This window comes from Myotis daubentonii, chromosome 5, assembly GCF_963259705.1.
Source record: "Myotis daubentonii chromosome 5, mMyoDau2.1, whole genome shotgun sequence".
Lineage (NCBI taxonomy): Eukaryota > Metazoa > Chordata > Mammalia > Chiroptera > Vespertilionidae > Myotis > Myotis daubentonii.
In genome coordinates, this window is record NC_081844.1 from 575,211 (window position 1) to 685,826 (window position 110,616).

Consider the following 110,616-nt stretch of genomic DNA (forward strand, 5'->3'; position numbering starts at 1 on the left):
CTGTTCCCGGGAGACTCGAGTGACACTGGACAAGGGCTGCAGCGACTTCGCCCTCTGTTCCCCTCACCCGAGGCTACGCTATAGGCCCCTCTCACCGACACCAGGGAGGGGTTCCCGGACAGCGGGAGAGGCTGTCCCCAACCTCGATCCTTGTCTTCTCATGTGAATGAATTTATATGAGAGACCTTGGCTGCAGTGTGAAAGCCAATCATCAAAGCAATTAGAGCTGCACCTTAATTGAGAAAAAGCAAAAGAGAAGCCAGCAGACCTTCGCATCTGGCTCAGGCGTGCAGACGGCTCCCGGCTCATCCCAAGAGCAGGTGGGGGGGGGGGGGGGGTGCGTTATGCACCCTCCTGTCTAGAGGCTTCAAAGTTCCCTGCTGGCTGTCTTGGTGCAGATTAATCCCCAAGGCCCCTGTTTACCCAGAATTCCTGAGAAGCACCTGCCACTCTGCCCTGCCAAGCCCAAGCCCAGGCTGCCCGCTCCTCTGCTGCGGGAGTGAAACGGCCCTTTTCCCTCCCCTCCCCTCCCCCTCTGCAGTCTCTCCTCGGGCGGTTTTAACCATTTGCTCTCCCTGCCTTGGCTGGGAAGATAGTGGCTCATTAGTTACAAGCTGGCTGCAACCTGCCTTTTTTTAACTTTCCTGCCTCAGTTTCCCTATTCCTCCTGCCCTGGAATCCTCTAACACAGCGGTTCTCAACCTGTGGGTCGCCAACCTGTGGGTCGTGACCCCTTTGGGGGTCGAACGACCCTTTCACAGGGGTCGCCTAAGACCATCGGAAAACACATATATAATTACATATTGTTTTGTGATTAATCACGATGCTTTAATTATGTTTGATTTGTAACAATGAAAATACATCCTGCATATCAGATATTCACATGACGATTCATAACAGTAGCAACATGACAGTTATGAAGTTGCAACGAAGATAATTTTATGGTTGGGGGTCAGCACAGCATGAGGAACTGTATTAGAGGGTCGCGGCATCAGGAAGGTTGAGAACCACTGCTCTAACAGATGTATTTTATTCATTTTAGAGAGAGAAAAAGAGAGAGAGAGAAACATCCACTGGGGCTGCCTCCCACATGCACCCCCATCAGGGACCGGGGACCGAGCCCACAGCCCAGGTGTGTGGCCTGGCAGGAAGCCGGTCGCAGGATGATGCTCCAACCGGCTGAGCCACCGGCCAGGGCCTTGTTCGCCCCTTTGAAAACCGAGGCACAGACATTTTCGGCCTTGGCTTCCCCAACTTCCTGAAACGTGACCGAAGGCCCGGAAACGTCTAACAGCTTGGAAGAGCCAGAGCCAGAGAGAACTGCGCCCGTTTCTTTCTGGCAACTTCCCTTTGCTGAGTTTTCCGAAGATACTCAGGAGATATTCTTAAAAGACGTGATTTTTAAACCTCTAATATCGAAATCAGGCAAAGTGATGTGTAACATGTGCTTCACTTTATTACTGTTTCGTTTTGTGTGAAACCACTAAAAGGACGGTAGCCCGGCCGGCGTGGCTCAGTGCTTGAGCATCGACCCAGGAACCAAGAGGTTGCCAGTTCAATTCCCGGTCAGGGCACAGGCCCGGGTTGTGGCTCCATCCCCCGTGGGGGCCGTGCAGGGGGCAGCTGATCCATGATTCTCTCTCATCACTGATGTTTCTCTCTCTCTCCCTCTGCCTTCCTCTCTCTAAAAATCAATAAAAATATATTTAAACAAATTTTAAAAAATTTAAAAATAAGATTATTTTGCAGTTTACTGCAGATTTTTACTTGCTTTATTCAAGGTCAACGTTTAAACATCTAGAGTGATGGTAGCACCTACAGGAGAACGTGAACAGCAGCCGTAGACAACGTGAATGCTGGCTGGTCGGACTTGGTTAGCAGGGAAGTCACGGGCGGGGCAGCCTTCCAGATCCGTGCTACTCTCCTAGATCTGCTGAGGCCAGCAGACTGCAGACACCGTTTTGAAGCCCTATTTGCAAGTTTCCTTTTTAAAAAGGAACAAAACAAAACAACAAACCGCCCCCGCCCTCCGCTCCCATGTGGTTGTATCATTTGACAAACCCATCCTTTGACCCTGAAGTGGCAAAAACTTTTGCACTCAGCAGATGGGCCACCAGCATCTTAATCAGAGAGAGCGTGGCCAGCACTTTCCTGAGACTTTAACCAAGGCTCTGGGTGCTTTTAAACTCAGTTGCCTTCCTGTGAGACAGCCAGAAGCTGTGAGGGTTGCTGGGAGTACGCGAAATTAGCTACATGCTTTCTCGGCGGTTTACGCATTCCTGGGCCGCCAATTCAGGAACCCTCAGAGACATGCACCCCAAAAGTTGGGCGAGACAGTTATCAAAGCGAAACAGAAGGAAACAACAGGCATGTATGTTGTCGATACAAAAAAAGAGGGATTAACTGTTTGAATGATCACTGATGAATCATTTAATTTGAAATTAACAAAATGCCCACCTGCTGCATCACACCCACCACCTACAGGGCTTTTAGGAAGACAGGCTTCCCAGGGTGCGGCCTGCGGAGTCCCACAGGGCCCCGTGCGCGGCTCTGCTGCTGCTGTCTTGAAATTCTGAATGATTTTTGGACAAGAGACCCCACAAATCATGTAGCTGGTCCTGTTTTTGTTTTTCTTTTTAATATATTTGTATTGATTTCAGAGCGGAAGGGAGAGGGAGAGGGAGAGAGATAGAAACATCAGTGATGAGAGAGAATCATGGATCGGCTTTCTGCCTGCCCCCTACTGGGGATTGAACCTGCAACCCCGGCCTGTGCCCTGACCAGGAATCAAACCATAACCTCCTGGTTCAGAGGTCAAGGCTCCACCCCTGAGCCTCGCCAGCCGGGCCGTCCCGTCTTTAAAGCATTGCTTTCTCTTGGTTTCTCTGCTCCTGTCCTGGGCGTTGTTTCCGCATCTCCTCCGTGGGCCCCCCTTTTCCAGCTGAACCCTGGAATCCCCATGCTTGCTCCTTGTGGCCTGCCTTTCACACTCTGCCTTGGGCGTCTCTACCACAGTATCGTTGTGTTACGGCCTCTCTGTCTCCCACCAGACACAGATGGGAGGTGTGCCTCCGTCTCCTACGTGGCTCTCCCCTTCCCTTTATTTCTGATGTTTCTCACACTAATTAAGCCTGGTCATTACCTCCGTCTAGAGACGATCACAGTGTTTTCCTAATTCCCTTCTCTTCTTCTAATCCAGGGGTTCTCAACCTTCTGGCCCTTTAAATACAGTTCCTCATGTTGTGACCCAACCATAAAATTATTGTCGTTGCTACTTCATAACTGTCATGCTGCTGCTGTTATGAATCATCATGTAAATATCTGAGATGCAGGATGGTCTTAGGCGTCCCCTGTGAAAGGGTCATTCGACCGCCAAAGGGGTCGCGACCCACAGGTTAGAACCACTGGTCTAATCCATCCACCACCACAATCTCTCCCAATACAAACCTTGTTCCACAATCCAACCTTCCGACCACAATGATGCTCTTTCTAAAATAGTTCTATGGTTTATTGCCATCATTGGGGTTTGGCGGGTGATGCGGGCTGTGAAAGAAGTCACAACTGAAGGAAGGGATGCAGCGAGGACGTTTATTTACTTTCCAAGAGAGGAAAGGGCCGGCAAGAAAGAGCGACCTGCTCTTTTAAGCCGAGGCTGTGGCTAAGCAACAAGGAAGGGAAGGGAATTCCGTTGCGGTGGAACAGATATCTGGGGCTGCCTTGAAAAGTCACAGTTTGTGTGCTTTCCAGGGGACAGTCTGACAGATGTCCTAAGGACATTTCTTATCAGTATTTTTCCCCAAGCCTGAAAATCATGCTTGAATTTTACAAAGAGCAAAAGTTACTAAGAGTTTGAGGAGGGGGGCGGGGGGTGGGGGGCTTGGGTTTGAAAGGGAGGGGGAAGGGCACTTAATATTATGAGAAAATTCTATGGAGAAAGTGGGATGAAAATAGAAGTTTAAGAAGTTTGCTAACGAGAGACCCCTTGGTGTGAGTTAGCCCTGAGTTGTGAAAACAGCAGGGAGGAGGGGGGTGCAAGAATGCAGCCTCAAGAGTAGCTTACCTGCAGTTCGAGCAGAGGGGCTATTTGAATCAAAGGAGCCAACAGTCTTGGGGTTTAATTACCAGGAGCTTCTCATAAATTGTGGAAGGCCACAGCCAGGAAGAAGAAAGGCCCTTTTCCTGCCCTTGCCACCATATTCCTCAATACGTTCTATTTCCCCAGTGTTATCAAGATAAAAGCCCCAAATCCTAAATCCTTCGAGTGAAACGCAAAGCTCTGATATTATGAGCTCACGCCCATTTTCCAGCTAATTTCTAGCTATGTCTCCACAACCCACCCATCACTGTGGTTGCCTCAAACGTATTGCTTTCATGGTCAGTCTGAATCCGTGTAGCACTTGGCACAAAATAATTGCTCTCGACTGGAATGAATAACATCAGTTTGTTTCAGCAATTTATATTTGAGATGATAAAGCCTAGAAAATAAAAATGAATATGATGATGCAACCATGTTTTATTTTTTATTTAAACATATTTATATTGATTTCTGAAAGAGGAAAGGAGAGGGAGAGAGAGATTAGAAACATCAATGTTGACAGAGAATCATTGATCAGCTGCCTCCTGCACGCCCCCTACTGGGGATCAAACCTGAAACCTGGGCATGTGTCCTGACAGGGAATCGAACCATGATCTCCTGGTTCATAAGTCAATGCTCAACCACTGAGCCACGCCGGTCGGGCCTGCAGCCATGTTTTCTAAGTGGCCACATGTGCTTCTTTTATGCGTGCACATCTCAATGACTTATTCCACCTACAGGCATTTTTGGCTTTGAGATATGTCTGAAGCTCAGCATTGTAATTCGTTCTTTCTTTGGGTTTCCATGCATCTGGGGATCCTGCCAGGCTTCTCTGCCGGAAGAGGCTCGGCCGTTGTCCAGATGGTAAGACAGGTAAGCGTCTCCGTATTGCGCTTCCCAGGAAGGACGATGGCAGGGCCAGCGCTCTCCTCTCTCCCTTCCGGGGATCCTCCGTGAGGCCCTAGAACAGTCAGCCCACTCAAAACCCTGAATGTCCAACATTGTTGCTCACCAAACAGAATTTTACAAAAACAATAACTCTCCCATACATTTTAAAGTTATTACTCACCTTTTATTGTAAATTTAAAGAGTTGAAAGGATCTAATTCAGTAATTACTAAGCAGTAATTTTTAAATGTATCCAAAGGGAGTTATATACGATAGTGATTTGATGCCCAGTCATATAATATATGTACAAATTTTTGCACACATAAAAGTTTAACAATTGAGCCTATTATTTCTTTATCGCCTTAAACTTCTATTTTCATTCCACTTTCTCCATAGAATTTTCTCATAATATTAAGTAGATTAAATGCTTGTAAGGTATTTTTTTTACCATATTTTTTTACATTAAAAACATGTGGACATTGAGATGAAACATTTTTATTTCCTCTAGCCATAGACTCTAAGTATTAAAATTTTAAAAGACTGACTTATACAAGTATTATAAATTCATAATGAAAGACAGAAATAAATTACATGTTTTTATGAATATTAAACTACAATTTTATGGAAAATGCATTTCTTTCTTAACGAGATTTAGGGGGGTTTAAAGAAATTACTTCATGGATGAATGCTACTGGTAGCTAATAAAACAGCATCCCCAGAAACACACACACCGAGCCTTGAGTCGCGCTAGCCTAGTTCACCGTTCAGTTCACATAAATCGACGGAGAGAGAGTTTTGTGGCAGCGATGCCATTGGGTTATTTGAACTTCCAAGGTCATGTATTAAGAATTACAAAGTGCCCGGCCGGTGTGGCTCAGTGGTTGAGCATCAACCTATGAACCAGGAGGTCACAGTTGATTCCCGGTCAGGGCACAGGCCTGCGTTTCAGGCTTGATCGCCAGTGTGGGGTGTGCAGGAGGCAGCCAGTCCATGATTCTCATCATTGATGTTTCTCTCTTCCTCTCTCTCTCTTTCTCTCCCTCCCTCTTCCTTCCTCTCTGAAATCAATAACGATATATATTTTTTGAAGAATTACAAAGTGCACTCTCATAAAAAATGTAAGTGGTGGACTGAGTAGTGTGTGTAGTACTTCCGTGTTATCCAGCCGCTCTCGGATTTCCTTCTTTCTTCTGTTCGGAGGCAGAATTGGAAGCCATCTGAGCTGCCATAGGGTCCGTTCCCGTTATTAGAGTCGTTGGGGGAAATGTACCAGAGAGCTTTCCCGAGACTTACTGTGTCACCACAGTGCAATCCCCCCTCCACCAGAGAGGAGCCCCCTCTAACCAGAGGCTCGGAAAGGACCAGGATAATAAGGCACGTTGACGTCAGTCACGCTTCCCCGATCAAGATCCTTGAGGGGGAAGGTGATGGGCAGGTAGCCAGACTCCACAGAGCGGGACGGGGACCAGGTGCGGCAGCCACTAGGGTGGAGAGCCGGTGCCTAGCAACAGGCAAGACTGGGAAAACAAGGACCTCGCCCCACGGTGACCTTCCCTCCCCTAGCACATCGCTGGCCATGGGGTCCTCCCCTGACCTTTCACATTGCTGGCCATGGGTTAGACCCCTGACCTTTCACATCGCTGGCCATGGGTTAGACCCCTGACCTTTCACATCACTGGCCATGGGGTTAGACCCCTGACCTTTCACATCGCTGGCCATGGGTTAGACCCCTGACCTTTCACATCGCTGGCCATGGGTTAGACCCCTGACCTTTCACATCGCTGGCCATGGGTTAGACCCCTGACCTTTCACATCGCTGGCCATGGGTTAGACCCCTGACCTTTCACATTGCTGGCCATGGGTTAGACCCCTGACCTTTCACATCGCTGGCCATGGGGTTAGACCCCTGACCTTTCACATCTCTGGCCATGGGGTTAGACCCCTGACCTTTCCTCCCGGGCGTGTTGCTAGCCCTGCGGGTGAGACCCCTTAGGGCGGAACAAACAAGGGAGTGGAGAGGAGCCCTTAAGCATCCAGCCCAGGACACGGGTTCTGACCCGCATCCAGTCCCTCTGGGTCCAGCTGTGCCTCAGCTCCAGGCCCCGAAAAGCAGCAAAACCAGACGAGGGACGGCTGACCTCAGGACCAGCTGCCCCGACCGGTGACCTGCCCTGGCGCCGGCCAGTCAGTGGAGGCCCCGCCCTGAAGGCGCCGCTGGACGCTGCTGAATGTCCTACCGGGGCCTCCGGGAGCTGCTCTCCGGATGGGGGCCCCGAGCGGCTCCCTGTGGGGCAGGCCTGCCCCCCAATAACAAACAACTTTCCCAATAAGACATGTTAAACGTATAGAAATATTTCCACGCACGTCTCCTTTTTTTGTCAAAATGTGGCGCTGCAGATCCAGACGGTCCGACTGAGGGACCACGGCCGCCCTGTAACCCAGTCAGCCCTCCCTGTCTAGCCAGTTCGGTGAGATTTTTCATAAGAAAAACCCTAACCTCATCGTTCAGCTCAAACCAACCTGGTCGCTCGTGTGTCCCGTCTGCGGTCTGACTCCATCGCGTTCTGAGGCAGGTGGGCGCCGACGGCGTCTGCGCTGGGTCTGTCTGGTTTGCTTTTTGTTACTCTTCATCCCGGGATACTTTTCACATTGATTTTTAGAGAGAGTGGAAGAGACAGGGAAAGACGGAGAGAAACATCGATGTGAGAGAAACACACCGATGGGTTGCCTCCTGCAGGCGCCCCGACCAGGACCCATGCTGGGCAGCGGCCTGCAACCGAGGGACGTGCCCTTGACCGGAATCGAACCCAGGACCCTTCGGTCCGCTCTATCCACTGAGCAACACTGGCCAGGGCCTCATGGGTCTGTCTTCTTCTTTTTTTTTTTTTTTTTAGATTTTAAAATAGTGTCATAAATTTATTTCCAGATTTCATCTTTAGAGCAAAAAGAAAAAAAAGCACTTATACAGATTTCCATGAGAAAGAAAGAAAAAGAAATGACTAGCTGTTGACTCAACGTCCTTTCCAAGAAACTTGCAGCTTGCATCTTGTTTTGTTTTGTTTTTTTTCAAGTTAAGCAGGTTTCCTTCTTTAGACCTTTTTTTAAAAAATTTATTTTATTGCTTAAAGTATTACAAAGGGTATTACATATGTGTCCTTTTTTTTCCCCCCGCCCTTGACAATCCCCTGGCCTCCCCTACGCCCCAGTGTCTTATGTCCATTGGTTATGCTTATATGCATGCATATAAGTCCTTTAGTTGATCTCTTACCCCCCTCCCGCCTGCCCCCCAACCCTCCCCGGCCTTTCCACTGCAGTTTGACAGTCTGTTTGAGGCAGCCCTGCCTCTGTATCTATTATTGTTCCTAAGTTTATAATGGTCTCTATTATCCATGAGTGAGTGAGATCATGTGGTATTTTTCCTTCAGTGACTGGCTTATTTCACTCAGCATAATGCTCTCCAGTCCGGGTCTGTCTTCTGATGCTACATCAGAACACCGTTCCCCACTGACACTCTCTTTCCTCGGCTCCCGGGGGACGGTTCTCCATTCTAAGTCCAAATAAAGAGTTTTCTTGCACTTTCTTTAAAAGAAGGAATTTTCTGCAGTAATACAACTCCCAGAATACCCTGCACCAAGGGGTGCCTGCAGGGGTGTGTCCAACGGTGCCAAACGGCTGGACGTTGCACAATCCGGAGGCTGCGGCCGGCTTGGCTTTCTTTCAGTTTCCTGCTTCCTGGAACGGAGGCTGCTTCTGAGAAACGGTGTTTCAAGGAGGCCGAGGGGTTCTTTTCCGAGTGTTTTCCGTCTCCTGCGAGAGAAAAGTGAGTACCGGCCTTCACGCGTCAAACAGAGCTGGGTAGATGTGGGTGCAAAAAAAAAGGCCTGGTACACGTGATACACCAACTGCTGATGGTGGGCGGCTCCTTCCAGACTGTGAAACGTTGCTATGTGCTTGGTTTAATGTGAATTACAACTGCTCCCTGGATGTGATTGCCCTGAAAGACGTTGAGCTGGTTTACTGTCCGTGTGGAGGAAGCGATGAAGGAAATGCGGTGACAGGAGATGTGCGACAGGGTGAGGCCGGGAGGCGCCTGGGAAGGGCCGAGGTTGAGGCCACGGGCACTGGTGTGTGTGAGGCGGGCGTCTCTGACCAGGGCAGGTGGGAGTCCTGAGCTCGCCGTCCCTGGGTCACAGAGCTTAACTGGTAACACAGACTGTTGGCTTTCCTGATGATAGACATGGACGTGTCTGATAGATAAGTACGTGTCTGATCAGATCTCACTAGGCTGTGCTGCTCCGTATTTCCTCCGAATTGCCATGAAATGGGAGGTGCAGAGGCCGCCAGCACTTGTGAAATGAGTCATCGAGGAGGCGAGTTGTCCCAGGTAACCCCCAGCTCCTTCTTGCCGGTCAGATGGGTTCTCAGTGTCCCAGTAATCGCTGCAAGTCCCACGGAGAGAAAGCTGCCCTAGGGTTCTGAGCGATGCCACACAGTCCCGCTTCTCCCGTATGAGTCTGGGTCCTTAGAGACTCGCCCGGAACCGGAGCTCAGAGCCTGAGACTCCCTCCCGATTGAAAACGACAACCGCGCCCTCAGCGGCCAGCCCTCTCCGCATGCACCTCCACACCTGAGTATTTGACTTCCGCACTGCGCCTCCTCTGAGTCTCGGTATATTTTTCTCTTTCCTTCTAGTTGTAGAACTTCCACTCAGCCAGCCTTCCTATGGTTCTGGATGATGTCCGTTCCGTCTTTTAGTTGTATTTTTGAAGTGGTTGTTCAAGGCAGCAAACTCCAGTGTTTACCTATGCCGCCATCTTGGTTTCTCTCCTCTCTCTCATTTCTATCTCTTGCTCTCTCACTATCTCCCTCTCTATTTCTCTCTCTATCTCTCTCATCTCTCTCTCTTTCTTTCTCTCTTTCTCATTTCTATCTTTCATTTCTCTCTCTCTCTCTCTCTCTCTCTCTCTCTCTCTCTCTCTCTCTCCTCTATCACCTATGTCTATGTCGGTAGGTTAGAGCACGGGGTGAAGTGCTGACGGGAACCCTTTCTATCGGCTGGATTCTTCCTCTTTTGCTTTGAAGAAAAGAGAAGGTCTGCCCGGTGTGGCTCAGTGGATAGAGCGTCGGCCTGAGGACGGAAGGGCCCAGGTTTGATTCCAGTCAAGGGCACATACCTCGGTTGCAGGCTCCTCCCCGGACTGGGCCGTGGTCGGAGCTTGTGCAGGAGGCAACCAATCAATGTGTCTCTCTCACATCAATGTTTCTCTCTGTGTGTCTCTCCCCCTCCCACCCTCTCTTAAAATCAATGGGAAAATGTCCTAGGGTGGGGATTAAAAAAAAACAAAAATTAAAGAAAAGAGAGAGAGAGAGGTGAAATCTACAAAGCGGCCTTGGGTGAGCTTGTGGCTCAGTTGGTTGGGCATCTTTCCGGGCACCAAAATGTTGCCAGTTCGATTCCTGGTCACAGGCCCAGGTCTCGGGGCCAGTCCCCAGCAGGGGGCGTGCAGGAGGCAGCCGATGGATGTTCCGCTCTCACATCAGTGTTTCTTTCTCTCTCCCTCGCCCTTCCTCTCTCTCTCTCTCAAAAGTAATGGAAAATTTTTAAAGAGAAAAGGGAAGGGGGAAGGGGAACTTTCCCTGATGGTCACACCCTCTTCGTTTCTCATTCTTACTAGTCAGTGTTCCCCTGACCCAGGTTCATGAGCGAGGCCAGCACATGCTGGGCTGATGTTCACGTCCGTGTCTTATAGACACTCCCAGCCCAGGCCCAGGCTTGCGCATGCCCCTGGCTCGGCAGGGGGCACCTCTGGTCTCCGCCCCTCACTCCTCACCCACCGCTGCACAAGCCAGCACCTCTGCAGAACCACCAACGCTGCCTTGGCCGCTCATAACGTCTTTTTTTTTTCTTTTTTTTTTTTTCTAGAAAAGACACATTTAGATGCTCCTCTGATTGGGCTACATCCTCACAATAACTTAACCTCTCATTCAAGGTTGGATGCCTCAGGCCGTGACTTTCCAAGACACCGACATCCATGCCCAGAAATTTGCTTCCCTAAGTCGTGCCCCCAGTGACTCTCCCGAGAGAGTAAGGAGTCAGGTCCGAGCTCACTTCCAGAAGCCGCAGGTGATGGGATATGGAGGAACATTTGAAGCCTCAAGCTCAGACGCGCTGCCCCCCGCAGCCCCTCCCCAGCGGGTGAGAGGCCAGACCCAGGAGCGGGCGAGGCACCCAGGCCGCGGGCCAGGCAGCGAGAAGCCGGCAGAAACCCCTGCCCGCTGCCTGGGCTGTGCAGGCGCCCGCCTCCTGGCCAGATGGGCAGGGCCCCTCACCTTCCTCACTCTCCTTGGGGCACATTCTTCAAATATATTTCCACTCGGAAAAGTGACCTCTGCTCACCTTATCCAAACCCAAAGGCCACTCTGTAGATTTCACCTCTCTCTCTCTCTCTCTCTTTCTCTCTCTCTCTCTCTCTCTCTCTCTCTCTCTCTCTCTCTCTCTTTCTCTCCCTCCAGTTTTCAGGTTGTTGACTGGTCTCTGCCCACCTCACACCCTGACTTTCCTCCTGCGTTTCTGGCTGCCCTCCCTTCAGACCCTCTTCCTGTCTGTTGAACACACCTGTTCCAGGCGCCCTTTATCCCGTGTGTGGGGGCGCCCACGGGGGCTGCTCTGGCTGCCCTGTTAGAACCACCTCTGCTCCTTCGTGTGTGACCCTGACGGGTGCCTGACCCTCTGGGCCCCAGTGCTCTCGCCCCTAGCAGGAGGACAGGAAGGGTAATTATCCGTGCGGTTTTTACAAAAATCAAATGAGCTTTTGCACTGAGGACCTGATACCAGGACTTGGTCAAAACAAACGCTGCTGTTTTTAAGTCCTGCGGCATCTACGCAGATCGCACGAGGCTGACACAGTCCTCGGGGACGTCCGACTGAATTTTGAGAAGGTGGAGACGGCGTCATAGACTCTGTGAGTCAGAAGGGACTTCAGAGACTTTAGCAATACCCTCTAATTTTAAAGAGGAGGGAATGGCCCTGGCCCGTTTGGCTCAATGGATAGACCATTGGCCTGTGGACTGAAGGGTCCCAGGTTTGATTCTGGTCAAGGACACATTCCTGGGTTGCAGGTTCCTCCCTGGCCCGGGCCCAGGTTGGGGTGCATGCAGGAGGCAACCAACCCATGTGTTTCTCTCACATCGATGTTTCTCTCTGTCTTTCCCTCTCCCTTCCACTCTCTCTAACGATGAGTGGGAAAATATCCTCGGGTGAGGATGAACAAAAGTAAATAAATAAAAAGCAAAGAGGAGGAAGTGGCGGTCTGGGAGGGAGAGGGGACGCCCCTAAATTCACGGGACAGTGGGGTTAGCATCGGGAGCCCTCGCCGGCGAGGGGCTGACTATGTGGTTGGGAATGAGTAGGTCGCGGGCAGGAGATTCATGGACGGGCAGGACTTAACGGGTGAATTCGTGGTGGTACTGGTTTGGTTAGCAAACACGCCGTAGATGGCACAAGTGTAATTTTATCATCGTTACACGGAAACATCACCGACTTTGAGATAATAGATTCGCGAATCTTCTTTTTTCTATAGTGAATTCCAAAAAGATGCCTGTATTTTTACTGAAATAGAGTTGAATTTACTGGGCAGGCAAATAACATGCATCACTATTTCAGTGGTTTCTTTGTTTTGTTTTAATCCTCACCAGAGGGTATGTGTTTGTTTGCTTTTATTTATTTATTGTCAATGTCAACGTTTCACAGAAGCTCTACGTTTCCATTGGTCATTACTGAGTCTTGTAATTTCTTTAGATCTTTTTTGTTCTGACAACAAAACACTTGTTTTCCCTAATAAGTGAGCATGTACAAGGGTTTTCTCCTTGGCCTGTGCTGCTATGAGCCGCCAGGAGAGGGCGGCGGAGAGGCGCCGGGAAGGAGAACAGACCACAGGCTCTTGTTGGGGAAAAGCCAGGAAGACCCTGATGTGAGTGACGCAGACATTTGTCGGGGCTGACGTCCTATTAACTCACTTTCTGAGCCGGAGACCGTGGGGTAGACATGGCCACGGTTTTCAGAGGATCCGATGCCGTCCTGGTAACACCATCAGGTCACCGATGTGTGGAAACGTCTGTTAGGACCGACGAGGACTGAAAACTTGACATGAGTTCGAAGGTAAAAGATGAGAGGACTAAATGACCGCTTCGAGGGGTAGGCGGGGAGTTTAATCCTTACAGAGACGATGAAAGCGCCTCCTCTGGGAATAGCAGAGTTATTGCTGGCACAGAAGGAAGTTTTCCAACGTATCAAGTGGACAGTAGGCAACGCGGAGGACGAAGCCAATGAGAGAGGCTGCCCCGGTTCAGCCAGCGTCTCCTTTCGTGAGCGTTGAACAACGACGAATGTTTCTGCACCTCGGCCATGCCAGGAACTATTCCGGATCCGAATACCCCAGGTTTAGGAGGGAGCAAGGCGGACGCAGTCCCTGGCCTGTTGCAGTTTATACGATAGCCCGAGAGACACACATTTGAAAGTCTCACCATTAATCCATTACCTACAGCTGGGGGAAATGGAAATCGCCCCGAATACATCAGTTTGGGTTCAACCCTAAAGTTGGAAATTCAGTGAAATTGAAAATAGGACTCAACTGACAATAAACAAATCACCTCCAAAAAGAACACTTGGTGGACTTCTCTCTCTCTCTCTCTCTCTCTCTCTCTCTCTCTCTCTCTCTCTCTTTAAATCCTCACTCAGGGATATTTCCCCATTGATGTTTAGAGAGAGTGGAAGGGGGGAGGAGGGAGAGAGAAGGAAATCGATGTGAGAGTGACGCACTGGTTGGTTTCTGAGGATCGAGCCTGCAGTGTCCTTGACTGGGAATCAAACCCGTGACCCTTCAGTCCGCGGGCCGACGCTCTAACCACTGAGCACCAGCCAGGGGTTGATAGTAAAACATGACCAGCTCCAACTTGAAGACTTTTTGGGGAGAGGGGCACTGCTGGTGGAGCGTGGCTGCACTTAAAGGCCACGGGAGGGTCAGCTGTGACAGGAGACACCTGCCAAGCTCAGCGCTCGACGAGGAGCCGCCGTCAGCTCCACTGGGCTCTGCGCTCGGCTGACAGGGAGCTGCAGGGGCTCCGGGCTCTGGGACCCCGCGCTGTGTGCGGGGCCTGAGAATAAAAGCCGTTCCTTCCCAAGGCAGCAGGGGGTCGGGTATAAACCTCAAAGGTGGGCGGGCGGGCGGTCAGGGCGAGGCCACAGGCAAGCATCCCAGGTTTGCAAAGTAGGAAACGAAGCACTTGGAGGCAGGGTGGTGGGCTGATCGCGAGCACAGGTCTGAAGGGAGACAGATCTGCAAGCCCCAAGCCCCGACTTACTCCCCGACTCACGTCACTGCAGCCTCCGGTGCCTCGTGTACCACGCGAGGTGACGACCCTGACACCCTGAGGAGCATTCAGTTAGCACCTGGGCCGGTGGCACCAAGCTCCTCTGGACGAGATGAAGATCGCTCGTCCTGCCCTGGCCGGCTGGGCTCAGTGGATAGAGTGTCGGCCTGGGGACTGAAGGGTCCCGGGTTCGATCTGGTTAAGGGCACAGGCCTGGGTCTCGGGCTCGATCCCCAGTGCGGGGTGAGCAGGAGGCAGCTGATCTGTGATTTTCTCTCATCATGGATGTTTCTATCTCTCCCTCCCTCTCCCTTCCTCTCTGAAGTCAATATATATATATATATATACACACACACACACACACACACACACATACACATATATACACACAAAACTCTACATGGCTTTCAGACCTTAAAATTAGTGAAATTAATGTAAGTGCAGACATGAGTTGTCTTGTGACCAGCAGTGACCTTTGGGAATGGAAACACAAGTCATCGTGTGGCCGTCAGCTCCGCCCATGGTAAGCGCCCTACACAGGTGACCAGTTTTATCTTTAACACCATATTTTTTGCTGTACCTTGTCTATGTTTAGATACACAAATACCACTGTGTTATGTTGCCTACCGTGTTCAGTACAGTAACATACTGCACAGGTTTGAGCCCAGAAGCGATAGGCTAAACCGCACAGCCTACATGTGCAGTGGGCTATCCCGTCTGGGTCTGGAGAGTTACACTGCATGATGCTCACAGCGACAAAACCGCCTAATGCCACACAGTCCTCGCAACACATCCCTGCAGTTAAGTGGTGGCCGACTACAGTCCCTCGAGGAGTCCTCTTTCTTCTCTGTAAAATCAAGGAGCTCAACCCTCCCTTCTGGCTATGGGGTTTCTCCCTGCTGATTCTGCTTAACTAATAATAGATCATCACTCAGCTAATTTTTTTAAATTTAAAGCTACATCTCGGAATCCCCCCCAAGTACCTCCACCTTTCAATCTACATAAATAATTACATCCCCAGGCTCACCCAGCGCCACTGTGGCGTTTGCTGTGCGCACCCCAGACACCCTGTGGGGACCAGCTCCCCCCTTTTACCGACAGCGCTTCTCGGGCTGGCGGGTTCTGGGCTCTGCGCGGCCACTCGGGATCCCGGGGATCTCTGTCCTCCTTTGAAAGGCATGTGTTTTTTTCTTCTTAACATGCTGCTTCGGGCAGGAGTTTCACCTCCCAGATCTCAGCCGCATGCAACATGGGGATGTGTGGGGAACAAGGGCGACGTCGCTGGGCTGTGCGTGGTCCCGGGTGGCCTGGGATGTTGCGTGAAGACCAGCGACGCCCCCAGCACAAGGGGCCACGATCCTGCGGACCTGCTCGCGGCTTGTCAAGCAGGTCGCTGCCTCCCGGCCGTGCTCAGGCGAAGGGCGCCTGGGATGCCTGAGGTGCCTCCCTTTCCTCAGGGCGCTGACCACTGTCCGCACAGCGGCCTCTCCAGCCCCGCGCTCTGGACTCCGGGACTCCGCTGTGCGTTTCTGTTCATCCTTAAGCGGATCCTGTCGGCACCTCCTAGAGCAGCGACGGCGAACCTTCTGAGCTCGGCGTGTCCGCATTTTGAAAAACCCCAACTGAACTCTGGCGCCGTGTCACATGTAGACATTTTTTGATCTCGGCAACCATAGTAAAACAAAGACTTATATTTTTGATATTTATTTTATATATTTAAACGCCATTTAACAAAGAAAAATCAACCAAAAAAGTGAGTTCGCGTGTCACCTCCGACACGCGTGTCAGAAGTTCGCCATCGCTGGCCTAGGTGCTCCAGCAACGCCGAGGGAGTGAAAGAATAAACACACGTGCCAGGGAGGAACACGCAGGCAGGAGGGGGAGCCCAGCTGAGGGGAAAGAAGGAGACAAGCCAAGCACGAGTGAGTTCTTCGCCTGATTCACACGGACATCCTCAGAGGAGAGAGGGAAAGGGGCCGAGTGTGGACAGCACGACCGCGTGTGGCTGGTGACCGCCCTCCCGGGGACACGTCTGAAGGGGACCCAGAGCGTGGCACGCTCACTCCCGTCCCAGTCACAGCCCCTCTCGGCTGTGAGGCCGGCCTCGTCGTCACCGTAGCACCACGTCCAGCTCTAGGACCAGGCAGCTCTGGCCTCCAGGGGGCTAGGCCGCCGTTATCCTACGATGAGGTCACTGGAGACGTTATCAAGTGTAAGATTGTAGGATCTGAGCTGGAGTGGATCTAAAGGGACCGCCCGGGAAAGGTGGGCCCGGAGGGCGTGGGGAGGAGGTCCCCGGCCAAAGGGTTGGCAGGGGGTACGGACAGGACATTGCAGGGACGGCCAGGGCAGCGATGGCAGGAGGGCGGGGACCGGCGCTCGGTGAAGCCGGGTGAGTGAGCAGGGCGTGTGGCTGAGCTGCTTGGCGAAAGGCAGGTTTGTTTCATTCACTTACAGGGGAGCCTCCGTGTGTGTGAAAGCGAGTCGAGTGACACGCGTGACGAAAACGAAGGGCAGGGAGGACAAGTTACAGCGAGAAGCACTGATCAGAAACCGGTCAGGAGGCCGTCGAAAGGCAGGGCCCGAGGGGCGGGCTCGCCACACACACAGCACGGAGCTGGTCAGAGCCCTGAGCTTCCTGGCGCCCAGGTTCCCACTGCAGCCAGGGGTCCCAGCCTGGGGGCGCCCCCTGATACTTGCAACTTCATCCTAGAAAGACGCTATTGCTCCGACACTCACATGAGAGAAAGAAGAGGCTCCATGAGTTTTGTGCAAGCTACACACGGGGCGGGCAAAGTAGGTTTACAGTAGTGAGGATGCAACATTGAGTTCGTCCTTTTTTTATGTATTTTTATGGATTTCAGAGAGGAAGGGAGAGGGAGAGAGAGCTGGAAACATCAGTGATGAGACAGAATCACGGATTGGCTGCCTCCTGCACGATCCAGATCCAGGTGCCCTGACCGTGAATCGAACTGTAACCTCCAGTTTCATAGGTCGATGCTCAACCATTGAGCCACGCCAGCTGGGCCAGAGTTTATTCTTGTGTTATTATTTATTAATTAGAGGCCCGGTGCATGAAATTCATGCGGGGGGGGGGGGGGTCCCTCAGCCCAGCCTGCACACTCTCCAATCTGGGACATCCCTCTCACAATCCGAGACCGCTGGCTCCTAACCACTCACCTGCCTGCCTGCCTGATTGCCCCTAACTGCTTCTGCCTGCCAGCCTGGTCGCCCCCAACTGCCCTCCCCTGCAGGCCTGGTTGCCCCCAACTGCCCTCCCCTGCAGGCCTGGTCGCCCCCAACTGCCCTCCCCTGCAGGCCTGGCCGCCCCCAACTGCCTTCCCCTGCAGGCCTGGTCGCCCCCAACTGCCCTCCCCTGCTGGCCTGGTCGCCCCCAACTGCCTTCCCCTGCTGGCCATCTTGTGATGACGTGAGGGCATCGCGCGAGGGCGGGAGGGCCACCTAGGTTTTTATTAGTATAGACTGTTGTGTTCTTTTCCATGGGAACCACTGTAGACCTACTTTGCCCCGTCCTGTGCATGTCACTCATGACTAACTGTAAAGGGCACCACCACCGAACAGCCTAGCGAAGTAGAGGGCGGCAGGGAGTGTGGGGATGGCTGGCTGCGTGTGGGCTGCCGTGTGGGCAGGCGCTCGACGAACCGGTGAGAAGACTGCGGGCTGACAGCCCCCATGGGGACCGGCTGTGAGGCTGTGCTCTCAGTAAGGGGGTGGTGAGGCGGGAGGCCCCCTCCTAGCCCGTCTTTCCTGCACCCCACCATCTGTCCTTGGCGGAAACACCAGGTATTGTTACTGATTTGGGGCAGGTACCTTTTTTCTGGACCAGGGCCCCGCCTCCTCTCACGCCCCTGCCGCCCCGGCCGAGTCCGCCTTGGCGGAGTTCCCTGCTCCGGACGGACGGATGGACGGACGGACAGCCAGCTGCTCTGGGTTGTGGTGCCACCGGTGAGCCCTGGGAGCGGCCCAGCGCATTCTTAGGGCGACGCTATGTGTGTTGCTGGGGGTGAACTTGGCCTTCAGCGAGTCCACAGGAGGAGACCTTGCCAATAAAAGCCTGAAATAGCGACAAGCTCAGAGGGCGGCTCAGGCCTCAGGCTCATGTCATTTCCCCGGAGACACCCGGCCTCTCCCAGGGCCCAACACAAAAAGCAGGGACGTTTCTCAAGGAAAAGAGGTGTTTGTCCCGAGGCCCGGACGGCTTTGTTGGTTCTGGCCGCGCTGGGTCCTCCTCCCCGGAGCTCAGATCTGCGGCCACAGTGCCCACAGGTGTCCTGGTCACGGGATCTCCGTGGCGAGAGTGGCTTGTTCTCTGAACAATTCTGATACACGATTAAAACGGCCGGTGAGGCTCAGTGGTTGAGTGTCGCCCTATGAACCAGGAGGTCACGGTTCCATTCCTGGTCGGGGCACAGGCCCGGGTTGTGGGCTCCATCTCCAGTGTGGGGCATGCAGGAGGAAGCCGATCCATGATTCCCTCTCATCACTGATGTTTCTCTCTCTCTCCCTCTCCTTTCCTCTCTCTGAAGTCAATTAAAATATTTAAAACAAAAAACTGAAGAAAAGCCTAAGACCTAATTAAGACTGAGAGTGTGAAAAGATTGCCTATTATTTGTGAGTTTTGCTCTCCAAAGTCATCGACACCTTTATCAAACAATAAAGATGCCAGCAGGAGAGATTTAGAGCTGGTAAATGTTTAACCTGGCTTTTTTTAGAAGCAGATACGTCAGGTGGGTTTGTTCATAATGGCCTCACCTCCTTCGAAGATCTCACCTGTGATGGTTTTCACCCCACCTTCCACATTCTTCTCTCTCAGGGGCCTTTTCAAATAACCACCATTTTGATGTGTCTACTGTTTTATAAATCACTATTTTTTAAAAATATTTTTTTACTGATTTCAGAGAGGAGGGGAGGAGGAGAGATAGAAACATCAAGGATGAGAAGGAATCATTGATTGGCTGCCTCCTGCACCGGGAATCCAACCATGACCTCCTGGTCCATAGGTCGATGCTCAACCCCCGAGCCAGGCCCGCCGGGCATAAATCACTATTTTTAAACGTGTTACGTTCATTTGCTCCTTCTGCTTCCCCAAGGCTTGGTTTTTGCTGGTTTCTTCTTCTTGGGAGGAAATCGAGGTTCACGCGTCGTTTTTATTGGTCTCGTGCGTGTAGCCGTGGGCTCGGTTTGGGGGTGAAGTGGAAAATGACTTGTGAGCGCCGTGGAAGTTCCAGGTGGGATGGTTATAGATGCCAACGTCTGGCTAACCGTCCAGAGCTTCTTAAATGGATCATGGGCAATTTTTTCCTGCTATGTTATTAATTTTTGTAAATGTTCAGCAGTAACATGCGTTTATTGTTGGGTAAGAGCTGAAGGGCTTGCATTTTTAAATTAATAAGCCATGTTGTGACATTTTTTAATTCTTAAGTATTTTAGTGGTGTGTTGTTGTTTTTTTCAAGGAGGACAGATTTTTAGTACAAGTATCACCCACAATCGTAAATATATCCAACTCTCTATATCGTTTCCTATCTTGTTTACATTAGAAGTGCGGGAAGAAGGTGTCAGAAGGACATTCACACAGAAGCGATGCTCTAATAACTTTGTTGTTGTTGTTAATTCTCACCTGAGGATATCTTCCCATTGATCTTTTGGAGAGAGTGGAAGAGAGAGGGAAAGACGGAGAGAAACATCAGTGTGGGAGAAACATCGATTGGTTGCCTCCTGCACGAGCCCCGACAAGGGTCCCGGCTAGGGAGGAGCCTGCAACTGAGGTCCGTGCCCTTGCCCAGAATCGAACCTGGGACCCTTTGGTCCGCAGGCCGACGCTCTATCCACTGGGCCACACCAGCCAGGGCTCTAATAACTTTTAAAGGATGGGGACTGGGAGAAGCATGCCCCTCGGGACCGGCACTTGCCAACGCCTGGGCGACCACACGTTGGCGCTGCTAGGATGAAAGGCACAGCAGATCTGATTTAGGGCATGAACGTGCCAGAGTGGCTCCCGGCAAGAGAGGTAATTGGTGACCTGCCTCACAGCCTCATCACCTGCCACATGGCAGGTGTGCCACAAAATCACGCCGTGCACCTGAGACCCTGAGTTCTCTCCGTACGCGTGTGAAGAGAGCGGCCCCGTCGAATAGGGAGCACTGTTGTGAAACGTGTTTTAACCTGTGCACGCCCTCAGAAATACCCGAAACATTCTATTTGCGACGCACAGATGTGTCTAGAACTGTCCCTACAGGTGGTCTGTGCGAGGCTGGCGGAGCGAAGGGCACCGTGGAGCCGAGGGCAGCATCCGGTTCCGAGTTCCCTGTGAGCAAAGGCAAAAAGGGGCAACGTGCCGAGGCTGAGATGCTCGTGACCTGATGCCAACAACAGGTCCCAGCAGCATGGGAACCGGCGTCTCCTGCTTTAATCAGGGAGAACCCGCCCCGCGGGCGTCACCTGGCACTGAGCCGTGTGGGGGACACGCTCCCGCAATCTTAGGAAGCAGTTACTTCAAGACGGCACACACGTGAAAGCCGGTTCCTTTTATCACAAAGGAATGATCATAAAATGAGAAAAACAACTAGAATCAGTTGTGCTCTCAGCCTCGCACTTGCGTTTCAGACACAGAATGTAGGCCTCCCTGAGGGAGTGTCTTCAGCAAACTCCTGAGCCTTTGGTTTTAACAACAACAAAAAAAGACAAACGTTTTCCATGCTGCTGTATAATTTTTGGTTTTTGTTTGTTTGTTTTGGTCTTGGGTTTTTTTGCATTTTATTGAAACTGGAGGCTGCTCGTCCACCTGCTGCTTAGCTGAGTATGTCAGCAGGTTCTGTAGGAAATGAGCCGCCAGAATGGCCGGCTCTAAATGGCCCGTTGTCCCGTGAAGATGCGGGTGAAGGAAGAGGCCGGGACCAGCCTCTGTCCCCGAGGAGCGAGGACTCCATGGCCCGGCAGGTGCGTGGCAGCGCCTGACCCTCATCGAAGGAACAAAGGGGCAGGGGTGGTGCTCTCGTCATCTCGGCCGAGAGGAGGGAAGACAGGATGGGCACTGAGGAAGAGGGGGACCAGCCAGCGTCTCCCCTGCACCGCAGCGGCCTCCTGGACACTCGGCCTCCTCGTCCTTCCCCCGATGGCAGCGCGGGTTCCACGCCCAGAGCCTCGGCCAGGAGGCCGGCGCCCAGGAGGCACAAGGGGACTCTGTTCCTCTTCAAAGGGAGCCAGCAGAGCTCTGCGCGGGGATTAGCGGGCGGGCTGGGCTTTGAGCAGGTCCCTCCCGGGAGGAGGGGATGCTAATGAGGCGGGACGTCTGCAGGAACACTGGGAATATCCCCAATCCCCCGTCCGCTTTGTCTCTGCCCCGCGGGATCCGCGCTTTATCATCTCAGGGGGAGAGCAGAAAAGGAACCAGCGAGTACCCAGCCGCCTCACGGATCCGCGTCTGTGAAAAGTTCATTTAAATCTATATTTATATTTCGGCTGCGTTACACTTCAAAGTCGGCAGAAAAACCAAAGCCCAGCCATTAACAAGTATCTGACCAGCCCCCCGCCCAGGGGTCGCTGCGAAATAGCTCGTCTTTGTAGAAAAGAACAGGCACAGAACGGGAACTTCTGAGCACTGTTTCAGGTTACCGCGTGGCTCTCCACCATTTCCCTTTAAAATTGTTTATTTGCGATTTTTACCTTTTTCTGCACAATGTCCTTCTGCTCAATATGGGAAAATCCTGTCTCTTAAAACCTCGTGTGTATTTAGTTCATGGGATGCTATTCTCCCGCACTCAGAACCTCGTCGACACCGGGAAGGTGGGCTCACTGTCTGGTGTGTGATTTGCATGTGGGATTCGTACCCGTGGCTCCGAGAACTGAAATCCCTGTGAGATTTCCCCTCGGTCGCCGGGGAGTGGAAGTCCCGTCACCCACAGCCGGGCTGCACGCGTGTCCAGCGTGACGGCCAGCATGTCACCGTGCTCGCCACGTCGCTCCGGGTCCTGGGGTTTTGCTGGTCGGGGGTGCGTGTCTTCTATGTCGGATCTGAAGGGCCTGTCTCTTCCTGACATGATGCATATTCATGACCGAGTGCCCTGCAGGCCCCGAGCAAGCGGAGTGTGCACAAAGCCGGCCTGCCCTTCGCACAGGCCAGGCGGCTGCGGGGCCAGGGCCCTGCACACAGCAAGCCCCTCGCTCCTCGGGCCTGGCTCCCCACACGTTCCCGGTGTCGCTGCGGCAAGGCTGCCAGGAGGCAGAGGCTCCTTGTGGCCGTTTCCAGATAAAGATAATTTCCTGAATGTGCGTTTATTTGCCGATGGGCTCGCGGGCCGAGGGGAAGTGCCCGGTCGTCGGCGGATTAGGGTTTTGTCACTTCAAAGGCATCTTTGATGTAGAAATATGTGCTGTACCAAATTCATTATGTCTGTCCCTGAAGAGCTCTTAAATTTATGGGTCTTCCCTCAATTACCCCCCTTTCACGTCCACCGACGACCGGGGAGCGGGCGGTGTGGGGAGCCCGGGAGAGCGGGGCGCGCTGCTGCTGCCGCGGTCACTTCTGAGGCCGCAGAGGGAACAACAGGGGCCTTTGTTCCGTGGCGTCTCCTCGGGCCCCGAAGACAAAGGGCCTCTGCCAAGGCCCGACAGGAGGACAGCAACGGGACAGGAGGACAGCAACGGGACAGGAGGACAGCAACGGGACAGGAAGACAGCAATGGGACAGGAGGACAGCAACGGGACAGGAGGACAGCAATAGGACAGGAGGACAGCAACGGGACAGGAGGACAGCAACGGGACAGGAGGACAGCAATGGGACAGGAGGACAGCAACGGGACAGGAGGACAGCAACGGGACAGGAGGACAGCAATGGGACAGGAGGACAGCAACGGGACAGGAGGACAGCAATGGGACAGGAGGACAGCAATGGGACAGGAGGACGGCAACGGGACAGGAGGACAGCAATGGGACAGGAAGACAGCAATGGGACAGGAGGACAGCAATGGGACAGGAGGAAAGCAATGGGACAGGAAGACAGCAACGGGACAGGAGGACAGCAATGGGACAGGAGAACAGCAATGGGACAGGAAGACAGCAATGGGACAGGAGGACAGCAATGGGACAGGAGGACAGCAACGGGACAGGAAGACAGCAACGGGACAGGAGGACAGCAATGGGACAGGAGAACAGCAATGGGACAGGAAGACAGCAATGGGACAGGAGAACAGCAATGGGACAGGAAGACAGCAACGGGACAGGAAGACAGCAACGGGACAGGAGGACAGCAATGGGACAGGAGGACAGCAATGGGACAGGAAGACAGCAACGGGACAGGAGGACAGCAATGGGACAGGAGGACAGCAATGGGACAGGAGGACAGCAATGGGACAGGAAGACAGCAACGGGACAGGAGGACAGCAATGGGACAGGAGGACAGCAATGGGACAGGAAGACAGCAACGGGACAGGAGGACAGCAATGGGACAGGAGGACAGCAATGGGACAGGAGGACAGCAATGGGACAGGAAGACAGCAACGGGACAGGAGGACAGCAATGGGACAGGAGGACAGCAATGGGACAGGAGGACAGCAACGGGACAGGAAGACAGCAACAGGACAGGAGGACAGCAACGGGACAGGAGGACAACAATAGGACAGGAGGACAGCAATGGGACAGGAGGACAGCAACAGGACAGGAAGACAGCAACGGGACAGGAGGACAGCAATGGGACAGGAGGACAGCAACAGGACAGGAGGACAGCAACGGGACAGGAGGACAGCAATAGCACAGGAGGACAGCAATGGGACAGGAGGACAGCAATGGGACAGGAAGACAGCAACGGGACAGGAGGACAGCAATAGGACAGGAGGACAGCAACGGGACAGGAGGACAGCAACGGGACAGGAGGACAGCAATAGGACAGGAGGACAGCAACAGGACAGGAGGACAGCAACGGGACAGGAGGACAGCAACGGGACAGGAGGACAGCAATGGGACAGGAGGACAGCAACGGGACAGGAGGACAGCAATAGGATAGGAGGACAGCAACAGGACAGGAGGACAGCAACGGGACAGGAGGACAGCAACGGGGAGATGAGCTGTGCGTGTGCAGCCTCAGGAAGGGAGGGCTTCCCCGTTGGTGAAAATAAAGTGCTTGCACCTGTTTCATCCCCGTCACGTCCACGGTGACAGGAAGCCATGGCGAGAGGGGGCCTGACTGTGGACCTGCTTCCCGGAGAAGCAGCCTCACAGGGCACCAGGCTCCACCCACTAGCTGAGGCTCACACCTGGGTCCTTTGAAAGTCACAGGGAGCCCGGCCGGCGTGGCTCAGGGGCTGAGCGTCGACCTGCGAACCAGGAGGTCACGGCTCCATTCCCGGTCAGGGCACAGGCCCGGGTTGCAGGCTCGAGGCAGCCAGTCCATGATTCTCTCTCATCGTTGATGTTTCTCTCTCTCTCCCTCTCCCTTTCTCTCTGAAATCAATAAAAATACATATATTTTTATTTTTATTTATTTATTTATTTTTAAATACATATATTTTTAAAAGCCACACAGAGCAGAGGCTGCGGATGTGAGTCCGTGTGGGACGTTTACCTGAACCCCTGCAGCCTGAGCTTTCACAGCAGGAGGGCCTCGGGGTCGAAGGCCGGCGGCCTCTTCCTGCTGCTGCTGTTGTTCGGAACAGTGTGTTGCACGGATTTCGCTGGCATCCAACCACTTTCTTCCGGAACATTCCATGGAGAACCCGGCCTGCTTCCGTTTCTGCACCAGGAAGAGGGGCTAGAAATATGGCTTGACCCTCCCTTTTTCATCTCAGTGTATTATTTTATCAGCCTCCCGGCAGGCTCTACCGTAGCTTGGCGATGCCCGGCTGCTTTGGGTCATGAGCACGTTTGTTACAGCAAATCACAGTTTCATTATAAAAAGAATGTGATTTCTTCTTTCATCGTCACCCAAGGAGTGAGGACGTTTTTTCCCACTGGTTTCTTTAGAGAGAGTGGGCGGGGGAGAAACACCGATCTGAGAGAGACGCTGATTGGCTGCCTCCCGCACGTGCCCCAACAGGCGCGGGAACAAACCCGAAACCCAGGCACGTGCCCTTCACTGGGAATCGAACCCCAGACCCTCCAGTGCCCAGGCCAGTGCTCTAACCACTGAGCAACGCTGCCAGGGCTGAAAAGTATGTGATTTTAAAGTATAACCTTAGTTCCTAGAAGCCAAAGATAAAAGGTTTTTTTTTTTTTTTTTGAAAAGTTCACTTTCTGAATTTCCACACACGCGGAGCACAGTGCTACTCATTTTGAAAGACTCATCGAGAGGCTGGGCTCTGCCCTGGGGCCTCGGAACCCCTCTCCGCACAGTGAGGGTGAGAAGGGCCTCGAAGCCAGGCCAGAAGCACTGCCCCAGGGGACGCGACTCCTGTCTGATTACGAGGTGGACGCTGCTTCCTTCTGCTTCACAGCCCAGGACACAGGCACACGGACGTCGCCCCCGCCTCATACCAGCCGCAGCCCAGCCAGACGTGGGCACTTGGATCCAGAGCCTCTGTTCTCGCTGTGGGGGCTGCAGGCCAGGGAGCCGTCCCTCCTCCCGCTGGGACTGGAGAGCACATCCTGGCCCCCTCGCCTCCCTGCCCAGCCTTCGGCTCCAGGTCCATCCGCCCTGGTCCCTCGCGGAGAGCGGAGAGCATGGGGGAGAGGGGCGTGTGGACGGGATGGGGGGCCTGGCCTGGCCGGCGGGCCAGCCGCTCGCTCTCCTCCTGCCTGCCTCCCTCCATCTCCAGGAGCCTCCCTCACGCCCCTCAAGGTCGCCCTTCAAGGTCACCGATGCAAGGTCTCTTGACTTGGTCTCAAGCAGGAAACGGACTGAGACTTCCTGGTGAAAACAGGACGCCCCTTGGAGGAGGAAAGAGAGAGATTCGGAGGAAGAATGCCCGGGGAAGGGTCTCTGTGTTGTCTTGGCCACGTGTGAACGCACCCCATCAACCGCAGACAGCAGCGCCCTTCGCCCGGGCCCGAAAGTGAGCCCGTCGCCAAGAGGCTGCCCTGAAAGACGTGATCAGCCGCTGGGGCCGAGCCTCCGGTCCACGGAGAGACATCATCTCAGACTCGCCGGGTGCACACAGGCGAGCAGGACACGCTCTCCATCGGATGGTGACAACAGGGGCCAACCCTGTGCCGGCGGCTCCAGCACACACCACACACCACACACCACACACACACACCACACACACCACACACACCACACACATGTGCACACACACACACACGCACGCACACACACGCACACACACACACACGCTCGCCCAGCCCCGCCTGGCGCGGCGGGCTGCGACCACCGGGCTGTGGAGCCACAGATGTCGCCGTGGTTTTCCCGGGGAGCACATTCAGGCCCATCTGTTGCCGCCTCCACGGCTGCTCGTGTGGCCACAAGGCCCTCATTTAATTCTTGTCAGAAAGTAATGTAAATCCCGTTACCTCAGAGGTCGCGGCCGCGCTGTGCCGAGGCCCCCCCGGTTTACACTCCACGCCGCGGGATGAAAAGAGCCCTTTCATGTGGCTGCGCGCACAGAGCCCGCCCTCCTCGGGCGGCTGCCTGCGGCCGGGCTGCCCCTGCTTTGAATGCGGCGACGCCAGTTGGTGCACTCCGCCTCAGAGAAAGAGAGAACCGTAATCTTCCAGCCGAAGTTTCTCCTTTTGCGGGAGGAAAAGGCGAGAGACATCCTGGGCAGGGCATCGCTGAGTTTTTAATTATCTGTAGGAGGCAGACGCCCTCCCCGGAGAGGACAGAGTGGGGGCTTCTGGCCCGAGTTACCGCGTCAGGGCCCTGGAGACCTGGTTGTCAGCAGGCGTCACCCACCCTGAAAACGGTGGTGTGCTGGCGGGAGTAGCTGCCCCATTCAGGCGTCTCCTTCAGGCTGGGTAGAGGAAATCCAAGCATTCGATTAACTTTCTTAGGGGCAGGCTGGGCAGGAGCCGGTTTACTGGTGAAGTGAGGGAGGACGTCAGTCACGGATGTGTGTGTGTGTTCACAGAATTGTTTTGCTGGAAGCTGAGTCCTGGCAGCTCCCATTCAGCCTGTCTGTGTGGGCACATGGGTGTGTTCTGAAATATTCAGGGCTGTGTCGGTAGCTGGAAGGCAAATGGTTTTAGAAGCCCCGTGGGGTGTGACCCGACGCCCTCATCTCTCCACTGGGAAGCCCAGAGCCTGCCTCTCTGAGTGCGTGCGCAGGCTCAAGCCCCCCCAGGTGCTCCCTCGGACAGAGCGCCCCCCCCCACCACACCCGCCTCTGCCTGCCCTGGTGTCTGTGATGATAAACTGGGATTGAAAATGTTACGTAGCCCTGGAGCCCTGGCCGGTTTGGCTCAGTGGATAGAGCGTCTCCTGCGGACCAAAGGGTCCCAGGTTCGATTCCGGTCAAGAGCACGGACCTCAGTTGCAGGCTCCTCCCCGCCCGGGCCCTGGTCGGCACGCATGGAGGAGGCCACCCATCGATGTGTTTCTCTCACATCCTCATTTCTCTCAGTCTTTCCCTCTCCCTCCCGCTCCCTCTAAAATCAATGGTAAAATAGCCTACAAACACAAAACAAAAGTGCAGCCGTTATCATCTCCGTTCTTTAAAACTTGAGACGTGAGCCTATTTCTCTGAGCGACTAGGACGCACGTTTCTCTCACGGAATCAGCAAGCGACCAGAGTCAAGCACCTGCTTTTCAGCGTGGTCGTTCGTTTCTTCTCCAAAAGCCAGGACACCGAGCCGTCTCGAGGGGAAACCCCGTGGGTGGGAGGTCTGGCGCTGCGTCCGACCACCTCCCCCAGACCCCCGGAGCTGCCACAGGAACGTGGACAAATCACCCAACTTCCGACTTTTCAGATCTTCACCGGGGGCCCTATCAGTTGCTACCTGCCTCAGTGTGATCTTGTAAACATAGGATAATCAGTCCAGTTCCTCTGTTGCCTTCGGCCAGGATCCGATACGCCTTTTCTCCCGTTAAGGGGTTGGGGGGATGGGAGGTGGACTGAATTCTCCAGCTGGTGTGGCGAGCCTGACTGCGGGCGGGAGGGGCTGCGCTTCCTCTCGGCTGACCTACCTGCTTGTCTTCCTTCCCAGTGAGGGCGACTTTGAGGAAAGTCCGTTCTGTTCCTCCGTAACCGCAAAGGAGTGGAGCACCGTGTCCACCAGGCACCAGGAAATGCTGACTCCCGTCCAGGAGTTTGCAAATCAGTCCCTAGTGTTTCACATGGTAAGCCAGGTGCTAAGGAAACAGCAGAAAACAATGTTCTTGTCTCCAGTAATCGGGGGTGTTTCACTTGCCTATTTAAATTCACTGTTTTTAAAAAACATTTTCCTGTGTCAGTTCTGTGCGGGTGAAGGTGCCCCCATTCGCTGAAAGCGAGGAGTGGAATTGGCGGCCCGTCTCCGACCCCACCCTCCTCGGTAGAGAAAGGAGATACGAGTCCTCCCGCTCCAGGAGCTCCCGCGCCATGCGTGCCGCGGCCCCAAACCACGGCCACCTGCCCATCAGGCGAGTGACGCTGAGCACATTCCCGCGGCACCTGACTCAGTGACAGAACTCGCAGGAGGTACGGAGTCCTGCACCTCAGCTACTCGCTTCCATGTCAGCCCCGAGAAAGCAGGGCCCGGGCTCTGTGGTCCCAGAGAGCAGGGTGCCTGGGGGTCTGAGGGAGTCTTTCTCACCAAAGGAGCCAGGGAGGAGCAGGCAGGAGGAGGTAGGAACAAGGAGAAGCAGGGAGGAGGAGGGAGGAGCAGGGAGGAACAGGGAGGAGGAGGGAGGAACAGGGAGGAGGAGGGAGGAGGAGGGAGGAACAGGGAGGAGCAGGGAGGAACAGGGAGGAGGAGGGAGGAACAGGGAGGAGGAGGGAGGAACAGGGAGGAGGAGGGAGGAGCAGGCAGAAGGAGGGAGGAGCAGGCAGAAGGAGGGAGGAGGAGGGAGGAGCAGGGAGGAGGAGGGAGGAACAGGGAGGAGGAGGGAGGAGCAGGGAGGAGGAGGGAGGAGCAGGAAGGAGGAGGGAGGAACAGGGAGGAGGAGGGAGGAGCAGGGAGGAGGAGGGAGGAGCAGGAAGGAGGAGGGAGGAACAGGGAGGAGGAGGGAGGAGCAGGGAGGAGGAGGGAGGAGCAGGGAGGAACAGGGAGGAACAGGGAGGAGGAGGGAGGAGGAGAGAGGAGAAGGAAGGAGGAGGGAGGAGCAGGGAGGAGCAGGGAGGAACAGGGAGGAGGAGGGAGGAACAGGGAGGAGGAGGGAGGAACAGGGAGGAGGAGGGAGGAGCAGGGAGGAGCAGGGAGGAACAGGGAGGAGGAGGGAGGAGGAAGGAGGAACAGGGAGGAGCAGGGAGGAACAGGGAGGAGGAGGGAGGAACAGGGAGGAGGAGGGAGGAGGAGGGAGGAACAGGGAGGAGCAGGGAGGAGCAGGGAGGAACAGGGAGGAGGAGGGAGGAGGAGAGAGGAGAAGGAAGGAGGAGGGAGGAGCAGGCAGGAGGAGGGAGGAGCAGGGAGGAACAGGGAGGAGGAGGAGGAGGAGGGAGGAGGAGAGAGGAGAAGGGAGGAGCAGGGAGGAGCAGGCAGGAGGAGGGAGGAGGAGGGAGGAGGAGAGAGGAGGAGGGAGGAGCAGGGAGGAGCAGGCAGGAGGAGGGAGGAGCAGGGAGGAACAGGGAGGAGGAGAGGAACAGGGAGGAGCAGGGAGGAACAGGGAGGAGGAGGGAGGAGGAGGGAGGAGGAGGGAGGAACAGGGAGGAGCAGGGAGGAACAGGGAGGAGGAGGGAGGAGGAGGGAGGAACAGGGAGGAGGAGGGAGGAACAGGGAGGAGCAGGGAGGAGCAGGGAGGAGGAGGGAGGAGCAGGAAGGAGGAGGGAGGAACAGGGAGGAGGAGGGAGGAGCAGGGAGGAGGAGGGAGGAGCAGGAAAGAGGAGGGAGGAACAGGGAGGAGGAGGGAGGAGCAGGGAGGAGGAGGGAGGAGCAGGAAGGAGGAGGGAGGAACAGGGAGGAGGAGGGAGGAGCAGGGAGGAGGAGGGAGAAGGAGGGAGGAACAGGGAGGAGGGAGGAGCAGTCAGGAGGAGGGAGGAGGAGGGAGGAACAGGGAGGAGCAGGGAGGAGAAGGGAGGAGGAGGGAGGAGGAGGTGGAGGAGGGAGAACTCCACATGTGTGTGCACGTGGGCTGCTCTGCAGCCAAGAGGAAGATGAGCAAAACGGTGACCGTGCTGTCTTTTCTTTCCGTCGCTTTCCCCTGAGGTCACACGGGAGAAGGGCAATCCTTGTGGGCAGAGCCTGGCTGCGGGGCTGGGCTTGGGGGTCACAGGCTGAAGCGGTTGGCGTGTGGAGGTTTGGCCCCTAAATGTGTGGGTGCTGCGCGGGCGTCCCTCACAGGGGCTGCCCCTCGAGGAGACACAAGTCCCCCCTGGTTCCCAGGCCCGAGGGAGGCTCCCGCCGAGACCCAGCGGCCCCGGCGACCCACAGGCGCTGAGTGATCGCTGGCCACACGGGGGACGCTATTGTCCGCCCGGAGTGTGGTCTGCGATCCCCAGCCCAGGCCCCCCACCCGGCGCCCCTGACACTTTAAGTATAAAATAAATAACGAGCTTCGTGTGTGTCTGGGAGCAAAGACGCGGATAAGGGCCGTCGTTCCTGTCTGGGCTGTAATCCCGGGAGCTGCCCTGGCCACTGGGGGGTGGGGGCTCCCCACGCCTGTGCGGCGGCCAACAGCTGATTAACCCTCGGAGGCTGGGTCCTCGGGTTTCATTTTCATGCAAATAAAACTCGCATCTTTCTTCCTGAAAATGTCTTGGCCGTCATAATATTTCAGTGTGGGATCGGATTTCTGTTCCTTAATTGCGTGTGGATCTGGAGGTTCCGTTAGGGGGTAATCGCTGTCACGGGGCGATATGCTGGGAAGGGTAGCAAGAGCCTGAAGACTTCGCACAGCCGAGCGGTTTCCTTTCTCAAACCCATAAATGCCAACGAGGCCAGCAAGGCACCGAACCCAAATAGACTAAAGAAAACATTGGACGATCTCTTTAAAAAGGAAATTTCATTTTTAAACAATAATATCTGATCCCTACGAAGCTCTTAGTCCGTGGTAGGCGCCTGCGTTTGCACATGTTAACTCACCTCATAGGACTCTGTGAGCCCTGGCTGTCTGGCTCAGTGGATAGAGCGTCGGCCTGTGGCCGAAGGGTCCAGGGTTCGATTCCGGCCAAGGGCACGTACCTTGGTTACAAGCTCCTCTCTCTCCGTCAGGGCGCGTGCAGGAAGCAACCAGTAGATGTGTTTCTCTCACATCGATGTTTCTCTCTTTTACTCTCTGTAAAAATCAAAGGAAAATTACTCTGAGGTTGGAACCATTCATCTCCCTTTCTCTCCCCCGACGAGGACACCGGGATCTGGCTGGCCCAAGGCCAGCGGGGCACAGAACCCAAATCCCAAATCCCAGCCAGGGAGCCTGAGGGCAGGGGCGTGAGTGAACCTGTCACCTTTGATGACTTTGACGGTGAAACAGCAACTTTCATTTCAAGACCATTTCTCTTCTCCTATGATTTTGGAGCCCCCTCACCCCTCACCCCTTTCTCCAAGACAGGTGGGTCAAAAACCCACACGGCTCTGCAAAATCACTCTCCCGGCCTTGGGAGTATAACTAACACAGATTGGAAAGGGTTTTGTTGAGAAATTAACTTTAATCCCCACATCGCTGGCCTCGTGAGAATCATGTGACGTGTCCCTGCCCTAGCGACTTCCCGCTGCAGGGGCCCCGCACACCTCCACGGGCACCTCCACCCGCACCTGTCACGGTGGGCGGCGGGTCTGCATCGCCACTGGGAACCAGCTTCCCCTTCGTCAGCAGGCAAGGCCTCTCTGTTTCTTTCTTTAAAAAAAAAATACTTTAAAAAATATTTTTATTGATTTCAGAGAGGACGAAAGAGAGAGAGAAACATCAATGATGGGAGAGAATTGGGTCGGCTGCCTCCTGGATGCCCCACACTGGCAATCAAGCCTGCAACCCAGGCACGTGCCCTGATGGGAATCGAACCCGGGACCCTTCCGTCCGCAGGCTGACTCTCTGTTCACTGAGCCACACCAGCCAGGCTGTTCCTTAAGGATGGACAGTTCCTCTTCCAGCAAAGCCCTCCCGCTGTGTCTCCCTCCGGAAGGCAGGCCTCTGTTTAGTAGGAAGCAGAGTGCGGCTGAGGGACCTCAGACCCGGGTTCTCACCCCTCCCGGTCCCGCCTCCCCTCCCCGCCTCCCGGCCCTGCCTCCTGGCTCCCCCTCTCCACCTGGGTTGGGCCGTCTACCTCCAGAGCAGCCTTTCCGATGGGCCTCCCACGTCTGCAAGGCCTGTTCCTGCTCCGGCTGCTCCGTGGCTGAGGACAGCCCTGGACTCAGGGCCACGTGCGGGCAGCTGTCTGAGAGGGAGGCCGCCTTTCCTTTGGGGTCAGAGACACGGAGACCACCTCCCGGAAGAGGCGCCCAGAGCCTCAAGCGGGACCAGATGGCAGGCCCCGGCTCACCTTGACCCCCGGTGTCGCCCTGGGAGCCGGGGCCAGGCTAATGTTCGCAGGTGTCACCGCGCTGATGGAGAGGTAACCGGAGCCGGCGAGAGGCGCCCGCGATGGCGGCCTTTTCTTCTTCCTCCTCCGTCTCCCTGAGGCGGCAGGTGCCCCGCCGTGACCCGGAACCCCCCTGCCTTCCTGCACCCGCAGGTGTGACAAACGGCCACAGGCAGGGCCGGGCGGGGCCTCCGTCCTGAGTTACCCAGCTGTGCGCTCGGGCAAGAACTGCGCGTCCCCTGCAGCCTTTCCCAAAGTCCTGATTAAAAACATCACGCACACGCTCTCCTGTTCTTTGTAAATGGACTGAGAAAGTAAACTGGGTTTCTTGGCAGCCAAGCGATGGTTACACTGATGGCTCCCACGCCGGCCCCCCTCGCTGTTTTGACCACGTGTGCTCATCCCGGGCTCTCAACACAGAGAGGACCTGCTCCCGGAGTCTGTCCCCGCCTGATTTCCCGTCCTTGCGTCTGTCCCCGGCGATTTCCGTCTGACCCGGGAGGCCCCTGCCCGGCCCCTGCCATGGAATCGGGGGCCACAGCCCTGAGGGCAGAGATCCATGTTTATAACTCAGCCACACTCAGAGGCCCAGTTTCCATTTTATTCTTTTTTTTTTTTTAATATATTTTATTGATTTCTTACAGAGAGGAAGGGAGAGAGATAGAGAGTTAGAAACATCGATGAGAGAGAAACATCGATCAGCTGCCTCCTGCACACCCCCTGGGGATGTGCCCGCAACCCAGGTACATGCCCTTGACCGGAATCGAACCTGGGACCTTTCAGTCCACAGGCCGACGCTCTATCCACTGAGACAAACCGGTTTCGGCTCCATTTTATTCTTTTTAATTTTTCATTATAAGTCGAATAGAGCCCGGCCAGCGTGGCTCGGTGGTTGAGCTTCGACCTATGAACCAGGAGGTCACGGTTTGATTCCTGGTCAGGGCAGATGCCGGGGTTGCGGGCTCCATCCCCATTAGGGGATGTGCAGGAGGCAGGGGGTCAGTGATTCTCTCTCTTTGTTGATGTTTCTATCTCTCTTTTCTTCTCTGAAATCAATAAAAATATATTTTAAAAAAATAAAATCTAGCCGAAACCGGTTTGGCTCGGTGGATAGAGCGTCGGCCTGCGGACTGAAAGGTCCCAGGTTCGATTCCGGTCAAGGGCATGTACCTGGGTTGCGGGCACATCCCCAGTGGGAGCTGTGCAGGAGGCAGCTGATCGATGTTTCTAACTCTCTATCTCTCTCCCTTTCTCTCTGTAAAAAATCAATAAAATATATTTTAAAAAAAATAAAGTCTAACGGACATCAAACAAGTATGAAATAGGTGTACTGTGCACAGAACATGATGGATGCCCACAGAGGGAATAACGAACTTAAGGAAAGGTCCGCACACCATCTCCCGTTCCCCTGTGCTCACCCGCGTCCCTCTGTCTCCCTCCGCGATCCGCCACTCGGACTCTTCCTACTTCATGTCTCACTTGACTGAACTCAACGTGTTTTTCTGTTTTCTGTTGCTTTTGGTAATCCTCACCCAAAGATATTCTTCCCATTGATTTTTAGAGCGAGTGGAAGAGAGGGGGAGAGACAGAGAGAGAGAAACACCAATGCGGGAGGGACGCATCGGTCGGTTGCCTCCTGCACATGCCCTGGATGTGGATTGAGCCTGAGACCGAGGTACATGCCCTTGACTGGAATCGAACCTGGGACCCTTCAGTTCACGGGCCTATGCTCTACCCACTGAGCCAAACCGGCCGGGGCTCCACATGTTCCGATACACAGCAGTTACCATTCCATTCGAATAGCTTCTAGTTTCCATGATGATGACTTCTTGGGCCTGCAAGTGACCTAGGAGAGTATTTCTTAATTTTTTTTATCGCCTTCTCTTGAAATTTTCTTCATTTTTTTCCCTTCTACTAGTTTTAACGTTATATGTCTTATTACAATTTTTTAGGGATTAGCTTAACATTTTTGTCACCGTCCAAAGTTAATGTTTCCCCTCCCCCTAACCAACTCAAAGATCTGAGAACACTTTATGCCCGTCTCTCTCCTCCCGACGTGGACTCTGTTGGTGTTTGTGTATATTTTTTCTTTCTTATTTTTCCACAAGGCGGTTGCAGCTTTGTACAGTGCATGCTTAGATTTAGCCAGTGGCATCCTTTTTGTTGCCCCTTGAGTACTGGGCTCTTCGTCTGTGATCGCTTTCCTCTTCTCTAAAGCACTATTTTAGCAATTTGTTTAGAAAGGACCTGTTGAGGCTTATTTTTAAAAATGAGGCCCAGTGCATGAAATTTGTGCACAGGAGGTGGGGTGTCCCTCAGCGCAGCCTGCACCCTCTCCAATCTGGGACCCCTCAGGATCAGGTCGAAACCGGCAGTGGGACATCCCTCTCACAATCCGGGACTGCTGGCTCCCAACTTCTCACCTGCCTGCCTGCCTGATCGCCCCAACCACTGCTGCCTGCCAGCCCGATCACCCCCTCACCTGCTTGATTAGCATCGCTCTATCCATTGAGCGACACCGGCCAGGGCTGTCATTGCCTATCTTACTCCAAATGCCACAAAGGACACACGCGGAGAATCAGCAGTGGGTTCCCGTGGGCTTGTGTCTGAGTAGCAGGCACATCAGCCAGAAGCTTCCTGGGGACTCCGCAGGGGCAGGCGGCGGTGTCGCCGGGACCCAGGGGCGGACCGGAGGGGTTTGGAAGCCATGTCATCAGAGGTGCGTTGCTCTGCCGGCTCCCTGTGGCTCCACCAACATCCCTGGGGGGCGGGGGGGTGGGTGTCTCCGGGACCTGCCCAGAGGGGCTGCCGCCTGGACCGGGCCCTGCAGGGAATTCGCAGAGACCCCATAGAGCCCCCAGGCTGTCTGCACCTTCCTGGTCTCCCCGAGTCTTACAGGTCATGGATGCTCAGCGAATCACCTCGAAGGGCTCATTTACTGAGAAGGGATGTCTTCTCCTAGGTGGCTGAGCCCGTGGACCAGGGACCTGCACCCGCGTGAGGGAGGGGCATGGACAGCCCGGGCGCTGTGGCCGCACACCTGCAGGAGTGCCTGCACCTGCTGCAGCAGCTGGCAGCGGCTCCCGGCGCACCTGGGCGGGAACAGCGTGGGGACGAGGACCCGCCGCACGGAGGTGAGGTCCCCTGGCCCCCGTCTCTCCCCAGGCAGGCAGATGACCCAGGACCGCGGATCTGGGGCAGGAATGGGGGGGCTGCGAGGGCAGGGGGACGGCCACTCTGTCGTCGTGAATCACTGTCAGTTCTCGTTTTCGGCTTCAGTAAACAGGAGGCCTCAAGACACAGTGAGGTTCCAGGGGAACAAAGGCTCCGAGGGGGCTGGTGCCCGCACGTTTCAATTATGAAGAAACGGAGGCCACTTCTCCATGGTGGCACGTACTTTCTCTCACACGGGGCCTTTGTGCCTCACCCGTTTCCATAGACGTCTCTGCTTTCCATAAACGTGTCACCGCATCAGTCCGATCTCTCTTGTCTTGGTCATCAATACATTTCTTTCTGTTTTTGAAAATCCTTATTGTTGAGAGTATTACAGATGCCCCCCATTGTCCCCCAATGCCTCCCTCCCCCCGGTTCATGCCACATCCCAGGTCTTCACCACCCTATTGTCTGTGTCCATAGGTGATGCATATAAGTTCTTTGGTAAATCTCTCCCCGCCACGCCCCCCCCCTTTCCCTCTGAGATTCGTCAGTCTGTTCCATGTTTCCATGCCTCTGGTTCTATTTTATTCCTCCTCCTTTTCTTCCTCAAGAATACCCTTCAACATTTCATGTAATTCTGATTTGGTGGTGATGAACTCCTTTAGCTTTTTCTTTGTTTGTGAAGCTCTTTATCTGACCTTCAATTCTGAATGAGAGCTTTGCTGGGTAGAGTAATCTTGGTTGTAGGTCCTTGCGATTCATCACTTTAAATATTTCTTGCCACTCCCTTCTGGCCTGCATAGTTTCTGTTGAGAAATCAGCTGACAGTCGTATGGGTATTCCCTTGTAGGTAACTGACTGCTTTTCTCTTGCTGCTTTTCAGAGTCTCTCTTCATCTTTAACCTTTGGCATTTTAATTATGATGTGTCTTGGTGTGGTCCTCTTTGGATTCCTTTTGTTTGGGGTTCTCTGCGCTTCCTGGACTTGTACATCTATTTCTTTCACCAGGTGGGGGAAGTTTTCTGTCATTATTTCTTCAAATAGGTTTTCAATATTTTGCTCTATCTTCCCCTTCTGGCACCCCCATGATTCGAATGTTGGTGCGCTTGAAATTGTCCCAGAGGCTCCTTACACTATCTTCATATTTTTGGATTCTTTTTTCTTTTTGCTCTTCTGATTGGATGTTTTTTGCTTCCTCATATTCCAAATTGTTGATTTGATTCTCAGCATCCTCTACTCTACTGTTGATTCCCTGCAAATTATTCTTCATTTCAGTTAGCGTACGCTCAATTTCCGACTGGGGTCCCTTTTCATGTCTTTGATGTTCTCACTAATTTCTGTGGGATGTGTGCTGAGAGGGGCGTGGCCTGGAGATCTGTGGGTGCTCAGGAGGGCACCTCAGGTCACGGGAGGCAGGTGGGCTGACAGGAAGTGACATGTTTGCCTTGAATGCTGTTGGTGGGCTGAGCTTGACCTCAGCGGGGTTCGGAGAGAGCAGGCAAAACAGGGCCAGCAGGTGTGAAAACCATTAAAGAACTCGGTGCAGGCCCATGCCCAGCCACCTGTGCTGCAAAAAACTAGGATCAACAAGGCAGAAGATGGGATGGGTGGGCAAGACTGGGGGCAGTGAATGCGATGGGAATTACTCCTAGTGAAGAGGGACATGGGTTTCAGAATCCACAGGATTTGATACCCATTTAGATTCAGAGAGAAGAGAGAGCATGAAGTCCAGACTGACTCCTGGTGTCCGATCTGGGGACTCGGTGAGTGTGGGAGCAGAGGACAGAAGAGAGACACAGCTGGAGGGAAGGCGACAAGCTCTGTTGGAGGGATGCTGCATCTGCGGTGTCTGCACAGCTCACACCTGGAGAGGCAGAACTGGTGACACATGGGCTCCGGAATCCAGAGGTCCCCAGATGTCTGGGAGGCACTGAATGGCATGTGGCCTCTGGACGCCCACACACCAGCAGGAACTGGGTGGCGACCAGAGTCAAACGGGAACATTTTTGCAGCAAAATTGTTGACTGAGCTCGCTCTGTAGGATAAACACAACTGCAATTAGCGTCTCATCACTTCAAACTGCTTTGGGCATCAAATGTAAGGAAAAACCTTCAAATTTCCAGAGCTTTCTGAGTTCACTGCGCTTGGACAGAAGATGTGGATGGGTGTGCTAGTTAGGTGTGGTGCCCGCAAAGAGATTAACTAGCCCTGGCCAGTTTGGCTCAGTGGATAGAGCGTTGGCCTGCAGACTGAAGGGTCCTGGGTTCTATTCCGGTCAAGGGCACATGCCCCCAAGTTGTGGGCTCAATCCCCAGTGTGGGGTGTGCAAGAGGCTGCCGATCCATGATTCTCTCTCATCATTGGTGTTTCTATCTCTCTCTCCCTCTCCCTTCCTCTCTAAAATCAATAAAAATATATATGTCTTTAAAAAGAGATTAAATAGATCTGCTCCATGAGGCAAGGACATTTCACAGAAGACTGATACCATTTCACACTCCACTTGGGTTTTCCATGTTCTTTTCTGCATTAGAGTCCCATCGCAGTGAAAGTGTGGGTGAGGGAGGGGTGGGAGCAGAGGGGCCCAGGTGGTGTCTGCAGCTGCAGCTGCGGCCCCAGGTGCACCCCGGACAGTCCCTTTCTCACGTTACAGGGAGCCTGTGTCTCCTGCATCCTGTCTGACTTCACGCAGAGCTGCCCGCGGAAGTTCTTCGCGTCCCCCTGAACCTTTCCATGCCCCACTGCCCCGTCTGCCCGGAGGGGCAGGGAGCCCCTCGCTGTTATTCCGGGGGGGCCTGGGGCAGTGTCTCTGCCACTGAGGCACTTCATCACAACCCGGGGGCCCACCGCCTTCCTCTGAGAGCCATTCCCCACCTGAACTCTGACCTTTCCAGCTGCACTCCCTGGCGAGCTGTGGACCCTCCTCCAGGAGGCCAAGAACATGGCGTGGCCCTTCGTGCCCGAGAAGTGGCAGTACAAGCCGGCCGCAGGCCCCGAGGACAAAGCCAACCTGCAGGACCTGGTGGGCGCTGGGCTGCAGCAGCTACTGGTAGGACGCCCCACCTGCTCCCCGACCCGCCAGGCATGTCGCCCTATGCACTGCCATCGATTGAGTTTCTCTCAGGCCTAAGACAGCCTCTCCCCGTGTCCCCCTTAGCCAGCTGACGAATGGGAGGGAACAGCTTTTAGAAAAGCATCTTGAGGCCAGGCACCTACAAACCAGGCCAAGCGAGGGGAGGAGGACGCACAGTGGGGCTATGCAGACACCTGTGTCCTGAAATGCTCACCTGTCTGCCGGCCAGAGCTGCGGTTTTGACTGCACCGTGCCATGTTGCATTCTTGTTTTGAAATGCTACTTACTAAAAGTCAGGGCCCTGAAATGCCCGGCCGGTTTAGCTCAGTGGTTGAGCATCAACCTAGGAACCAGGGGTCACAGTTCAATTCCCGGTCAGGGCACATGCCTGGGTTGTGGGCTCGATCCCCAGTGTGGGGCGTGTAGGAGGCAGCCGATCAATCATCTTCTCTCATCATTTATGTTTCTATCTCTCTCCCCCTTTCCCTTCCTCTCCGAAATCAATAAAAATCCTATCCAATAAAAGAGTAATATGCAAATTAGTTGTCACTCCATCACAGAGATGGCCACACCCATAGCCACAAGATGGCGGCGCCCAGTCCCCTCAGTCCCGCCACTGAAGTGTCCAGGCCTGTTGGCCAGGCAGGTGGCGAGGGAGGAAGGGTGGGCAAGGGTGGAGCAGGTGATTGGAGGGGGCTGGGGGTCCCCTGTTCAGGCCAGAGTCCTCAGCCAGAGGCCTCAGGCCTGGGCAGGGGTGGAGCCAGGATCAGAGGGGCAGGGGCGGAGCCTGCGATTGGAGTGAACTACAGAGGAAACACCTTTTCTGACCTGTTATTGGCTAAGCTCCCTGTATGCCACTGCTAATATTCTTAGTAACTTGGGTAATAAGAATCCAATAAGGTGATCTAGGGTTTTTCACCACACTCCTGGAGAAAAAAACAAAAGTCCGCTGCTGGAGGGCTAAGAAATGTCATATCCTGCCCTAGCTGGTTTGGTTCAGTGGATAATGCCTTGGCCTGCCAATGGCAGGGTCTGGGTTCAATTCTGACCAAGGGCATGTACCTAGGTTGCAGGCTCCTCCCTGGCCGGGGCCCAGGTCAGAGCTCACACAGGAGGCAACCAATCAAAGTGTTCCTCTCACTTTGATGTTTCTCTCTGTCTTTCCCTTTCTCTTCCACATTCTCTAAAAATCAATGGAAACATATCCTCAGGTGAGCATAAAAAAATAAAGAAAGAAAGAAATGTCATCCTATGAAAGACACATCTTGAAAATGCCTAAAGAAAGTTGTCATATTTTCATGGTGAAGGGACTGGAGTCCGTGTTGATGAAAACACCTTGGTGGCTGCAGTGACTGGCAGTGGCTGCAGCAGCGGGGTGATGAGGCTGGTGCCTTCCCCTGATCAGCCCGGTCGCCTCCCACAAAGGCTGTGGCTTAGGTCTGCTCCCCAAGGGGAGCAGGGAGCGGGCCTAAGCCGTCAGTAGGACATCCTCTGAGGGCTTCCAGTATGTGAGGGGGGGCAGGCTGGGCTGAGGGACCCCCCCCCCAGTGCACAAATTTCATGCACCGGGCCCCTAGTACAGTGGTCGGCAAACTGTGGCCCCTTGAGTGTGGCTCTTCCACAAAATACCACGTGCGGGTGCGCACGTACAGTGCGATTGAAACTTCGTGGCCACACTCAAGGGGCCAAAGAGCCGCATGTGGCTTGCAAGCCACAGTTTGCCAACCACTGCCCTAGTATATTATAAATAAATAAATAAAAGTTGGAGAGCTTAAATATGGGGGGGATGGCAAACGTAGGTTTGCAGTTGTTTGTATGGAAAATAATTCTATATAATAAAAGCCTAATATGCAAATTGTCCCTTCGACTGAGAGTTCAACCGAGAGTTGAACCACTAATTATAATGTGTGCTGACCGCTAGGCAGGGGGGCATGGAACATGGCAGGCATCAGGGATGTGGTGCTGGCAGCGGGTGGCAGTGGAGGCACTGCCAGCCCCAATGGGCCCTGACCAGAGCGGGACCGCGGCAGGATGGTGGAGCAGGTGAGCAGGCAGCGCCAGGCCAAGGCGGGTGAGAGTGGGGCCAAATAGCCCCACCGATCGCCCCCCAGATGACCAGCTGTGGTGGCCGAGGACAGGGCCTCTGCTGGCTCCCAGGTGCTAAGGGAGCCTGGCAGGGGCCCAATCACTCAGGCAGAGGGGGGGACACAGGGGCTTGGGGACCCAGGTGCTACCCAGAACCCAGAGGTTAACTGGGACCTGCCCTTCCACACCAGATGCTCACACTACAATTGCTGGCCAGGCATAGGGACTGCACCCATGCATGAATTTCATGCACTGGGCCTCTAGTCCTATATAATAAAGATGTAATATGCAAATTGACAGTCACACCCTCACACAAATGGCTGCCACAAGATGTCTGGCAGGGGAGGGCAGTTGGGGGCAACCAGGCCTGCGGGGGAGGGCAGTTATGGGCGATTAGGCCAGCAGGGGAGGGCAGTTAGGGGCAATTGGGCCAGCAGGGGAGGGCAGTTGGGAGCGATTGGGCCGGCAGGGGAGCAGTTAGGCGTCGATCAAGTTGTCAGGGGAGTGGTTAAGAGGTGATCAGGCTGGCAGGCAGAAGCAGTTAGGGGCAATCAGGTAGGCAGGCAGGTGAGAGGTTGGGAGCCAGCAGTCCCGGATTGTGAGAAGAATGTCCGACTGCCGGTTTAGGCCCTGTGGGATTGGGCCTACCCCACCAGTCGGACATCCCCCGAGGGGTCCCAGATTGGAGAGGGTGCAGGCTGGGCTGAGGGACACCCTCCCTCCCCGCAGTGCATGAATTTCGTGCGCTGGGCCTCTAGTACGTAAATAATAATAATACAAAGTAAACTCTGTGTTTCGTGTATGCACAACTGTGGGCTCACTTCTCCCCCCTGTGAGCACACTCCCCACCTGTCATCAGGGTGATGTGCCGTCTGAGCTACTGACCCTGGCCGGCCCCTCCCAGACCCAGGCCCGTATCCTTGGGATGAGGCCAAGGAGGGAGCATCTCACCAACATCGCTGGCATGCTTAGTCCCGAGCTCACGGACCGACCGGGAGCTGATGGCCCTGCTGCCTCCACCAGGGGATGGTCTGGGGTCGGGATTCAGCTCGGGGTCTAAGGAAGCCCCAGGTCATAGTTTCTCACCCACATTGTCTCGGATGAGTGTCAAGGGAGAGACTGTGTGTGCTTCTATGGATTTGTTTCTCAAATAAAATATGTCTGGAGACCAGGGATTACAAGCAATGACAATACCCTAAACTTTTTATTTCACAGGCAAATAAATGTATAGACATTGTCTTTTTTAAATGTCCTTTTTATTGTTGATAGAATTACAGATGTCTCCCATTTTCCTCCTGTTAACCCCCACCTCCCAGTCCCTACCCCCCCCCCCACCCGCCCCAGGTCTTCCCCACCTTATGGCCCATGTCCATGGGCTGTGCCTGTCCTATATGATAAAAACCTAATATGCAAATTGACCCAACGGTGGAACAACCGGCAGAACCACCGGTCACTATGATGCGCACTGACCACCAGGGGGCAGACGCTCAACACAGGAGCTGCCCCCAGCCTGCAGGCCCCAGGCCAGCCAAAGTGGGTGCCAGTGGGAGCCCCTGATCCCCCCAGGGTTGCCCCACAGATCAGCCCTGATCACCAGCCAGGCCTAGGGACCCCAGCTGTGCACGAATTTCCTGCACCGGGCCTCTAGTAAGTATATAAGTCTTCAGTTTATCTCTTCTCGTCCCCCAATCCCACATGGAGGCATGTCAGTCTGGTCCATGCCTCCCTGCTTCAGGTCTTATTTTGTTGGTCAATTCGTTTTGTTCTTTAGATTCCACATGTGAGTGAGGTCATGTGATACTTGTCTGTCTCTGGCTGGCTTATTTCTCTCAGCATAATGCTCTCCAGGTCTCTCCATGCTGCCCCAAAGGGTAAGCGATCCTTCTTTTTTTATGGCTGCATAGTCGTCCATGGTGTAGCTGTACCACAGCTTCTTTATTCACTCGTCTACTGATGGGCACTTGGGCTGTGTCCAGATCTCAGCTATTGTAAATTGTGCTGCTATGAACACAAGGGTGCATACATTCTTTCTGGTGGGTGTTTTGGGGTTTTTTTTTAGGATATATTCCCAAAACTTACACACTGTCTTTGCCTTCAAAACAAAAACCCAGGAAAGACCCTGAGCTACGTCACAGCCTCTCTGTGAGTAAATCCCCAGAGCAGCAAATCCCCACCGTCCCACCCCCCCCCCCCAAAACCAGACACACAGACCCCTGGGCTAAGCCGACCGGGGGCTGCAGCCAAGGGAGGCAGGTGGCTGGGAGGATGCGGGGAGAGGGTTGAATGCCTTGCCTGCGTCAGTGGCCATGAGGCGTGGGGAGTGACTGTCATTCCTACATCCCTGTGCAGTTTGCAACGTGCACAAGCGTCTCATTTAATCCTCAGAGCAGCCTCCGGTGACCCACCTCCTCCCCCTCTCATCGTAACAAGGAGGACGCTGGGTGCAGGGAGCTGACCCGCCCGGGGTCAGACCACTGAGGGGCGGGACTCGCAGCCCCTCTCCGTCCCCCCCCTCCCCCCGGGTCTCCCTGGGGCCCCAGGAGCTGCTGGAGGCGGCCGGCCTGAAGGAAGCTGGTCTGGCGGGGCCTGGCTGCCCAGGGGTCAGGCCCAGCTCGCGTGGCTCAGACGCCCTTGAGACGTGGCGAGTGGGACTGGAGAGCTGGCACAGCAGGCAGCGCGTGGCTTCGTGAGTGTGGCTGGCACGGCGGGCAGCGCATCTGGAGCTGTGCCCTCTCCCCTGTGGGCGGGACCCTCCCGAGGTGTTGCCACTGCTCGTTGCTAAAACGTCTGTGGACACATCAGCTGCCCGGGGAGGCCAGGCGCTTCCCGGGGCTGCGGGCTGCGGGGACCTCAGTCCTACCTCACGCCAGTGCCCCCCAGCTCGGCCCCCCCTCCCGGTCCCGCCAGGGGGATGGCGGTCCGATCGCCCCGCAGGCTTTGAAGTGCTGTTTCGTCTTCGTGGGTGATGTGTGTCCCAGGCCCTTTGTGCCGGGGGAGGAGGAGGGGCCGCCTTTGTGTTTGCGGTGATTGTCGCCCGCCTGACACGCTGACCCGCGGGATTATCCGCTCTGGTCGGAGAACGGATTTGCTCCCTCTCACAGTGAAGCATGAGATTTCAAGGGAAAGTGAGCCCTCCTTCAGCTCCTTTCACTCGGCACAATGTTTACACTCCGAGGGGAGAGATGAAACGCGGGGCCAGGGTTTCAAGTGCCGGGCAGGGCGCTGGGCGTCTGGGAGAACAGCGAGGCCCGAGAGACAGGGCTGGGCAGGCGCCATGCTGGGTTTCTCTAAAGCACCGACGGCATTTGCTTCTGCGATGGCGGGCACGGCAGCGGGGACACGCCTGGGCGCGAGGATCGGGGACAGGCCGCCTCTGGGCGCCACCTTTGTTTCCAGTAACGTTCACGTTTCTGGAAAGAACCATTTCTGCACAGTGAGACGAGAATATGAAAATAAAGCTTTTCTAAAAATATATTTCTATTGATTTCAGAGGGGAAGGGAGAGGGAGGGAGAAACACCGATGATGAGAGAGTCATGGATCGGCTGCCCCCTGCACGCCCCGCACTGGGGATGGAGACCTCAGCCCGGGCCTGTGCCCTGACTGGGAATCGAACCATGACCTCCTGGCTCATACGTCGACATTCAACCACTGAGCCACGCCGGCCGGGCAGCTTTGGGGTTTGAATCAATCACTTAGGTCTTTTCCGTCAGGAGACAGAAAGCAAAGTGAAGGCAACCGATATGCCTTCCTTCACTCGGCAAAGCTTTACTGTCAGTAAGTGCCAGGCATTTGAGTTCGAGCTCTGACATCAACTCAGAGAACCAGGAGCCCTGCTCACGCCCGGGACCCGCTCCCAGCACGGGGAGACGGGCGCCCTGGCCGAAGGCCTGCTCGCTGGAGGCCGCCCATTGGTCGTCCACTGACCTGTGGCCGGAGCTCCAGCTTCCCTCTGGCCGCCCAGGCGTGGCCGTGTGACCGTCTCAGCTGGTGAAATGGGATCAGCCGTGACAGAGTCCCGTCCCCGCAGCTCGAGGAGCCGTGTGAGTCCGGCCGTCGGACGCTCCCTCCGCCTCGGCCTGGACGAGGGTGAGAGACGCCCGGTCTCGGAGCCGTAGCCGGGCTGCAGATGGACGGGGCGTGGGCGGGCGGTGGGGGGCGGGGGGGGCGGTGTTGGGAAGCGCGTTCTTTAATAACATGGCAGAGAGCCTGGCTGGTGGGTCAGCGTTGGAGTGTCATCCCTACACCAAAACGGTCGCGGGTTTGATTCCCGGTCAGGACACATAGGTTGTGGGTTCAATCCCCGGTCGATGTCTCTCTCTCTCTCTCTCTCTCTCTCTCTCTCTCTCTCTCTCCTCCCTGCTTCCCCTCTCTCTCAAATCAATAAACATATCCTTGGATGAGGAGAAATAAACAAAAAAGGAACATGGCCCTGGCCAGTATGGTTCACTGGATAGCATGTCGGCATGCGGACTAAAGGGTCCCGGGTTCGATTCCGGTCAAGGGCACGTACCTCGGTTGCAGGCTCCTCCCCGGCCTGGGCCCTGGTTGGGGCGGGTGCAGGAGGCAACCAATCGATGTGTTTCTCTCTCTTTCCCTCTCTCTAAAAATCAATGGAAAAATATCCTCGGGTGAGGATTAAACATGACAGCGTTAAAAGGAAGTTGTTTTGAATGGCTGTGCCACGTTTTCAGAATTACCAGGACGGTGGGAAATGCCACAGGGCACGTGATTGGAAAAGGCGGGGTGACTGTCACCCCAGATGCTTTGGGAGATGGTCAGATGAGGGTCAGTAAGTGGCCGCTGGGTGCGCAGTGGGGAGTGGGGATGCGGCAGGGACTTCACCAAGGATGTCGTGAGTCGCGACGGCCTTAGCAACCTCCAGGGCAGAGGAGGGGCCGTGGGCACAGGCCAGGGGAGGGGGTGTCTCTTTTGGGATTGCTTTCTCTTTCCTTAAACAGAGTTGGGAGAGGAAAGGTGAAAGAGCAAGGGTAGATGATTCAAAGTGTTATCTTTATTTTTACATATATGTATACTTATTGATTTCAGAGAGGAAGGGAGAGGGACAGAGAGAGAAACATCAATAATGAGAGAGAATCATGGATCGGCTGCCTCCTGCACGCCCCACACTGGGATGGAGCCCACCACCCAGGCCTGTGCCCCGACCGGGAATCGAACCGTGACCTCCTGGTTCCTAGGCCAACGCTCAACCACTGAGCCACGCCGGCTGGGCTCAAAGTGTCATCTTTAGACCCCGAGACGGAGGAGACGATGACCGTTTTCCGAAGGAGCTGAGTCTGTGCGCGGCGTTGGGGACGGAAGGAGGGACCAGGGAAACGGAACAGGCCCTGGGCCCCACCTGGGACAGTTCCCTGCTCCTCCGCCTCTCCCAGGTCAGCAGGTGCACAGACCAGGAGCCCAGCTGACCCCAGCGGTCACGGTCACGGCTGGTGCATAACAGTGCAGGCGTCAGGCACATCTCACTTGCTTATTCTGCTGATTCCTCACCTCGGGACACACCCCTCCACCCTCACCCCGTCTCCCAGTTTGCTCCCCAGCCAGAGCTTCCCTTTCCTGGGCCCCCTGAACGGCAATGCCAGATGGCTCTGTCCTGGTCCCCCCCGACCCCCACCCCCAGATCAGCGGCCATTGTCACTGGTGTGAGTGCCGCGGGCTCTGAGCCAAGGCTGGGGCGCCCGGGGCTGGCGTCGCGAGGAGGGGCGGGCTAATGCGGGCAGCGGCGAGCGCGGCACACACACTCTTCCTCCCCTGGTCCCGCGGCCGCCAAAGCCCTTCGGAAGGCTCCTTAGCATGTTTCCAATCACTGTGAACAGGAGCCTTATTGTGAAGTTTAATTCCTTCGCTGCCTGACTCAGCCTCCCAGCCCTGGAGCTCGCCTGGGCCTCAAACTCCATTAGACCCCGAATCTCCACCACGGAGGGAGCGGTGCCTGAGTGTGTGCACGTGTGTGTGTATGTATGTGTGCGTGTGCGCGTGCGCATGTGCTTGTGTGCACTTGTGTGTATGTGCGCATGTGTGTGTGCACATGTGTGCACGTGTGTGCATGTGTGAGCGTTTTGTGCCTGTGTGTGCACGTGCGCATGTGCGTGTGTGCACGTGTGTATGCGCGCGCGTGTGTGCGTGCATGTGCACGTGCGTGTGTGCGTGTGTGTGCGCGCATGCGCGTGCGTGCATGTGTGCGTGTTTTGTGCGTGTGTGCACGCGTGCATGCGTGTGCACATGCGTGTGCATGTGTGCGTGCGTGTGTGTGTGTGTGTGTGTGTGTGTGTGTGTGTGTGATGTCTGTGGGCCTGAGCCGCAGGCGCCCAGCGCCCTCACCTCCTGAAGGTGGGTTTAACCCCATGGCTCAGCAGGGACAGGACCGGGACCGGCGGCCAGCAGCCTCCCCTTCGGCTGGAGGAGAGACAGGAGCAGCTTCCGGCCTGTTTTCATCTTGGACACCCGATGCTGGGTCCGCACTTCCTTCTGTTGCTGAGCCACCATCTAAAAGTCACACTTCCTTTTATTTTTTTAATCCTCATCCGAGGATATGTTTTTATTGGAGAGAGAGAGAGAGAGAGAGAGAGAGAGAGAGAGAGAGAGAGAGAGGTCAGTTGCCACCCGTAGGTGCCCCGACGGGGAATCAGCCACATCTAGGTGTGTGCCCGTCCGGGCATCGAACCGGCAGCCCCCGGCTGCCCGTGCTGACGCCCCGCCAGCCCAGCCGCCGTGCTGGGCGAGGCCATATTGTCGCGTTCCCTCGATGGCAGAGCCGCACAGGCAGAGCCGGGCCAGGTCCCGTGCGGGCGGCACGCGTTTCCCAGGCTGCCCTGCGGACGGCGAGCTGGGCTTGTGTTGTTTTCTTCCTCCGCCTTTCGGGGTGCGTCCCTCTTCCTGTTCCTCTGCCTGCGCAGAACCAAGGGGTTCCGTGGGGCCCGCTCCCGGGTCCCCCGCACCCTCGGCCTCTCTCGTTGCTCCGGCTGCAGTCAGAGGGCCCGGCTGCCCGGGGACGGTCCAGGACGCGGCTGGACTCGGCTTTGCCGCTGAAGAATTCACCCCCTGTCCTCGGAGCTTTGGAAGTGGGGCTCATTTCTCAGGGTGCTGCTAGCCCACGGGGATGGACCCCGAATCTGCGTGTCCTGCTCAGAGAGGGAGAGAAGCCAGTGTGGCCGGGCAGGACGGCGCCTGGCGGGCCCCCTGCGGCCTCCTCCTCCTCCTCCTCCTCCTCCTCCTCCTCCTCCTCCTCCTCCTCCTCCTCCTCGCAGGCCAGGCGCCAAGAGGGAGCTGAGTTATGCAGCTGCAGGCCGCCCCGAGGGCTCCCTTCAGTTCCCACAAAGCTATTGAAGTGCTTATTTCCTCCTGAGGAGACACAAACAGATGCAAACTTCTGTAAACACTTTAGAAACGAATCCGGCGGGTTGGCCTCTCAGCGGTGCTCAGTGGCCGACAGAAAAATGTCTAATTAGTGCAAGTGGGAAGAACGGGCCCTGGACCCCGTCCATCGCCCCCACGGCTCCTTTCCAAGCAGCTCAAAGGGCCTTTGTCCGCCGGGTCACCCTCTCTCGGGCTTTTGTGCTCGGATCTGTGGAGAGTGGGGGGCGGGGCAGAGACGCCGCCGTGTTGTCGCCCGGAGCCGGCGTGTCCAGGAGGAACCGTGGAGTCCATGGCCTGGTCCGGGTGTGGCGAGCGGGGTCCACGGGCCAGGCTGCGGCGAAGGGGGCCTCCGCCTTTCTTCTCGGCGTCCAGCGACTCGCTTCTCCGAGGGGGTGGACGGAACGAGGTGTTAAAAACTGCAGGTGCAGACATTTCCTGGGATGAGCCTTCGAGGTGTCGGCTGCGTGACTTTCATTCCCCTTTTACCCCATTGAAACCCCCCCGACACTCACTTAGGGGAGCGTCTCTGCTCGGCGCTGTTTCGTCACGCACGGCAGCGGCAGTGGGAGCGGGTGTTGCCTTTTCCCCCTGTTTTCCTTCGTGCTCCCTGTCATTCGCTCGCCCCGCGAGGAGCCGGGCTCCGGGCCGAGCGTCCCCCGCGTCTCCCTGAGCCTGAAGCAGCCACCCGACGTCAGGAAACCTGGGTTTTCACCCCAAGGAAGGGAAGCAGCGTCTCCAGGAGCTGCCTGCACACCCGTGCGCCTCCTCACAGCAGCCAGGAGTGGGGGCAGCTCCGACGTCACCGCAAGGGAGCGGACACACAGTGTGGTCCACCCACCACGGCACGTTCCCCCATCACAGACGGCAGCAGGCGGGGCCCTGGGGGAATTCGCTCAGTGAAATAGTCCCGACACAACGAAGAGCACCCTGAGATTTCGCTGCTACGAGGCACCTGGGGAAGCCAAACTCATAGAAACGGAAGCAAAATGGTGGTTTCCAGGGGCTGGAGAGAGAGGGACAGGGGAGCCATTAGCGAGTTTAAAGGTTTTTTTGGTTTGTTTGTTTTAAATATATATTTATTGATCTCAGAGAGGAGGGGAGAGGGAGAGAGAGAGAGAAACATCCATGATGAGAGAGACTCACGGATCGGCTGCCTCCTGCACCCCCCACACTGGGGATCGAGCCACAACCCCGGCATGTGCTCTTGACCGGAATCAAACCCGGTGCCCTTCAGTCCACAGGAGGATGCTCTGTCCACTGAGCCACACCGGCTGGGGCCAGTTTTGATTCTATATTTGTGGATGAAAAGTTCTGGTTCAGACCCACAGCCGTGTGACTACACTCAACACCACTGGCCTGGACACTTACAATGGGCAGGAGGGTAAATGCTATGTTTTGACCACAATAATGATGATGATGATAATAATAATAATAATAATAATCAATAATAAATAATCTATAATAATAATAGTGTAATGTGCTAATTAGACCAGACAGCTGAACAACCTTCCAGATGTCATTCTGGATGAAGCTGCAGTGGTGGGGGCCTAGGCTGAGGTGGTTAAGGGCGATCAGGCAGGCAGGTGAGTGGTTAGGGGCAATCAGGCAGGCAGGCAGGTGAGCGGTTGGAAGCCAGCAGTCCTGGATTGTGAGAGGGATGTCTGACTGCCTGTTTAGGTGGGATTGGGCCTAAACGGGCAGTCAGACATCCCTCAAGGGGTCCCAGATTGGAGAGGGCGCAGGCTGGGCTGAGGGACACCCCCCCCCCAGTGCACGAATTTTGTGCACCAGACCTCTAGTTAATAATAACAAAAAGAGGAAAGAGAGACTTGAGCTCCTTCCTGACTCTGACCCTTTTGACTTTGTAACTTGGAAAGTCACGGAACCTCTCAGCCCCAGTTTCCTCATTTCACTTGGACTTTTTAGTGACAATAAAGTGAAATGAGATCACAGTGGTGGGAGCCGGAAGTTCTGCAGAAAGTGGCCGAGGCATCTGTGCGCCCTGAGGAGGAAGTCCCCCCTCCCCCACCCCCGCCCCTGAGACAGCTGGGCAGACACAAAACCGTCATTTCTTCTCCGTCCTTTTAACAAATCCTCACCTTAGGATCTGCTTGTTGATTTAGAGAAGCGGTTCTCAACCTGTGGGTGGCGACCCCTTTAGTGGTTGAACGACCCTTTCACAGGGGTCGCCTAAGACCATCCTGCATATCAGATATTTACATGACGATTCATAACAGTAGCAACATTACAGTTGTGAAGTAGCAACGACAATAATTTTATGGTTGGGTCACAGCAGGAGGAACTGTATTTAAAGGGCCAGAGGTTGAGAACCCCTGATTCAGAGAGAGAGGGAGAGAGAGGGAGAGGGAAAGAGTAACGTGGATGTGAGAGAGAAACATCCACCGCTGCCTCCTGCACGAGCCCAAACCGGGACTGAACCTGCAGCCTAGGCATGTGCCCTGACTGGGAATCGAACCCTCAACCTTGGGCATCTGGGGCCGACGCGCCAACCAACCGAGCCAGGGCTGTTTGCCATCTGTGAGCTGACAGTCTGATGAGCTGTTGACATTTAAACCCTGGTTCTTCGGACGGACGGGTGGCTTGACACGCCCCAGGCTAAGTCTGCCAGCCCCGTGGTCGTCAGGTGGTGTCAGTGGGAGGAACAGAGGCTCAAGCAAACGCAGACTGGGGTGCGTTTTACTATGATGATGCGCACGTAGCTCGAGGGGCCGCGCTGACGAGAAGGCGAGTTTGCGTCCCTGGATCTTCGGTCTGGTGTTGCCCATAAATCTGTTTCAGCTGCACCCTCCTTTCTGCTCCTCTACGTCCTGTCGCTGGCAAATTCTCTCTGTTTCTTCGCTCCAATTAACAGAGTTATTGTTTTCAAGCCAGGCCAGAGAGCCATGGAGCTGGCATCAGGCGGGTCCTTGTAGCGTAGACGTGAGCTGCCTGTGGGGTGGGGAGATGGGGCCAAGGTCAGGGGGGTAGATCAAGGTCAGGAAGGTGGTGTTAAGGTCAGGGAGGTGGGGTCAAGGTCAGGGAGGTGGGTCAAGGTCAGGGAGGAGGTGTTAAGGTCAGGGAGGTGGGGTCAAGGTCAGGGAGATGGGTCAAGGTCAGGGAGGTGGTGTTAAGGTCGGGGAGGTGGGTCAAGGTCAGGGAGGTGGTGTTAAGGTCGGGGAGGTGGGTCAAGGTCAGGGAGGTGGTGTTAAGGTCGGGGAGGTGGGTCAAGGTCAGGGAGGTGGTGTTAAGGTCAGGGAGGTGGGTCAAGGTCAGGGAGGTGGTGTTAAGGTCAGGGAGGTGGGGTCAAGGTCAGGGAGATGGGTCAAGGTCAGGGAGGTGGTGTTAAGGTCGGGGAGGTGGGTCAAGGTCAGGGAGATGGTGTTAAGGTTGGGGAGGTGGGTCAAGGTCGGGGAGGTGGGGATCAAGGTCAAGCAGCGACATCACGGCTGCTTCAAAGGGAGCCACGGTCTCTCGGGCAGTGGGAATGGCGGGGTCCTTGGAGGATCGGACAAGTGACCCCTCCTCCCCCTCCAGGGCCCCGGAGGCGGAAAGAGCTTCCTCAGCAAAAGGCGTGGGCAGACGAGGCCGCGTTTACCTCTAGCTCAGGTCAAGGCCGAGCTGGAAGGGAAAACTTTGTGCGCAGCACAGGGGCCTGCTCCGCGAGCCCCGGGAGTGTGTGGGCTCCCCAACCCGTCACAGGAAGGGCGGGGCCAAGCGAGCACCCCAGAGGGGCGGCTCCCCAGGTGAGACAGGTGTGCACGGGAGTCCCGCTGCCTCGGTCGGCTCCTTCCCGAGAGAGAGGGCCGCCAGGTCCTTCCCCCACGTGCCAGCCGGACGGTCAGCTGCCCCTGGGCCAGGGCCCGGGCAGAAAGGAGTGACATGGCGGAGAGGAGGGGTGGGAAACAGGGTGTGTTCCATGTTCGCCTGTGGTGTGAGGAAACACGCCTTATCACGTGTGTAATTCAGGAATGGCGTGGGGAAAGGGAGGGAAGGAGTGTTGTCATTCCCGCAGCTGGACTGGACTTTGCCTTATGTTTTTTCTTTCGGCTCAGTTGCCTAATACAGTCTCTCTCTCTCTCTCTCTCTCTCTCTCTCTCTCTCTCTCTCTCTCCCTCCCCTCTTTCCTTCCGTCCTTCCTCCCTTCCTTCCTTTTGTTAATCCTCACCCCAAGGATATTTTCCCATTGATTTTTAGAGAAAACGGAAGGGAGGGTGAGAGACAGAGAGAGAAACATGGATGTGAGAGGACACATCTGTTGGTTGCCTCCCGCACACGCCCCGACCACCGGGGTGAGGGATTGAGCCTGCAAACCAGGTACGTGCCCTTGACTGGAATTGAACCCGGGACCCTTCAGTCCCCGGGCCGACGCTCTATCCACTGAGCCACACCAGCCAGGTGCAATGCTCCTGTTTGATAAAAAAACACCCCAAAGACCAGGCTTGTTCCCGGCCGCCTTCTCTGGGGCAGGGCCACGTCTCTCGGGCTCACTGTGTCCCGGCATGACCTCCAGGTGTCCTTGAAGGCCGCCATCCTCGACGGGGACGGTGCCACGGCGGCAGCCGTCCTGTTCCTGAGCGACCGGCTCCTCTACGGGCTCGACGCGTCCCGCCCGCTCCTGCGGGTCGCCAAGGCGCTGCACCGGCGGTGGCCCAGCACGCCCCTGGCCCCGCAGCTGGCCATCCGCCAGGCCCGCGTGGCGCTCAACGCAGGTAGGCGCCCCTGCCCGCCCGTCCTGGCCGACCTGACCCTGAGGATGGGGCCGCCCTGCCGCCCCTCCCGCCTGTCCCCCACTCCTCCCCTCCCACCCCTCCCCCGGCACAAAGACCGGCTTGCAGGGCCAGAGCGCGGAGAAAATCGTGCAAGGGTGGGAAATGCTGGTTGGAGCTTTTGTCTCCTCACAAAGCCGTCCGCTGCTCTCGGACACAGGGCTGCATCGCTGCATTGTGAGAGGAGCCTGTGAGCAGCAGGTTAGAGTTCTTCCTCCCGGGGCCCAGCTCCTCGCTGGAGGGCCCCCGACAAGCACACGGAGTACCCGAGGCTCCCGTCACACACACGGGACATGGGATACGGGACACAGGACATGGGACATGGGACATGGGATACAGGACACGGGACATGGGATACAGGATATGGGGCACGGGACATGGGACACGGGACATGGGACACGGGACATGGGCACTGCCCCCCAGTTTGCTTAAAGCGCCAGTTCCCCTCCTGCCCTTGTGAGTGGAATGGAGAGGGAGGCTCGTCTGTGACTTCGGGGTAACGGAGGGCAGAGCGGAGGGGCCGGCCGGCGTGTCAGTGGGTCCCCTCCACAGGCTCAGTACGTCTTTAATTCCCAACAACATGAGGATTAGAAACATGCGGCTGCTGCTCTCGTGTCCATGAGTGAAAGAATCAAGGACCATGGGAGCTGCCCGCCACCCCCCCCCCGGGCCCCCACAGAGACAAGCCTGGCTGAGGCTGAGGCTGAGGCTGAGGCTGAGGCTGTGGCTGTGGCTGTGGCTGTGGCTGTGGGTGAGGCTGTGGCTGAGACTGTGGGTGAGGCTGTGGCTGTGGCTGTGGCTGTGGCTGAGGCTGTGGCTGTGGCTGTGGCTGAGACTGTGGGTGAGGCTGTGGCTGTGGCTGTGGCTGTGGCTGTGGCTGTGGGTGAGGCTGTGGCTGAGACTGTGGGTGAGGCTGTGGCTGTGGCTGTGGCTGTGGCTGTGGCTGAGGCTGTGGGTGAGGCTGTGGCTGAGACTGTGGGTGAGGCTGTGGGTGAGGCTGTGGGTGAGGCTGTGGCTGTGGCTGAGACTGTGGGTGAGGCTGTGGCTGTGGCTGAGACTGTGGGTGAGGCTGTGGGTGAGGCTGTGGCTGTGGCTGAGACTGTGGGTGAGGCTGTGGCTGTGGCTGAGACTGTGGGTGAGGCTGTGGGTGAGGCTGTGGGTGAGGCTGTGGCTGAGGCTGTGGCTGTGGGTGAGGCTGTGGGTGAGGCTGTGGCTGTGGCTGTGGCTGTGGCTGTGGCTGAGACTGTGGGTGAGACTGTGGGTGAGGCTGTGGGTGAGGCTGTGGCTGAGGCTGTGGCTGAGGCTGTGGGTGAGGCTGTGGGTGAGGCTGTGGCTGAGGCTGTGGCTGAGGCTGTGGGTGAGGCTGTGGCTGAGGCTGAGGCTGAGGCTGTGGCTGTGGCTGTGGCTGTGGCTGAGACTGTGGGTGAGGCTGTGGGTGAGGCTGTGGGTGAGGCTGTGGCTGAGGCTGTGGGTGAGGCTGTGGGTGAGGCTGTGGCTGAGACTGTGGGTGAGGCTGTGGGTGAGGCTGTGGGTGAGGCTGTGGCTGTGGCTGTGGCTGAGGCTGAGGCTGTGGCTGTGGCTGTGGCTGAGGCTGAGGCTGTGGCTGTGGCTGTGGCTGAGGCTGTGGCTGTGGCTGAGGCTGAGGCTGTGGCTGTGGCTGTGGCTGAGGCTGAGGCTGTGGCTGAGGCTGAGGCTGTGGCTGTGGCTGTGGCTCTTGTCTGAATAACCCTGGTCTCTGGGAGGTTGATGCCTGCACCTTGGTGTCTTGAATAAGGAGCTGCACTCACCACAGCCCCGGGACGCTGCTGCAGCGAGGGCCGAGCCTCCGGGACAGGCCGGGCTTTCCATGCTCCGGGCCCTCCGTCCCCGTGCGCAGCTGGCCTCCGTGTGCCCCTGCCCCTTTTTTACTCATGAGAGGGGTTGTGGTACAGCATTGACCTTGGGGAAAGTCCCTTCCTTTCCGTGTCCTGCTCTGGAGCATTTTATAGCCTGTGGGTCTGAGGGACCCCAAGGACCAAGGTCCCTGCGATGGCAGCCGGTGGCCGTGCCACGTGGGGAGAGCCCTGTGGGGACACAGCTGGTGTGGCACCTTTGTGCGGGGTGCATGGCACTGCTGTGGGCGGTGGGGATGGGGGTGGGGATAGGGGTGGGGTTCTGTGGGGGTGAGATCCCTTGGGGTGGGGATGGGGGTGGGGTTCCGTGGGGGTGAGGTCCCGTGGGGTGGGGTTCCGTGGGGTGGGGTCCCGTGGGGTGGGGTCCCGTGGGGTGGGGTTCCATGGGGTGGGGTTCCGTGGGGTTCTGTGGGGTTCTGTGGGATGGGGTCCCGTGGGGTGGGGTCCCGTGGGGTGGGGTTCTGTGGGGTGGTGTTCTGTGGGGTGGGGTTCCATGGGGTGGGGTTCCGTGGGGTTCTGTGGGATGGGGTCCCATGGGGTGGGGTCCCGTGGCGTGGGGTCCCGTGGGGTTGGTTCCATGGGATGGGGTCCCGTGGGGTGGGGTTCCGTGGGGTGGGGTTCCGTGGGGTGGGGTCCCGTGGGGTGGGGTTCCGTGGGATGGGGTTCCGTGGGGGTGAGGTCCCGTGGGGTGAGATCCAGTGGGATGGGGTCCCGTGGGGTGGGGTTCTTTGGGGTGGGGTCCCGTGGGGTGGGGTTCCGTGGGGTGGGGTTCCGTGGGATGGGGTTCTGTGGGGTGGGGTCCCGTGGCGTGGGGTCCCGTGGGATGGGGTTCCGTGGGGGTGAGTTCCAGTGGGGAGTAGATGCGTTGACAGCTTTGCTTTATGCAGCCTAACTTTTTGCCTTTTTTTAAAAAATATATTTTTATTGATTTCAGAGAGGAAGCGAGAGGGAGAGAGAGAGAGAAACACCAATGATGAGAGAGAATCATGGATCAGCTGCCTCCTGCACGCCCCCCACTGGGGATGGAACCCACAACCCAGGCCTGTGTCCTGACCCCCTGACTGGGAGTCGAACCGTGGCCTCCTAGTTCATAGGTCGACACTCACCACTGAGCCACGCCGACCGAGATAACTTTTGCTTTTGTTTGTTGTTTGGTTCTGCTATTGCTGTCCTGTCTCTGAGGAGCTGTGCTCCATGGGGAACTGTCTGGTGACGCCAGCGTGGGGGCCCCAGGAGCAGGGCCCACAGGCCGTGTCCAGGGTGAGAGTCCCATCTTACGCCCCAACAAGTGGGGCTGTTTTGCCTGAAGGACACTCAGGGGGGCCCCGAGAGGCACAGCCAGCGTTTGGTGCTCATGTGCAAACGTCTGCCCGAACGTCTCTGGAGCCGCCACCGGCCTGGGCTGCCTCGTCCTGGAGGGACCGGGAGGCGCTGTCCCGGCTGCAGGCTCCGCCCTCGGCCTCGGACCCGTGCAGAGGGGGAGTCGTGCATTGTCACGGCGACAGGCTCAGTGCGATGAGAGGGACCGCGCGTCCTCCTGTTGTCCCCGGGACCCGCCTTCCTGGCGTCCACCCGAAACACCCCAGAGGCCCAGCGCTCAGTGTGTGGGCGTCGGGCCAGAGGCGCCACCCTGACCCGCCCAGTTCCCGGAAACTCAGAGTCACGCCTCTCCCCCAGTGGAAGCTCCCGCCAGCTCCCTCTGCACGGAAGCTGGCACACATGGACCTTCCCCCGTCACAGATACAGTGACTTAGACGTCCAAGCGCCCGAGACCCGGCAGGTTCCGTCAGAGCAGCAGACGCTGAAACACATGATCCGGTCCCAGGGAGGGCCAGCCCCGCTCTGTGCGGGGCAGAGACAGAGCCGTGGGTGTGAGACACCTGCAGGAGCTGGACCCTCCGAGGTCTGCACAGCCCCCGCCGCCCGCCCTGTGACAGGGAGGCCTGCGGGCTGCCCCCGCCTTGGGTGGGAGCCAAAAAAATCCCCCCAAAGAAGCAAAGCCCGCGTCTGTGCCGAACGTGCGTGGGGAGCCTGAGTGTGCCCGCTCCACGGGAATCCCCACCAAACAGCTCAGGGTGGAGTGTCCAGGGTCGGGCAGGGCGCGTGCAAACCTGGGCTCCAGAGAAGTGCGCACCGGGCCCCGGGGGACCGCCCGCCAGGGCGCCTGAGGTCACAGTCCACAAGCAGCACGGACACAGTCAGGGAACAGGCGCCCCAAACCCGGAAAGGACAGAAATACACCCGAGAAACACGAGGCCTAAAAGTCGTCTGCTCAGCCCGGCCGGCGCTGCTCACTGGCTGAGCGTGGGCCTGTGAACCAGGAGGTCACGGTTCAACGCCCAGTCAGGGCACAGGCCCCGGCTGCGGGCTCGATCCCCAGTGTGGGGCGTGCAGGAGGCAGCCGATCCATGATTCTCTCCTCATTGATGTTTCCTCTCGCTTAGTCTCTGAAATCAATAAAAATATATATTTTTAAATAGTCTGCTTAAAGCACAGGGCAGGGCGGGGAGTGAGCATGAAGGTACTGGTTGGGTCCCAGCAGGTCCCAGGACAGTTTAGCTGGAGGAGGAGGGAAGACACGCGAGGCCCAGCCCGTGGTGAGGGGCTGGCAGGTCCCCCCGCAGAACGGCGTGTGTGTGACCTGCTTCGGGGACAGAGCGCAGCGCCAGGTGGGCACCTTGTGCGGTGGAACCAAGGCCGGGGGGCCTTAGCGACAGTCACATCCGAGCCGGGGCTGAGGAGGGCGGCCGGAGCCTTACAGAGGTTCAGGACAAACAGATTCCAGGCCAGAATGATGCAAACACACAGACTGCAGGGCAGACTGGCCGGGCAGGTTCGAGGGTCCATCAGGAGGCCACGGTGCCCGAGGCAGACGGAGCAAAAGTCACTTCGAGGCGTCCCAGGCGCCGGTCACAGAGGGCGTGGAGGCCCCTGGGAGGGGGGGCAGATGGGACAGTCAGTGATCGTGTTTCCGCTTTCAGAGAAACAGCCGCTGCAGGTGGGGCCCCTCCCATGTGGCAGGAACCGACACGGTGAGAAGTTTAGAAAGAACCTCCCACCCCCTAAGAGCCCTTCCTGGAGCGAGTCCTGCGGCAGCCCTGCTCGCCCGCCAGCTGTCCCGTCCTCACGCGGAGGTCGGATCCGTGCTGTGTCCTCATGAGCGACCCTGACCGCATGTCAGACAGGAGCCGCCCCACCCCCCGACTCCTGAGAACCGGCCGTCCTTCCCCTCTCGCACGCGATGACGGCGTTGGTGTCAGACGTGGACACGGAGCGCTTCCCCGCGGCCGTGGCCCGGCCGTGGCGTGTCAGGGTGGACTGTGCGTAAAGCGTGTGCGCAGAGCTGACCGCGAGGCATCCGTGTGCTTCTTTTCAGGGAAACTGTTAAAAGCCGAGGTCATCCTGAGCAGTTTGATCAGCAACAAGGGAGCAACAGGTGAGGGCGCCCAGCTCCCCGCGCCTCCGGCCTCAGGCCTCCAGGCCCTGGCTGAATGACCCGATATTTTTTCATGTATGCGCTTAATCCTGACCCGAGGATAAGCTTTTTAAACTGATGGTAGGGAGAGAGGAAGGGAGAGGAAAAAAACATCGACGTGAGAGAGAAGCATCGATCAGGTTGCCTCCGGCACGCGCCCAGACTGGGGATCGAACCCACAACCCGGGCATGTCTCCTGACCAGAATCGAACCCACAACCTCTTGGGGGTACGGGATGACACTCCAACCAACGGAGCTCCGGGCCAGGCGGATACTGACCCCACATGAAAGCAAGTGAGTCCCGAGGCTGGGACGCAAGCCGCCGAGCCTCGGGTGCCGGTCTGAACCTGGCCCGCAGGAGCCCGGGAGCCGACGGCAACTCGCAGCAGTTCACGCTCCGTCTGCTCGGCCAGGAGCCCAGAGCCTTCGAACTGGCGGACGTCCCAGCGAGAGGCAGTTTGATGTGCAAATACTGACCCCACACCCCTCAGCGTGGCCACCCTCATCAGCATGCAGCATGCGCGTTTCTCATCTACTCACTGCACGCACAGAGACACGTGTACACACGCACACGGGCCCCCACACACACCTGCACAGACACATGTGTACATGCGTCCGCACAGAGAGACATGTGTGTACATGTGTCCACATAGAGACACATGTGTGCACCTGCATGCATGTCCACACGCATGAACGCATGCCTGCACAGAGACACCCACCTGCACACATGCACATGTGCCCGCACGCATGCCTGCACACATATCCACACGTGCCCGTGTGTGCAGAGATGTGTGTGCACGTGCACATGTGTACACGTGTGTGCATGTGCCCGTGCATACACATATGCCTGTGCACGCAGAGAGACACACGTGTATACATGCACACATACCCCCACTCATGCACACACACATGCACACACAGTCACACATGGGGATTAGAAGCTGGGTGAACACAGAGGTGACATGACAGACTAGTGAGGAGGGTGTCCCAGTGGGTCTGAGCGGGGGGCTTCCACACCTGCCCCCCCCTTCCCCCCACCCGCTTTGCTCATCCGGGACCCTCAGCGTGAGGCCTCTCCCCAGCCTCACCCTCCTCACGGGAGAAACCACCGCCTCTCGCACTGCTCCACTCCAGCCCCGTGGCAGCGTGGCCCTGCCGTGCTCCCAGACAGGCTCACGGGGGAGTCCTGGCCCTTCCCTGCCTCCGGTGCGTGTCTGGGTGGACGGGACCCGCCGCCTCGCTCAGGACACCCCACGGCCAAACTCCCCGCGGCCCTGCAGCAACAGGACTACGCTGAGGCCGGGGAGGGGAAGCAGCCGGTCCCCTCGGAGCCAGGGAAGTGGGTCCCACACAGAACGTGCCCTCTCAGCGGGGACGGAGGCGGAGGTGGCAAGGGAGGAGCCGTTCCTGGGTCTCCCTCCACGTGCAGACGAGGGGCCTCTCCACCTGTGCCCCGAGGGCTCCGGGGCGCCATGGACAGTGGGTTTCACGCGTCCCTGTCCTGATTCGAGGCCTCCTTTACCGCAGGCTCCTGGCTGTACAGACACGAGAGTGACCGGGTCCTGGTGCAGTCCGTCTGCGTGCAGATCCGAGGGCAGATCCTGCAGAAGCTGGGTGCGCCCCCCTCCTCCCCTCTACCCGCCCCACGCCTCACCCCACCCCACCCCACGCCCCATGCCCCACACCCCACCCCATCCCACGCCCCACCCTCCACCCCGCCCCACGCCCCCCCATGCCCCCGCCCCACGCCCCGCCCCACGCCCCGCCCCATGCCCCCGCCTGCACGAGGTACAGGGTCTCCTGTCCACCCGGCCCCTGTCCACCTGACCCCTGTCCACCCCTGTCCACCCCTGTCCACTGAACCCCTGTCCACCCAACCCCTATCCATCTGACTCTTGTCCAGCTGGAGCTGAGGAAGCTCCTTTCTGTCGGTTTCAAGGCGTTTTCTCTGAGGGCACAGACCTAGCCCCTGTCCCTTTTCCAGGGATGTGGTATGAAGCAGCAGAGCTAATCCGGGCCTCGATTGTGGGGTACCTGACGCTTCCTCAGCCGGACAGGAAGGTGGGCCGTGCACGTGTCTCCTGTCCTGTTTGTCCTGCTGGTTCGCTCCTGCGCACGATTCCGTGTGTCGCCTCTCAGGTCACCAGCGCGTGGGCGTCACCCCGCGTGGGCTCAGGGCACCAGCGTGTGGGTGTCACCCTGCCTGGGCTCAGGTCACCAGCGTGTGGGTGTCACCCTGCGTGGGCTCAGGGCACCAGCGTGTGGGTGTCACCCTGCCTGGGCTCAGGTCACCAGCGTGTGGGTGTCACCCTGCGTGGGCTCAGGGCACCAGCGTGTGGGTGTCACCCTGCCTGGGCTCAGGTCACCAGCATGTGGGTGTCACCCTGCCTGGGCTCAGGTCACCAGCGTGTGGGTGTCACCCTGCGTGGGCTCAGGGCACCAGCGTGTGGGTGTCACCCCGCCTGGGCTCAGGTCACCAGGGCAGAGACGGGTCCGCTGTTTCCATGGCGTCGTCACACAGGAAGCGAGAGCAGGGCTGGGTCCCTGCCCTTGGCCCCGTGTGCGTGACTCCGGCTCGTTCCCCTTGGGCTCGTACCCGCAGCCCGCAGCTTCGGCAGGCACGGGCCTTGACCCCGGGCCAGGCCTCAGTACGGACACGCTTGCCGGACACCCAGCCGAGCCCCGCCAGCCAGCCGTGTGCCCCCCTGGGTCCTGTCCTCAGGAGGCCAGGGCTCGGCCGCCAGTCCCTCTGGCATCCAATTCAGAAGCGTTTCTAGGGTCACGACAATGACAGTAACAATAAGCGATGGTTCGTGCCAAGGGCTGGAGGGCCCGGCCGGCCGTGAGCTGCGCTGACGGGATTCTGCTTCCTCCCAGGGCATCTCCACCTCGCTGGGGATACTGGCCGACATCTTCGTGTCCATGAGCGAGCACGACTACGAGAAGTTCAAAAACAACCCCCACGCGGCCTTGGTAACTGTCGCTTGACTCTCACTTGCCAATCCCGGTGCCAAGCGGCCACCCCTGTAGACTCTCTGCCCTGTGCTCCGCCTGGGAACTAGGGGTTGCGGGGGACAGCGCCTCCCCCTGGTGGGACATCGGGCTCCCAGTTCCCCCGCCACCTGGCGCTCTATCGTCCCAGCCCTGGCACGCTGTCTGTACTCGGACAGCGACGGGCGAGGGAACCCGCGACCTCCCCACAGTGATCAACGCTTGGAACCCCGTACGCTCACTTTCAAATTTTCACCAAACCCAGCGTCCACACCTGGGCCGCCTCAAGGGGCAGGAACTTTAAAACTTTCATCATCATTGTCCAAACGTGGAGCCCCTGCCCTCAGCAAGAACGATTCCTAACAGTTACACGCGGTCACAGCTCAGGAAGGCCGTGTCTGCCTGTGACCCCGGGAGATCCTCCGAGCAGAAGGCACCGCCCCCCCCGCCCCCCACCCGCCTTCTCCCCCCCCCACCCCCCCACCCCCCGTTAGAGAGGACCGGCTGAGGCCCAGAGAGGCCGCGAGGCGTGTGCATGGGCCACCGCCAGGAGGCAGAGCCGGGTCTCCGGCTGAGCAGGGTCCCGCGGGGACAGAGACCTGCTCCCTGCCCTGCATGGGAATGCAGATTTTTAAAATATGTTTTTATTGATTTCAGAGAGGAAGGGAGAGAGAGAGAGAGAGAGAGAGAGAGAGAGAGAGAGAGATCAATGATGAGAGAGAGTCATGGATCGGCTGCCTCCTGCACACCCCACACTGGGGATCGAGCCCACAACCCCGGCCTGTGCCCTGACCAGGAATCGAACCCTGACCTGGTTCATAGGTCAACGCTCAGCCACTGAGCCCCACCGGCTGGGCGGAAAGTGAGATTTGTATAGGATCCCCAATGTTGCCAATTCCGTTAAGTCCAGAGTGATGGCAGTCACGGCGCTCAGCGCTATGACGCCTGAGGACACGGCTGTTGGCAGCGACCGGAGTCAGAATCATAGCTGCCGCTCTTGCTGTCAGACAAACAGGGCAGGGCTCCGTCCCTCCTCCAGGGAAGGGGCCTCTGACGTCGTCCCGGACCCCCGGCCCTCGCCACCAGCATCTTACCTGCGCTGGTGTCTGATCCCCTCCCTCAGGCAGCTCCCTGCGCGTCCCTGCGCCTAACACAGAGCCTGATGCACAGAGCGCGCAGCACGTGTTTCTAGAATCAATGGGGAGCCCTGTTGCCACGAGACCGTAAATGAAGGGGCTGAAGATGACTCGGAAGCCAGCCATTAACGTGGCTGCAAAGTGGGCCGAGTCCCTCCAGGGGGCCTGTGGGGAGGAAGCCGCTGGGCACCTGAGCCCTCCCCACACAGCCTGGCTGTTAATTTGAGGGGGAAGCTGAGTGTGGGGGCGGGGCGGCCCCTCTCTGGGCACAGCTCTGAAACAGTTTGCTGGGGGCTGGGGCATCCCGGGAAATCTGGAGGAGAAGTTGGGGGGGGGGGGTGTCACGGTCTGTCTTTGGCTGATGGATGAACAACTGTGGGCACGGCCCGTGGCCGCCACTCTCTCCCAGGGCCTGACGCGGGACTGTGCCCACCGCCTGCTGTCGGCCGCCGAAGCCTGCAAGCTGGCCGCCGCCTTCAGCCCCTACACGCCCCTCTTCGTGCTCACGGCCATGGTGAGGAGGCGGGAGGGGCGGGTCTGGTCGGATAACACGGTCGGACGCTGTGCGGGAGGTTTATGGGGCGGGTGGTGACATCCTGGTGGGGGGTCCCTTAATCCAGCCGGAGGCCCCGACGCCATCGGCTCCGGAGCAGTGTCCCCGGCACCTGGAATGACCCTCACAGCCTGTTGATTGATTGATTGATTGTTAATCCTCACCTGAGGATATTTTTCCCATTGATTTTTAGAGAGTGGAAGGGAGAGAGCGAGGGAAACATCAATGTGAGAGACACATGGATTGGTTGCCTCCTGCATGTGCCCCGATGGGGGCTGGGGATCGAACCTGCAACCCAGTACGTGCCCCCGAGACCCTTCCATGTGCGGGCAGACGCTCTAACCATTGAGCATGCTGGCCGGGCCATAGGAGCCTTTTTAAAACACACCTTCCCGGGCCCCTCTCTCAACCCTGTACAGTGGGGTCTTGACTTACAAGTTTAATTCGTTCCATGACGGAGCTCGTAACTCAAATTACTCGTATGTCAAATCAAAAAGTGAACAAGTGAGACATGTGGTGCCGGGCTGATGTTGTGGTGTTCACTGTGACGTTCGCTGCGCCAACTAGCGGTGGGGTATCTGAAGCTGCTCATAACCCGAATTTTAGCTCACAACTCAAAGCAAAACATCGGCCGAGAGACGGCTCGTATCTCAAAAAACTCGTCAGTCAGGACACTCATAAGTCAAGGCCCCACTGTATGTGCAAGTTGCTGGGATTCCCCGAACCCTGATTCTTGAAATACCCAGGGGGCTGAAGTGCACCGAGGGGTGGGGAAGCCACTCGCCTATCGTGTGGATTATTATTGAAAGAATAATGTTTAAACACAGAAGCCTTATTTGCATAGAGAAACTTTCATGTCCGACGTATGGACTCTTTGCTGAAATTAACAGCAACAACAAATGTAAGTAACACCTTTAATCAAAGAGTCTGAGGCTACGGGAGGCGTGGTTCGTGGGCAGCTCTTAGCGGCCACTCAGACCTCCGGGCTCTCCTCCCCGTCACCAGAAAGGCCTCAGGTTCCTTTTTTATATAAATACTAGAGGCCGGGTGCACGAAATCCACCCCCTCAGGCCAGCCTGCACCCTCTCCAATCTGGGTGCCGACATCCTGCAGTCGGACAGCCCCTGGATCACTGGCTCCTAATCGCTCACCTGCCTGCCTGGTCGCTCCTCACTGCCTCTGCATGCCGGCCTGGTTACCCCTAACTGCCCCCCTCTGCTGACCTGGTCGCTCCAAACTACGCCCCCCTCCCCCCGCCAGCCTAGTCACCCCTCACTGCTCCCCTGCCGGCCTAATCGCCCCCAACTGCCCCCCTCTGCTGGCCTGGTCACCCCTTACTGCCCCCCCCCCCGCTGGCCTGGTCACCCCTCTGCCTCTGCATGCCAGCCTGGTTGCCCCTCACGACCCCCCTGCTGGCCTGGTTGACCCATGCAGCCTGCTGTCAGGTGTTTGGTCGTTCCTCACTAACCCCCCTGCCGGTCTGGTCATAGGCAGCCAGCTTGTGAGGGTGTGAGGTAACTTGCATATCACCTCTTTATTAGATAAGATGTCATGGATGTCAGAGAGGAAGGAGAGAGAGGGAGAGAAACATCAATGATGAGAGAGAATCACTGAGCGGCTGCCTCCTGCACGCCCCCCACTGGAAATGGAGCCTGAAACCCGGGCCTGTGCCCTGACCAGGAATCGAACTCTGACCTCCTGGTTCACAAGTCGACACTCACCACTGAGCCCCGCCGGCCGGACAAGACCTCAGGGTCTTACTTCCACGTTCGATTGTGAATTTCCTGCCGAGTGCCCGTGGCCCACGCGCGGGGCCCTACAGCACAGTGTTTACTTTCCCACAGCACTTCTCACCGCTGTCCTCCGGGAATGAGAGGTTTTCCCGTGTCGCCTCCAGTTTCCAACTCCATGTCGCCCTTTGTGTTTGGTGTTTTCCCAGAACATCCGGGGCACCTGCCTGCTGTCCTACACCAGCGCCAGCGCCTGTCCCCCCGGGATGCGGGCGGCGTATCTGGGCGAAGCCAGAGAGGCCTTTGAAATCGGCCTCCTCACCCGGCACGGGGACGAGCCGGTGCCCGGGAGGCAGGAGCTGCACAGCGTCCTCAGGGCCGCACTCGGCCTCTGCACGGTGCACCGCCGGCTCCACGGGGACACGGGGCCGGGCCGCGCCGCCCGCCGGCTCTGCCGCGAGGCCGTGGGGAGGCTGTACGCCTTCGGCGCGGCGGCCGCAGCCCCGGAACGGGCGGCGCTCTCTGGGGAGATCATGCGTGCGATCGCGCAGGTGAAGGACCTGCTACAGGCTCAGAGCTTCCCGAGTTTGGAAGACGGGGCGTACGTCCCCGCGGGTTTCACGCGCGGGCTGGACAGGCCCCTCCTGCTGGGGCGCGTGGACTTCCAGGCGGTCCTCCAGGCCCACGCCCAGCACCACGCCTCGGTGTGCGGAGTGCTTGAAAGCATCTGTGGAAACAAGAAAAATGAACAGAAGGCTCCAGACACGGGCGTCTGCATCACGGCACTGAGCACGGACACACGGGGCACGGACTCCGTGAGTGCTGAGGGCGGGCCGTGTCTCCAAACAGGCGGGGGGCTGTCTCCCTCCCAGGCGGCTATGAGGAGTCTGGAGGCGCCCCAGCGGGCGGGGAGGAGGGACTGGATCCATTCGGACACGTTCCACGTCTCCCTGGACCCAGACGTGGAGACCAAGGCCGCGTTGCGAGGCCACGGCGGCGGGGACACTGCTCCGAGTGGCAGCGGGAGCTCCAGTCCCTGGAGCAGGCTGTCCGGGCGCAGCTCCTCCTCCAGCTGGGAGGAGGTGGACGCCCACGTGGACAACAGGTCACCCCGCCGAGCGCCCGGCAGGGAACGCCCCGTGGACACTCGGGGGCCCGCTGCTGGGGCGGGAGAGCCGGGCAGCCGTGGGGACAGTGCAGCTGTGCGTGCTCTGTCTTCGGAGCTTCGAGGCCTCTCTTTCCCGACGCCCGAGGATGGCCCTTCCGGGTCCTCTCCCAGTCACACGCCCTCGGCCGCCTGCCCTCCTGGGAGCACCGTAGGCGCTCACGTGGCCCCCGGGGCCGGGCTGGAGGAGGGAGGCCCAGAGGCAAGGCAGGCAGGCAGAGCCACAGGCCCTGGAGGCACCTCTGCCCACCCCAGGCCCTCACTGGGGTCTGCGTCTGGGTCTTCTGGTTCCTGTGGGCCCCAGAGCGCGGCCACACAGCCTTCGTTCCAAGCAGAGGAGACCTTGGAGGTAACGGACGAGTTTCCAGCGGTCGGTGGCGATGCCGCACACAGGTCTGGAGAGGAGCCGGGAGCAGGACGCACACCAGGAGCAGGCCCTGCGTTTAAAGGGAGCCCCTCCAGGGGGGCCCCAGAAGAAGCCGTCGAATCCCACGGAGTCCTGGGCGATTCTCTGGGCGCAAGCCCCGCGATGGCGGGTCACCCTGCCGTGTCGCTGTGGCCCGTTCAATATCCCGAGTCAGGACACAGCGGGGGCCCCGTCCAAGAGGAGGAGGTGGACCCCGATGCCTCCACCGTGGACGAGGGGGGGCAGCTGCTGCACCCCACCGGGCCGCGGGGCTGCCCCAGGCCGTGCGCTCCGAGGCCGCCCCCTGCCTCCGGGAGCCAGGAGGCCTGCACCACCACGGAGGAGGGGAACCAGCCCGTCCAGCTCAGCCTCAGCGGCAGCGGCAGCTCTGGCTCCTCCTGGGGGAGCTGGGGGAGGCTGCCCACTGCGTCCAGAGGGTCCTCCGAGGGGGGCGAGCCCTGGTCCTTCCTGAACTCCAGCGGGAGTTCCTTCGGGTCGTTGGCAGGAGAGACGCGGCAGGAGACGCTCGAGGCTCGCACACTGCAGCCCCATGACCTGGAACAGCTCCTGGCAGGCGTGACGCATGACTGGCTGCTCCAGAGGCTGGAGGGCACAGGGGTGTTCAGGCCCAGCCGCCTGCACCAGGCGTATGGTAAGTACACAGCCTGTGGCAGGTGCAAGGCCTGGGAGGTGGGTGCATGGCCTGGGAGGTGAGTGCATGGCCTGGGAGGTGGGTGCATGGCCTGGGAGGTGGGTGCATGGCCTGGGAGGTAGGTGCATGGCCTGGAAGGTGGGTGCATAGCCCCGGAGGTGGGTGCATGGCCTGGGAGGTGGGTGCATGGCCTGGGAGGTGAGTGCATGGCCTGGGAGGTGGGTACATGGCCTGGGAGGTGGGTGCATAGCCCCGGAGGTGGGTGCATGGCCTGGGAGGTGGGTGCATGGCCTGGGAGGTGAGTGCATGGCCTGGGAGGTGGGTACATGGCCTGGGAGGTGGGTGCATGGCCCCGGAGGTGGGTGCATGGCCTGGGAGGTGAGTGCATGGCCTGGGAGGTGGGTACATGGCCTGGGAGGTGGGTGCATAGCTCCGGAGGTGGGTGCATGGCCTGGGAGGTGGGTGCATGGCCTGGGAGGTGAGTGCATGGCCTGGGAGGTGGGTGCATGGCCTGGGAGGTGGGTGCATGGCCTGGGAGGTGAGTGCATGGCCTGGGAGGTGAGTGCATGGCCAGGGAGGTGGGTGCATGGCCAGGAGGCAGAGGCACCCTTGCAGAGCTGTGACCATACTTGAAGCTCAGGGGACGAGACCCCGCCTGCTCTGTGAGTGTCCTGCGATGTGTCCGGCAGGGCCTCCCTGCCTCGGGCTGCTGGGCTCTAAGGTTCCCAGGATTAGACGCCCCCTCGGGCCACCTCGTACTGGGGACTCGCTGTAGGACACACGGGCCATCGGGAGGCAGGAACCCCAGGGTCCGTGTTCCCCTTTCTTTTTAAAAATGCATTTTTATTGATTTCAGAGAGGAAGGGAAAGAGAGATAGAAACATCAACGATGAGAGCAAATCATTGGCCACCTCCTGCATGCCCCCTACTGGGAGTCAAGCCCACAACCCGGGCCTGTGCCCTTGGCCAGGAATTGAACCAGGGACCCATCAGTCCACAGGCTGACACTATCCACTGAGTCAAACCAACTGGGGCGATAGCCCCTCTCATTCCCATGAGCAGCCAGCTGACTCCTCTCAGCATCTCTCCACTCAGCTCCCAGGGCACAGAATCTGCCAGTTAGACACCACCCTTCCCGGGGCAGTGACTTTGCACCTGCCTCCCCCCCCCCCCCAGGCTCCTGGCCAGATGTGCCCCCTCCCCCCGCAATCAGCAGCCGCTTCCTGCTCAAAGGGCAGCCGGAGGCCACTTTCTGTATCGAGACTGGGAGGGGCGCCCCAGGCCACGCATCCAGGAGGGCTTCTACGCGGTGGCGACACAGGAAGAAACAAAACAAGGTTCTTCTCTCGGCCGGGGACCCGTCATAAAGCCAAGATACTGACCAGCTACTGGAATGAAAAAACCACACAGTCCGGCCGGCGTGGCTCCGTGGCTGAGGGTCATCCTAGGACCCAGGGGGTCACGGTTCGATTCCTGGTCAGGGCACAGGCCCGGGTGGCAGGCCCGATCCCCAGTGTGGGGCGTGCAGGAGGCAGCCGGTCCATGATTCCCTCTCATCATGGATGTTTCCCTCTCTCTCTCTCCCTCTCCCTTCCTCTCTGAAATCAATAAAAAAAATATTTTTAAAAACCCAACAAACTGCTACAAAGGGCATTTTATGAGAAAACATGTGAGTTGCTAAGCAGTGGACTCTTGAGTGGTTCTCAGTCTTGGCACCCCACGGGAACCCCTGGGGCTCGGTCCTAAACTTCCGAGGCCTCACCCCAGATTCTGATCTCATAGGCCGGGGTGTGGATCCAGGAATCAGCATGGTTTTCATTCCCCCCAGTTTTGTTGGGGAGTCACAGACATCCATCACCATATGAGTTTGAGGTGGGCAGCATGGCAGTCTGCTCCTGTGTTTGGTGACATGATCACCATGGGTTCACTCACTCCACCCTCTCACGCAGACACAATAAATGGGAAAGAAAGACAAAATACAGAAGAAAAAGCTTCCTCCTTGTGATGAGAATCCGAGGGCTTCCTCTCCTAGCAGCTGCCCTGTGTGCCCGCAGCGGGGCCAGCGTCCAGGGACTGGCCCCTCTTACACTGAGTCTGCACCTTCTGGCCGTCTCCCTCCAGCCCCCCCTCCCCCCCCACACACACACACACACTGGGAACCACCGTCTGACCTCTTTTTAAATTCCACGTAAAGGTGACATCACACAGTATCCCAAAATGCTGCATTTCTCCCTCAAAGGGGTGCTTTCTTGCTGGCGCTGCTCTTCATTCTTTTTTAAAAAAAAAAATATATATATATATATATATATATATATATATATATATATATATATTGATATAGAAGAGGAAGGGAGAGGGAAAGAGAGATAAAAACATCAATGATGAGAGAGAATCACTGATCTGCCTCCTCCTGCATGCCCCACACGAGATGGAGCCCAAAACCCAGGCATGTGCCCTGACCGGGAATCAAACCGTGACCTCCTGGTTCATAGGTCGATGCTCAACCACTGAGCCACGCCGGCCGGGCTGTTCTCCATTCTTTAAGGTGAAGACGGTCCTTATTTTTTCATATCTTTCCCTTTTCCAGGTGAGTTCATATCTTTGTACAGTAGCTATATTTTCTCAAGTAATTGCTTTAACATGCAATCGAGGGGCCCTGGAATGCCAGGGACCTCTGAGGTAAGACACTGATGTACTTCTGTCCATAGCACCTGGCGTAGGTAGGAACCCGTTACCTGGAGGCCTCGGGTCATCAGAAGACCAAGCCTGTAGCCCATATTCCAGGATGTCTCTGAGGCGTCTCTCTTTAGACCGGCTGGCGTGGCTCAGTGGTTGAGCATCGACCTAGGAACCAGGAGGCCGTGGTTAATTCCCGGTCAGGGCACATCGCTGAGTTTCGGGCTCGATCCCAAGTAGAGGGCGTGCAGGCAGCAGCCGATCAATAATTCCCTCTCATCACTGATGTTTCTCTCCCTCCCTCTTCCTTCCTCTCTGAAATCAATAAAAATATATTTTAAAATAAATAAATAGCCTTCTATTCTCCTCTCCTTTCGTCCTGAAACCCTGGCCTTACCTTCACGTTGCCGCCACAAACAAGATTCTGTGAATCAAAGGCTAGTCTGCGTCTTATTTGGGAAGCTCTGCTTGTTTCTTGCTCTTCGATAACTTTTTATCCGTCTCCATGGAAGGGGCTAACCTTTGAGAAACGTATACAGACGCTGAAGGTGTCAGATCAGCTGGATTGGGCCCCGAGCCACATCCACTGTGTCGGTAACTGTGCCATCCTAGGAAAATCAGATCCGCTGTCATCTGCTCTTCCGTTCACAGATGCTCTTTTGTTGAAATATTCCAAGAAGTCGGAGCTGTGGACGGCCCAGGAGACTGCTGTGTACCTGGGGGACTACCTGGAGGTGACGAAGAAGGGCAGACAGAGAAACGCCTTTTGGGTTCATTATCTCCATCAAGAAGAAACGCTGGGAAGGTAATGACCGCAGACGTCGCCATCACTCATGTGAAAGGGCTGCTCAGCCCGGCCGGCCGGCGGGGCTCAGTGGTTGGGCGTCGACTATGGCCCAGGAGGTCAGGGCACCTGCCCAGGTTGCAGGCTCGATCCCCAGTGTGGGGCGTGCAGGAGGCAGCTGATCAGTGATTCTCTCCCCTAATCGATGTTTCTCTCTCTCTCCCTCTCCCTTCCTCTCTGAAATCAATAAAAAATACCCATTTTTTAAACCTCCTTGAGCGAGGATTTAAAAGGAATGTTTAAATGCTGGTAAAAAGTCCAGTTCAGCTCTGAAAGCCACACTCTGAGTAAACGAGTGAGCCTGGGAAAAGGCAGGAGAGCCGTCTCAGGCCGGAGATGAGGCAGCCCAGGTGTGGGCCTGAGCATGGAGCCTGGGCACCTGCCCAGAGGATGGTGCAGGGAGGGGACGGGTTCGGAGACCCCCGCGTGGAGCCGGACGCCGGAAGGCCGCCTCCTCGGGGGGGTCACCTGGTGGCTCTGTCTAAACGGTAGGTACGTTGGGAAGGCGTATAAGGAGCCGAAGGCGCTGTGGCTGCACTTCTCCGACGTGGAGCGCCAGGCGACCGCCCAGCACTACGTGACGGAATTCAACAAGCGACTTTATGAGCAACAGATCCCAACCCAGATCTTCTACGTCCCCTCCGCGGTGCTGCTGGTGAGATGGACGCAGGCAGGGCTTGGGGAGACGGGCCCATGGACGCCTCTTAGGTCAGATTTCTCTTTTTTAATATATTTTTATTGATTTCAGAGAGGAAGGGAGAGGGAGAGACAGAAACATCAATGATGAGCCCTGGCTGGTTTGGCTCGGTGACTAGAGGTTGGCCTGCATACTGAAGGGTCCCAGGTTCGATTCTGGTCAAGGGCACAGGCCCGGGTTTCAGGCGCTATTCCCAGCGTGGGGCGTGCAGGAGGCAGCCGATCCATGATTCTCTCCCATCATTGATGGTTTTCTCTCTCTCTCTCTCTCTCTCTCTCTCTCTCTCTCTCTCTCTCTCTCTCTCCTTCTCCCTTCTTCTCTGAAATCATTAAAAATATATTTAAAAAAATAAAAAAGGAAACATCGCGGCCCAAGTTTGACAGGAGCATTTCAGTGAGAGAGTAATAACTGTAGGTTCTATGATATTCCACCAACGTTAGGCACCTCGCATGCAGATAAGGAAACCAGGTCCAGTCGCCACTCTCCTGACCGGCAAAGCCGAGGTTCACAGACCATCCACCCGTCCCCTCGCCTGCCCTCGCCGTACGTCACACGCCTTCCGCTTCTGTTTTTCAGATTTTAGAGGACGAGACGATAAAAGGGTGTGTCAGTGTGGAGCCTTACATACTGGGGGAGTTTGTGAAATTATCCAATAACACGCAGGTGGTGAAGACCGAGTACAAAGCCACCGAATACGGCTTGGCTTACGGCCACTTTTCTTACGAGTTTTCCAACCACAGGGATGTAGTGGTAGATTTACAAGGTGCGTGCAAGGGGCTTTCTCTTCCTGGTTAGTGTGGTTTGCATGTACGTGTGAGGTTTCGCAGCTACCTCTGCCAGCCACCCTTTAACAGACTGTGCAGTGCCTGCTTGCAATTAAATTAACCTATTTGAGCCCTGGCTGGTTCGGCTCAGTGGCTAGAGCGTCGGCCTGCGGACTGACGGGTCCCGGGTTCAATTCTGGTCCAGGGCACATGCCCGGGTTGCGGGCTCCATCCCCAGTGTGGGGCGTGCAGGAGGCAGCCGATCAGTGATTCTCTCTCATCGCTGATGTTTCTATTCTCTCCCTCTCCCTTCCTCTCTGAAACCAACTTTTAAAAAATATCTAAAATAATTAAATAAATAAATGCGCATCTCACCGATCTTTTAAAAAAAAAAAAACACGCACGAATGAAACGGTGACTTGACTTATAAAAAATTGAATTAATCGATTGATCGATTTGACTCTGGGGAGCAAATGATGCCTGAAAAAATACCTCGAGGTTCTGTAAGTCTCTAAGACATCAACTCATCCACGACGAGACGGGGCTCCCCTCCTGGGAGGCCGAGCCCTGGAGCACACGCACCCGCTCTCTAAGCTTCCGAGGGTGAAGACCCCCGCTTTCCTCCCTGCGCCTTCGCCTCCAGCGCTGTGCGTGGCTGCAGGCGTCCCGACGCGGGGGCGCAGCCGCCCAGCGTGGAGCAGAGCAGGCGCCCCGGACACCTGCTTGGCCTGGTCAGGGCACAGAGCGCTGCGAGTGCTTCAGTCTGAGTTCCTTTACGTCCTCTGCACTCGTGTCTTAATTGTGTTTCCGTTCATCCCGTATATTATTTATCAGAATTTATCGGCCAAAACTCCGCACTTGCTTTTTTTAAATATTTTTATTGACTTCAGAGAGGAAGGGAGAGGGAAGGAGAGAGACACCTCAATGATGACAGAGAGTCATGGATCGGCTGCCTCCTGTACACCCCCTACTGGGGATCAACCCCGCAACCCAGGCCTGTGCCCTGGTCGGGAATTGAACTCAGGACCCTTCAGTCTGCAGGCGGACGCTCTATCCACTGAGCACACCGGCCAGGGCTAAAGTTTGTTTCAATGATACATGAGATTTATGATCATTAATCCTATGGCCACCCCTGGTCCTCTCTGTCCCTCCCACAGTGCCTGTCCTCACGCTCTGTCACACGTGTGTCATACTTACTCAGGTCGCTTACCCACCTGCCCCGTCCACAGCGTTAGCCCCGCGGGCACTCAGGTCGCGACAAGCTTGTCCGTCGCAGGGCCTGGGCCGAGCACTGCTCTGTACAGTGTCTGCGCTCGCTAACTATTTCTCACACAAACGAAGATACACATTAACGACTGAGGCACCAAAGAAACGTGTGAACCACGATCTGTGGAAAGATCCGATCTGTGATTTTGGTCACAGTGCGGGTGCGTTTTATTGCTCTCCGGTGCCTTGGAAACCATTCCCTTGGGTATCGATCGGAGACGGATTTAACGATCCAATATCCAACTCTCCCTCAAGCCATCATTGGCGTGTAACACCCACTCGCTCAGCAGCACGTCATTACGTGGGCTCTCCGTGTTTTGTTAAGTACATAGCTCTTTTTCTGGGACGCGTCCTGGGCGCCCCAGAGGCCTCGTCCTCAGACGCGTGCTGCTCCGCAGGCTGGGTGACCCGTGACGGGAAGGGGCTGCTCTACCTGACGGACCCCCAGATCCACTCGCTGGGCTGCAGAGAGGTCACCACCAACTTCGGGAGCCGGGGTATCGCCTACTTCTTCAACCACCAGCACGCGCGGTGCAACGATATCTGCCGGCGTCTCTCCCTGACCAGACCGCCTGCGGAGACGCGGAACCACTCGTAGGCTTTCTGGGGATGCGGCAGCCTCCAGAGCTGCTCATGGGGGCCAGGCCCCCCCCTCCAGGTGCGCAGGGGTTAGCGCAGCCTGGTCCCGGGGACTGGGGGCCTGGGGCAGGGCTGGCCAAGGATGGCGAGAGGAACCGATGAGTCCATTTCAGGCTCACACTTGGACCCGTGCCAGACCCTGGGGTCTCTCTCCCTCTTCCACTTACCCCTCTCAGCCATCTCCCCCAATAAATGTCTGCACGTCTACCCCCTTCTTGGTATTTGCTTCTTAAGAACCCAAACTGACACGTTTATTAAAGAAATGGGGGGAAATCATCTTATTAACAAAATAAAGGGGGAAGTCAAATGATACTGAAAAAAATACTTATCATTTAAAATTAATTCGTAGTACAAAAACAAAAAAGCTCTTTGCACCCGGCTGGCGTGGCTCAGTGGTTGAGTGTCGACCTATGAACCAGGAGGTCAGGTTTGATCCCCGGTCAGGGCACAGGCCCGGGTTGTGGGCTCCAGCCCCAGTGTGGGGTGTGCAGGAGGCCGGCGGTCACTGATTCTCTCTCATCATTGATGTTTGTCTCCCTCTCCCTTCCTCTCTGAAATCAATAAAAAATATTTTTTAAAAAAAGCTCTTTGCAAACGAGGCATAATCGAATACTCTCTGAATCTGATTTAAAAGTTTTTAAAAATAGCAACACGATGACAGTGAAGCGATCGCAATACTGGAGAAAGAAATCACTCCAGCTCCTCGCAGGGGAATGCTGGCTCGCTGCGGGCACGCATGCATGGCCACGTGCAGGTCTCCCGGCTGCTGCCCTCCCCGCCTCCCTCCCTGCACCAAAGCCTAGGATCGGCGCCTGCAAATGAACCTCCCGTGCTCTGGGTTTAGAGGGAAAAGGAGAAAAGAAACTGTGGCTTTCTCTCCGACCGTCTCTGGTCTACGGGCTCCCGGATCTGCCGTGGCCAGCAGCCCTTCACGGGTGGACGTTACAGGGGCCGCGGGTCTCGGCTCTGGTGTGGGCCCAGCCTGGGGTCCTGGCCCCGATCTTCTGAGGGAGCAGGCCCTCCCGCAGCCCAGCGCTCCCTCCTCGCTCTCCGCCTGCCGCCCTCACGACCTCACCCTTCCTACGCCTCCAGCTGTCTGTCCGTCCTTCCTCAGGTGTCTGTCCGTCCTCACTGTGAGCCTCCTCCTCGGCAGGGCCTCAGTCAGTGGCTCCAGGGGATGCTCCCCAGTGTAGCTGTGTCTCCATCCTGGCCCCGGGACGGGGGCCTCTTCAGCCCCCTCGGCCGCCACGTTCCCGACCCTTTTCATGTTTAGCCTCGCAGCGAGAATGGGTGGTCACTGGGGAATTTTCAAGTCAATTTTAGAAAAACTCCACGAGCATTTTTCTAAGTCGAACGAAATCATTAATCTGTATTTTAATCTTTGCATGTAGCGTGGTGAAATGACAGCATTTAAAAAGCTAAGTTCCGCCCGGCCGGCATGGCTCAGGGGTTGAGCGTCGACCTATGACCCAGGAGGTCACGGTTCGATTCCTGGTCAGGGCACAGGCCTGGGTTGTGGGCTCGATCCCCAGTGTGGGGCGTGCAGGAGGCAGCTGATCCATGACTCTCTCTCATCATTGATGTCTCTCTCTCTCTCTCTCTCTCTCTCTCTCTCTCTCTCTCTCTCTCTCTCTGTCTCTCTCCTCTCCCTTCCTCTCTGAAGTCAATGAAAATATATTTTTTAAAACCTCGGTGTGACGGGCGAGAGGCAGGGGAGAGCGAGAGGGAAGTAAATCTCGTTATGATGGTGCAGAACCCGCAGGAGCCCGAGCTCTGCAGCTGCGCAAGGAGCACAGGCTTTGGCCGCCACGAGGCGAGGCGAGTGTGGCTAATCCTCTCGGCCGGCCGAGGCTTTGTCCGGCGCCCGAGCGCGGCCGTCAGGGCTGCCCGTTCCCAGCGCCTCCGTCTGTCCCCCGGGGCACTCCCCATCCTGACTGCTGTTCAGCGGGAACAAGCCATCCATCACGGGGCTGGGAGCCGCCTTCCCATAGAAACGTCCGATCAGCACGGGACACGGCGATTACCCGACGTGTGGGCGCTCGCGTGCTCCGGGGGAGATTAAGGGGGCGAGCTCGTTGTGTGGCCCAGACAAAGGGCTCCCTCGCAGCCAGTGGGAACGTCACAGAAGCTGAAAAGGTGGAAAGCAGAGAATGTAACAGGAAAACAGGCCTGGAATGTCACGTCCGTCGACACGGCTTCCCCGGAGACGACGCGGCGACGCAGAATGCACCTGCGGGGGAGCCGCCTCGGCCGCGAGCGGGGCCAAGTGTGTCGCCAGCGATGGACACTGATTTATTGTCTCCGCAAATGACGGGGACGCGGCCACAGATGAGCAGCCCTGCCCGGGGCAGTTCACCTCCTGGGGGCAGGTACGTCGGAGTCATTAACACGGCTCTTCCGTGCGCGGTGCACACAGGAGTAACGTCTTAAATGAATTTCATACAGAAATGAGCTCCCAGTGGAAGCCTGGGGTCGAGCCTTTAAGTCTCGAAGCCCAAGCAAATGGTGTCAAGTTACACAAAATAGGATTTTTACAAGAACCGCGCCTGCGGCTGTGCTACGTTCGTTGTCAGAAGTGACTTTCAAAAGCAGGAAGAAAACTAAGTCCGCCGGGTTTCACTCTAAATTGAACAAGAGCATCGATTCAAATGAATGTAAGAAAAATGTCTTCATAACCACATACTTTTAAGACGTAAGATAACTTCCGGGTTCAGTTTGAGCTTTGCCCGTTCGCCTCGCCCTGGGAAGGAAACGGCTGCAGAGAAAGAGGCAGTGGCTCCTCCCGGGCCCGGGTGAGCTGTAGGCGGCGCTGTTACTGGAAACGCCGCCATCGGTTACCGTTTGGGCGTATTCTGACGCGCCCCCCGTCTCTCTCAAGCACAGACCGTTTTCTACTCACAGGGGTTGAGAATCAAAGAATGCCCCGTTTTGTTCCTGTGACTACGTTGTCAAACCTCGGTCACGATCCCTGGCTATCGGTTCTACGATGTTCTGTGCCAATCACGGGAGCAAGGGAGTGTGTGTGTTCTCTGCTGGGACCGACGCCGGCATCCACCTTCTCTCCCCGCACAGATCACAGAGCAGAGGGGCCGCTGAGCGCTTCTGGGAGACACTTGACATGGTCTTTTCCAAATGACAGGGGCCCACGCGGCTGCTGTCGACAGGGAGCGTCCTTTCCAGCAGCACCTGGGGCGTGTGCGGCCTTCCCTTGGGCGGGACTGTGCCCTGAGCACCTGCATCGCGGGCCTGGGACACGGACGGGCTCCGGCCAGCTGCGCCCTTCCCGGCCTCCAGGGCGTGTGTGAGCTGGAGCCGATGGGTCTGGCCAGACGCAGGCCCCCTCCGAGCAGCGGCCGGCTTGCCCCGGCGGAGCCGTAGGAAAGCTCTTCTATGGTATGAAGGTTTGGAGCAGTGGAGGCCAGGAGCCTTGTGCAAAGACTCAAAGCCATAAATTATTCCGACAAAGGAAGTTTAAGATGTCAAAGTCCGCCCGTCCGGTGTGGCTCCGTGGTTGAGCGTCCACCTATGAACCAGGAGGTCAGGGCACAGGCCCGGGTTGCAGGCTCGATCCCCAGGGCGGGGCGTGCAGGAGGCAGCCGATCCATGATTCTCTCTCATCATTGATGTTTCTCTCTCCCTCTCCCTCTCTCTTCCTTTCTCTGAAAATCAATAAAAACATATTTTAAAAAAGAAACATACTTTTCTTGAAAGAGAAAACAACTCTAGGCTTATTTTGCAGGGATGAAGGGAACTCATCTCCAACAGAGTGGAATGCAGGATTAATCACACCCATCACCATGGAAATTACAGCCGTCTCCTCTGCAATCGTACCGGCCTGTGGAACGCTTCCTGAAAACAATACTTCCTTGAAAGCTGGATTGAGTGTTAGAATTTATAAAACATTAATTTCCTTCAAGTGTCTTTTCAGTTCACCTTTTTAAAAAAATATGTACTTTTATTCATTTCAGAGAGGAAGGAAGAGGGAGAGAGAAACATCAGTGATGACAGAGAATCATGGATCCGCTGCCTCCTGCACACCCCACCCTGGGGATCGAGCCTGCAACCTGGGCATGGGCCCTGACCGGGAATCAAACCAGTGACCTCTTGGTTCCGGGGGCCGATGCTCAACCACTGGGCCATGAGGCCGGGCAAGATTATATGTTTCTTATGCAAAAGTGCGATCTTTAAGAAAACACACCCACTTTTTTTTTTTTAAGAAAATTTTAAAAATCCAGACTGTGAATGACTGCTTCTCAATGGAAAAGGTCACTGTCCAAAACTTTAAGTAGAACCGACCGTCCCTTCAGCCTACTGGCCCAGCCTGGCCAGGTGGCTCGGTGGTTGAGCGTCGACCTATGAACCAGGAGGTCCTGGTTCGATCCCTGGTCAGGGCACATGCCTGAATTACGGTCTTGGTCCCCAGTGTGGGGCTTGCAGGAGGCAGCCATTGATGATTCTCTCATCACTGATGTTACTCTCTCTCTCCCTGTCCCTTCCTCTCTGAAATCAATAAAAATATATTTTTAAAAGACACGCTGGCCATTCCTGGGCCTGCAGAGAAGGTGGCAGAGGGAGGGCAGCTCTGCCATGGGCGAGGGGACCAGACATGCACCATCATGCTCGCAGCATGTCCATGGCATGTTTGCAGCGAGTCCGTGAAGCGCGCCCATTGGGCACTCAGAAGGGCCTGGAAACTGGCGGTGAAGGAGACAGTTGAAGGTGACGCCGACTCACAGCGCCTCTGAGCCAAAGGGATCGAGAATGTCCCACCTGGTCCAGGAAACACAGCGACGAAGCGTCCCGATCCAGCGCTGTGCGTGTTCATTGCACCAGCCACCACTTTCAAGACCTGCAGACAGTGCGTGTGGATGAGGACTGACGGCTGCTTCTCAAATGAAATTATAAACACAAAGAAAGAGAGAGAGACTCGCCCAGAAGCTGGATTCCTGCCCAGGCCGCCGGGACAGCCGGTGACGCTGAGCTCCTGGCACGTGGGCCTCTGGGCACAGACCCCCCCGTCACCGTGTGTGAGCTGGCGGCTTGGAGACACAGGCCCCGGAACTGCCCCGTCGCAGCCGGACGGATGTCCCAGCGCACCGGGAGTGCCCGACTTTCTCAGATGTTGTATTTTCTTTCTTTTTTTTAAATATATTTTATTGATTTCAGAGAGGAAGGGAGAGAGAGGGAGAGAGAGAGCATCAATGATGAGAGAGAATCATGGATCGGCTGCCTCCTGCACGCCCCACTCTGGGGATCGAGCCCACAACCGGAGCATGTGTCCCGACTGGGAATCGAACCCTGACCTCCTGGTTCATAGGTCGACCCTCACCCCCTGAGCCACGCCGGCCGGGTGATATTGTATTTCTTGATTACACATTCCTTCCTGTGCACATTTTAGGGGAACAAAGAGAATGTCTTCATCATATGATGTTACACAGCTTTATGCACCCGTTGATGGGAAGACATTTCCACGTGCGTCCTCGTTCCTGTGACAGGGAACCCAGAGTGCACCATGGAGCCGGCGGGGGTCTGCCCGGGAGGAGGCGGAGAGGAAAGCTGCCCCACCTCCCTGGCCCCCACGTCACCCCAACCTGCTTCTTGACTATCCCTCCCCTCCCGCCTCCCTCAGGCCCAAAACCCTGACATTGAAAAGCAAGGGCTTCTGGTGGACTCACAGAACCGGACACAGCTTGTGGGTCTCTTCCCTCTCACGGCCCTCGTAGGAGCGCCAGCGGCCAGCGGGAAGTTCAGTCGCTTTGTGACTTCTGACCGGAGCGAGGGCCGTAAGAGGCATCTCAACGCACCTTCCCGCATTCGAAGGGAGGGTATGTGGTTGTGGACCAACATTCGCGAGAATAAGACGACCGACTCCAATTAGGTCTTAAACAGCAAGCGAGGATTTATTGAGCTGGCCAGCGACTACAGTTACAGCACCCTGCCGAAGCAGAGGCTGAACTGCAGCGACGACTACAGGAGTTACATTTTATTATTAAATTCTGTGCAGGCCCAGAGAAAAATGTGTCTTTCAAATTCTGGGCCCCCCAATATGGAGGAAACTCTCTTTATTTATACTTTTTCCAGTCTTTTGTCTCCCAAATTTGGAATGAGACTTCCGGGCCTTCTGAGAGAGAAGGCCTGCATGTTGGGAAGGGGACATGAGACCATATCTCAAGGCCTGGCCTGATGTCAGTACCTTCCTATCTATGTGTTTTAGGAACAGACAGCACAGCATGACCCGTCTGGCCAAAGCGCCAGATATGCAGCCCAGCACAATGTCGTCTCCTCTTTCCAAGGAGCTGAGACGGAAGCACGATGTTTGACCCGTGCCCATCCGAGAGGGTGATGAAGCTCAGGTTGTCCGAGGACATTGCAAAGGGCAGCACTGGGCCATGCCAGTAGCCCTGGTCTACAGGAAGCCATATGCCCCACATGGAGCGAGGGCCACAGGAGACGCCAACGGTACCACTGTCCACACAGGGGTTCGCCCAGCAAGGCCATGATCACTCGGCGAACGCTGGACAAAGATGCAAACAGATCCCTGAACGTAGAGCCACAGCTCGCCAAGTAGGAAAGGAAAAGGGAAAACACAAGGAAGGAGCAATTGGGAAGATGCAGGAACAGAGTAATATTATGTACAACTTCCATTAGAAACTTAAAATGAAAAAAATAGAAAGAAAAGCAAGGACTTCTGACCCAGAAGTGACTCCTGGGGCCACACCCCGTTTCTGGCCACACCTCCCCTCTTCTAGGCGAGGGTCACCTGGTGGTCACCTGGTGGTCAGGGGCGTCCGGCCCCCAACTCGCCAGGCCCCCGAGAGTCCCAGGATGCACCGGGCGCTGCTGCCGCAGAAGGTGCCCCCTCCTCTGGGTTCCAGGCGTCGATGGGAATAACAGACACATGGGGCTTCCCAGGCTCCGCACAGGCAGGCACGGGGGTCCCGGGAAGACAGGGCTCTGTTTTCATCGCCTCCAACCTTGTTCCCAGTGCGGCCCTGCAGATCCCGTTCCCACTTCCTCTCCCAAGGCCACGGTCCTGCCTGTGCCCTCGGGGGTCCCCCGAGAAGGGGTTCCTGAGCAGCTGGGGAGCGGGGACGCCAGTGGTACCGACAACAATAGCAGGTGCCGCCCCTGTCCTCGTGACTCACTCATTGTTATTGCGTCACCTCAAAATAGTATTGAAACCCTAGCAACTCTCTGTTTTTTAAGCCAAACTAGTCTAATATCGGCAAGTTCATATGGTTCAACCTACGAAGCACCCAAACATGACTCCTCGTTCTCTGTCCCGCCAGCCTCACCTCCAGGTGTCCCCCCGCCTCGCAGCCTCCCCCGAGTGCAGTCCCCCCACGGCTGCTCTCTGGGCCTGATACCCTCCCCCTCTCCCGGGAACTCCCACTGGTCCTTCAAGACTCAGCCCAAGTCCCACCCCTTCCACCCTCTGCTCCTACTTTACTCTCGTAGCGCACACACACTCACATGCATGCACACATTTGCTCACACACTCACACACATGCATATACTTGTATGCCCACATGTTCACAATGCACGCGTGTGATCATACAGAGAATGCACAGGCTCACGTGTGCATACTCATGCACACACATGCACATCCATGTGGATGGACATGCATACTCATGCACACACGTACATGTATACATACAGGTGCTCATGCACCCTGGTGCACACAGACACACACATGCATGCGCACACATGCTCATGCACACACACAAGGAGCGCACCACGGTGGTGGGACTCCGTTGCACAGTAATCACTTGTTTGTCTCCCCACTCGACTGTGAGCACGTGAGAGCAGAGGCCGAGTGCAGCGCGTCAGCCCGGGGCCAGGCCAGCACTTGGTTGTTAATAAGGCCTCGTTGAATGAAAGAATTAAATCATTAAAAACCACAAGATTAATTAAGAGTGTGGTTTTATGAGCGGCCCAGTGTGCACTGCGGCTCCCGGTGTAATACAGGCCTTCGCGCGCACGTTCCACGGGCGTCGGAGGCCTGAATGAGCGGCGACGGCAGGTGAAAGTCTCTTAATTAGATCCAGAGGGTCCTCTTTATTTGCAGAATCAAACAAGAAAGGCGTCAGGGGCCCGCAAAGAGCTGTGCCGACATCTTTGTTTCTCAAAGGGCTCATCTGAATGATAATGAGTGTGGAAAACGGATTAGCTCCTGGGTGGACAGGTTTTTTGTTTGTTTGTTATTTGTTTTGGGTTTTTTGTCTGGAGAAAAAAACCGAAAATGCTTGTGGGCTTCATCGCTTCGGGACAGCCAGTCCCCTCTTGTTTTCTGTGATTTTTATTTTAGTGCTTATTTAATTAAGACAATTAAACAATTTGGGGCACACAGATTAAAATTGGTAAAAAAAAAAAAATTGTTCCTGGTTCTGTATTGATGTCGAGTTTGATTATTATTTCACGCATCTGCGAATCTGATGACTCTGGCGAAAGCGCCCGCCATCTGCCCGTGGCCTCCATGCGCAGGCATGGCTGTCCCAGGAGCACTCTCTCCGACGCGGCCAAATGGTGTCAATAACCTCATTTTTTTAAAATGGTGGATAAACATTGCTAACCTACGTCATCTGCGTCATTTCATCACATGCTCCAGCGAAAGCACCAACTACTTTACAGATAAGAGGGAAAGGAGGCTTTATATAGGTCTTGGCTCAGAACGCGGGTGCTTTTAAGAGCAATAAAAAGGGGTGTTTTGCAAGTTTCATGGATTAAAGACATATTTCTCAAAAAAAATAAATGATGAAAAAGAAAACAGGCTCTTTTTAAATTTTACCTTTATTGTTGGAAGTATTACAAATGTCCCCTTTTTTCCACCATTGACCACCCCCTCCTCCCAACTCCCATTCCTCCCACCATTGTCCATGGGCTATCGTAGGTGCATGCAAGTTCTGTGGTTGGTCTCTCCCCTCCCCCCATCGCCTTCCCTCAGAGGGTCTCCAGTCTGTTCATGCTTCCATGTCTCTGGATCTGTTTTGTTCATCAGTTTATTTTGCTCATTAGATTCCACATGTGAGTGAGATCATGTGATTCTTGTCTGTCTCTGACTGGCTTATTTCTCTCAGCATGATACTCTCCAGGCCCCTCCATGTTGCCCCAAAGGGTAAGCGATCCTTCTTTTTTACGGCTGCATAGTCGTCCATGGTGTAGATGTACCACAGCTTCTTTATCCACTCATCTACTGATGGGCACTCGGGCTGTTTCCAGATCTCAGCTATTGTAAATTGTGCTGCTATGAGCATAGGGGTGCATACATTCATTCTGACTGGTGTTTCTAGTTTCTTAGGATTTATTCCTAGAAATGGGATCACAGGGTCAAATGGCAGTTCCATATTTAGTTTTTTGAGGAAACTCCATCCTGTTCTCCACAGTGGCTGCCCCAGTCTGCATTCCCACCAGCAGTGCATGAGGGCTCCCTTTTCTCCGCATCCTCGCCAGCGCCTGTCGTTTGTGGATTTGTTGACGGTAGCCATTCTGACAGGTGTGAGGTGGGACCTCGTTGTTGTTTTAATTTGCATCTCTCTGGTGATCAGTGCCTTTGGGCATTTTTCCATATGTCTCTTGGCCGTCTGTATGTCCAGTTTGGAGAAATGTCTACTTAGGTCTTCTGCCCATTTTTTGATTGGATTGTTTGTCTTCCTTTTGCTGAGTTGCATGAGTACTTAGATGCTTTGGAAATTAACCCCTTATCAGATGTATCATTGGCAAATATGGTCTCCCCTACAGTGGGCTCCATCTCATTTTGATGCTGATTTCTTTTGCTGTGCAGAAGCTTTTTATTTTAATGCCATCCCATTTGTTTATTTATTTTTTCTTTGTTTCTCTTTCCCTGGGAGATTTATCCACAAACATATTGCTAGGAGAGATTTTGCTGCCTATGTTTTCTTCAAGGATTTTTATGGTTTTGTGACTTACATTTAAATAGTTTATCCATTTTGGGTGTATTCTTGTGTATCATGTAAGTTGATGGTCTGGTTTCATTTTTTTACATGTATCTGTCCAATTATCCAAACACCATTTATTGAAGAGACTGTCTCAACTCCATTGTATGCTCTTGATTCTTTTGTTAAATATTAATTGAGCATAATGGCTTGGATTGATTTCTGGGTTCTCTGTTCTGTTCCATGGATCTATATGCCTATTCTTGTGCCAGTACCAAGCTGCTCTGCTTACAGTGGCTTTCTAGTATAACTTGATATCTGGTATTGTGATCCCTCCAACTTTGTTCTTATTTCTCAAGATTGCTGCAGCTCTGTGGGGTCTTTTTGGCTCCATATCAATTTTTGGAGAGTTTGCTCTAGATCTGTAAAATATGCTGTTGGCATTTTAGTAGGGATTCCATTGAATCTATAGACTGCTTTGGGTAGTATAGATATTTTGATGATGTTAATTCTACCAATCCATGAGCATGGTATATTCTTAACTTGTTTACGTCTTCCTCTATCTCTTTTTTCAACGTTCTATATTTTTCCAAGTACGGGTCTTTTACCTCCTTCATTAAGTTTATTCCTACGTATCTTAATTTTTTTGTTGCAATTTTAAAGAAATATTTTTATTGATTTCGGAGAGCAAGGGAGAGGGAGAGAGAGATTGAAACATCAGTGATGAGAGAGAATCATAATTTGCATCTCTCTGATGGTTAGCGACATTGAGCCTCGTGCACAGTGCCCCCGGGGATTGAGCCCAAAACGCAGGCGTGTGCCCTGGCTGGGAACCCTCCTGGTTCACAGATCGAAGCTCAGCCACTGAGCCCCACTGGCCAGGCTTTTGTTGTTGATGTTGTTGTTAATCCTCAATAATTTTCCATTGATTTTTTTTAAAACAGTATAGGTAGTCACTTTATTTTTTAAATTACTTTGAATCAAAATGTCTTTTCATTATTATTATTATTCTTTATTGTTTAAAGCAGCGGTAGCCAACCTTTCGGACCTCATGGACTACTGGTTGGCGACTGCTGGTTTAAAATATTACATATAATATTACATATGTCTCCTTTTTCCCCAATTTCCATTGATTTTTTAGAGAGAATGTGAGAGGGAGAGACAGAGAGAGAGACATCGATGTGAGAGAGACACATCGATTGGTTGCCTCCTGCATGCGCCCTGACCTGGGCCGAGACCACACCTGCAAGCGAGGCATGGGCTTTGACCAGAATCAAACCACCACCCATTAGTCTGCAGGCCAATGCTCTAACCACTGAGAAAACTGGCTAGGATGCCATTTTAAATGGGATTTTTTTTTTAATTTATCTTTCTGAGAATTCATTATTGGTGTATAAAAATGCCAATGATGTCTGGGTGTTGATTTTGTATCCTGCTACTTTACCAAAATCACTTCTTAAATCTGGTAGTTTTTTTGGTGGAGTCTTTAGGGTTTTCTAGATACAATATCATGTCACCTGCGAATAATGACAGTTTTATATCCTCCTTTCCCATTTGGATGCCTTTTATTTCTTCTTCTTGTCTGATCGCTGTGGCTAGGACTTCCAGTACAATGTCGAACAGGACAACTCTGTCCTGTTCCTCTTCTTAGGGGAAAGGTTTTTAGTTTTTGCCCATTGAGTATGATGTTGGCTGTAGGTTTGTCATAAATGGCCTTGATCATGTTGAGATATACTCCCTCTATTCCCTCTTTACGGAGAGTTTTTATCAAAAATGGTGCTTGGTTTTTGTCAAATGCTTTTTCTGCATCTATTGATATGATCATGTGATTTTTTTGGTCTTTTGATTTGTTCACATGATGTATCACAGTTATAGATTTACAAATATTGTACCAGCCTTGCATTCCTGAAATAAATCCCACCTGGTCATGGTGTATTATCTTTTTAATATATTGCTGGATCTGATTTGATATATTGTGGAGGATTTTAGCATCTGTGTTCTCGGGGATATTGGCCTGTAATTCTCTTTCTTTGTAGTGTCTTTATCTGGTTTTGGAATTCGGATAATGCTGGCCTCCTGAAAAGAGTTAGGAAGTGTTCTTCCTCTTGGATTTTTTGGGATAGTTTGAGGAGGATTGTGTTAGTTCTTTGAATGTTTGGTAAAACTCCCCTGTGAAGCCACTGGACCAGGGCTTTTGTTTGCTGGGAGGTTTTTTTTTTTATTACTGCTTCAATTTCATCAGTTGTTATTGGCCTATTCAGGTTTTCTGATGCCTCCTGATTCCGTTTTGGAGGTTGTATTTTCCTAGGAATGTGTCCATTTCATCCACACTGTCAGCTGGGTAGCAGAGAGTTGTTCATAGTGTTTGCTTCCAGTCCTTTGTATTTCTGTGGTGTCCGTTATTTCATCTATTTTGCTCAGATTTTATTTATTTGGGTCCTGCTCTGTGTTTCTTGATGAGTCCGGCTAATAGTTCATCAATCTTGTTTTATCTTTTTAAAGAACCCGGTCTTGGTTTCATTGGTCTTTTGTGTTGTTTTTTAAGTCTCTACGTCATTTATTTCTGTTCTGATCCTTATTATGTCCTTCCTCCTACTTACACTGGGTTCTTGTTGCTCTCTTTCTGGTTCTTTAAGTTGTAGGCTTAGTTCAGTAGCAATTTTTCTTATTTGTTGAAGTAGGCCTGTAGTGCTGTGAACTTCCCTCTCAGGACTGCTTTCACTGTGTCCCATAAGTTTTGGGCTGTAACTAAATTAATAATTAAAAACAAGCCAGCCCAGCCAGTGTGGCTCAGTGGTTGAGCATCGACCTATGAACCAGGAGGTCACAGTTCAATTCCTGGCCAGGGCACAAGCTCAGATTTTGGGGCCTGAGGCCCAATAAGGGGTGTGCAGGTAACAGCTGATCGATTATTCTCTATCATCATTGATATTTCTATCTCTATCTCCCTCTCCTTTCCTTTCTATGAAAAATCAATAAAAACATTTAATAAAGAGAAATGTTTAAAAAAAAAAAAAAAAACAAAAGACACACACAAGCCATACGTGCATAAAGGGGAAAGGTCATTTTTTTAACTTGGCTCCTTAAAGTCTCTGCCTTCGCTGGGACAGCCAACCCTCCTCGGTGAACCGTCAGTAGGTCCGCTCCGTTTGGTGAAGGGCAGTGACAGGACGGCCGCTGTCCAGCCCTGGGGAAAGGGGAGCGTTCAGACCATGCCGGGAGCACCCGGTTCCCGCGAGGGAGTGAGACTCCACACCCCGCGCAGGTGCCCGCAGCCCCTCAGCGAAGCAGAGCTCACGTTCACCGTTAATCGTTCATCGTTCATCGGAGCTGATTTGTGAACAGCACCTCCTCCCCCTCCCCGCTCGCCCCCTTGGCCAGGCTCCCGCTCTGCTCAATGGCACAGATGCGGCTTTGAGCGGACTGGCCAGCCAGGGAGGGAAATTAATGAAGGGCGAGTCATAAAAGAGCTCGGACGGCCTGGCTAACTCACTCCAGCAGTAATTAACTTTTTTTCTTTCTCTCTCTTTTTTTTTTTTAGCTCCTGAAGGTAAATATGCCTGTGGCACTGGCCCAGTCTGCTCTTCTTTATTAAAAAGGAGCGGGCAGAGGGGTTCATGGGGAGCCGAGGCTTAATCTGTTTTCCCCCAAGAAGAGCAATTTTAAATCGCTCGTGTGATGTGTGGACAGACTGGCGATGCCGGGATCGCACTCTCCTCGGGCGGAGGGAGGCGGGGGCAGATGAGGGACGGTCCCCGAGGGACAGACACAGTCGTCCTCCGCCTGAAAGCAGCTTAAAGGGTCTCTTAAGGGTTTTTAAAAGTTTGCTCTTCTCCCTCCCCCTCCCCCCGACACGATGAGCTCCCGTTGTGCACAGTGCACAGCGCACGGCCGCGGGTTCCGCCGCACACAAGCCTCCCGCACCCGTGTCCGTGGGACAGGGACGGCCGCCACTGCCTCACGCCGCCAGCTTCCAGGGTTAGACACACGGTTATAAAGGCAACTGAGGATGTGGTGTTGCCATCTCCTGTTGACACGGAGAAAAGGGGGACAGGGACCCGGCCTGCCTTCAAAGTAAAAGCACCTGCCCTGGCCTGTGTGGCTCAGCGGGCAGAGCGTCGGCCTGCAGACTGAAAGGTCCCGGGTTCGATTCCCGGCCAGGGCACACGCCCAGGTTGCGGACTCAGTCCCCAGTGGGGGGCGTGCAGGAGGCAGCCAATCAATGATACACTCTCATTGATATTTCTATTTCTCCCTCTCCCTCCCTCTCTGAAATCAATAAAATATATTAAAACAAAACAAAACACCACGTGTTAGTATGTGAGGTACGTAAGACAGTCAAATTCAGAGGCACAGAAGCACCATAGTTGCCAAGGGCTGGGGGAGGGGACAGGGTCATTGTTTTATGGGCACAGAGTGTCCGTTTTGCAGATGGAAAGTTCCGGAGATTGTGAATACGCCTGGACGTAAACTTAAAAATAATGAATGATGACTTCTTTTTTAAAAAGTATATGTTATTGATCTTTTACAGAGAGGAAGGGAGAGGGATAGAGAGTTAGAAACATCAGTGAGAGAGAAACATCGATCAGCTGCCTCCTGCACATCTCCTACTGGGGATGTGCCCGCAACCAAGGTACATGCCCTTGACCAGAATCGAACCTGGGACCCTTCAGTCCACAGGCCGGCGCTCCATCCGCTGAGGCAAACCGGTCAGGGCGAATGATGACTTCTTACAAATCACTTTAGGATGGCGATAGACTCTGAGCATGAAACCTGTGTTTCATGGCCAAAACATAAAAATGGCGTGTATGACCAAATCTTCAATCTGTTCAGAGGTGAAGCACTAGGTTTTAGTCAGTTCTAAGACTTTTTCTGCTACAAATACGTTGTACAATCCTCAGATAAATACGCATCCACAATCATTTGAGTGTGACCTTATGCACTGACAGTCATCGAATCTCAGTGGCTTTTATTTTTTTTTTATTAATTTTTCTGTTTTTAGAGAGAGAGGAAGGGAGAGGGAGGGAGAGCAAGACACTGATGAGCGAATCATCGATCGGCTGCCTCCTGCACTGCTGGTGATGGAGCCCAAAACCTGGGCATGTGCCCTGACTGGGAATCAGACTGGTGACCTCTTGGTTCCTGGGTCGGCGCTCTAACCACTGAGCCACGCCAACGGGGCTCACAGTGGCTTTTAACTCACACGTTTTCCCCCCTTGGGCGGCTCCACGGTGAGCTGGGTGTCCCCGGGAACACTGCTCCTCACAGGGCCACTCAGAGCCCACGCTGCTTGGATGCTCTGGCTGAGGGGCTGGGCGTGCCCAGGGGGATGAGCCTCAGACCCTGGTGAGACTGGGGACCTCACACAGGCAGGTGCGATGAGATTTGGTGACCGCTGTGAGGCGGAGCCGCTGGGAATGTGCCCACGGGAACGGTGAAGCATGTCTCCTGGAACACACACGCGTGTGGCCTTGTGTGGGGGGTGCTGTCAGGACAAGGCATGTTCTACTCCCACATGGACGTGTAGCTGACGGACAGCCGCCCACAGCCGCCAACGAGACAGATTCAGGGGGACACAGTGAGGGTCCCCTGGGGGGGACCAGTCCCGCCGTGTTCAGTTTTGCTCAGAGACTCCTAAGCCCTCCAACGTGCTGACAGAACTTCTAAAATCCCAAGCGGCCGTCAACGCAGAAGCGCTGCAAAGCCCGTGGCTGCCCCCACGTCAAAGGTGCTGTAACAGCCCTGGCCGGCTTGGCTCGGGGAAGGGTTGTCTTGCAGGTGGTATTTCAGTAGAAGTAAAAGGTGAGTTGCTCAGGGGTTGAGCATTGACCTATGAACCAGGAGGTCATAGTTCAGTTCCTGGTCAGGGCCCAGTGGGGGGCGTGCAGGAGGCAGCTGATCCATGATTCTCTCCCATCATTGATGTTCCTACCTCTATCTCCCTTTTCCTCTCCCTCTCCCTTCCTCTCTGAAATCAATAAAGACGTATATATTTTTTAAAGAAGCAAAAGATTGAAAAAATATACAGTCAAATGAAAATACCCTCAGAAGCCCTCATTTTTAAACTATTACCATGCACAGCCAGATCCGTGTCCAGTGGGAAGAAAGCAGTGATGGTGTCCAGGACCACCACCCCCTCGCCCCCTGAAAAGACACTGCACAGGGAGCCACAGACACTGCACAGGGAGCCCACAGATACTGCACATGGAGCCCACAGACACTGCACAGGGAGCCACAGACACTGCACACGGAGCCACAGACACTGCACACGGAGCCCACAGACACTGCACAGGGAGCCACAGACACTGCACACGGAGCCCACAGACACTGCACAGGGAGCCCACAGACACTGCACACGGAGCCCACAGATACTGCACAGGGAGCCACAGACACTGCACACGGAGCCACAGACACTGCACACGGAGCCCACAGACACTGCACAGGGAGCCACAGACACTGCACACGGAGCCCACAGACACTGCACAGGGAGCCCACAGACACTGCACAGGGAGCCCACAGACACTGCACAGGGAGCCCCAGACACTGCACAGGGAGCCACAGACACTGCACACAGAGCCCACAGACACTGCCCAGGGAGCCACAGACACTGCACACAGAGCCACAGACACTGCACAGGGAGCCACAGACACTGCACAGGGAGCCACAGACACTGCACACAGAGCCCACAGACACTGCACAGGGAGCCACAGACACTGCACAGGGAGCCCCAGACACTGCACACGGAGCCCACAGACACTGAACACGGAGCCCACAGACACTGCACAGGGAGCCACAGACACTGCACACGGAGCCCACAGACACTGAACACGGAGCCCACAGACACTGCACACAGAGCCCACAGACACTGCCCAGGGAGCCACAGACACTGCACACGGAGCCACAGACACTGCACACGGAGCCACAGACACCACTGAAAGGGAGGAGGCCCCTGTGCACAGGAATTGGGCTTTATTGCCAACTGCTGCCATGGGAACCGCCCTGGAAGGTCCGTGTCTTTTCTGCTCGGATCTCAGCGCCTTTCCTCCTTGATTTCCCTCAAATAAACTCGGTGAGAGGCGCTGGTTCTTAGGATTCCCCCCCAGGACCCCCCCAGGTCCCTGGGAAGGGGGAGGAGGAGGGGGCGGCTGGGAACCCTGGGAAAGGAGGAGAAAGAAGACCCTGGAGACACAGCGGGGCCTGAACCACCAGGACTGGGAGGCCCTTGTCCCCGAGCCCGAGCCCCTGGAGGGCCGGCCGCTGCCGCCGGGGATGTGTCCTTTGAAGCAACTTTAATGTTTTGTCTCTTGGGCCCTGAAATTCACGTTCCCTCCAGTGACCACAGGAAACAGGAATCCAACCAACACTAACGCAGAAAGTGTGCTTCCGAGGGGGCTGGGGGGGATCCCTGGACCCCAAGTCCTTCTGTTTCTTAAGAAACGTGATGGTTGGGAGACGCTGGACGCAAAGAGAACCAGGCGGCACAGTTACAGCCTCTGCGGTGACAGCGCAGGTGAGTGACGACCCGGGGAGCCCAGTGTGTGCGGGAGCGGCCAGGTGTGCGGAAGCAGCGGCCAGGTGTGTGGGAGCAGCGGCCAGGTGTGCGGGAGCGGCCAGGTGTGTGGGAGCAGTGGCCAGGTGTGCGGGAGCAGCGGCCAGGTGTGCAGGAGCAGCGGCCAGGTGTGCGGGAGCAGCGCCAGGTGTGTGGGAGCAGCGGCCAGGTGTGCGGGAGCGGCCAGGTGTGTGGGAGCAGCGGCCAGGTGTGTGGGAGCAGCGGCCAGGTGTGTGGGAGCAGCGCCAGGTGTGCTGGAGCAGCCAGGTGTGTGGGAGCAGCGGCCAGGTGTGCGGGAGCGGCCAGGTGTGTGGGAGCAGCGCCAGGTGTGCTGGAGCGGCCAGGTGTGTGGGAGCAGCGGCCAGGTGTGCGGGAGCGGCCAGGTGTGCAGGAGACCGCGTAGACGGCTTTGGGAGGGAGGTGGAGCAGGGAGGAGGGAGAAGATGGCGGAGGGGGAGGAGGCGGGAGAAAGGAGGGGAGGAAGGGGAGCCGCCGCCTCTCCCGTCCTCCCGGCTGCAGGTTAGCGCAGAGCTGGCACCTGTCAGGCCCTCCGCCCTGTCCCGACAATTTGATGCCCGACCACCTGGCTGAGGAGCCCCAGCGCCGGGGGCTGTGGGAGCAGGTGTGGGGTGCACCAGGGCCCTGCCGCCGCCTCCCCAACCCCGACAACCCAGCACCGCGGGGACGACAGCCATTCCCCGCTGCAGAGCACACCCCTCACCGCCCCCCCCCATGCCCCGTGTCCCACTCTGGCCCCAGATGACTGGGCCCCGCTCCTGTCCTATGGGGACCCCTGAACCCACCGAGGTGCATCCCTGGGACCTGGACTTCCCTGAGGACCAGAGAGAGCAGCCGCGCACCCAGGAGCCCACAAGACAACACAACCCCATCCGCTGGGAGGACCCAACCCGGAGAGGAGCTGGTGGGGCCAGGGGACACCGCCTCCGGGCAGCCCTCCAGGATGCGCACCCGCCGGCCTCGGCAGGACGCAGAGCTCCGGGAGGGAGGGGACAGCCGCTTTGGGGAACTTTCCTTGCGTTTAATCATTAACGCGGGTCCTGGAAGGAAAGCAGCGGCGCTGGCGCTCCAGGGTCCGCGATGGTGCGGGCACCCGCTTTTTAAGACTAAAGTGGGGGGACTGCTTCTCACACGTGCGCCCCCGCGGGCAGGAGACCACGGACCCTCTGCTCACGGTTTCCTTCCAAGACTCGGACGCCGGACCTTCAGGTTCCCCGAGCCCCGCGTGGGGGCAGCCAGGGCGCGGGGTTCATTTAATTGGGGGGGCGGGGAGGCGGGGAGGCGGCGCGGGCCGCGGGCCAGGGGTGCGCGCTGAGACCCTGCCCGGAGCCGGAGGAGGGCGCGCACCCGGGACCCTCGGGCAGACTCCTCACAGAGTCCAGGGGACCCTGGCGCCGCATCGCCGCCCTCCCCGTCCCTCCTGCCCGTGGACTCCGGTAAGTTCTGCCCGGACCAGGCCGAGCCTGAGAGCCGGGGAGCGCGCCCCACGCCGGCGGCCGGGCTGGGCCCTCGCCCGGGGACACTCAGTGCCGCGTTAGACGCGAGTCCGCATCGGGACAAGCCAGGCTCCTCGCGGCCGAGGCCGAGGCGGGGGCGGGGGGCCACGGACTGCGCGGGAATCGCCTTCCCTGCCCCGAGGGGACAGGACGCCGCGAGGGGGACCAGCGCCCAGTGCGGCCGATGCCTCCTTCTTAGACGCGACCGTGACCAGAGCGGCACCAGTGCGTGTCCGGTCGGTGCGCTCCTCACGAAGGCGGCGGGGAGGTCCGAGCGCAGGTCACGTTTGGGCTTGGGCACCTGCCCACCTGCTCGCTCCCAGGACGCGGCTCGGTCGTGGGGGTCACTGGGCGGCCCCCACTCAGGCCTCTGCCCCCAAACCCTCAGCGTCACCTGGAGGTTGTGGCCACAGCCCTGGGCCGGGAGCTGCTTCCCAAGTTTCCAAAAGACGGACCCGCGTCGGCGCTGAGCGGTGGTGCAGGTTTAAAAGACGATGCGGTGAAATTCTCACTGTGACGGCCTTGCCCGCTGGCCTGGCGTTTAAATACGTCACGTAAATGTGATTCAGGGACAAAGGCCACGTTCTCTCCTGGCAGATGAGAAGGTTGCCTCCGAACAGGAACCAAGAGGTCACGGTTGGATTCCGGGTCAGGGCACCTGCCTGGGTTGTGGGCTCGGTCCCCAGTGTGGGGTGTGCAGGAGGCAGCCGATCCATGAATCCCTCTCATCATTGATGCTTCTGTCTCTCTCTCTCTCTCCCTCTCCCGTCCTCTTTGAAATCAATAAAAATATATTTTAAAAATAAATTAGAAGTGATTTTCCAACAGGTCCCTTATGTCCAGCCATGAAAACCAAGCAAACCACGGCTTGGTTCTGCCTTTGGTAAACGTGGAGTTACACACGATATGAACCGGTGTCGTCCATGTGGGTGGCGAGGAGGGGTTTGCAGAGACATCACAGGGAGAAGTGAGGTCCCTTTGTGCAGGGGGGAGGGCGAGCCCAAACCAGAAGCAGATAGAAGTGTATGGGGCTGGGGAGGCTTAACAAGCGACTTTTCTTTGCAGGCGTGATTTATTGTAGCTGTGTTGCCATGGACACCCTCCCTCAAAGGGCTCAGACCTCAAACGTGGCCAGCCTTCCTTCCCTGGCCATCTCTGACCCAAGGCCAGCCAAAGGTCACGTATTCCTGCCCTGGGATTGAGGTGCACGGCTTAGAGCTCTGTGTCCCCGAGTTTGGGAAACCATTTCTTGCCTTCTCGTTGGAGACGGTTCCACTCTCCAGTTGTTTTCACAAAGATGATGGGAAGGCCGAGTGGGTCTCGCAGCTCACGCGGAATGTTTTCTTTGCTGGGGGAAAGTTCGCCTTTCAAACCAACAGGCGTGTTAAGATGGCCGATCCTGCCGCAGCTGCCGGTAATGAAGGTAAATAAATAGTCGGGTATTGGGGTGCTGGAGAGCCCTCGGGATCCCTCGGAATCCCTTCAGCTCAGAGACGATGAGGGAGCCCAAAGAGTTCAGTGCAAGAGCCACGTTTCTCCACAGCCACCCAGAAACCTCGCCTTCACGGAGTTTTAAAGTCAGGGCTTGTGAACTCTGAAGCTTATTGTGACTTAATTATTTAAATTGCCCACCCTTTTTCACTCGTCTTGTTTGCCCAGAAATCGCTTTCCTAAAAACCCAGTTGTGTTAGTCCTGAGAGTTGCCCCCCTCAGGCATCCAGTGTTTCAAACACAATTCAGGGCTCGTAGGGCCAAGGGGTTCGTGTCATCTACACACAGACGTTGGTGGGAAACACACGCACTCCATTTGATATAGAAAATGTCCCGGAAAAATACAACTGACTCTTCTCAAAACCACACAAGCAGGAAAAAGTTATCACTCTATAGACAAAGAGTATGAAAATTAGATATTTTATTTATAGCTTAATCACAAGAACAATTTTCTTGTTTTTTTCTCTCCCCCACGAGTTGTAAATACATACTAGAATAAACTCTGTAGAATATACAAAAAAATACATAACTTTCCCGTGAACAGTTTCTTTGTAATAAATAGAAGGGCACGCGTGTGTGGCGATCCCCGCGGAGCGCCGCGCCCGCTTCAGTTCTCAGTCTGTTGATTTATGTTTAATCTCTTGAAAGAGCGGGGAGTTCCCTCGCCCCTCAAAGGTCGCGATAAACAATGCGCGAAGTGAGGCCCCCCTTTCGCCTTTCCTCCACGTTTTTTTCCCTGGCGATGGAGAGTTCAGCCCAGATTTCCACGCTCGCATTCAGGCGGCACAAAGCCGACAAATTATACAATGACTTCTAACCTGGCCCTCCAACCAAACAGCGTCTTCCCCGATACATCCTAGGAGACAGATGGCAACGTGGGGACGCAGGAGGAAGGAGGACGGACAATGGCGCTGCGACGAATCCGGGCCGCGGAACAAAGTGCGCGTCAGGGGCGAGTTTGGTTTGACGGGTGAGGTTCCCACGGCCCGCGGCGCGCTGGGAAGGCGGCAGGTGCCGGGCCCGCGGGCCGTGGGGCACCGTGAGCAGCGCGTCGCTCCGGGGCCTGGGCGCTGCTCCCTCCTCGACATTAGCATCTCTAAGCCGACGCCTCGGCGGGACCGGGGACAAACCGCGTCCCCCAGGGACGCACTTGGACTGCGGAGTCCTCGGCGCGCGGGGATGGGAGGGGGTCACGCCCGCCACAGCCGCCTCCTCCCCGCGCCTTCCCGGCCCTAAGACGCGCCCCTCCCCGCACCCGCCATCCCCGGACTTGGGCGCCGTCTCCGCTTCAGTAACTCAGAGCCCATCTGAACAGAGGACGTCCCTCGCCAGGGGCACCGACCAGCCGGACGGACGTCTGTGTCCGCCCAGGACTCAAGCGGGTCTCCAGGGCCGGGAAGCGGGGCGGGGAGGGCGCTGCGTGGCGGCGGGGTTTGCCCCGGGAGCGAGTCCGGGCGCGCGGCCTAAGCGCATCCCCCGATCGCGGGGCGGCGGGGCGCGCAGCGGCGCTTGTCGGGCGGCGCCGGCGGCCAGCAGTCCCGGTCCGAGCCGGCGGGGCTGGCGGGGGAGAAGGCGCAGCTGCACGGGGAGGTGGACGCGGACGGCGCGGAGGAGGGCGGCGCGGGGCTGTCGGTGCCGCTCCACGTGGACGCGGGCGACGGGCTGTCCCCCACGCTGCCCAGGGCGCCGGCCGGGCTCGGCAGCGCGGGCTCGGGGCGCAGCGGGCCGGGCAGGGCGCCCCCGCAGTGGTCGGCCAGGCGCAGCGTCTCCGTGAGCGCCCAGATGTAGTTGTGCGCGAAGCGCAGCGTCTCGATCTTGGTGAGCTTGGCGTCCTCGGGGAACGTGGGCAGCGCCTCGCGCAGCGCGTCCAGCGCCGCGTTCAGGTTGTGCATGCGGTGGCGCTCGCGGTTGTTGGCATTCAGCCGGCGCGTCTTCTTGAGCCGCTGCGCCGTCTCGGCGGTCCGGGCGCCGCGGGGAGCGGCCCGCGCCCGGGAGGGACGCCGCGGGCACTCGTGGCCCAGGCCCCGCAGCCGCGTCCCCGGGGCGGCCCCGCGCGGCCGACGGGCCCCGCCCGGCGCGCCCGGCTCCCCGCGGTCCTCGTCCGCGCTGGGCCGAGGCGGGGTCCGCGCCGCCGCCGGGGAGGCCGCGCCCCACAGCGCCGGCGCGTCCGCCTCCTCTTTCATCTCCGAAGCCTCGGGCTTGACGACCGTCCTGCGGGAGGAGCGGGGAGGGGACACCGAACTGTCGGTTACGCAGAAGCAACGGCACGTGCGTGGGGCCCCGGGACGCGCGCCCGAGAGAAGCCCAGCTGGGGGGGGACCCCCCGTGCCCCGCCGGGCCCCGCGTCCGCCCGGGAAGAGGCAGAGGCCCAGGGCGTGTGCGCCGCGGAGCCGCCCTCCGAGCGGGTCACTTACTCCACTTCTCCAGCGCGTGCGGCCCGGGCGGGTCCCGTGCGTGCGCTCGGGGTGCGTGTCCGTCTGTCACTCAGCCCCCGCCCGGCACGCGACCCCCGGGCACTCCAGTTAAAGCGAAGCGGCTTGGGGTTCAGTGGCTGCGTGTCTGGCACACGACTCTCCTTAAAACCCCTTATATACCCCCCGGGAAACAATCGGATCGCCCCGGCCCCCTCCCCTCTCCCCCCTTCCCCCTCCCGCCCCTCCCGCTCCTCCTTTCACTGCTTCGTCCTCATTCAGTCCTTTCTCCCCGCGCCCCTCCCCTCCCCCGCGGGCCATCGATCCTCCCCTCCCACCCCGCACCCCTCCGTCTAATCAGCATAAAATGGTTCCGGAGCCCCCGCCCGAGCTCCCGGCTGCGGCGGGTCCGCTTGGGGACTCGGGGTCGCCACCGCCTTGCGCCCTGATTGGCGCTCGCGCTCGGCCGGAGCGTGCCGCTAATTTATTAATGAATGGGGGGCGCGGGCGCAGCTGGCCAATCCCGGCGCCCGGACCTCGGGAGGCCCGCGAGCCACGCGCGCTGAGCCCGCTCCTGTTCAGCGGCTCCGCGGGGGCCGGGCCCGGGGGCAGCGGGACTCCCCCACCCCTAGGCGAGGGTCCGCTCCCCGAGAGAGCGGTCGGTCCTGGTGCCGCTGGGCCCTCTGGGCAGGGCCTCCTGGGAGCCGTTTCAAGCGCATCACTCGGTTAAGGGAGGAGCGGGGTCTGGGTAGCACGCCGTGGGCATGTGGGGCGCGCTGTGGGAACCGGGGGCGCGCTGTGGGAATGGGGGGCGCGCTGTGGGAACGGGGGCGCGCTGTGGGAACGGGGGCGCGCTGTGGGAACGTGGGGCTCGCTGTGGGAACTGGGGGGGGGCGCGCTGTGGGTTCGTGGGGGCAGCGCTCCTCAGAGACCAGCGCCAGAGGGAGGAGGACGGACGTGGCAGGATTCACAGGCGCCTCCGAGGGGTCCTGGAGAGGGGTGCGTGGAGGGGCTCTCTCAGGACGTGTGACAAACAGGCTCCAGCCACGACACGGACCCTTTTTTAGGGCGACCTCAGTAGACGGCTGGGGGGACAGCAGGAGGCAGCAGCGGAGCCCAGGAGCCACCGGCTCGCCTCGCCGCCCGAAAGCGCAGGGCCTGCGCTGACATTTCCGCGCTGGGGGCGTTGTGGCCCGTCCTCCCGATCCCCACCCCCCCGCCCTCCCCCCGGCTTTTCACTCGGAAAAAAGGGCTCAAGGGCGCAGGGACCCGGGGAACTTGTCTGGAATCGCTCGGCAGCGCCCACCCTCTTGTGGAAGGGGCTGACTTGTAGGGACGAAGCCAGGGGGCCCGGAGGAGGGGAGGGGGCGGGGGCGGGGGTGGGGGAGGGGCAGCTCGCCCGCAGCCCCTGAGGCGCCTCTGCAAACTAAGCGGAGGCCGAGCTCACCTGACCTTGGGGTTGAAAAGTGTCGGGTTGGCTCTGCAGGCGCTGGAGACAAGGTGCGCGCGCGCCCGGAAGGAGATGAAAGAGGTTTGGTTTGCGTGGCGCCTTCTGCGGGGAGGTAACAGCAGGAGTGGAAGGAGCAAAAGGTGAAGACCAGAGTCACCCGAAGCAGATCACCAGGCTTCCTTCTGTCTTTTTAAAAATATATGTTTTGTTGATTTCAGAGGGGAAGGGAAGAGAGAGAGAGAGAGAGAGAGAGAGAGAGAGAGAGAGAGAGAAACATCAATGATGAGAGAGAATCATGGATATGCTGCCTCCTGCACGCCCCACACTGGGGATCGAACCTGCAACCCAGGCCTGTGCCCTGACCAGGAATCAAACTGGTGACCTCCTGGATCAGAGGTCTACGCTCAACCACTGGGCCCTTCTGTCTTGAAATCCTGTGGGAACTGCCGCGATGCTCCACCTAGCTCCTCAATATTTGTGTTTTGCGTCTCCCCCACCTTTTAAAACAAACCCGCTCCGTTTAAAAGCGTTATTTTCCCACTTCCCTCTGAATCCGTTCGGAACAGTTGGGTTTCATTGGTCCGCAGGGCAGGAATTTAAAAAGGAAGGAGAGACGCGTCCGGTGTCCTCGGTCTCTGAGTGGCAGCGTCCACCTCTCTCCCTTCTCTGGGTCTCTGTCTGCACCCTGAGCCGTGAGTCAGAACTTCACAAAAGACTCGGATCCAGGGCGAGACCAGACAGGGTGCGACACCAGAGGCTCGCGGGTGACGAGCACTGACTTCACAGGTGGAGACCCCTCTGGACAGTCCCCCGCCCTTAAAACAAACAAACAAACAAACAAAAACCTCCACCGTCTTGGCGGCCGGGTACAGATGGAAGAAGGGATGCCTGGGATTGCGCAGGACTTTGGTGTTAATTTGAATGAAACAGGAGAAAGCGAGGTTGCGAGGGCAGGCGGGATGAACCTTGCACATCTACCTCTCCCCGCAGCACCAGCACGGAGACCCCTGCGTGAGCACCTGGGTGGGCAGGTGGTGTGAACCTTAGGGTCGGTGGGAAGTGTCCTGCGGAGCCTCGGCCAACCACAGAGGCAGAGGTGGAGGCGGAGCTGGTCAGAGGCTCAGGGCCCCGGGAACACAAGGGACCTTTAGTTGACTGTTAACCGCATTGGGGCCTGACCGCCCCCCACCGGTTTTTATCGTCTCCCGGGATTTTATGTCTTTATGGTGCCCTGGAAGGTCCGAGCTGTCCCTCTGAGGTTAATGGTGCACAACTAAGTGTGTCCCGCAATGAGTGGTGAAGGATTGTTCGGGTCAGTCGCAGCTTCTGATCCGAGATTTCCTTCGAATGGGACAAGCAAGCCAAGGAGCGCAAGATTTCCAACTGTGACGTGAATCGCTCTCTGTAAATATAAAGCTATGGTGGAGCTGGTAGACGTTACTTTTACAGCAAGGCCTTGTCGACCGGTGGCCGCAGGGACGCCTGAGGTTACCTGCGAAGGGCAGGCCTCTGAGGAACCCCCCCGCCCCCAGACCACCTCGAATATGAGTCTAAGATTGTGGTTCTGTGTGGTGCGGCTTTTAGGAGGAGGATCACCGTTGATGCCAGGACGCTTCCGGGAAAACTTCCGCCTGTGAAGAATATTGTTTTATAGGAAAGACGCTGCCAGGAACAGTGTTAGACCCTGGTGCCCCGGGAGCCCGCCAGGCACCCAGCCCCGGGATTCTGTGATCCTCGGCCATTCGCTGGGCTTTGCAGAAAGAAAGCGATTGGATTGCGGCCCCATTAGCAGGACGTGACCAGCGCCGGACTGTCCAGGCCTCTAAGTGAAGTGAATTCAAGAGGCACTTGTGTGGTCCCCAGATTGTCCAGACGCAGCGGGGCTGAACCGGGGGAGGCAGGGCGGCCGGCCACAGCCAGGGCGGTGACCAGGGCGCGCTGTCCACCGCGTGACCTGTACCAAGGGGTCAAACTGCTCATCCCCAGCCCCTCGCACGCCGCGCTCCCCCTTTAAGGGAACAAAAGCTGGGGCGGGCGACCCGGACACACTGATTTACACCCGGGGCTCCGGGAGGGGCACGCAGGGCGGCGAGGGCGCCTCGTAAAGTCTTTGTTGCTCTGAGGAGCCGGACTCCACGGGCGACCTGGCCCGCGGGTGGGTGTTGCCACGGGGCCACCGGGACATCGCGCCCCACTTCACCTCACAAATGGCCAAGGAATCGTCCCCACGACAGGCTGGCTGGTACAGGGGGAGGGGGCGGGGTTACCCAGAAAGTCCTGTGGTCCCCAGCCCCAAACCTACAGGATGCGCCCTCCCGGGGCTTCAGGCCTGAGTTCTGGCCCCGTGGAGGGAGGGAAAGAGGGGTGGAGGGGTGGAGGGAGAGGGCGCAGAGGGGAGGGAGGGCGGCAGAGAGAAGGGCCAGGATAGAGAGGGGAGGGAGGGGCGCAGGGGGGAGGAGGTGCAGGGGAGGCACAGAAGCGGAGGCGGAGGCGGTGGCTGGGCCAGTAGCCCGCCCTTGCGCTGGGCCCGCTGGTGCCCCCCTCCCACGTGGCGACCTGGTCCTCAGGTGACAGGGGCGCTGGGACAGGAGCCCCCTCTGCCTGCGGAGGACACCGCCCCAGGGACCGGGAGGGACAGACCAGGGCCCGGAGACAAACACGATTAGCGCCCGGCCCAGCGACAAAGCCGAGGATTTGGGGACCTTAATCCCGAGTAATCCCTCCGGGCCCGTAGGGACCGCGCACTGGCCTCTGCGGTTCACCCGGCACCCGGCGGGGGGGCGGGGGGGGAGGGGGCTCCCTGAGTCAGAAGCCCCGTGGGCACCGTCCCCTTTGCACCCCGACAGGACAGCCGCCCCTCGTGTCCCCGCCCGGGGCCCCTCCGCGCCTGCTCCCCAGGACCTTCCTGTGCGCTTGCAGCGACCGGTGACAGTGCGCAGTCCGCGGGAGAGGCCCTTTGAGCGGCCTGTCCGGCGATGTCCCGCGTCCCCGCAGGTGACATCGCAGTGGACACGCGGGACCGTCCACGGAGGAGGCTGTGTGACCCGCCCTCGGGGACAGGACGCCGGTCACTAGGCCTGACCCGCGGCCCCGATGGGCACCCCCACCAGGATGGGCGCAGCGGCCGCCACCCACCCGGGAGCCCACTCGCGATGGTGGCAGAGAACCCAGCGCCGAGAGACGGTGACGGTGACACGGGCAGAGGCAGAGACAGGGCGGGCGCGCTTCCCTTGCGCGGTCCAAGGTGGTGACTGGGTCCTGGACATTGGGGCGCCTGGCAGCTGATCGCGTCGTCCTGTCGCCCCCAAATGCCAGCGCCTGTGCGGGGGAGGCCTAGGCAGTGGGGGTGCAAGAGCAGACGCCATGCTCCATCGGCGAGATGATGCCATCGCTGGCGTCACACTTGTTAGAGTGATGACGCAATCGCTGACAAGGGCTGACGTCACATTCTCGCGTGCCCAGCGCCCGCATGGGGGGCGGCGTGTCCCCATGGCGTTTCCTCCCCGAGAAGGCGGCCGAGCCCACGGAAGGCGGCGGGAGGCGGTCCGGGGCCTGGAGGCTTTGTCCGGAGGCGGCCGCTCCCTCCTGTGGCGCCCGAGCGCCCGGTGGCCCCGGTGGCCCCGCGAACCAGGGCCTCCAGGTGGGCCTTCCCCTGGGCTCCGCACACCAGGACGCCCGTGGCGAGTGCCCACAGCCCAACACCCGGGCGGCCCGGACCCCCAGCTCTGGCGGGTCTATGGCCAGGCGCCCGGCCCAGACCTTTGCCCTGAGGGGTTGCCCTTGGCCCAGGAAGGTGCCCACGCACCGGCGGGCAGGGGCACAGACGCGGGCTCCGGGGTGTCTGCCACCGGCCTGGCATTTCTGTTCTCCGAAGAGGCAGGAAACACGCGCCTCTGCGTGACGTCATGCAGGCAACGCCCATCTCAGCGTGACGTCATGCGTGTCAGATGCAGGGCCTGCAGAGCGCCTGCTGTTGGTCGCCTTAGGCGCCGCCCCCTGAACCCAGACGCCACCCCTCGCCCCCTCGTTTCCATCGCTTTCCCCCGAAATTTACTGTCCCCACGTTCTCAGGCAAATTGTGTTTTTCTTTCTTTTTCTTTTTTTACTGATGTCAGAGAGGAAGGGAGAGGGAGAGAGAGAAACATCAATGATGAGAGAGAATCAGGGTCTGGTGCCTCCTGCCCGCCCCGCCCTGGGGATGGAGCCCGCCACCCGGGTGTGTGCCCTTGACCGGCATCCAACAGGCACCCTTGGTCCGCAGGCCGGCGCGCTATCCACTGAGCCACCGGCCAGCGCAAAATTGTGCTTTTCCGAGTCAGAGGTAACTTGAGGTTTGACGGCAGCACGTGGCCGTGGCGGGTGAGGCTCTGAGCTGCGCACTTCCCCGCGGGGGAACCTGGTGTGCACTTCCTGTGCCTTCGAGGCCGGGCTCCAGGGGAGGAGGTGGGGCAGCCGTGCTCCGCTTCCCCGGTCCCCAGGGTTTTGTGTTTTCAATCCTCACCGGAGGATACTCCCATCGATTTCTAGAGAGAGTGGCAGAGAGAGGGAAAGACAGGAACACATCGACCAGGACCCGGGCGGGGGAGGCGCCTGCACCGGAAGTCCTGCCCTTGACCGGAATCGAACCCAGGACCCTGGGTCCACAGGCCGACACTCGGCCCACTGAGCCACACCGACTAGGGCCCGGGGTTTTCATTTTTGAAGACCTGAGAGTTCATTCTCTCTTGAAAGAAACGGAGTCATCTCACAGTGTAATATTGTGCAGATAAATCAAGACATGTTTTCATGGTAAGACATTCTGGGAAAACAAAATGGGGTCAGGAAAGAAACAAACCTCCATGTCAATATTAACTCAACCTGAACGCCGGCTACTGTCCTAAGCAGAACGAAGCCTTCCCCTGCCCTTAAAAACACTCCCCAGCGGCGGAGAAAACGCCGTGTCACGATTCGCACGCTCTGGCCGCCTGCAGCTGTGCGCTACAGATTATGAGTGACACGGACCGAGACCAGCCTGTTGCTCAGCATGAGTCACTGGAGGCCTCGGGGAGTCACTTGGGGGCTAAGTTCCTTTTGTCCCGCGATGTCCCGCGTCCCCACAGGTGACCTCGCGGTGGACACGCCCATTCTTGTGGGCTGCTCCCGAAGAATCACACTGTATGTTTTTTAAAAATATATTTATATTGATTTCTGAGCGGGAGAGGGAGAGAGCGATAGACACATAAATGAGAGAATCAGGGATCAGCTGCCTCCTGCACGCCCCCTACTGGGGATGAAGCCCCCAACCTGGGCATGTGCTCTGACCAGAATGGAACCCGGGACCCTTCAGTCTACAGGCCGGAGCTCTATCCACTGCGCCACACCAGCCAGCCCGCACTGTATTTTACTTTCTTGTCTGAATCTTCCTTTGGCCGCAGCCTCATGAAATGGCATCGACAATGCTTACTTCCGCATTCGGATGCTTGGAGACAGTCATTGTCCCACGCAAGCGAAGTGAGGAGTAGCGTCTAATTAAAACCACAGCCTCCCGCTCCCAAAAGCTCAGCGCTTTCCCCTCCCCAGAAAATAGGATGAAGGAAAACTCGCCACCAGAATTCTCAGCCAATAATCACCACACAGTCGGAGAGGAAGTCAGTCACGTCCGGTCCCAGGCCTCGCGAGGGAGAACCCCCGGCTCCCATCGGCTCGCTGGCCGTCCGGACTCTGCCTCGGTGCTTGGGAGGAAGTGAACCCGGACGCGGGACACGGTGGCCTCATCCCCGGGGCACAGGCAGCACTCAGTCACGTGGCCGGCCGCTCACACCTGGGCCACGTGCCCTCACAGCCCGTCCTTGAAGGAGTCACTCCTCGTGCAGTTTTTCCCCAGAGGCTTAGGCTGCGGGATGGCCGGCGGCGGCGCCTGGAGCGCTCTCCAAGGCGACCTGTGCGATTCCTGATGAAAGCAGGGAGCAGGGACGCTGGGTGTGGAGGGAGGCAGAAGCAGGGCAGGCGCTGGGCCAGGGCGGGGCCCCGCGGGGAGCCCTGCAGTTCGTTCAGTCCTCACAGATGAGGAAACCGCGGCCCGGGTCAGCGCCGGCCGAGGTCGGGGTCCTGCTGGCATTCCTCCAGACGTGCGGCCCCAGGCCCGGGCCCTTCCCTTGAGCAGCGCGTCCGCCCTTCTGGAAAGACTCCGTGCAGAGGCCCCTCCGTGCAGAGGCCACGATTGTTCCCTGAGACACAGACATGAGCCCGATGTAAACGCCTGTGCTTCTCTCTCATGCAACCACGAACACCAACCTAACGTACACGAACACCAACACAGCTGTGAGCAAAGGTGAGTCCATCCAAACTGGTATTGACTTGACGGTAAGTCACGTGCGCACACAGGCACATCTATTCTAAACTCCCGGAGACGCTCACCACACAAGTCCACGGGACCTGCCACCGCGGCCGTCAAGCCTGGGTGCCTCTCCGGTCGCGGGTACGGCGTGACGGCGGCCAGCGCTGTGCTGTCAGAGGCGGGGAAATCTACAGCGTCACTGCTGTCATCAAGTGCCAACAAGTGACGTGCATATTAAGTTGCCTTTGTTTCCTTCTTACTGGCTTTTAAGCCACTACTTTCAATCGTGATCAGAAACGTTAAGTGCAAACAGGGCACGAATATCTCACGTGACCGGTGGCCGTGGAGACCCCGTGTCCTCGCAGACACCTGTGCTCAGACCCACGGCTCCACACAGGCTGGGAACACCCTGAAATGATGGAGTACCTCACCCGAGTCCAAGACATTCAAGGAAATGGGTTTCTCCTGACAGGACTGAAGGGGGCCCCTCTGAGGGTCCTACACATACACTCACCTACACACACACTCACCTACACACCCACACAACACTCACCTACACATACACTCACACACACACACACACACACACACACTCACACTCACCTACACACGCTCACCTACACACACACTCACCTACACACCCACACACCTACACTCACACACACACACTCACCTACACACACACTCACCTACACACCCACACAACACTCACCTACACATACACTCACACACACACACCTACACACGCTCACCTACACACACACCTACACACCCACACAACACTCACCTACACATACACTCACACACACACACACACACACACTCACCTACACACGCTCACCTACACACACACTCACCTACACACCCACACACCTACACTCACACACACACACTCACCTACACATACACTCATCTACATACACACACACACCCCTACACATACACTCACATACACACAGCGACGAGAAGGCCCTTTCCCTATGGATGGCTCCCAGCTGTCAGCGGGGCACCTGCTGCCCAAGGGGAGGCGACAGCTCTCCTCTCGCCAGGAGTGGTCAGCACCCAGTTCTGACGATGAGATGGGAGAGAAGTGGTCTACACAATTGCAGTCTTTTGTTTGTTTTTAAAATTAAATATATTGGGGTGACATTGGTTAGACATCAGCCAGTTTCAAGTGGACATTTCTGATACATGATCTGTATATTGCATGTGTGCCCACCACCCGGTCAGATCATCTGTCACCATATAGTTGGCCCCTTCCCCTCTCCATCCCTAGCTCCTTCCCTCTGGTAATCACCACACTGTTGTCTGTGTTTGGTCACACACATACCCTCACCTACACACACACTCACCTACACACACTCACCTACACACACACACACGCTCACCAACACACACACTCACCTACACACAACACTCATCTACACATACACTCACCTACACTCACACACATACACACGCTCACCTACACATACACTCATCTACACTCACTCACCTACACGCACTCATCTACACATACACTCACCTACACATACACTCACACCTACACACACACACACATACTCACCTACACATACACTCACAGCCACATACTCACCTACACTCACACACCCACCTACACACACACAAACACTCACCTACACATACACTCACACCTACACATACACTCAGTCACATACTCACCTACACTCACGTATACACTCACACACACACACACTCACCTACACATACACTCAGTCACACACTCACCTACACATACACAGCCAACACACACACACTCATCTATATACACACATACTCACCTACACATACACTCAGTCACATACACATACTCTCTTACACTCACATACACTTACCTACACATACACAGCCTACACACACACACACACACACACACACACACACACACACACACTCACCTACACACACCTTCATTTACTGGGAAATTGAACCAGATTTGCCTGATTAGAAAGAAAAATGGTAAGGAAAATCAATAATTAAGACTAACAGAAGAGCTTAAAAATGCCAACCTCACTAGCGGTTCAGGGTAAGAGGAGCTCGGAGGTGGCAGAGGCCGTTGGTTGGTTCCTTTCCTTTATAATGAAGTCGTGCTAACATAAACCAAAAACACAACTGGCACAAGAATACACGTCACTCGTGACTAGCTATAAAGCAGGCATTTCAAATCAGCGTTGAGCTAACGTTTTTAGAACAATTATTTAATTTTCAGGATCCAATATCTGTCAAGTAAATCACCAATTTCCGTTTAATTCTTGTTTAATGTGGAAGATTGAGTCAGCGCCCAGCTATTCCCAGCCGCCTTTACGTTGGGCCAGGGCAGGGGCACGGGCTGTGCATCTCCAGCCCGCTCTTCTGCTCAAACAGCGAAGACCAGAGCTGGCGCTTCCTCAGGAGTTTAGGTTCCATCGCAGAGTTTAGCGGATTTTTCACAAGTGACTCCGAGGCTGAAATGTCTGTTCATGAGGAGAGGTTGGCTGAGAGCCGAGAAACATATTTTCTAACCAACTATTGATGTGAAGGAATCACCAGCTTAGTTATTAACACATTTCTGTTAACAACCAGTTTTTCCTGCACTAACTGGCAAACTGGGTTCTAACAGGAAACGCAGACCTCCACACGTCTCCAGGGGAAGTCAGACCTGCCATTTCTGCAGCGAAGCACTTCCCAGGAGGGCATTAGCTGTGCCCACAGACAGACGGGCCGGGCCGGCTGAGAGGGGGGCTGCGGAGTGTTGGCTGCTCGGAGGCCCAGGCGTGGGGCTGCGCGCTCACCTCCAGGTGCAGGCGGCGGGCGAGCTGCCAGCTGGTCTGGGTCCCAGCCCCGCGCTGCTCTCCTGGCAGGTCAGGCGGGTCCCGCTTCGATGTCTCTGACCCTTGGCCTCAGCGGTTATGACGGGAAAGTGCTGTCCTCCGCCCTCGGGGAGAAGGCCTGGCCCCCACACCCTCTCCGTCTTGCCGCTCACCCACACTCACCTCGGCCTCTTCCCTGCAGGCCTGACATGGCCAACAAGCGCTCAGCCCAGCAGCGACCCTGCGCCGTCAACGCTGTTCTGTCGATCGGGCTCGGGAACACCTGGTTACGCTGGAGCTCACTCACGGAATTACACAGGAGCGCCCCCGTCACTGCAGCGTCGGTTCCGATGGCCAGGACCTGAGACTCCAGGTGCCCACCGACGGGTGCGTGAATAAAGATGCGCATACACATCATATATGCGCACACACACAACGGACCGTCACTCAGCCACAGAACAGAAGGAAGTCTTGCCATTTGCGACATGGACGGACCGTGGGGGCATTATACGAAGTGAAATAAGCCAGAGAGAGACAGATCCGTCTGACCTCACTCACATGTGGAACCGAAAACCAACAAACAAAACCAAGGACACAAGAATAGGCCGGTGGTGGCCAGGGCTGGGGTAGACAGGGGTGAAGGGAAGGGGTCAAAGGGTAAAAAGAAAAGTAAAACAACACCTGAACGCCGACTGTCAACTTATCAAAAAAGAAAAAAAGGTTTGGCCTTCAAGAAAAGTGTGTATATACTAGTCCGTTACGACGGCCAGGACGGTAAATAGAAAGCAAAGTATGTAATTGTAAGACAGAGCCCCGCCCAGGCAAGAACAGTCCTGCCCGCCTCTGAGCCCCTCTGTGCGTAACACCTGTACCCACTATGTTCTCGGCAAAAACACCACGGAAGGGATGGGAGTCCTTTACCGACGTCAGCGTGTTCGTACGCAAAGGCGGCGTCTCGCAGTGACTGCGAGTGTTTGACGCTCAGAGCTGACGCCTGGGAAGGCGGAGGGTCAGGAACTGAGGACGATGACAGGGCGCCCCTGACCCCCGCCGTGTGGGGGCCAAACCTCAGCCTGATGCCGACCAGAAAGCGGGCGGCAACCCCTCTGGGTGCAGCTGCCCTTTGGAACCGGGAGGGAGGCGGGGCCCGGCGACTCGGGACCTTTCCACTGGCGCCTGGAGGCGGAGGTGCTGCGACGCCTCCCGAGGCCCAGGGCAGCCTCCAGAGCTCTCCGCCCGTCAGGCAGGACGCCGCACCCGCTCCACCCGCTCCCGCCGCCCCTCTTCCTGGAAACGGGCGACGGGAGGCGCGGGGTGAACTGCGGGCAGCACCACCAGTGTCATCAGACGGACTCGGCCGTCCAGCTGCACCTGAGAAGGGGCTCAAAGTCATCAGATGCAGGTGTGGCCAGGGGTTCCCGGGGCGGGGCCCTCAGGCTGCTTCCTGTGATGCCACAGAACCACCCCCCGCCCCCCCCCCCCCCCACACACACATATGCAGCCTCAAATCTGAACTGTCCAGACTCCGCTTGGAAAAAAACTACTTGAGACCCCAGGTGCTCCGGCCGGCGAAGAACGGACTCAAAGTTAAGAAATACACCAGGGAGGGGGTCTGGGCAGCAGAGCTCGGACCTGGGATACACGAGTCCTCTGGACGCCAGCTTGTGGGACAGGGGCTGTGCGGTCACCCATCTGCTTGGACAAGGAGGGGCTATGAAACAAGTCTTGTTTGCCGGATTTAGTTTTCCCCAAACATAAAAGAAGAGTTCTATAGAGGTTGACTGGTCGCTTTTATTGCAAAGTAATCCAAGTAAGAAATTTCTGCATCTTTAAAATCAACATTGAGCCCCAACACTGGCTCAGTGGTTCGTGTTGGCGCGCAGACTGAAGGGTCACAGGTTCAAGGGCACGCACCTGAGTTGCAGGCTCTATCCCCGGCCCTTGGGGTGTGTGCAGCAACCAATCGATGTGTCTCTCTCACATCCATGTTTCTCTCCCTCGTCTCTCCCCCTCCCTTCCACTCCCCTAAAAATCAATGGAAACCATATTCTTGGGTGAGGATTAACAAAAAATTAAAAAAATAGCCCTCGCCGGTGTGGCTCCATGGATAGAGCGTTGGCCTGTGGACTGGGTTCGATTCCGTCAACGGCACGGACCTCAGTTGCAGGCTCAATCCCTGGCCCTGGTCAGGGCACATGCAGGAGGCAACCGACCGATGTGTCTCTCACACCCATGTCCTCTCACTCATCTCCCTTCCCCTTTCTCTAAGTCAATGGAGCAATTGGTACTCTGGTGAGGATTAGCATAAGTAAATAAATAAATAAATAATAAGTAGATAAAATGAACTCTGAGCGACCTGGGCCACAGACGTCTTTAACACTAGAAAGACTGAAACTTAGTATATACCTATATTGCCCAAAAGCAGTCAAAATGACTGCATTGTGAAAGAATAATATCGGAGCACTCTTCACTTATGTTCCTTAGCTTTTCCAATAACTCACTTCTATTTGACATTTCTTTCATGAATTTAGGGCGCAAAAGAAATAAAATAAACAACTTATTAGAACAAGTATCATTGCATAAAGATTCGAATAACAAGTACTAGTTTAGCTTATTGAGCAACTGCAACTTATCAAGTATCGACAATTTATCATGTACTTGTATGTTATCATGTGACGGTAATCGAAAAAAATGAAAACTGTTATTTCAATACAGAGCCGAACTGGTCATATAAGAAATTTACTCAATTCAATAATAAGAGTCATTTGATTATTTAAAATTTCCCAGGCAGTCAAAATGACTGCTTTTGGGCAATATAGGTATAACACACATATATATATATATACCGGAAATGAAGGAGCGGGAGGTAACTACAATTATTAATAAACGCATTTATATGTTGTACAAAAAGTCACAAAATTCTAAGACACTGTGTCCTTATATACATAATTGTTTTTCTAACTGAAATTAAAAAGCAGT

General features: G+C 56.6%; 2 protein-coding genes across 3 annotated transcripts; one reads left to right on the plus strand and one right to left on the minus strand.

Annotated features, from left to right (window-relative positions):
- Window positions 1-8,570: 8,570 nt before the first annotated feature.
- On the plus strand, window positions 8,571-74,482 carry ALPK1 (alpha kinase 1). Of its 2 annotated transcripts, XM_059695497.1 has the most exons (14): window positions 8,575-8,782; window positions 35,831-36,002; window positions 38,916-39,070; window positions 53,062-53,260; window positions 58,586-58,645; window positions 60,212-60,298; window positions 60,669-60,745; window positions 61,562-61,657; window positions 63,221-63,325; window positions 65,304-67,317; window positions 70,645-70,798; window positions 71,330-71,492; window positions 72,111-72,297; window positions 73,963-74,482. In XM_059695497.1, the coding sequence occupies exons 2-14, from the start codon at window positions 35,879-35,881 to the stop codon at window positions 74,160-74,162; spliced, it is 3,621 nt and encodes a 1,206-aa protein (XP_059551480.1). In that variant the 5' UTR covers window positions 8,575-8,782; window positions 35,831-35,878; the 3' UTR covers window positions 74,163-74,482. The 2 variants fall into 2 exon arrangements, with proteins under 2 accessions (XP_059551482.1, XP_059551480.1); XM_059695499.1 differs by lacking the exons at window positions 71,330-71,492; window positions 73,963-74,482 and having other exon boundaries at window positions 8,571-8,782; window positions 72,111-72,213.
- Window positions 74,483-96,113: 21,631 nt separating this feature from the next.
- On the minus strand, window positions 96,114-100,696 carry NEUROG2 (neurogenin 2). Its single transcript, XM_059695422.1, has 3 exons — window positions 100,569-100,696; window positions 98,509-98,613; window positions 96,114-96,861 (listed from the first exon to the last, which is right to left on the minus strand). The coding sequence occupies exons 1-3, from the start codon at window positions 100,694-100,696 to the stop codon at window positions 96,114-96,116; spliced, it is 981 nt and encodes a 326-aa protein (XP_059551405.1).
- Between the last annotated feature and the right edge of the window lie 9,920 nt (window positions 100,697-110,616).

What these genes read in the sequence shown, in the direction of transcription:
- ALPK1 (XM_059695497.1), top strand. Translation starts at nt 35,879, where the DNA reads ATGGACAGCCCGGGCGCTGTGGCCGCACACCTGCAGGAGTGCCTGCAC. An exon ending in CTGGGCTGCAGCAGCTACTG is followed by an intron (nt 39,071 to 53,061) that starts GTAGGACGCCCC and finishes CATGACCTCCAG; the next exon opens with GTGTCCTTGAAGGCCGCCAT. An exon ending in TCTTCGTGCTCACGGCCATG is followed by an intron (nt 63,326 to 65,303) that starts GTGAGGAGGCGG and finishes GTGTTTTCCCAG; the next exon opens with AACATCCGGGGCACCTGCCT.
- NEUROG2 (XM_059695422.1), bottom strand. Translation starts at nt 100,696, where the DNA reads ATGTCCCGGTGGCCCCGTGGCAACACCCACCCGCGGGCCAGGTCGCCC. An exon ending in CCCCTCCCGGAGCCCCGGGT is followed by an intron (nt 98,614 to 100,568) that starts GTAAATCAGTGT and finishes ACCTCCCCGCAG; the next exon opens with AAGGCGCCACGCAAACCAAA. An exon ending in CTTTTCAACCCCAAGGTCAG is followed by an intron (nt 96,862 to 98,508) that starts GTGAGCTCGGCC and finishes CTCCTCCCGCAG; the next exon opens with GACGGTCGTCAAGCCCGAGG.